The sequence below is a fragment of the Haliotis rufescens genome, unplaced genomic scaffold (assembly GCF_023055435.1).
Source record: "Haliotis rufescens isolate VD_foot unplaced genomic scaffold, xgHalRufe1.0.p SCAF_5, whole genome shotgun sequence".
Classification (NCBI taxonomy): domain Eukaryota; kingdom Metazoa; phylum Mollusca; class Gastropoda; order Lepetellida; family Haliotidae; genus Haliotis; species Haliotis rufescens.
In genome coordinates, this window is record NW_025964223.1 from 6,615,140 (window position 1) to 6,740,873 (window position 125,734).

The 125,734-nt window shown below is 40.2% G+C and overlaps 5 protein-coding genes across 8 annotated transcripts; 2 read left to right on the forward strand and 3 right to left on the reverse strand.

The window, feature by feature from the left end:
* Positions 1–6,779: 6,779 nt before the first annotated feature.
* On the reverse strand, positions 6,780–33,232 carry LOC124133600 (tRNA wybutosine-synthesizing protein 5-like). The gene is made up of 10 exons (XM_046498054.2): positions 32,671–33,232; positions 31,968–32,034; positions 31,573–31,698; positions 23,173–23,222; positions 16,799–16,891; positions 15,985–16,161; positions 15,335–15,401; positions 14,548–14,625; positions 12,887–12,958; positions 6,780–8,333 (listed from the first exon to the last, which is right to left on the reverse strand). The coding sequence occupies exons 1-10, from the start codon at positions 33,108–33,110 to the stop codon at positions 8,220–8,222; spliced, it is 1,284 nt and encodes a 427-aa protein (XP_046354010.1). The 5' UTR covers positions 33,111–33,232; the 3' UTR covers positions 6,780–8,219.
* Positions 33,233–33,818: 586 nt separating this feature from the next.
* LOC124133602 (heterogeneous nuclear ribonucleoprotein R-like) lies at positions 33,819–42,160 on the forward strand. 2 transcript variants are annotated; one of them, XM_046498055.2, is made up of 12 exons: positions 33,819–33,941; positions 34,824–35,006; positions 35,271–35,494; positions 36,111–36,218; positions 36,648–36,824; positions 37,515–37,650; positions 38,062–38,270; positions 38,546–38,719; positions 39,236–39,351; positions 40,002–40,108; positions 40,414–40,520; positions 41,041–42,160. In XM_046498055.2, exons 2-12 carry the CDS (start codon positions 34,826–34,828, stop codon positions 41,356–41,358), a joined length of 1,857 nt encoding a protein of 618 aa, XP_046354011.1. In that variant the 5' UTR covers positions 33,819–33,941; positions 34,824–34,825; the 3' UTR covers positions 41,359–42,160. The 2 variants fall into 2 exon arrangements, with proteins under 2 accessions (XP_046354011.1, XP_046354012.1); XM_046498056.2 differs by lacking the exons at positions 33,819–33,941; positions 40,414–40,520.
* An 8,972-nt stretch (positions 42,161–51,132) lies between these two features.
* LOC124122738 lies at positions 51,133–55,369 on the forward strand. 2 transcript variants are annotated; one of them, XM_046485862.2, is made up of 3 exons: positions 51,133–51,491; positions 53,419–53,559; positions 53,946–55,369. In XM_046485862.2, exons 1-3 carry the CDS (start codon positions 51,374–51,376, stop codon positions 53,966–53,968), a joined length of 282 nt encoding a protein of 93 aa, XP_046341818.2. In that variant the 5' UTR covers positions 51,133–51,373; the 3' UTR covers positions 53,969–55,369. The 2 variants fall into 2 exon arrangements, with proteins under 2 accessions (XP_046341818.2, XP_046341817.2); XM_046485861.2 differs by lacking the exon at positions 53,946–55,369 and adding an exon at positions 53,802–53,925.
* A 17,428-nt stretch (positions 55,370–72,797) lies between these two features.
* LOC124133603 (cornifelin homolog A-like) lies at positions 72,798–82,536 on the reverse strand. 2 transcript variants are annotated; one of them, XM_046498058.2, is made up of 5 exons: positions 82,433–82,536; positions 78,381–78,431; positions 75,415–75,502; positions 73,360–73,499; positions 72,798–72,948 (listed from the first exon to the last, which is right to left on the reverse strand). In XM_046498058.2, the coding sequence occupies exons 2-5, from the start codon at positions 78,411–78,413 to the stop codon at positions 72,844–72,846; spliced, it is 366 nt and encodes a 121-aa protein (XP_046354014.1). In that variant the 5' UTR covers positions 78,414–78,431; positions 82,433–82,536; the 3' UTR covers positions 72,798–72,843. The 2 variants fall into 2 exon arrangements, with proteins under 2 accessions (XP_046354014.1, XP_046354013.1); XM_046498057.2 differs by lacking the exon at positions 82,433–82,536 and adding an exon at positions 81,203–81,252.
* Positions 82,537–87,177: 4,641 nt separating this feature from the next.
* LOC124133604 (cornifelin homolog A-like) lies at positions 87,178–105,207 on the reverse strand. Its single transcript, XM_046498060.2, has 5 exons — positions 105,100–105,207; positions 93,493–93,540; positions 91,540–91,660; positions 90,332–90,471; positions 87,178–89,222 (listed from the first exon to the last, which is right to left on the reverse strand). The coding sequence occupies exons 2-5, from the start codon at positions 93,520–93,522 to the stop codon at positions 89,118–89,120; spliced, it is 396 nt and encodes a 131-aa protein (XP_046354016.1). The 5' UTR covers positions 93,523–93,540; positions 105,100–105,207; the 3' UTR covers positions 87,178–89,117.
* Positions 105,208–125,734: the final 20,527 nt, after the last annotated feature.

Here is a 125,734-nt window from a genome sequence, read left to right on the forward strand (position 1 = left end):
GACTTAGCTGGACATTTCAATGATCAAATATCACAGATTAAATCTTAACCTTTCAGCATGAGATCAATAGATCAAACAGTGTCTCACAGCACACATAAATACAATCTAGAACTAACCTGAATACAATACAATGAATGTAACTGTCATGTTACAACAGATATAACAAACAGGAAGCTGCACCAATCATGAATACAACAGAGAAATAAAATATATACCCTCACACTACACACTACACCAAGCACCACCAACATGGACAATGCAAATGAGTGAGAAATCTGTTGTGGATCTTTTAGCACAATTTCTGCCCCAACCCTGCAAGGAACACAAAGAATGAATTTTACACACTGCAACCATGTGGGGAATCAAACCCAGGTATTTGTCACGATGAGTGAAACCTTAACCATGAAGCTACCCAACCACCAGTTTTCCACGAGGCCATCTGTACAAATGATCTATCTGCCATATATAAATACTTATCATTTACGGTGTAACATCCAAATCACGTAAACTCATCATTTGGCACGAAAATATATAATGAGCAAAAACATTACCATATAAAAGAATCTTGTAAAGAACAAAATGATACACAAAGTAAGACTATATCACGCAATATCTTAATTGCTGGCCACAGAGTTTTAGTATTGAATTTAATGGTTGATGGTTAAATAAATGACTGTATGTACACTACACTTCGTTCAATGGCTGCGATGTTTTATACCACACATATCACCTATACACGCTGTGTTATCACACGATGGACATATCACAGACACAGCCTCCTAGTTGATACCTTGTCATAACCTGCTTGTGTCAGCGGGGTATTAAAAGTGAAAGATCAGATCAGCAAATCAAGGAAAATATACATAAAATTTTATTTGATATGGGACAACAAATACAAAAATGTCCCATGTATTACCATGAACTGTGTGAAGATATTGGTTCTGGTAAAGAATGACTGTATTAATAGATTCAGTACAGACAAAACAGCATTTTGTCTCCAACCACCGTAAAGATTCTGGCATGCAATCACAGCCAGGAATAAGTCTCGACAAAGTTCATTTTTCAATGTGATTTGGTAAGTTTTGATCCTACACCTGAAGTTGTGAATAGTTTGCAGAATGTAATCTTGTTTTTCTCCCATCTAGTGTTTATTCAAGGCAGGCTATTACACCAGGCAAGTGTAAATTTCCTTCAGTGCAGTTAAACAATGTGAATTTAAGGCAGGCACTTTTTTCAAGGAATTACAATACCTAGCATCCATGAAAACAAATAAAATAACTAAGTGAAAATAATAAGTTAGATTATGGAATTATGTTATTTTGTAATACCCAATCTGATTTTGTACCCATACCATTCATTACCGTCAAGGATATGGGAGATGGCGTAACAGGCAACCAATCTCAGTTGTTCAACGGTCTGATCAGACAAAACTGTTTCGTGCCCACACAGACATTTTCAGCCGAAGCTCTGTGATGCATGAGGCATTAGAGCCTTGTTACATTGACCACAGCAAGACTTCCATCAGGTACAGACCTCACCCATCAAAGGATGCTTGCTACCACTGACAGGAGCACTCAGATCACGGCACACAGACGTCACACCATCTCATGTGCTGGTCAGAAGTGGTTCAAGCTGATCTTCGCAAAATGACATCACTAACGAGCTTCCATTAATATCACTTTGAACAGAATTCACTCACATCACGTGTCAGCATGTTGTGGGAGGAAAGCCTGAAGAGACGTTTGTACGTTCTGGACGTTGACCACTCTGAAGAAACTCCCAGTTTCAAGTAGCCTTGAATAGTATTGACGTATATGCAGGGATGATAATGGATATTTTCCTTTTCAGATGAAACTTCATTGCAATGGAGCGGGGTCCATAATTTGAGGGTGTTTATGGGGGAAGCTATAAGATTTTAACGAATTTGTAGTCACTAAAATTTGCGGGTCCGCGGAAGATTCTCCCCCCTGTATATGATGGAATGTCAGCTTAATGGAAGATGAAAGCCCAAAGTGTGACAGGTACTAGACATTCCTCACTTGAAACCCACAAACAGTCCATGGTATTGTGCTGACAAGCCAAGCAACACAGTTTCTCTGATCTGTAAACTCCTATCATCATCTGGTCTCCAAATCCATGTTCTCAGAACCCTCGGCTCATCTATACAGTGGTTCCAGATCATAAACAGATCTTAGCACTTCAACCATAAATGACAATGTGAGTGCTAAGGGCATCCCATTCTCGTCACCATTTCATCCATGAGTAGACCGTGTATTGTATCTCCATGAGTAGACCGTGTATTGTATCTCCATGAGTAGACCGTGTATTGTATCTCCATGAGTAGACCGTGTATTGTATCTCCATGAGTAGACCGTGTATTGTATCTCCATGAGTAGACCGTGTATTGTATCTCCATGAGTAGACCGTGTATTGTATCTCCACGAGTAGACCGTGTATTGTATCTCCATGAGTAGACCGTGTATTGTATCTCCATGAGTAGACCGTGTATTGTATCTCCACGAGTAGACCGTATATTGCATCTCCATGAGTAGACCGTGTATTGTATCTCTGAGTAGACCGTGTATTGTATCTCCATTCCATTTGGATACATATCCGGGACCCATTCACAATAGCTTCGTTGCCGAAACTGTTCTTTCACCTTCTCAATTACACCACCACCACCATACTTTTCGAGACAGACTTTCCATGCACAATGTTGCAAGGGAGACAAAGTATTCATTTCCGAAAACATTCAAAAGTACATGCTCCAGAAAATTCACACTGGTCACCAAGGGGTCGAGAGTTATATCCGACAGACTAGAGAAGTAATGTACTGGCCATGTGTGCAGTTAGCGATCACAGACTTGTGCTTCAATATGCAGTGTGTGTCAGCTATGGAGCATCACTTCCCAAGGAGCCCATGCTATTGCACTGTTTCAGATGGGCTATGGCCACTGGTGTCACAGGACCTATTCAAACATAGAAGGTTCTGGTACAGTGTGGCAGTTGATGGTTGATGATTGGTTTGAGGTTGACTTGCTAGCTCAAGATACAACGCCAGAATATGTCATATCAGTTACAAAAGCACATTTTGTGTGCAATGGGATGAGTTTTTGACAGACAATGGGCCACAGTATATGGCCATGGAATTTAAGAGATAGGCCACTGAATATGACTTCAGTCAAGTGACACGCTCACCATATCATGGAGCTTAGAAACACTCCAGCACAAGGACAGACATTCTCACCAGTACACAAGTTTCTGTGCCAGCGCACCAGGCCACGTCTGCCCACGTCATGGGCTTTAGTAGCACAAGAAGTGCCACCAGTGACAGCTGTAACAGGAACTAATGAACAACAGAGACAAATCTAAGGCTCAGGACCAGAAGACAGCTCAAAAGCCAGATGAAAAGGTGTACTCAAAACCAAATCCCCCACACCGCAGTGACACATGGAGCTAGGGCACAGTGATAAGGTAAAGGACACCTCGCTCATATGTGGTGCAAACCTCTGGCGGGACATACGAAGAAACCGCACACAGACAAGACATGGTCCTTTATAACCTGAGGCAGAGACGGTTGAGAATCCCCAAAGTGAACACACCATGAGTGAAGACGTATAGAAAACAGATTCCCCTGACGGGCTGCTGACTCCAGGTACCCATTCAGAGCATCATCATCAACTAGGACATCAACTGGGACATCAACTGGGACATCAACGGTCAATTGCTCTCAGTGGAGCCCTGCAGTTTGGTACACTAATTATGCCAGCTACACAAAGAGTGAAGTCGTCGACAATTCGGAGCCAAAATTGTCTCAATCGGACCGTCATCAAACCTCGAGTGAAAACAGACATGTGAAAAACGTCAAGTAGAAGCCAGAAAGTGTTGACTTTTTGACAGTTCCAGCTACTAGAGGAGAGTACAGACTGGGCCACCCGTGCCCCCTAAAACGATACAGACTGGGCCACCTGTGCCCCCTAGGATGATACAGACTGGGCCACCCGTGCCCCCTAGGATGATACAGACTGGGCCACCCGTGCCCCCTAAAACGATACAGACCGGGCCACCCGTGCCCCCTAAAACGATACAGACTGGGCCACCCGTGCCCCCTAGGATGATACAGACTGGGCCACCCTTGCCCCCTAGGATGATACAGACTGGGCCACCTGTGCCCCCTAGCATGATACAGACTGGGCCACGCTTGCCCCCTAAAACGATACAGACTGGGCCACCCGTGCCCCCTAGGATGATACAGACTGGGCCACCCTTGCCCCCTAGGATGATACAGACTGGGCCACCCGTGCCCCCTAGGATGATACAGACTGGGCCACCCTTGCCCCCTAGGATGATACAGACTGGGCCACCTGTGCCCCCTAGCATGATACAGACTGGGCCACCCTTGCCCCCTAGGATGATACAGACTGGGCCACCCGTGCCCCCTAGGATGATACAGACTGGGCCACCCGTGCCCCCTAGGATGATACAGACTGGGCCACCTGTGCCCCCTAGCATGATACAGACTGGGCCACCCTTGCCCCCTAAAACGATACAGACTGGGCCACCCATGCCCCCTAGGATGATACAGACTGGGCCACCCGTGCCCCCTAGGATGATACAGACTGGGCCACCTGTGCCCCCTAAAACGATACAGACTGGGCCACCCGTGCCCCCTAGGATGATACAGACTGGGCCACCCGTGCCCCCTAGGATGATACAGACTGGGCCACCCATGCCCCCTAAAACGATACAGACTGGGCCACCCGTGCCCCCTTCAAATTTTTAAAGGAAATCACACAACAGAAGTAGCTATAAAACTCTCCTGATGATGCATGACATACTGGAACTAGATCCATCACTGACTTAGAATACCATGGAATTGGGATTCGGAACTTTGTATTTCTATGTCAGGTACACACCAACATGAACAGTCAAAGTCAAACTTGTTGCCAGGGAAACGGAAAAAATATAAATTCTAACAATCCCTAAATAGCAAAAGGCACCAGATGACGAACTGGTCACATGTATGCATAGTTTCAAGGAAGATTACCTATTAGTTTTAAACATGTAGTCAAAGTCAAACTTCTTGCCATGGAAACAGGGAAAAAAGTATCTAAATTCCTAACTAGCAAAAGGCTCCACTTCAACCCATCAATAATACATGTTCCAAGTTTGATTCAATACTGTTAAACAGATTTTTAGTTCTGCTCCAAAAATGACACCTACCTCCATTTCAGCAAAGTCTAACTTGTGTCCATGGATACATGGAAAAATGAAATTTTGAAACATTCCTAAAAAAGCATGGTTAATACATGTACCAATTTTGGATGATATATTTTTCATGGTTTTCAAGTTACGCTTGAAATTAGCAACGAAATACGGACGGACGGACATGCAGATGATGATAATGCCAGGAGATAAAAACTTTGACTTTAACAAAAGAAAACCCACACAGAACACAAATATTCCTTTGATGTTCGCCTTTTGTGCTGTAGATACCATGTGGGTCAGTTACGATAGTATGCCTAAATACCCACAATATTGTGCAGCCTTATATTATTAGTTACATTTGGAACTGGCAGATATATTTCGTTTTGGACACAGAAATCAGATATACTTGACTAAATGCTTCACTGGCTTGTACCATGTATTTAGAAGCTTCTTTTGGCTGATGTGAAAGTTCACCTGATGATCTCACCCTATGGATGAGATTGCAGATCTTACCGGCCTCATGGTTTAGATTTACCCATAGAGCCATTTGTGGCTTCCCCATCTTTTTTCTTAGGAGACTTTTACAAATGCTAGTAGCCAAGAAAAAATGTTGGTTGCCAAAATATGCTACTGTCATCATGAACTACATGATCCATATATTATTATTGCTTGTAAAATATTTGATTGAATCCCCAAATTCAAATCAAATCCAATCTTGTCATGTTCTGAAGTCTGTGATTTTGTCAAATTTTAACCAATCATAGCTTATAGCTTAGAAGCCATTGTTTTATTTTCTTGATTTTATTTGTCAGACTTTCAATTAGACATTGTATTGTTTTTTACCTCTTTGGGAGTCGCTATGGTTACTACACAATCAACAACCGAATCACTTGGATCACCAGACGTGAGAAAACCTGATATATTTTAAAATAGCAGTTCATGTTACAACGTTCGTCTCGGCTACTAAATGAAATATATCAATAACAGAATAAATGACAGATTACAAAACACCAAGAAAAAAAAATCTAGATCATCTGGTATCAGTCGGTCACCAACAGCAAGGTGTTGCAAATCAATACCTGACAGCTGTGTTTGGAAATTTCTTGTTTTTCAATTATGCATACAACTATATTGTGTAACAATAACCCAGACTGCACTAACATGTTTCTTTTTATCTCCCAACATTGTCAAAAACAGCATATATATACACACATGCCAAATTAACCATTTACTTATGTAACTTATGTAATATTTTCAGTCACATTCCCTAATTTCTAGCCACCATGGCAACCAGTGTTCAATTTCCTGTCACCATGGCAACCAGTGTTCAATTTCTTGTCACCATGGCAACTAGTGTTCCAGTTCTTGCCACCATGGCAACCAGTGTTCAATTTCTTGTCACCATGGCAACCAGTGTTCAATTTCTTGTCACCATGGCAACCTGTGTTCAAGTTCTTGTCACCACATGAAAACTCAGGTCCCACAACTAGTTGGTTTTGAACAACAGGACAGTTTGTTGAGAGGTATCATATAAAACAAATAGCAAATTAATAGTAATTGTTTCCACGACCTTGGTAATCCATCCAACACCATCACACTCAAACATGACAGTGAAGAGGCAGACTGCGGAAGATCTATAATCCTAGAGACTTTCAGATGCTATTCATAAACAATACAGACTGGAACATCATGGCATATGGCCTGTGTTCAATTAAATATTATTTGGAACACAATGGCATATGGCCTGTGTTCAATTAAATATTATTTGAACACAATGGCAAATGGCCTGTGTTCAATTAAATATTCTTTGGAACACAATGGCATATGGCCTGTGTTCAATTAAATATTATTTGGAAAACAATGGCATATGGCCTGTGTTCAATTAAAGATTATTTGGAACACAATGGCATATGGCCTGTGTTCAAATTAAATAATCTTTGGAACACAATGGCATATGGCCTGTGTTCAATTAAATATTATTTGGAACACAATGGCACATGGCCTGTGTTCAATTAAATAATCTTTGGAACACAATGGCATATGGCTTGTGTTCAATTAAAAAATCTTTGGAACACAATGGCATATGGCCTGTGTTCAATTAAATATTATTTGGAACACAATGGCACATGAAGCCATAAGCACATATTCATTTCCCTGCTGTATGAACCAAACTCTACTTTGGCACTGCTAATATTCTGTACACACAGTTTGCTCTACAGAAGTAAAACATCTTGCCCACAGGCTAATTGCCTAAAAGCAATATTCAAAATATAGCTGTGGTTATCAAACTCCCGTCGCCACTTGGAATGATTATGACTCTCATCAGCAGCTGAGTGTATCACCTTGCTGACAACCCCTCACCACTCGGCCTCTGCCAAAACTTAAAGGATTTTATGAACACTTCAATCAATATGCAATATTAATATTATATGGCAGCAGACCTATGTAATGCACACATCTGGAAGAAAAAAAAATAGAGGGGAGATGGGGGATGTGTGTTTTTAAGACACCCTCCACAAACCACATTTGCTATCATCATATCTAAACATCTCTTACTCCCCCCCACCCATGCAACAGAGAGCATTTGTTATCATGAGATCACATTAATTATTCAAACCTCAATTTTAGTCATGACCATAACCTAAGTTGTGTGTTGTTTCAAAACCCTTCCCCTTAATTGTTCACGTTATGGACCACTCCCATGTGTCTAACAATGGACTCTTCCAACGTTTCCTTACACCTGGACATGTATGTAAGTTCCATGGTTATATAGCCTATGTCATTGTGGAACACATTTCAACAGTAACACCTAAAAACATTTTCTTAGATCACCAATATTTTTCATACTTTAGTCTCATTGTAATCCCAGTTCAGCAATGAATTACAGTCACCAGGCACTACGATGAAAATATACCCTAACAATCATGGTTCTTTGGCTCAATCAGATATCATCCACTGTGTTCGTATCCAGGATGTGTAGACGACTGATGAGAACTCTGGGTGAACAGGCCTCACAGCTCATCGTGGAAGTCCTCCGGGTCGGTGACCAGGTCCTCGTCCTCCCCTTCCCCCGCTCCCAACAGCTGCTGCACCTCCGCGATGTACGTCTGGGCGTCCCACCATGCCTGAAACACATACACAGGCTCTAGACACACGATCATACACTCCTGTCTGGGCGTCCAACCATGCCTGAAACACATACACAGGCTCTGGACACACGATCATACACTCCTGTCTGGGCATCCAACCATGCCTGAAACACATACACAGGCTCTGGACACACGATCATACACTCCTGTCTGGGCATCCCACCATGCCTGAAACACAAACACAGGCTCTGGACACACGATCATACACTCCTGTCTGGGCATCCCACCATGCCTGAAACACATACACAGGCTCTGGACACACGATCATACACTCCTGTCTGGGTGTCCCACCATGAATGAAACACACACAGTCTCAGGACACACGATCATACACTCCTGTCTGGGCATCCCACCATGCCTGAAACACATACACAGGCTCTGGACACACGATCATACACTCCTGTCTGGGCATCCCACCATGAATGAAACACACACAGTCTCAGGACACACGATCATACACTCCTGTCTGGGCATCCCACCATGCCTGAAACACATACACAGTCTCAGGACACACGATCATACACTCCTGTCTGGGCATCCCACCATGCCTGAAACACATACAGTCTCAGGACACACGATCATACACTCCTGTCTGGGTGTCCCACCATGAATGAAACACACACAGTCTCAGGACACACGATCATACACTCCTGTCTGGGCATCCCACCATGCCTGAAACACAAACACAGGCTCTGGACACACGATCATACACTCCTGTCTGGGCATCCCACCATGCCTGAAACACAAACACAGGCTCTGGACACACGATCATACACTCCTGTCTGGGCATCCCACCATGCCTGAAACACAAACACAGGCTCTGGACACACGATCATACACTCCTGTCTGGGCATCCCACCATGCCTGAAACACATACACAGGCTCTGGACACACGATCATACACTCCTGTCTGGGTGTCCCACCATGAATGAAACACACACAGTCTCAGGACACACGATCATACACTCCTGTCTGGGCATCCAACCATGCCTGAAACACATACACAGGCTCTGGACACACGATCATACACTCCTGTCTGGGCATCCCACCATGAATGAAACACACACAGTCTCAGGACACACGATCATACACTCCTGTCTGGGCATCCCACCATGCCTGAAACACATACACAGTCTCAGGACACACGATCATACACTCCTGTCTGGGCATCCCACCATGCCTGAAACACATACAGTCTCAGGACACACGATCATACACTCCTGTCTGGGTGTCCCACCATGAATGAAACACACACAGTCTCAGGACACACGATCATACACTCCTGTCTGGGCATCCCACCATGCCTGAAACACAAACACAGGCTCTGGACACACGATCATACACTCCTGTCTGGGCATCCCACCATGCCTGAAACACAAACACAGGCTCTGGACACACGATCATACACTCCTGTCTGGGCATCCCACCATGCCTGAAACACAAACACAGGCTCTGGACACACGATCATACACTCCTGTCTGGGCATCCCACCATGCCTGAAACACATACACAGGCTCTGGACACACGATCATACACTCCTGTCTGGGTGTCCCACCATGAATGAAACACACACAGTCTCAGGACACACGATCATACACTCCTGTCTGGGCATCCCACCATGCCTGAAACACATACACAGGCTCTGGACACACGATCATACACTCCTGTCTGGGTGTCCCACCATGAATGAAACACACACAGTCTCAGGACACACGATCATACACTCCTGTCTGGGCATCCCACCATGCCTGAAACACATACACAGTCTCAGGACACACGATCATACACTCCTGTCTGGGCATCCCACCATGCCTGAAACACATACAGTCTCAGGACACACGATCATACACTCCTGTCTGGGTGTCCCACCATGAATGAAACACACACAGTCTCAGGACACACGATCATACACTCCTGTCTGGGCATCCCACCATGCCTGAAACACATACACAGTCTCAGGACACACGATCATACACTCCTGTCTGGGCATCCCACCATGCCTGAAACACACACAGTCTCAGGACACACGATCATACACTCCTGTCTGGGTGTCCCACCATGAATGAAACACACACAGTCTCAGGACACACGATCATACACTCCTGTCTGGGTGTCCCACCATGAATGAAACACACACAGGCTCTGGACACACGATCATACACTCCTGTCTGGGCGTCCCCCCATGACTGACACACACACACAGTCTCTGGACACACGATCATACACTCCTGTCTGGGCATCCCACCATGCCTGAAACACGAACACAGTCTCAGGACACACAATCATACACTCCTGTCTGGGCGTCCCACCATGACTGACACACACACACAGTCTCTGGACACACGATCATACACTCCTGTCTGGGCGTCCCACCATGAATGAAACACATACACAGTCTCAGGACACATGATCATACACTCCTGTCTGGGCGTCCCCCCATGACTGACACACACACACAGTCTCTGGACACACGATCATACACTCCTGTCTGGGCGTCCCACCATGAATGAAACACACACAGTCTCAGGACACACAATCATACACTCCTGTCTGGCGTCCAGTAATGGCTGTTAAATCCATTGCTGTCAAAGGGAGTGAGTGAGTGAGAAAGGGAGTGAGTGAGTGAGTGAGTGAATGAGTGAGTTTGGTATTTCAGTCCCATCACAGCATGTCAACTTGATGTTTACTTGCTTTGAGTTACATTGCCAGAATTTAGTCCCCCTTAAATAATCCAACATTTTGATGTGTCTTTGAAGTTCCTAATCAAATGAATGTTGCACAAAGGCACAAGAGTCTGATTCAAAATGTCCAAGAAATTTAATTTCATCAAAGTCACCTGAACAATGGCAGATTGAGCCATCACATCACTCAGACTGATCTAATTTAATTCTCATTATGGCTCTGAGAGCCACTGGACATTCACTAAATCAGGTCACAACTCTACTTATCGATATCTGCTCATACTCGAACTTGGCTTAAATGCACACACGAGGACACGGACACAATTAGTCATTACAATGTTCACAAATTGGTCAAGAGCAACAGTTCAGACAAGAAGTGAGTGAATGCTGTTTTATGCTGCAGCCTGTAATATAAATATATCATAAACATAGCCTGGTGTCTTGTACTTAATGGTTTCTGGAATATCTAAACCAGTGGTTGACAGCATGAGCCACCTTACATCATGTGAACCATCTTATTAACCATCCTGTTAACATCTTGTTTACATCCTGTTTACCATCTTGTTTACATCATAACCTTCTTGTTTACATCCTGTTTACCATCTTGTTTACATCATAATAACCTTCTTGTTTACATCATAATTACCTTCTTGTTTACATCATAATTACCTTCTTGTTTACATCATAATAACCTTCTTGTTTACATCATAATTACCTTCTTGTTTACATCATAATAACCTTGTTTACATCATAATTACCTTCTTGTTTACATCATAACCTACTTGTTTACATCATAATTACCTTCTTGTTTACATCATAACCTTCTTGTTTACATCATAATTACCTTCTTGTTTACATCATAACCTTCTTGTTTACATCATAATTACCTTCTTGTTTACATCATAACCTTCTTGTTTACATCATAATTACCTTCTTGTTTACATCATAACCTTCTTGTTTACATCATAATTACCTTCTTGTTTACATCATAACCTTCTTGTTTACATCATAATTACCTTGTTTACATCATAACCTTCTTGTTTACAACATAACCTTCTTGTTTACATCATAATTACCTTCTTGTTTACATCATAACCTTCTTGTTTACATCATAATTACCTTCTTGTTTACATCATTACCTTCTTGTTTACATCATAATTACCTTCTTGTTTACATCATAATTACCTTCTTGTTTACATCATAATAACCTTCTTGTTAACATCATAACCTTCTTGTTTACATCATTATTACCTGCTTGTTTACATCATAATTACCTTCTTGTTTACATCATAATAACCTTCTTAACAAGCGTATAGTCGACGAAGTCATCTATATCCCCCGCCATTTTAACACGTTATGGTCCCAAACCAGGTAACTGACCCAACATTTCTCTTAGGCCATGTCAAAATAGCTGCAATGGAAATTCTAAAATAAAAATTTATAAAATTCCTAAATAGCAAAAGGCACCAGTTTAGCATGAGTCTGATAGACATGCAAAGTTTCGTAGAGAAATATTTAACGGTTTCTGAGTTATGCTCCAGAAACGATTTCGGGACGCACGCACACATGGACAGAACCCACTTCTATATCCCCCGCCAACTTCGTTGGGGCGGGGGATAATAACCTTCTTGTTAACATCATAATAACCTTCTTGTAAACATTATGTTAACCATCTTATTAACCGTCGTGTTAACATCTCCTTTACATCACGTTAGCCATTTTACTTACATCCTGTTTACCATCTTGTTTACATCATCTTAACCATCTTGTTTACATCATAATAACCTTCTTGTAAACATTATGTTTACCATCTTATTAACCATCGTGTTCACCCTCTTGTAAACCCACCTGCTCTGGAACTGTCAACAGGTCCTGAGTGTTGATTTCACCATCGCTGTCAACGTCTAAGGTTCTGAAGAACTGGAACATAGTCATTTAACAGTCAATACCACTTCCATCTTCCCGGGGCAAGGGAGTTAACTGACTGGGGAATTCCTGGGCTCGACTGTAGCACCCCCAGTGGGTATTACGAGTAATGTCCTTTCTATGTCCCTCTATTGACCAATCAGAATCCACCTCTAATATCACTTGCATTTGCGTCACAGGGCGGCACCCAGTCAAGACAATTGATAATCAAAATCTATATCGTAATGAAAAGTGACTTACTTCGCTAAGTTCATCAAATCACGTGAGCACCTTGATTGTAAACATCAAATGATTTGGAAAATATATGTTGACACCGAGCTGGTGGTACACATGCTTTGCAAATCTTGCAATAGACAGAAATCAGCATGGCAGTTTACAAACTGCATGTCAAACTCCTTATGCGATCTTGATTGGACTGTGCACAATATATAACTCCATAATTCCAGCCTAGTTCGGCAAGGGTGGAAACTGGACTTTTAAAGTCACTTCACTCCCTTGTCAAGGGAAGATGTACCACTTCCAGATATCAACACTAGCACTTTCTGAAAATCATGCCAATACATGGTCATCCAGAAAACTCAAGGAACTTTGACTGTTATTTCATTTAAATCACAGCGTGTCAGCTCACTGTGGGACAAAAGTCCAGCGGAATGCAGGTGTCGGACATTTGCCACCTTGAGGAACCCCATCAGCATGGGTATGGTGCTGACAAACCCATTATCATAACGAGGCAAATCTGAGACTAAAACCCACCAACATAGAACTTTGCAAAGCCATTCCAGGTTAGACATCTAAGCCCCCCATACCCCATTCAATATCTTGTGTTCGGAATACTACACACCTCTGAACTGTAGCACACTTACATCACATCAGGTGAGGACATCTTCCCGAGGCAGGAGAATTAACTGACTATAAAAGTCCAGTTTCCACCCTTGCCGAACTAGGCTGGAATCACTGGGCTCGATCGAGCGCCACCAGTGGCTATTACCAGTTATGTACCTTCTATGCCTCTGCTATGGACCACTCAGATTCCACCTCTCGTATCGCTTGTGTTTGCTTCACACAAAATGGTGGCCGATCTGATCGATAATCGAGATCTTTATTGTGATAAAACGGCTCTTACATCGCGAAAATGCATCAAATCAAGTGAGCACCTTGATTAAAAACATGAAAAGATTTGGAAAATATTTGCTGACAACGAGTTGGCAGTGCACGTTTTACAAATCCTGAAATCAACCGAAATCTGCACGACAGTTTACGAACCGGATTTCGATTTCAGTGAGCGATTTTGATTGGACTATGCATAGACTCGTTAGTCCAGCCAAAATGTAACTCCATAATCCCAGCCTAGTTCAGCAAGGGTGGAAACTGGACTTTTATAGTCAGTTAACTCTCTTGCCTCGGGAAGATGGATGAGGAAAGTGCAACATCTCACTGACTTTCATAACACTCAGAGATGGGAAGGTGGATGACGACCAAACCTCGACTTTCTTTGGTAAAGATTTTTCCAGGCCAAACTTACCATCTAGATCCACATTTCTAGAGGTTGGCTAGGTTCAGTCCGAAATACTTCTTGTCCTTACCTCATCCATTAGTTCATTGTAGACACTTGCAATTTTGGCTTTTGATTCTTCATTGGGAATAGTCTCTATCATATCTTCCTGTATGAAGAAACAATACCACGGTAAACTATGGTTACAAGGAACTCAATGAAAGCACTAATTCTAGTTTGTAATAACTGTAGTTAACAGTATAAGCATATATATAGGATAAAATATGAGTGGTCATGTCATACTATGTTTATGACACAAGTGTCTAAATTCCCGTATTTACCAGAATTTAGGCACGAGTGTGCTAATCCAGCAATGATGTCAACGGTGTGAAGTCATTCCGACCTACTTCACAATAAGATTTTAATGCCGTCAACAATGCCGTCCAGATGACGGAAAATATACACTGTTGTCTCGTGACGTAATATGACCACATATAATAATACGATAGGGCACATAAGATTTTTATGAACCCCGACATGTTTGCCCTCGTAGGTAATAAATACAGCATGTATACAGCAAATGGCCAGGTCAGTTCCGCCATATCCGTCAGTTGGTTGCTTGGTTTGTTTTACGCTGCACTCAGCAATATTCCAGCTATATTCCAGCTATATAACGGTGGTCTGTAAATAATCGAGTCTGGACCAGACAATCCAGTGATTGACATTGTCCATCAACTGAAAGTCGAAATCCTCGTGAACCACCATCATCAATGCTTCAAAGGTTGGCATCAACTTCTCTTATTAAAAAGAACTCAGATAAAAATATCAAATTTCAAACTGATCTTGAACATTAATTGATATTGAGTATTCATACTAACAGCAAATACTTTCTTGAAACCATCCAGATCCAAGCCTCGAATGGCCACTGTATTGATGAGATGATCCCTGGAAATATACACGTGTGAGTGATCATTGCGTAACCATACGTGAACATTCTTTTCAATTTTCAACTCCGTACAGCTCCCATCTATTGCTAACGTACCACCCCTCGGATTCCACAAACATGAATGTTGTCAGTAAGTAACAGCTACTTCTTGTTTTCAAACAGGAACAGAAACTATAAATGTTTGTTTTTGTTTGTTTGTTTGTTGTTTAACGCAGCACTCAGCACTATTCCAGCTATATGACAGAAGTCTGTCAATAATCGAGTCTGGACCAGACAATCCACTGATTGACATCATGAGCATTGATCCATGCAATTGGGATCGATGACATGCATCAACCAAGTCAGGGAGCCTGACCACCCGATCCCATTAATTGCCTCTTACGACAAGCATAGTCGCCTTTTACGACAAGCATGGGTTGCTGAAGACCTATTCTACCCAGGATCTTCACGGGTCTCCAGTGTATGTATGCTTAAAGAATTGACATATAACACATTACATTGTTCCCAGGAAGTTGGACATCCATCTATGTGGAATTAATCCCCTCTGAATATCCCTCGATCAGAGTCAACAGGAGTACTTACTTGATGGAGCCGATGTTGGACATGGTGGAGTCCATGCCATGCAGCTTGACGTTGGTGAGGGTGATGCTGGAGTCGCAGGAGGTGCCACAGGTGTCGAGGTCAGTGTCCCTGGCACTGTAGTGGTCCCACCAGATGTTGACCGCCAGGTTGCTGCCGAAAGACTGCACCTGGTGGATCCTGGTCACAACAGAGGGGATGTTATAGCACCGTAGCTACGTAATGACACTCTGTCCACCAACGGAGAGCGACTCGTCCGTTGTACAACCCATCACGTGTCATGCCAAAAGACGTTAAAAGATGGTACTTGTTGTTAGCCTGCTTGGTATTTATCAGGGGACAAGGAGTGGTTGGCTCGGAGTCAGTATAGTGTGTCTGAGTGGGGTATTCACGCTAAACTACGGCATTGTATCTCATTGGGCTAGCACTATGGAACCAGCATTAGTCCGGAGACACACACACACACAAAGACACACACACAGAGACACACACAAACTGACACACACACAGACAGACAGACAGACAGACGCACGGACGCACGCACACACACACAGACACACACAAACTGACACACACAGACAGACACATGCACGCACACACGCACGCACGCACAAACACAGACACACACAAACTGACACACACACAGACAGACACATGCACGCACACACAGCACGTTGCTATACAAATGCAATAATCTTGAGGGCAATGTTTAACCCCACTTCAGCCTTGTCTCTTCTAAAGGAGGTTCTTAGGGGTATGTAGGGGTTCATCATTGTTCAAATAAATCCATAATAATACGATATTAGACACCACCTACCATCTGTATGGGATGTAGAGACAATCTCCAGCCGTCATGTTGACATGGAAGAACTCCACCTCAGCTAAGCCTGGGAACTTCGTGAAGTCAACCCTGGAACCCATCATGACAAAGTGACGAAACATCAAGACATTCCCATCTCGTTACACCAGGTCTATCCAAGGTACAAGGATTAGCTGTGCTGCCCTGAATAACATGTACTGACATGTCATGACGACCTTGACTACCCAGTGTCTTATTATATCCCCATTCCATTATGATGCACATATCCAGGACCCAAGCACCACCAATTCATCCTATATAAGATAGCTACGAGATAAATTGCCAAGAACATTGAAGAACGAAGCATGGTTTATTTCATGATAAAACATTGTTCTATCGTGACGTCATGTCTAGAGATTTGAACATGCTACTTGATGACATAAATTGGACGACGTTACTTTTTAGACGGAAGTCTCTAATGAGTTGTTCCCCATAGAAGTAGCTAGGCAACGTTGATAAACGCAATAGACAAATGATTGATTCCTTAAGTGGGAGAGATATGACAATCGGTATTGGGAGAAAAGGTACAGGTAGCTGACATGAAAATTGTGAGAATATGTGGGAAAGACCACACTTAACCCCCCTGTTCATAAAATGGACTTGTCCGACATTGCCGTGGTCAATGTTTATCATATAATAAAACATTGCAGGGAGAATAAATCATTAGGTGTGCAGGAATGTACAATAAACAACTTCCACTTATTTGTTTCTTCAGTATTGCTAACATGTTTCTCTCTCATGCGTGACAAGACAAAAGTGGCTGCATAACTCATAGTGAATTGAAGGTCTGGGATGTTTAATAGAAGCTTTAGGAATATTGTAATGCCTCGCCATCATGGGGTGGATTACAAATATAAGTACTAAGTCTCCCATACCAACAAGTGCTGGCTTACAAAGGTGATGCCAACATGCAGGGGCTAAACCATGAATAAAACTTCAATGCAGTACAATGAGGCTGTATTATTAGCCCAGGTAAAACTAGCAAGCTGCTTGAGTGAGTGAGTATGGTTTTACGCCCCTTTTTAGCAATCTTCCAGCAATATCACGGTGGGGTACACCAGAAATGGGCTTCACACATTGTACCCATGTCGGGAATCAAACCCGGGTCTTCGGCGTTACGAGGCAACGCTTTAACCACTGGGCCAACCGACCGCCCCTCAAGCTGCTGGAACTACGGGTATGAGGAAACAGAGTAATACTGACAGTGACACCAATAAAACCACTGGGTGGGTGGGTGGGAGAGGTTTCAAATAGAACTCTGAACAAGCATGCCTCCATAGGACGTCCAGGACGATACAAAGTCAAATTAATGGGGGGTGACTCTACAGCAACAAAACATGGAACGCAAAATACAGGTATAGCAGAAGCAGCAGTAAAATATAACACTGTAACTGTGTCATAAAAAAATACTTTGCAATACAAAATATTACATGGTGGTACTCCAAAGTGTCAAACAAGTTATGTCCCTTTAGCATCACAAAAATCTTGAAGCCTTCATAAAATCCTCACACAATGCATTGAGGTCTGGGATGTGTTGGTCAAAAACACTGATTGCCATCTGTGAAACTTAGACATTGACTTCATCTCAGTTTTATGAAAGCAATATTTCTTGGGTGGGTTAGTATATATACCACTACCCCGTTCACATGCGCCTCTATTCATTTGTGTGTATATGTGCATACATGTGTAGAAATACATACGTGAGTATACTTGTCATGTGAACGCGTTTACTCATGTGTGTATATTTACACCAGGAGCAAATTTGCATCATGTCTGGAGCAGGTGCAAATGTAAATGTAAATTTGCACTGTGTGCATATGTTGCAATGTGAACGTTTATGTCAACGTAAGAGGATGATCTAATTAATATCTGTTCTTTTGCCAACCCAAAACAAATTGTCAACAGTTGCAAACTTTTATGTGTATATACAAAGTTGAGCGAACGGTGTTTTCTTTCGGTTTCAAGGAGTCAAAACTTTGTGTACAAATCAAATCAAATCAAACACATTTTGAGTCACGTGAACGTTTTCGGTGAAATAACTCTTCTCATTCAACTTTGATTGGAAAACACGTTTTGTGATGAAAGTCTGTGTGTGAACAGACTGACGAAGATGTGTGCCTTACACAATTTACATACTTTAGTTACACACCTAAGTTGATTTTCATGTGAACACATAGTAAATTTACATATACACACGTATGTATAGTTACACATGTGTAAAATTACTTACTTTAGTAAATGTTGTGCAAGTGAACCGGGTATAAGTTAGCAGATAAATTAGGTGGTGTTTTAACAACTTGCAGGAGCTCAAAGCTGCCTGTCCTAAGTAGCTCTTCATTTGTGTACACATGCCCAAAGGCAAGGGTGTAAACAGACTATAAACATCCAATTTCCACCATCATGTTTGAATTTAGAGGTATATTAACATTGTATTTTGAGAGTGCATTCAATGCAATAATATAAAACTAAGCATTAAAACTTCTTCCTATTTACTCGCTCCTGTTATCAATGACATCTCTACAAAGCCATAAAATGACATTTTTTATAGTTATCAGTTATATACCTTAACGTGAATTTGAATTTTTTTAATGACATATGCTGCAGGCTTGTGACCCAATATCGGCCCCTGGGCTGGCCTAGATAAATCCCTGGGGTTGCTCCTCAACCAATAGCCTTTGCATGAGAATATTCCTTATAGGGCTGGGACGGACAATGCGGGTACTCGGTTCGGGTGGGTACTGAGTAGTAGACCCCTGGTTAGTCACGTGGTATATTGTATATTGGATGTAACAATAAATAATCTTTCATGGTTACACAACAAATCGCAAACAGGTTCGTTACACCAGCATAGTTTAGAGCTTGGACCGGTTACTCAGGTCAGGTGGGTCCTGAGTAGGACCCAGAAACTCACAGGACTACCCAGACCTATGGTTAGTCACGTGATGTATTGTTTAATGACAAAAAATCACTAGAATTCCATGGTTACACTACACGTCACTGATGTTCCCATTTCTTTCTGACTGTGCACCCATTCCTACTGACTTTAATATGTTTGAATGAAGATACAACTTTAGTGTATGCATGAGATCGTTTTATACACATATCTGAATTCTTTTTGCCAGGGCTCCGATAAAACAATCCTCAAGCTCTTTAGGTCTACAGCGGGTATCTGGGTAGGGTCGGGTAATAGGGTGTGGGTTCCCAGGTAGTAAATTTAGACTCGTCCCAGCCCTAATTCCTTGGATCAGACACAAGAATTGAAAAGGTATCTGTCAGAAACCCATAGACAAACAGCACAACCACACACCATAATCCTCACCACATTAAATTATTTTTCCTTGACAAGAAAAGCCAGGCCTACATTTTCCTGCCACAAGGAGATCTATTACAGCCTTCACAACACAGGTAGAATCTCCTGGCCTGATACTATTACCTTACAACACTAGTGAACAGGAAGCACTTTAACATGCCCCACTGATCACCTGATCCTGCACTACAATTACCCAGTCTCGGAACACATTCTTGTGTAATAACACTAAGTGTCCCCCCTGCGACACAATGGGGGAACTCCCCACGCTTGAGTGGCAGCACGGAACACATCAAAGCAGTCTGGCTGTCCCCTAGGGCCTTGTGCCATTCAGGCAGAACTGCTTACAGTGCCCTGGAATACATACACATTATGTCACTCCACATCAGTAACTCTTTTGATCTACAGGATTTGATCAATATAACCCTAAACAGGAAATACCATGACTGATTTGTTGGACTTGGGCAAGTCAAATTTTGCAGTTTAGTTATCTGTGGACCAGTTGAAAATGCTCTTAAAATCAAAATATAAATCTACACATTGGTATTTACCAGAAAATGACACCGTAATGTGTCTTACCTGGTATTTATTTCACTGTAGTGCAGTGTTTGGCCTACAATGAAGCTTTCAGTTCATGAGGTGTGCATTGTTGAACATGTTCTGTTACTGTACTGATCTGTTATTAGTAAAGCAGCTCATGCCTCCAGCCCAAACCATTGTGAAACAAAGATGGACAGAAAATGAAGTATACTACTCAGAGAGGTTAAACAACACGTGATTTCTTGTCATGCCATGACAGATTAACTATAGTGATTTGTAAGGTGTTTTTAACCTGGGATTCATACTCAAAATCAAAACTATATTATTAAATATAATCATAATTTTTGTTAATTTGTAAAATGTGTAATTTGTAAAAATGGATATTTTCATTGTGACAAAATGTTAATGTTTTTTCAGTGCATATACATGGGAACTGGCAAAATACTAAATAGCATCCACTATGGCTACATCTAGTGGTTTTAGCACCATGTTCTGATATGGATCATAGATCATGTATAACCTGCCAGGGAAATAATTTGTGATTGTGTAAAACCTAGTCTACAGGATTTATATTTTATTTTCCAACTAGATGTTTCTTAGAGTCAATGGATCAACAACAAAAATGCCTGATAAAAACATAACCATACATGTATTTTTAACATAAAATAGAAGAGCTCTGTCTACCCCAATATAAGATGTAGAACAGAATGCTATGCCAAGTAATTCCTACCGGATACCATTAATAAATGGGAAATGTTACCTGATTGAATAACTCAAAGTAGAAATGATATGGAAACTCAAAAGATTATTTAACTTGGACAATGTTACTAATATACATTTTGACTTAAACCATGGTACTGGTTCTGTCAGTTAATCCATTCTCGCCTCAAACTCGGTTGTAGCAATTTAAACTTCCATCAGCTTGAAAGACACATCTCAGACAATGCATCATGCTCTTGTGGCTACCCCTTTGAAGATATACTGCATTATTTTTTCACATGCTCTAACTACAATACTTTAAGAAACAATTTGTTTTTCTTTTTGAATTGTTACAGTTTATATGTACATCCCGCGTTCTGGTAGATTTGCACTGATGTAATAACTTAAGAATTAATTCATATTTTAACATAAGTACTAAGTATCAAACAGTTAAAGACTTGCTTTTCTTAGTGATTGAACACCTTTCCATCAACTGGACCAAACGGTTGACCACTCGTGTTTGTCGGTTTTAATGCATATGTAACAAATGTTATATTTGGGATAACACTTTCTTAATAAAGTACAGATTCTCGTACTTTTTTGGGGTGAGTCCGGTCCGGGATTCAAACCCACAATTCCGGACGGGACTCAACCCAAAAAAGTACGAGAATCTGTACTTTACTAAGAAAGTGTTATCCCAAATATAACATTTGTTACATTTGACCACTTTCTAAAAGTCATTGTGTATTTAATGCATATATATAACAAACACGTATCAATATTACTTGACAAATATAATTTACTGTTAGTGGAGCGGTATTAACGTAAGTTTACCAATCCAGATTCATTTATTGAATAAAAATATGTTTCAATCATATGATTCAATGAGCGAGATATTCTACAAGACAGAATCAAGGGGACACAGTATCTGGTCAAGCTCAGGACAAAGCTAGACAGCCCAACTTGATCTTCATATTTTGGAGCAGTATTTGGTTGGAATCCTTCGGATGCAAGGTTTTTTTTATAAACAGTACAGATAGATAAATGGGTTAGCCAAACTATTCAGATTCTGAACATTTAAGTAATAAGTCAGATATTCCTGTTATGTTTATGAACATATTTAAAAAAGAAAATGTATCCATAGATGTGTGAGATTTGTTCGCAGTGAGCTTGAGTGTGATTTGTCATAAGGAAGATGAGTCTCACTCTAAATATACGTGATTTGAAATCATGGATATGATGAACAACGTAAGTATCTAAAGTACAGACAATTTATGGCTTGACAATGGTATGAGGATCCAGGTCAAAACGTCAATTTGACAGTAAATATAGATGTTGTTATCCATAAATTGGGTCTTCTTTGTCATCTGTCAACTTCCAAGTCATGCCTATCAAACAATTAAATTTAAGTAGTGTAAATGATCATACCCTGTGATTAGAATCCTAATCTTCATGTTAACAAGGCTTACTGCTCCAAAACATAACATTTGTAGTCAGTTCCCCAACCCACTGTTTCCTTTACACTGGTTAGTTGTCTGGGGTAGAATAGGTCTACAGCAACCCATGCTTGCCGTAAAAGGTGACTATGCTTGTTGTTAAAGGCAACTAACAGGATTGGGTGGTCAGGCTTGCTGACTTGGTTGATGCATGCCATCGATCCCAATTGCGTGGATTGATGTTCATGATGTAAATCACTGGATTGTCTGGTCCAGACTCGATTATGTACAGACCGCCGTCATATAGCTGGAATATTGCTGAGTGCGGCAAATCTTGAAGGGCAACCCACCTGTCGACGTCCATGCTGGAGTACAGGCCCTCCGGGTGGTCCAGATCTACCTGGGACAAAACAATACCAGTGATGAGCTTGACAACATTCTGCCAACATGTAACACTAACTGCTCCTACTGGCTATCTGTAAAAATTTAAACATGTAGAGCCTTACGAATAGCAGTGTATACATACGCATTCACATGCCAATATCAGTTGTCTCCCCTTACATGTATGTATATGATAACAGCCAAATTCCCTACATCATATACTGACCCCACAAGCTTGTTGTTTGTTTAACACCGCACTCAGCAATATTTAAGCAATATGACGGCAGTCTGTGCCAAACAATCCAGTGATTGACATCATGAGCACTGATCTACACAGTTGGGATACGATGATATGCATCAACCAAGTCAGGAAGCCTGACCACCCGATCCCATAAGTCGCCTCTACGACAAGCTCAGTTGCTGAAGATCAATTCTATACCAGATCTTCATGGTTAGACCCCACAAGTAATTAGGATGAGAATATTCACACTGTGCTATACTGAGTTTCATATGACCAAGGAATCCTGTGTTTTTGACACAATATTTTGACAAAATACTTGTTAGTTTCAATGCATCATTATCAACACAACATTAAAAAAAAGCTGTTATTTGTTATCAGGAAGTTTGTCCAACATGTTGCAGTTCCAAAGTCCATATAAAAAATACAAAAATCAATATAAAAAAACCAAAAATGATATTCTGAAAGAGAATGAAATGCAAACACACTTGAAAACATCACTGCATGATTAAGTGGATGAAACTTGGTATATAACTCAAACAGACAATCACATCAAACAATGGTGTCCTGTTTGTATGTAAAAACAAAATCCCTTTCGACTTTTACTTTTACCATAAGGAAGTCATAACTCTCGTTTAATCTGATAACTACAAACACAAAACATTGTGAGTCATGAACACTCTCTGATATCAAAGGCTGCGGGGAGCACGGCTCCAGGCACTTGACGACTGCATGAACTGGACAAAACTATTGCATCCTGGACCCATACAAATTTAACAGGGACCCAAACAATTGACATTGCAAGTCCTGGGGCACAGCAGCTGTGAGAATCATTCAAAGTTATCAAAGTCAGAGATTGCTCAGTACGTATAATTGCCATTTGTATTCTGGTAAGAATTACGCTGTTTGGAGTGTGTGTGGTTGACTTTCTTCCCTCTACATGTATAATTGAAATCCCCATCTATGATAGGTACAAGGTGAGGTGAGGTGAGGTGAGGTGAGGTGAGGTGAGGTGAGGTGAGGTGAGGTGGGGTTTAACGTCGCGTCCAAGATTTATTGCACTTATATAGCGACGTGCATGCACGTGTATGTGTGTGTGTGCTTGTACTAGTCCGGACTGATGCCGATTTATAGTGCTAGCCCACTGAGATACCATGCCGCAGTTTAACATGAATACCCCACTCAGACACAGCTCACTGAGATACCATGCCGCAGTTTAACATGAATACCCAACTCAGACACAGTATACTGACTCCGAACCGACCAGTCCTTGTTTTAGCCCCTTAATGCCGAGCGCCAGACAGGGTAACAACAAGTAACATCTTTTAACATCTTTTGGTATGACGCGGCTGGGGATCGAACCCCCGACCTTCGGCTCTCCAGGCGGACGCTCTACCACAAGACCACAGAGGCGGTCTCTGGTAGGTACAAGGTTGTCAGTATGTACGACAACAAAAGATCAGTAAACTTCCTAGCAGCCCAGTGAAGCATGTCGATTGTGGCCCCAAACCTTAAGTTAAACATATATATTATCCCAGTCCTGGGCCCCGTACCACAAAGCTATCTTAGCGCTGCGGAGATCGTAAGTCCCATACTTGTGGTTTAAGCATATTTATTCCATAAGAATACCCTGGTATACGTGACCATACATTAACAGAGATTGATGACAGATATATCACTACGGCGATCGTAAGTCCCATCCTTTAACATTCACTACAACAGTCTTAGCACTAAGATCGCCTTATGGAACTGCACCCTCAAAAATAGACAGACTCAGGTAAATACATGGTGTGTGCTAAAGAGTAAAAAGCTACAAAATTGTTCTACATTTTTGCATTGATCCATGTTAAAATACCTTAAGAAATTAAGAACTTTGAAAAAAATCATCTTTTATCAAAATGCAAATGTAGTGCTTTCATCCCAATCTGCCTGACACGGGCACTTCGTCTGAACTCCTACATCAGTCAGTGTTTTATCTGTGGTCAAAGAATACAAAAAGACAATTCTGACTGACTGATTCCACTGACATGCAAAGAGATCCATAGACCACCAGGTTCCTGTGTCGTACATCATGTACTTCCTGTGTATCGGGCATCAAGGAAGAGATACCAGACATAATGACAACATTAATAACAACGACAACATTCTCTGTGGCCATACAAATAGTCACAGAGGTTATCAATCAATCAAATCACATCAGATATTGCTGTGTAAGTTCTGAAAAATCTAACAAATTTTAAATGTGTGAACATCTCCCAGTGTGGAATGCATTATGGCATGATGGAAAGTATGCTATACTTGATACATTGCTGTTACATGAACTGAGAGAAGTATTAATAAGGACATTGAGATATCTGATGCAAACACTTCCCTGTATAAGGCTTAAAAAAAATAAAAATTGGTTCTCAGGCAACGGTTTTTGAAAATATAGTGCGGGCGGGCGGTGTCTTTTTTTGTTGTTGTTGTTCAAACTAGTATGTAACCAATAAACAATTGTGTACAGTCAACCTAGGCCTCCCTACATAAATGTATTCCTTGATGAGTAAAATAATGGAATACAGTATTTGACTACCGTTGGACTTGGAATCATTAAGGATTTTTTGTTGTTGTTTTTTAAAATGGAAATCAAAAACGAAACGTGTGGCAAACTTTATGATGATGTGGGCGGTGCCTGAGAACCAAGACTTTTAGCTTTTTTTAGCCTAAGTTACCTGTAAAGATCTATTGTCAAACTGTCAGGACATTGTTTGTTTGTTTAACACCACACTCAGCAATATTCCAGCTATATGATGGTGGTCTATAAATGATAATCGATTCTGGACCAGAATTTGTTTGTTTGTTTGTATGAAAAGTTTAGCTTGTTTATTGCTTAACACCACACTGTATGACAGGGGTCTGTAAATAATTGAATCTGGACCCGACAACTTATCAGGCTGCATGAAACTCAAAGCAACAGAACACCAAAAACTTTTGTTTCACATAACATGGATATGGGGCAGTAGATAGTTTTTCGGACGGATTGTTTTAATTTCATATACTTTTTAAAGACAGTAATATGTAAAATGAAACACATATGTCGTTTATAAGACTTAGTTTCAACTGGCCATGTTTCTGGAGTTTGTAGGTCGAAATGGCTACTGCAATGGTAATATCCAAGTTTTTCTCAAAGAAGCTTGTGTCAGCAGATTTCTACGTTTTGGACACAAAATAAGTAAAACACAAACAATGATGCCTATCACTTATGAGAATTAAACTCCTGCTTATCATTGTTAATCTTGCTGAAACTTTATAATTATGACTGATATCTGACAACTGATGAAGTGTAAGAAAAGTAAGGGTCCCTTCCCCTTGTGCATATAATCAGCTAAACCCTGCTGAAATCTGCTGACACACGCTTCCTAAATAAAACAGCAGCTGTCTGTAAAGTAACCACAAGTAAATGTGCTATTCTGTATTCTGTGTTTTTTTTTATGCAAACAAATGACAAATTACAAGAAACAATGACTAAACAAGCGTACAGTCACGAAGTCATCTATATCCCCTGCCCATTTTAACACGTTATGGTCCCAAACCAGGTAAGTGATCCAACATTTCTTTCAGCCCATTTCAAAATAGCTGCAATGGAAATTCTAAAATAAACATTTCTAAAACTTATTAACTTCCTTAAATATCAAATGGCACCAGTTCAGTATGTGCTTTATATATATATATATATACAAAAATGAGGTAAATGTTCACTCGGTGTACATGTAATATATAATAAAATAATAAAGTCCACGTTAGTCTATCATCTTCTTTATATCAGTTTCAGACATAGTACTTTCACTGTCTCATGACAGCTCTTCAGTGTAACTGACGTCATACTTATGATGACGTCATAAATTACAACTGTGACGTCATAATGTATTTACACACTCCAGCGACGACACCAAGTAATTTAACAATTGTTGGGAGACATTTGAATTAAAATATACAGTATTTGTAAAGTAACAGTGTAACATTTACGATTGAAATGAGAAATCTATTATTAATTCTTTTAGGTGGTTATTTAGGTTGGTGTGTCTTGTTTGGAGTTTAGTGAGATTTTTGTTTGTCGATTTTTTTTGATGGATGGAGAATTTTTGGTTTGGTTAGTGGTTTGCTGAGTACTTTTTTGATTTGGCTATTTGAGTTTAGATATAGGTTATGCCATTTTTTGGTGATTTTTTGCATGTTTACACTTTTAATTTCTGATTTTGAGATGGGTAAGTTTAAGCTTATTTCTGGGATTTTGAGGGATAGTTTAGCTGCTTTATCGGCGTTTTCATTACCGTATATTCCTACGTGGGCGGGTATCCACAAGAAGGTTATTTGTTTGCCTGCCTTAGTTAGGTCGTTGAAGCTTTTAAGTATTTGATTTATTAATTTAGGTCGGTTCTTGGTATGAAAAGATATTCGTTATCATATATTTGTGCTATGTATCCTCATCACCTTAAAGCGTATTCGTTGCGGTCCTACTAAAACACACACCTCAATTTTAAAATTGCCATAGGTAAAGTGACAATATTTCACTAAAATGAAATAGACACTTCCATTTGTTGAAAACATTACATAATAAACAAAACATACATCCAAAAAGGAGAAATTGACACCTGGCAATGCACTACATGACAGTGATCTCATACACCTGTCAACAAAAAGCTTTCAAATTCCAGACTCTCCATTTCACGCCCAGGGAACTGACATAAATATATTGAGCTAATTAGCCAACCTTTGAATGGCACACATGCACCCAATTGTTCCCAAGACAGGCTTTGTGGGGCAAGCGTAATGGAAATAATTAACAAGGTGTTAATTGCTTGCAGGCCTTGTCAGCTTGTTATTACACAACCAGGGAACAAAGGAGACGCGCTCTTTGTGTGTGGACTCTAACAGTGGATGATCCTTTCCCTAATTACACAGCTTAATGCTATTTCCTGTTAGGGGTTCCCATATAAACTAGGAGATATTTTTCAGTGAGCCATTTGAACTTTTGGCAAGCATGTCCTCATTTTGACTGAGGTACCTAGGATTTAGTAAAAAGGTAGGTGTGGTTTTGTCTTTAATCATGGGTATTGAAAAGGGATCCAATGGCAAAGGAAACCTTAAGCTACAAATGTAGATGATTTCTTTCAGATTCTTTAATTTGAAAAGAAGGATTTTGCAATGGAAAAGTTAGTATAGACTATCTAAACTAAATAGTTCCACACCTAAAGATGCATCGATCAGTTATTGGATAAACTAACTAGAAACGTAGCCTTTAGCCTTGATGTTGTTTCTGTTTAACAACCTACATTGCAATGCTTAAAACTACTTTGGCTTTGTTGCAATTATGATCAAATTAGAAGCAATTTATTATATAACATAAAAGGATATGATATTTATACAGCAAATCAAGAAATTCTTCTATCTGTCCATACTTTCATCATACATTCTGGTAGATATAAACTTATTAATACAACAAACCCTCACATATAATATATATGTATCTTGTGTACCTTATGTAGTACTTAATATTACGTATAGTCTCATCGTTCTGACTTTAAGAACCTGACACTGCTGATCATGCTTGATAACTGACTATAAGGTATTTTCTTAGTCAAGGTGTATACATAATATTTGAACAAGAAAATATCTTATCTTTGTTACCTAATTTCCATAGGGAACGGTATCAAAATAAGCACTGTATTATTTTACCAATCCTAATTTTCAGTTGCGATAAAAATATGTTTCAACATTTATCTAGATAATAACATTATTGAAGTACCTGTGTCTTACTGTTGCAATGTCTCATGGCTGTTGCTTAATGCAAAAACAACATTGGAACATTTGCCAACTTCTAGAATGCCAACCAAACAGTTAACATGGAAGATAATAATTAGGATATATGTACCAGGGTATACATATGCAATAGTTGGTGTCAATCTATGCCCTGTCTCAGTGACCTTGATATAAATTATAGTATAATATTTTCACTGTTTTGTTTCTATTCCACATTCCATAATTAGTCATCATGTTATATTTCATTTGTATGAATATTTATATTTCTTAAGCACATTCAGTTTATTCCTATCAATAAGTATGACGTAAGATCGGGAATGGGCAAATTTGACGTCAATGACCTACTTTCAATACATAAAACATGAGGTAGGAAAAAGACCCTGTCATATTCTGCAGTTGAAAACGTAATGTTGAAAATTCAAATAATTGACATATATACAATATGCTTTTTTCTAAGAGAACAAAAACTGAATCACTTGTCCCTACAGTTGTGGTATACTTCTTGCCCTTGGTCAGGTCATGGAATGCATGTTGGTTTGTCTGCATAATAGGGATGGGATGGGTAACTCGGGTACTCGGGTCGGGTGGGTACTGAGTAGGACCCGGGTACCCACAGGACTACCCGAACCACTATAACTACATGGTAACTCAAGTCACTAATGTTCGCATTTCTTCATGACTCTGAATGCATTCCTTATGACTTATATATGTTTAAATAAAGACAAACCTTCAGCTTCAGTGTATATGCATGACCAGATCGTTTTATATGTGTATCTAAATACATTTTGCTCATGCTACTGCCAATCAGACATTATGTACCTATCTCTTGAAACCAACAGCGATTACCTGGGTAGGGTCGGGTAATAGCGGAGTCGGTACCCAGGTTGTAAATTTAGACTCGTCCCAGCCCTAGTACATACAGGTTGTGTTTACACTGCACCAGATAAGTATCTTGTACAGAGATAGCAAGATAATAGGGGACATGTTTAACAAGGCTTAATATATAACTTGATATAATGAAAGAGCTGACTGTATAAAAGCCGACACTGTATAAATTCACAAATTATTCTGTTTTCTCAATCAGTACCCTTTAATCCAAATGCATTGAAATCCAAATCAAGGAGAATATGAAATGTACATATCAGGTCTACCAGCCAAAACTTTCAGGAAATATTTGGGTCCTGTTAAGTAACGATATTGTGTAGTATAACGCTGTACTGTAAGATTTAATAATTACCTTAATTACAGGAACTCTCTTGTAAAGTGTACAATGAATATAACTGGGGATGCAAAATATATTTTCTCTGCATACATTCTATACATTTGTGCGAATTGGATGTAGCATAGCATAAAACCCTTGACTTAATTGCAAAGGTACTATGACTTTCGCAATGACTTAATGTAAAGATTTGACTCATGTGCTATTGTTTCTGAAAATAGTTCTTCATACATGCCAACAGTTTCACAAGTTATTGAGGGGAAAAGGGTGAAGGTATATATCAGATATCTCTCTTTGCATGTGCGAAACAGGATTTTAGGCTTACATAAGAAACCTTTATATACAAAGGACAAAGGATGACAAGGGACAAAGACAGCAGTGAGGTTCAACAATGAAATTAACAATGCAGGACAAACTGTCAAACATCCACTAATTACACCCTCTGGCTATATTAATTCATCCAGAATGACATGGGTATACATCTTACATGACAGGTGCTAATTGCTTCTGTGTGGATGGGGGGGGGGGGCAAGTGAGTTAACAATAGAGTGCTGAAGGAGGGCTTAGAAAGTGATATGTAATTGATTTGCATAATTACTATTACGTACAGCTCTGGGAAACAAGCACAATGCTATGAAGATGTATCATTGTGAAAACGGCGTTCAAACTCAAGGGTCATTGAACTTTGCTTAATTAAGCATTTCACTATTCTTAACATTTAGCTTGAACATTCAACCATTGACAACATGCCTGCAAAATCACTAAAATAATTTACCAGAGTACATATGTCCAACTCCCCAAGGTTATAATGTTAGTATTGATGTTTACAGTATCTTGTTGTTTGTTTGTTGCTTAACAACACACTCAGCAATATTCCAGCTATATGACGGCAGTCTGTAAATAATCGAGTCTGGACCAGCCAATCCAGTGATTGACATCATGAGCATCGATCCATGCTATTGGGATCAATAACATGCATGAAACCAACTCAGCATGACCACCCGATCCCATTACTCGCCTCTTACGACCAGCAGAGTTGCTTTTTACAGCAAGCGTGGGATGCTGAAGACCATTTCTACCCCTGATCTTCCTGATTCCCTGATTTCTCCCCACCTTGTCCCTGTATTTGTTGGTATCCACCATTACAAACGTCTTGTTTCCCCGGTAGAGACAGTTGATGTTGTCAACAGCATCGGCATGAACGACAGACTTAGTTCCCCCACTGCTGAACCACATCATCTATAGAAATAGGATACAATATTTTAGATGTTTTATTCAATGTGTACTATATACTCATCACTGAAAATCAATTCATTAAGAAAAATTGATTTAATCCAGAATTAATATATGTTGGAAGTGCATCCTTAATGGCCCATAAAAATAGGCCATAATAATAATTATTTACTTATAAATACTGATCATGACAGTTTTGTGTTATTTTCTAAAATATCCTATAAAAAAGTGTACCAGTTTTTTGGATTTAATTAAAACTTGGAAATCTAACATACCGCAGTGACAACACTTTCTTCCATTAGCTGAGTACACTGGACTGCACACGGGAACAATAAGTCACCTCTAGAAGCATACATTTATTATTATTATGATTATATAAGGCAGGTATCCAGGTACTAGTATCTGCTCAAATACAGTTTATTTGTACCCGACCAGTGGATTTGTTTGCATTCTAGTGCATTCTCAACTCCCTGGGGAGTAAATAGCCCGGTTGCCTAGGTTTCACATCCACCTCACATACTGGGTACCCATTCCCTGCTAGGTGAACAGAGGCATGTTTTGAACGAAGTCACCTGCCGAGGGTGACACCACAAGTTATTACACTTGTGTTTCAGGTGTATGTACTTATCTGGCTTCCATCATCTGGTCATCTACCATCTTTTGAGTGCACTATATGTATGTACTATATGTATGTACTATACACTAGGGGTAGTGACAACACTGTAAAAACATTGTTGGTCCCAAGGCTGAATAACAACCTGGTCACTAGCAGGACAAGATCTCAGCACCTGGCACTTGCTACCCTGGTGCTTTTGACCTCTTGCCCACTCAGCCCCTATATTTCCAATCTACAGGATCAGGATGAGATCACTATACAGTCTTCTCTGTGAACTTGAAGTAAACTTAATTTCTCAGGTATTCAATGATGAAAATAAACGGATATAACACATTATAACGAAAATCAAGAGCGCAGTGTACCCAAGATATTCAGGGACAGCATCCACCATGTAGTATTCAGTTTTGTTGTAAATCTTTATAAAGTCTTGAAACTTCATATCTTCCGTGTCTTGCTGTCTGCTCTCTTTCTTTATCGTTTCAAGATGCACGATACTTTCTTCTGGTAAATCAAGCGACAGAAAATAATCGTCTGTCCACAAATTGAAAGCGGGTGACAATTTTGCAGCTCCCGTCATCTTTAGTGGTTTAGATCCAAAAGCATAGTCTCTCAAAAAAGCCCTCTGATCGGGAAAACCATCGACTGCATCAATCTGCCTACTTGGGCGACCTGATCCAAATGGTTTCATATGGCCTGGCTCACTTGTCAAATCCTTAGGAGATTGTTTATCATTTTCTGATGTTCCCAGAATAACAGTACCAAACATGAAGCTGACAAGGGTAACAATATGTGAACATTTCATGATCGACACAACACAATACGCCACGTCAGTAGGAGTTTATGACACGATCTACCTGCCTCCAAAATAACGGATCTTGTTCTAAAGTCTTTTAGCAAATAAACTCCTGGTAAGAGTCCGCTGTAGCCCACATGGAGGTTACATATTCGTAACGACTATCTATGTATTATCTATGCGTTATGGAAAAAACCTATATTTTTAGATTATCAGACATTCTGTATATTGCAATATCAATTGAATATCTGAATATGGAAATATGTTGGTATAAGCATTGCTTTTTGTGTGTATGTTTCAACATAAAAAGGTTAAAACATTACTTGTTAATTACTATTGATACTATCCTTAATTAACGATACTTAACCATTCGCATTTGCAATATTATTAGTTCAATGAAATTGTAGGATTTCGTTTAACTGTTCTTTTGGTGACAATCTTTCATATGGCCATATTCTTATGGAACAAGTGTACACATTCAACTTGTATTCTTCTAAATAGTCACTAGGAATATCGTACACAGTGTAATTTGCATAAGCCACTGAAACCGGTTTCCGTAACTGGATTCACGAAAAAAGTACTACGAGTAATTTTCAAATTACTACAAAATAATTAATTTTCAGAATGCATTTATCCTAATTACGCAAAATTAAAAGTTATTGTGGTGGAAATAATAAAAATATGATGAATATGTAACCTGTCGGCAAAGAAGAGGCCCCCGACGACATGTCACGTGACCTCTCCGCCATTTATCCTTTTTCTACCTTGGCCAACAAAACTCTACGAGTAAATTTTGAAAGGTCTTACTGCGGTAGAGGAGTTTACTTAAAGCTCTGCGAGGTAAGAACTTATTGCTAAGGTAACCTAGAATCATTTTGTGCATTTTTGCTTGCATGTAATTATCAATGGCTCGTGGAAAACGTTTTTCAAATATGAGCCTTTGCTTTGCTCTTCCCTCGCCGCCTTCCTGACCACGGCGTGCGCGATGAAAGACAAAGGGATCTCTTTGTCCTGATTGTTATAGTCTCGAACGTTAGTGACAGTGTTTGTTGGAGGGCCAAAGTTTGTAAGCCTAATCATTTTCAGTCTCTCTTGGACCTCGTATGCATGAAGAGTGTTTCTTGTCAGTCGTGTGTCAGTTAATTTTGCTATATTTGCAAACACGTGGTCTCTCCGCGTGGGCATGGCTGCCGAGCCACGCTGATCAATCTTCGAAGTAGGTCAACAGGATACGCTGGGATTTTTTTTGGGCGTGGGTATTGACTATCGATTGTAGTATGCATTGTGTATTTATGCGTAGATATTAATACGTGAATATTACCGGTATGTTGTAAAATCATTTGAACAGGTTACAAGTCGATATTCATAACGATTCTTTGTTCATCCCTTCCAGTGACATGCCCTGTTAGGGTTAACTTTAGGAATACTAATTGTCATTTAGCCTAATTGTCAGTGTCTTGAGATAGGATTAAAGTGAGATTTTTTTTAGATAGATGGGCATATTATTTCCAGTTTTACAGATAGGTTGTTTTTAACAGTGTAATATATTACTTAAAAAATCAAAGCAAATTTCAGAGATCTGACTTTTGTTTTGTCTCATGACTGCATGGTAAACGTATTTAGAATTAGACAGTAGATGTATTCAGCATTATTTTTTCATCCAGCATGCTTATCCTGTGAAAATGTTTTCAGTGAATGAATATTTTCTTCTTTTTTTTTCAGTAATGACCACAAACGGTGAGGAGCAAATGGACCAAATGACAGAAGACAAATTATTAGCCGAAGACGAAAAAGACGACCAAATGGATTTTGAAATTAACGGCAGAGCGGAGGACTTGCAAAAATTAATTGACTATGGAATTGACAGAAAAGTGTCCGAAGAATTGGTCAAAATTTATTTAACAGGTATGTGAAAGTTAGTCGGCGACTTAAGCAGCTAGTCCAGAAGGATCACACAGCACTAGTCAATAAACGAAGCCTTAAGTATACTGAAAATAATGCTTAAGTACTTTTTTGGGCTAATACTCAAGATTTTGGCAGAGACTGCAGGGAAAACATGTTAAATGAAAAAAAGAAATTCAGATCTTACATGTAGCTTATTGTGCTGCAATGATTATTTAAAGTATGAAAATATGTTTTCCTATATTAAACCTACATAATGCATTTCAGGAAAACTCACCCCATCTGATCTAGATGAACGCGCACTAGATGCACTGAAAGAATTCAATGCCACTGATGCAATAGAGGTCTTGAAACAGTTTTGTGAAAGCAACTTAGAACATGTGGGCAATAAAAGTGCATTTTTGTGTGGACAAATGAAAACCTACCGTCAGAAGAGCAAACAAGGCGGTGCAGCAACACAAGCCAAGGGCCCAGATGAAGCCAAGCTGAAAGTGAGATATTGAAAATGTTTTGAAATTCTTTTTTACATGTTTTCTGAAATGAAAATATAAGTAGGATCTGATCTAGACTGTCTGCCCCAAGAGTGGAATGTCCGGGGTTCGATCCCCAGCCACGTCTTGTTGTTACCCTCTCTGGCGCTCGGCAGAATGGACCGCCTCCATGGTCTAGTTGTAGAGCGTCCGCCTGGAGAGCAGAAGGTCCAGGGTTCGATCCCCGGCCGCGTCATACCAAAAGACATTAAAATATGGTACTTGTTACCCAGTCTGCTGTCGGCATAAAGGGGCTAAAACAAGGTCTGGTTTGCTCGGAGTCAGTTTACTGTGTCTGATTTTTGTATGTTAAACTGTGACATGGTATCTCAGTGGGCTAGCACTATAAATCGGCATAAGTCCGGACTAGTACAAGCGCACGCATGCACATGCACGTCACTATATAAGTGCAGTGATATTGGACGTGACGTTAAACTCAATTTCACCTCACCTGGAAGAAATTCTTTTAACCTGCATTAGTTTTTCGTACATCATAAGACATTGGATCTTCTTACTCAATTAAAATTTATTCCTTATAATAATGGTTTTTGTGTAAAACTGAAATTTCTGATTTCAGGAAATTTTAGATAGAACTGGCTATTCCTTGGATGTCACTACGGGTCAGAGAAAATATGGAGGACCTCCACCTAACGAGGACGATGTACAGCCAGGTCCAGGTCATGAGGTCAGTTTTTGCCTTGTTAAGATAACCATAATTGTTTCACGCCTAGTGTGTGCTGGAATACTTGATAGATTTTTTACTCAGTTTTTACTTGGGATCTTTGGATGCTCCTAGACTAACAACAGTCTCATTTACTTTTGTGCAGTGAAAATACATGGTTTCTTTCTCGCTTAGCATTCAAAGTATCACAGTATCAGTTCCAGATCTGTACAATATTGTAGAACTGGCGTTCCCTATCTGTGTAGATCAATGATTTGACGCTATGCTGTTCCCCTAATGGAGGGATTGGCACGATTCACATCAACAAACAATAGGAAAATCAGATATAAATTTGAAAAGCCTTTTATGGATTTACAATTTCATGTCTATTCCCTCAAGGTTAATGTATATATGTTAATTGAAAATTTTCAACAAAAGTTTTTCTTGTTGCAGGTCTTTGTTGGCAAAATTCCAAAAGATCTGTTTGAAGATGAACTTATTCCATTGTTCGAGAAGTGCGGGCGGATCTGGGATCTCCGACTAATGATGGATCCCCTCACAGGCCTTAACAGGGGATACTGCTTTGTCACATTCTGTGACAAGGTGGGAGCGCAAGAAGGTGTCAAGCAGGTACATATATTTTGTAACAAATTTGTGGAATACCCTGCAATATTGCTTTTAAATAACAGGAATTTCCAAACATGATAATATGGTCTCAAGTCCCAGTGTTAGAAACTGCTTTAGTCCACTAGTCCTTACTTCGTCTAGTCCTTATATACCTTATATAACTATTGGGCAGTTTGATAAGTGCGCTCGCGCTGAAGTCCGAATATATATTCTGAAAAGGGCAAACAAAATTATGTCCAGATATTGGCGTAGTACTGAACTATTAGGTAAATCACACTCAAAATGTTTCCCTTGTGGTGATGCTTGGGCAGAAATGGGGAGGTGGGTGAAATGACAAAATTATTGCATTTGTATAGCGACATGTGTGCACATGGCTGTATGCCTGCTTTTTCTAGCCGAGACTAAAGCGTTTTATAGTGCTAGCCTACTGAGATACCAAGCCACAGTTTAAGATGATTACTCCACTCAGGCACAGTATACAGACTCCGAGCCGACAAAGTCCTTGTTTTAGTTTCTTAATGCCGCCTGCTCTACCACCAGAAAGTCATGAAAATTGATTAAAGTAGTCATTGGGTGATGGTGTCATTGTACGGCTAATGCATGGATCATGTTGTTTTTTTAGATATTTTATGGTCCACACGTTTCGCCCAAACAAATCGGTTTTGCTGATTATCTCATGTCTCACCATTTCAGCTGGACAACTATGAAATCAGAAAGGGCAAGACATTGAAAGTGAATATCTCAATTGCCAACCTGAGGTTATTTGTTGGAAACATTCCCAAAAATAAAACAAGGGACGAAATCAGAGAAGAATTTGGGAAAAGAACAGGTTAGTTAAAATAATCAAAAAGCAGAAATAGCCTTGTTTAAGATTTAGCAAGTAACACATGAAACCTGCCCTTCTGCTTTTGTTGATGAAATGTAAAACAAATTAAGCGAATGCAGAAAAATGTCTCTTGTTATTGAGGATGTGCTGCCTTTGCACTACTTTCTGAAATCAATAGGACGGTCGGGTAGCCTAGTGGTGAAAGCGTTTGCTCGTCACGCCGAAGACCCGGGTTCAATTCCCGACATGGGTACAATATGTGAAGCCCATTTCTGGTGTCCACGCCGTGATATTGCTGGAATATTGCTAAAAGCGGCGTAAAACCATGCTCACTCACTCTGAAATAAAACACAATAAAAGTCATGATCAGGTGTCACATGCAGTGTTTTCACCCTATTCTTCTCTTTCTTTTAGAGGGTCTCACAGATGTCATCGTGTACGGATCAGCCGACAACCAGAAACTGAAAAATAGAGGATTCTCATTCCTGGAATACGACAGCCACAAGTCTGCTTCCACTGCCAAGAGGAAACTGGGAAGTGGCCGTGTCAAAGTCTGGGGTTGTGATATAATTGTTGACTGGGCTGATCCTCAAGAAGAGCCAGATGATGAGACTATGTTGAAGGTATGTATGTTGCTAGATACCAGGAGACCGGTGTTGTACCTTGGCTACCATGCATGATCTGCAATAAAATTATACTTTGTAAATCGGAAATCATTACTTGCATTTGCAACTTGAATTAGGAAAAAATGTGATCAAGTTGTTGCCTTGAAACATTCATAAATCTGGTCTTGCACCTTGTAACTATGAGAAAAGAATACCTTTCTGGAGACCATCGTTTTACATGACAAGTTGCATATTTTTTCCACAAGATGTTTAACTTAGAAAACTTGTTTCAGGTTAAAGTGCTATACGTTCGCAACTTGACTGCGGATGTAACAGAAGAAATACTTAAGGAAAAGTTTGAAACGTTCGGCAAAGTCGAACGAGTGAAGAAAATCAAGGACTATGGATTTGTTCACTTTGAAGATAGGGATCATGCAGTCAAAGCGATGGATACACTAAACAACACAGTAAGATTGAACGTCATTATGTCCAATATATTCATTTCCAACAAGTGAGTGAACAAGTGAATTACATTGCATTGGCAGTATTGCAGCCATATAGCAAGTTTTCAACCCACTTGGTATGTTAACAGATTAGTTTAGATGGTTTCACTGACTTCATCACCTCTAGATCCAATCTGCTGATCAATCCCCAAGTACCAAGAAATCTTTTACATACAGTAAGTGGACAAGTACCACAGAAGACAGCCCATCTTGAGCTTTTTGGTTCTTGAGGGAAATAAAAATCTGTGGAGAGAAATGTTGTATCGCTTTCTACACATTCCTTGTGGGTGTTTAGATTGAATATGCAACTACAGTTAACTGAAATACTGTTCATGGATCTTTGTATCAACCCTTAAACTTATTTATATACTGTGACAGGTTCACCAAATAAGGGTTATGTAGGGTCTTGCAAATTGCTATTTCTGCATATCAATGATTTATGGATATACAAAATATTAACCAAATATTTTATCTTCACAGAAGGTAGGGGGCATGGACATAGACATTTCTTTGGCCAAACCTCCATCAGAGAACAAGAAGAAAGAACAAAGGAAGAGGGACAATGAACGAAGACAATACATGAGAGGCTTTATGGGGTACGAATTTGATTTCTGTAGTTTCATTTAGATAATTTCTGACCCCGTTAGTTGACATGTCTCTGTTAACTTCAAGTACCATCGTAACTTTGTACTCAGAAATATGTTACATATGACAGTATTATCCATAACTTCTTTGCTATACGTACACATCAGGGCTCTTCAGTATTGTGGATAACATCTTCATTATTATACATTCATAACTGCTTGCCTCTTCCTTACCTTATGTAAATGTATAGTATATAACTGTTATCCATAATACTTACATGACATGATTACATACATCTTTAAAATGCCTCGGAAAAGATGCTGTAGTGTATGAGTTGGAAACTAGTGGAATGTAAACGAAGCCACTACAAACTAGTAGTTTCTCTATTTAGACCCCCACCCCCAAATTAGTTTTGGTGCAGATTAGCAAGACCTTTCTTTTGCATACAGCAGGTTGACCAGCACCACAGAAGACAGCCCATCTTGAACGCACTGGTTTTTGATGGAAATAAAAATCTGTGGAGAGAAATGTTGCATCGCTTTCTACACATTCCTTGTGGGTGTTTAGATTGAATATGCAACTACAGTTCACATATTTATTATGTGCCCTGCCCAGACCCTTTTTTTCCTAGTACCATAGCTATGATTGTGTTTCCCCTCAGATACGACGACTTCTGGGGCCCCCCCACCGGCGGGAGAATGCCCCCACCAAGTGGGCCCCCGCGACGAGGTGGCTTCCGGCCACCACCGCCACAAGGAAGATATGGAGGTAAGCATCTACATGTGTATGTCCCTCCTTAGTTGTTCCTGTATCCTCTTTGGCTCACTTCAAATGTATGGTCTCGAAGGAACTGGTGACGTTTTGGCTGTCAAAATTGCTTGCTTTGGAAAGTTTGTGCGGCATTGTAGATGTAGTAGCATTCAAAAATGGCAGTTACGAAATTTTGTTTTTTGGCTTTTGACTGTTTTGAGTAGTAAAATTTTGTTTTGTTTGGGCGGAACCCTGTTTGAGTTGATGAGGTAGCTATGTGGTGTAGTAAATCGTAACAAAGCTCTGTGTGGGACTTGTTTCAGATCCCTACTATGAAGATTATGGTTGGTTTGACTACGATGACTACTATGGAGGCTATGGTCCCCCAGTCCCCCGAGGCCGTGGGCGTGGCGGCCCCCCTCCCCCAATGGTTAGTAAACCTGTTCTATCATCCTTACTGCCTTTACACGCGAGAATCACAGTATCAGTTCCAGATCTATATCAAAGTTGTAGAACTGGCGTTCCCTAGCTGTGTATATTAAAGATGTGACGCTATGCTGCTTCCCCGAATGGAGGGAATGGCACGATTCATATCAACAAAATTAAAAGGCAGTGAAAATCAAAATTTCAAAAATTTGCCAGAATTGGCAACCAAAAAGGAAAAAAAATATCAAAATTCCCAAAAAATATGTAACTGCCTACATTTTGGCCCAAAATTTGAAAACAAAATCGGAAAAAGAAAACCTGAACCTTCAAAATATCAAAGAGGGAGCACACATACATGTTAGGTTCATATATATATTTATAGATATATTTATATGTAGAGGCATTGTAACGTTTCATTAAGAACTGTATGGTTCTGTGTAATGGAGTACAATATTTTTAAAAAAGTAATTCGTCAAATATATGTGAACAAGTTGATGGTCTACAAATATGTGTTTGCCTTTCAGGCTATCCGTGGGCGTGGGGCCCCGCCCCGAGGCCCTTCCCGAGGTGGGCCAGGGGTTCGGGGAGGCCCTGGGCGTGGCGCCCGTGGCCGAGGCGTGGTAGGCCCCAGGGGCAGAGGAAACGCCCAACCGAAGCAGCTGAGAGGGGGAAAGAGGAAAGCAGGGATGGAGTTGCACGTGGGGCAATCAAAGAGGAGGAATCTGGATAGCTGGGGTAACCAGCCAATCCCTCAACAACCCCTAGATCAGTCAGGATATGGTGGCTACGGTGGAAATGACTCTCAGTGGTACCAGGATTCATACGGTCAAAATTGGGGCTAAAGAGGTCGACCTGCCTTCATCCTTTGTTCAAACTAAAACAAAAATTGCTGAGCAAAATTTGAAATTTTTTACTTCTGGCTGTTTCCTCACGGAATATATATGTACATATTCATCCTAACATCCCCACATTTGGAAAGAAGATCGAGCCAAAATTGGAGTTATTTTGTGCAAGAATTGGAACTTTCTCCACCTATTTACCAGCTTGATACATGGATACTTTTCAAAATCGTACGGCCTTTCAAAATCTTAAAGGTCTGGCAGCTGTTGTGATTAACAAAATTGCATAAACAGTTACCCATCGGACACACTTGAACATCAATCATGAATCACTTTAAGGTGAAGGAATTCAAATCATGGAATTTCCAAATTGTACTGGAAGCTATTTTACTCATTTGCTGTAATCATTGTCCTTTTGTGCTGGAAGACTTTTGTTTCATTAGTGCATTTATTTTATCATTCGCTGTAAGAAATAAGCCAAAATTATGGCAAATGTGTGTATTCATTTGGCTCACAACCAACTTGTCATCAAGTTCATTTCACAAACTTTGTAACTTTTCACATTTATCATTGTGGTTTGTAGTGTCTTTTTCTTTTTGGCATTTAACAGCAGCTACTTATGTAATCCAACAAAAATTAGTTAAATTGGCAAATAAAGTCATGGTTTTATGTGTAGATGTCGGAATTTCAAAATCTGTCATTTTTTTCCCCCCTCTTCACACGTGAACAAATTGTTCATAGGAAGAATGTTCACAATGAAATTTTGTAATAAAATTAGGTTTCAAAATTTGAGACCTCAAAACTATGTTGCATTTGGCTGGCTTTGACCAGTTTTTTGGTCCTTTTTGGTGAATGCAGTCAGTCCCTCACAAGTGGTGGACCTCGACAACCATGGCACCGGAGGCACAGGGACTATCAGGTAAATGGCAAGCAAGTGGATAAACAAGAACCTATAAATTCAAAAGTATTAAAGAATTGGCTATTTCATTAAAACATTTCTCCAGTTTGCTCTTGCAAATAGCTTGTTCGTTCACTGCTATCCCTGTTTTGGTGATTGGTTTGTTTGCCATGATATGCATTCACAGGGTACAGGTAAGCTTTACAGTGGAGGTGTGTGTGTGAGACTTGAAAGGAGTGAAATCATTCAGATTCTTGGTTTAACAAGGTTGGTTCCTTTGGAGCAATAAATAGCTGGTACTTAAGGACAAACTCATGCCACCGTGGAAAAGGAACCCTTGTATGTGTGTTTTACTGGACACCGATTTGATGAGTTAGTTAAATCACAAACGTTTTTGGGAACGGTAGTTTTTGCTCATCAGCTACTTCCCCAAACTAGGAATTGCTACTTGGGAAATAAATAAAATCGACCAGCGGACCCCTCCCTTAAAAAGACTGGAATATTAGATCGATTTGTTGAAAGGCTAGTGCTAGTTGGCATCCCTTTTGAAAACAGTTTCACATGTATGGGTCCATGTTTTTAGCCACCCATTCTAATGTGGACTTTTTTACCAACTAGATTCTCTTCTACAGGCTTTCAGGCTTGTGAAGTTACATTTTAAGCAGCATAGAAGAGTCCACATAACTTAAGTTTAGGTGTAACCAGCGATTTCTGTTCCAAACTGAAAATTTAAGTGATATTTATATACTCTTAACACGGACATGGCATGACTGCCTGAAGGACAAGCCTTTATCACTCTATATTGCCTTCTTGTAATGTCCAGTGTTAAGATTCGGTTTTATTGACATTAAGGATCAAGCACTTTGCTGCATTTGTAATGATGAAGATGGCATATTTTCATATGTATGCATCTTACCTGTGGCCCTATTCTTTCTACTTAAAAAAACATGCATGGAAGACGTCTTGTTGGAACAAACTAAATAATCTGATCAATATGTTTCTACACTATTTCCCAAGAATGAAACCAAACGCTCATGCTAGTTATGGGGAATGGTCACTTTGGTCATTTCCTATTAGTGGGGCTTTTATAAAGCCAGAATTACCTATTGCAGGCCTGAGTTTATTAGGTTACCTGCTAACATTTCTACATTGCATAATACATTAGTTAACAGGTAACCTACATAGAAAAGTTGTTGGTGTTAAGGGGCAGTCTGGTAGCCTAGTTGTTCAAGCGTTCGCTCATCATGCCGAAAACCTGGGTTCGATTCCCGACATGGGTTCGATGTTTGAAGCCCATTTCTAGTGTCCCCCGCCGTGATATTGCTGGAATATTGCTAAAAGCAGCGTAAAACACATTAACCCACGCACTGTTCGTGTTAATTTTGATTTTTGAAATATTGAAATAGAATATTGGAAGGATGGTAACAAATAGGCGATAGGCGACCACCCGTGAAGATAAACACTGCTGGATATTTGCGAGCAAGAACGTACCCAAAGTGGATCGTTGCCAGATGGTGTCCAAAATTACTTAATCGAGGTTGTCCAAATTTTGTCGATTTTGGAGTGGCATATTAAACCCATTTTGGCACAGTATAGAGGCAGCAATTTTAAGAAAAACGACTGAACCTTGATGAAATGTCTTGGAAATGCTTGTATGCTTGCACAATAGTTCCAAGTCGGCACCATCCACCAGGTCATATCAGATGCATATTTCCTAATATGAAAGATGTAAAGTGTCCTATGGATTTTATGGGAGCTTCAAACCGAAAATTGACAGTTTGGTCACCAAAACGACGGACTTTAGTTCAACCATATACAAGATTATTTTCTCGAAGATTATTTTTTTTCGCCCTGATTATTTCTTGTTTGCAAAATATGGTTGATGGGAAGTATGGCCGGTGATTACTAAGGAAGTCGTATCCTCGTACATTCTCCTCAAAATTAAACAGGTTATTACTGGCCTCACTGCGAGTCAGGTTGGATTCGACAGTGTTGTCCCAAGTAACGATTAATTTCGCTTTTAGCAGTAGTTCTTCCAAACCAGAACACAAACTAGATGTTAAGACATTTATGTAACCACGTGGTATTGGCAGCATGCGACTGACTCTGCCATGAGAGTGGTGAAACGAAATACCTAACCCTATGTTCTGATGTGATTATTATACATTTGCTAGGGTTAAGGGAGCAACCATTGACAGGGGTAGGAGGCCAGGACTTCAGGCTTGTTTTACTGATATGCCACGCATTGTAAGGGGGAAACAGAATTAATGAACCCTTGTCTAGCAAGCAAGTGTCCACAAAGAACAGATGCTCAATTGTTTAATGTTTTGGTGGGGGACAATTAGGCTGGGAATTAAAAATATATCAATGCTAATCTCAAATTCCTCCCCGTCCCCTGAACAAATGGTTGCTCCCGAAGAGCCTTCACGGTCACATGTTCGGCAGCTGTTGCGTCACAGTTTGAAAGCTGAATTGATACAACACATCTTACCAATAATTTTTACTTTTGGAAAACGAGGGTTATACAAATCATCTCGCTCGAAAGAAAACTCCGCAAATGCACATGACAAAGCGAACATTTACTTCAAACGCAGGCGAACCCTCGCGAAATAAAGGGGAATGGTTTTGGTTATCCAAAACCTGTGAACCAGTTTGTTTCGATCGTACCGTTGGTACAACCAAACCAGAATTTCTTTGGGGCACAAGGCATAGTTGTCGTGTGACAGATACGTACAATGCTGTCTGTTGTTTTCTAGATAATGCAAAGACGTGGGACTTGAGCTTGTCCTCGTCAACCAGACGTCGCTGCTGCTGTTGTAACAGGACAATGGCTAAGGCGAGGAGTCCCCAGGTGAGTTTATCGCTTTTGACGTACGCTGGGCGTCATGGAGGAAAGAACTTGTACCTACCGAGGTCTCGTGCCAACTGTTGTATTGACCATATTCGTACAATAAAGGCGGCCCATTCCTGGTGTCCCCCGTCGTGGTATTGCTGGAATATTGCTAAAAGCGGCGATAAACTCTACTCCCCAAAAGGCGACAAAATAGTGGTATGATACTTTCGAGCAAACCCACCATGACATGACGCCTGGCTCCGCGTGAACTGTTTCCTTTGGTTGCTCGTTCGTCTTGGCGTTTTTGAATAAACTCGTTACAACATATAATGTGAAGCATTTGTGGTCTCTTCAAGGTTGAACCTACTTAATATGTATTCCAGGCTGTGGCAGTTTATACCTGCTGGTTTGGTTGTCGGTGATAAATGGGACCGAATCCCTTCCCCCATATATTTAACCTGATCAGGTTCTTGCCAACTCGCGTGTCGGTGGGGGAAAATTACTATTAATGGCTGGAGTGCAGTGTCAATAAAAACTGCCTTTCTGTGGAAGGTGTCCTTGACGCAAAAATATTGCAGAAAGTGTTATATTTGCAGCTTCTAAATAATTATAAATAATGAAAGAGCTTTGTCATATGTCTGAATAATCCCGGTTTTAATCCTGGGACCGAAAAGGCGATGACACATTCTTGCAAACAGCGGCTCAGCTTATGTTTTCCAATAATATATATTTTTCAATACTGATTTTATTGCTTCCTGAAATATTGCAAGAAACCAGAATCCAGATGAAACATTTACTTTCCGCTCAATTCACTGTACCCGATCGACAAGTTTCTATTTACTTGCATGCCATTTAGAAGTCGATGATGATCTGAACATGCCACATACTGCACATGAACACGCTAAAGAATGTTTTACTAACCGTGAATATCCTGGTTAGAATTGAACTTAAGCAATCCATGTTTGTCATAAGAGGTCACAGAACTCTGGTCAAGCTCTTGAGCTACCAATTCTACCCATTTTAGCTATAAAAACGGTAACGGTATTTTTCAGTGCATCATCATTTTCAGAAGCCCCCAGTCTGTTCCACTGCCCTCCTTCGTCGACTACTCTACAATTGTAATTCAAAAAGTGACGAATGTCATTTCTTTTGAAAAATAATATCCTTACATTGCACATCACAATTAATTATGTAAAAAACACAATGCGCTTTCGAATAAAGGATTTTAGTGCCAGACTTTTCCCATGTGAAAAACGTGAAGTGCGTTATAAATACACGATGGCTGTTGCTTGCGGTAAACGATCTCAGTAAGTCGGTTACAACCATCTTGAATTTTACTGACCGTGAAGAATGGCGTTATAATGTTTCTGGTCTTCAGCAACCCATGCTTGTAAAAGGCGACTAACGGGATCGGGTGGTTTGGCTGGCTGACTAAGATGATGCATGTCATTGTATCCTAATAACGTGGATCGATGCCTTATCACTGGATTGTCTGGTCCAGACTCGATTATATACAGACCGCCGTCATATAGCTGGACTATTGTGGGGAATGCCCGAGTAACTCTCCATTCCTCAAAAATAATGGAGCCGGGGCCGAGGCCCATTATTTTTAAGGAATGGAGAGTTACGAGGATATTCCTCTACTTAACACATCCCTACTTTTTACACTTTGACAAAATATTCTGTAGTTGAAAATATTTGAAAAATTACAATGCTGCTTCAAGATAATGTACAGTTAACAAACAACTCTCCATTCCTGAAAAATAATGGAGCGTTCAAACAATAGAATGACGTCACAGATGTGTTTTCAATTAAATTATGCGTCGTTCGAATCCAAGCCACGTGATATTTACGTCAATTTGTTAACTTGAATGGCTGTTCAAGTCACGTCGATAACTCTTGGTTTCGTAACCTAAGTCCATGACGAGTCGGTACGTAGAATAACTCTGAAACAAGTAGCGGCGATAGGGTTAAAGCGTTTGTTCATCACGCGGAAGGCCCCGGTAAACATGGGTACAATATGTGAAGCCAATTTCTAATTCTCAGTGGTATTTGAAACGGGGGGCGGTCGGGTAGCCTAGTGGTTAAAGCGTTCGCGCTTAACGTCGAAGAGCCGGGTTCTATTCCCGACATGGGTGAAGCCCATTTCTGATGTCCCACGCCGTGATATTGCTGGAATATTGCTAAAAACGGCGTAAAACCATACTCACTCACTATTTGAAACGGCAGGCAATGTGACCCGACTGTACAATGTGGGGCCGCGACGAGATCAGGTCTACGTGCATTATTCGAGTTCAGTTTTGGATTGTGCGGGAAAGTATCTGTTATGATTGATTGGTTGGTTGGTTTATTGTTTAACGCCGCAATATTCCAGCTGCACGACGACGGTCTGTAAATAATCGAGTCTGGACCAGACAGTCCAGTGATTTACATCATGAGAATCGATCCACGCAATTGGGATCGATGACATGCTTCAACCAAGTCAGCGAGCCTGACCACCCGATATTTAGGCGGAGCAGAAGTACGATAAACAACGTTACATTTTACCAAATCCCCCATTCTCAATGTATTTTTTTAATACAAATAAAGGATAGCTACATGAGAAGTTCAATTATAAAACTATCGTATCTTCTCTTTGTCAAAACCCATATAACCATCCCGAAAAGACTTAAAAACCCTTTATTCGTTTCCGAAACTTCGAAAATAACGATAGTGTTTACAAAATCACCATTCTTTTCGCGTCTGCCGAGTTCATCTTGTATATTTTACACAGCTACAAAACGTACATCCTTGAATTCATCATACCATTAACAATTGAGAAACTGTCTAAGTACCAAAACTTCTATTGAATGTGGAACCAAACCCTGTTCTCTGAAACCTACCAGTAGGCCTACTCGTTTGAAAATGTAAACAAATCTGTCAACATGTTTACATTTTCTACTATTTCGAGAGATTGAAGTCGTCAGTTTGTGCAAACATCAGCTGAGATAATTGCGAATATGCACGGGACGATAATCGTTGCAAGATATTTTGACAATGATTTGGAAAAGTCAAAATCGTTCTATTGGGGTGATTATCAGAAAAGGCCCAAGGAAACGCAAATGCATTTTGATTTGCATGGAAAGTATTCAGGATTTTGTACCATGACCGTTAAGGTGCGTTTTGACATCCCTTACAATCCATATTTGTGACACATTTTGGCCGCCAAATTTAATTTTGTATAGACTAATGCCAGAGATGCCTCCAAACTTCCACTGATATATTTCAATGGGACTCGTTTCTTTTGCGGTTCAGTACATATAATATCCAGGTGCTTTGCTGAAATTGCGGTGAAAAAAGTCTGGCAGTTGTCATGCCCCATTGAGTTTTTGTTTGTTGTTCAGCGCTGCACTCAGGCGCCATACAGCTGGAATATTGCTATCTGTAAATAATCGAGTCTAGACATGAGCATGGATCTACGCATATGGGATACGATGACATGCATCAACCGACTCGTGAAGATCTGGGGTAGAATAGGTCTTCAGCAACCCATGGTTGCCGTAAAGGGCGACTAACGGGATCGGGTGGTCAGACACGCTGACTTGGTTGATGCATGTCATCGTATCCCAATTGCGTGGATCGATGCTCATGATGTCCATCACTGGATTGTCTGGTCCAGACTCGATTATTCACAAACCGCCGTCTTATAGCGGGACTATTGCTGAGTGCGGCGTTAAACAACAAACAAACAAACAAAACATGCATCAGCCAATTCAGCGAGCCTGACCACCCGATTCCGTTTGTCGCCACTTACGACAAGCATGGGTTACTGAAGACCAGTTCTAAACCGGATCTTAACGGGTTGTGATTTATAGAGGACATGAACACGAATATAATGTTTTATTTATTACCGAAGAAGATGCCGACACACAGAAACGAACTTTAGTGTTTACCTCTGAGGACAGCAAGTCGCAACAACAGGAAAGGATCGAAATAGGTGACGGACACTTACGAAGGTTACGGGTTGGCATGGTGTCTCGTGACTTTAGTCTACGGACACATACGAATGATCCCGATGCCATTTGGCACACTCGTCTCATTTCGTAATCTACAAGATACAGAGAGGTGAGGAATGAGCTGATATGGCTCGAACTGAAAACGGCTCCAGACGTCGGAAGCCGAACTCGCGAGTACGCATGAATGACGTGGTATATAATAATTCGTCGGGTGATATTTGTGACAGAAGAGTGTGGTAGGGAACACTAAGGATGATGTGGATAATAGTAAGGAACGAGGGAGGAATAAGCATGGCTAGTGACGACACAATGGCTAGTTCGCTTTTGAATCAACTGAAAAAAAGTAGCCGGTGAAAGTGGCTTTTGTGAATGTTCCAGGAGTGAGAACGGTTTCCAGTAGCTCTTTCTGACTGTAGATCAAATTTATGTCATGTAAAGATATCAGGGCATTAAGGGGCTAAAACAAGGACTGGTCGGTATACTGTGTCTGAGTGGGATATTCATGTTCAACTGCGGCATGGTATCTCAGTGAGCTAGCACTATAAATCGGCATCAGTCCGGACTAGTACAAGCAGCAACACACACATACACGTGCATGCACGTCGCTATATAAGTGCAATAATCTTGGACGCGACGTTAACCCCCTGGATGCCATTTGGACATATATGTCCCTACACAAAACGCAGTTGCTGTGCCAGAGGGACATATATGTCCTTCTGAAACATCATGTTAAAAGAATTGAAATAAAATATTTTTGGATTACCCCAAGCCCATAGCAATTGCAACATCGCAAAAAGCAGTAAATTTCCATCACATCTGTGTAATTTTCACAACTCTACTGTCAATAAATAACGCATATGGAGTTAGTCAAATTCCCCTTGTTTACACTTTCGTTCAAATGTGCCGCCATTGAAATATTTTTTCATTTCGAACAAATTGCACCGACTGATTGAAAATCCATATGCGAAGGAATGTTTGAAACCTTCATAAATATTTTGGTTAAAAGATTGAAAATAGTCAAATATCTACGCATCTATGTATTAATTAGCTAATGAAACCAACTAAATGCCCAGTTTATCGATGGTGAATGGAGTGTATATATTTTTTTTACAGTATTTGTTCAAGGCCTCGTTCATCACATTTATATCAAAGCGTATTCAAAAACATTCATACAGTTATACATACCTACTGACATCTTTTAAAAACAGTCTGTGTGAAAATGTGCCACTTCTCATATTCATACGTATACTTAGAAATTCCATTCATGCTTCCTAAACCTCAAATTCTGCAAAAACACAGAAAAGGTACCGCAACTTTTTAGCCGAAACTTAAAACAAAATGGCGACCGAAGTTGAAGGTCGCTTAGCGGTACTTTTCATGAGAGAAAACAAGTCGAAAGCATGTCTCCCAGAAGAAACGAAAACGCACATGGTAAACTTTGACACACCCTCTTTGGTCTGTGTTGTTCATGTTTTGTGACTGATTATATGTAAGTCACGTTTTCGTATGTTTAATGAGGCGACCCAATTTATTACAAGACGTTGAAAAGTAGGTTGGTAGCAACGGCATATAGGATCTTATGCAGTGTCGAATATATTTATAATTTATTGGTTATATAAGTATATAAACAAGAACTATATGATGTTGAATTATGAACGTGTAAATGTCAGTTAAAATTACTTGAATACCGGTCCCCGATGAATCTATATATTTATTATTAGTTCGTATGTCTAAATATAAATAGCTAGCTCTTTGACAGTAGAATTCATTACTAAATTATTAATAATCTTTCGTTTAATTTCAGTATGTAAATTTTGTATTCATGCGGTTTGTTATTGTTAAATACCTTATTATTATTGCAAGACTAAGTTTTTTTATTTCACGAATACAAATGAAGCTGTTACGGTTATCGACAGTTGGTTTCAATCATCCACCATAACGGGGTTGGCAAGAGCGGCAAATTTCCGATTGTTCGTCTGGAACGAAATACCGTGACCCGCGACCTTTGACATGCCACGTCACAGAGGTTACAGGTGCCCGAGTAAAACAAAATAAAATTTGATGTTGAAATCACCAACAGTGTTAAATATGACATCCAATGTAAATATTTATACATTATATGCTTTAATCTTTATCTTCGTGCTTTGTTTATCGAATCAGCGCGATGAACACAAATCAAATATAAAAAAACCGTTCGCCTCCCGCCGAGAGCATGAATATTCATAGGGATAAAAATAGCCCCATGTGACAGACGACAACATTGCGATCGAAGCTGTCCACCAAGAAGGAATAATGTCTGCGGTGGGAATTGGCGACGACGATGATTTGGGGGAGTCGGACTTCGAGTCGGACATATCCGTCGATTCTCTCGATTCCGACTCCGAGTCCGACTCCCAGGAAGAGATAAGCGGTAAGTAACATTAATTCATTTTCAGTAAATTGAGTAGGTGTACTGTCAGTGTCAAAGCAATGGCGGGAATAAGAATTTGTTATTTTTTTTTAGCAATTTTCCAAATTGTAGGCTAGATCTACTCGTGACAGTTGTGATGTTTAAAATGTTAAAAATATCTACCATACCATGATAGTCATAGTAGAAACAGCAAACTACCTTGTTAAGTATTTCATGAAATTGATTTGAAAGAAAGTCTCTCATGGTAGTGAAGTTTTAACATGTCTACATGTGGCCTACACATGCTTTTGGTAAAGCTCAGTAATATTAATGGAAAAATGTCTTTGTTAAAAATTAAATTTATCTTGAAGGACACACTAGTTCACACTTTGGACATGAAGCCATATTTTTAAATGAGTATAGTGAGTCATTCCTAAAAAATCTAAAATGTCTAACTTATTTTGAAATTTTAAAAATAAATGAATATGTTTCATAATTTTAAATGTTAAAAATATATCTAAATGATGTAGATTAACATTTACTATAACTTACTAAGGGGAAAGGGGAGTGGCATTGCACCAAGTGACTGTTGTCCTTGTGCCAATGGGTTGGGGGGTCAGCGCACTGAACAAATGTTCCCTCACCCGGAGACGTGGAAGCTATGGCCAATTTTTTTTTTTAAATTTAGCATCATTGTAAAGCTTTTGATTTTAGTTCTCACCCTGGAAATGTTTGCATCATGATTACACAATTGTTTCCCTGTGACTACTCAAGGAAGCCCTTCAGTTTTCATTAATACATTCATGTGGAGCACATATATCCTAATCTTATCTTTATTTTGTAGTAATGAAGAATAAGTCTTTCAACATGTTTAATCTGTACCCAACTAAAAAGGTCACAGGTTATACATATTAATTACAAGCAAAATATTAGCCTTGACGAAAATAAAGTTGCCACATGAATATTGATACTGTGTTGTAAAATATTCACTAGATCTACAGGGTCTGAAACATTTCCTTCAATAAACTAAATATATGTCTATAGGTCTATATGTATATATATATATGTGATATATTTATATCTTTATTTAAATTTAAGATTGATAACAAACATAAAATAAATTGGAGAAATGACAAACTTCCATGAAGCAATTTGCAAAAAGTATGTATCCAAGGGAGATATTATAGGACATAAACAAATCACATTATCTCCCCTTGATCACCAAGAAAACATGAGTCAGCAGTTGCTTAGTTCCAATTATGATAAGAAACATCCATGAAAATTTGCAAATTCAGCGATAGAAACTGACATTTTAGTCCACTAGTCCATATATTATAATGATGAGTATAACAAAACCCTATAAAATTGGCAAATGTCTACTAGTCCTTATGATACCTTAACTATTAGACTGTTTTGCAAATATATAATCAGGACAATGACATGGAAATTAATACCAGCTCACTTATCTGTAGACAAATTTCCAAATCTTCCCATTGTTTTAACAGTACAATGGAATTTTACCCTGTCTTGTAAAGTATTTTAGTTCCAACCCTTCATTTTGATTTCGGTGTTAAGCATCACATAAAAAAATACTAAAGAGGCAAACAAATAAACAAAGCTAACCATGTCCTCACTATTGTGATTGCATTAATTTATCTGCAACCTCTTAATTCTTATGCTTTAATTTTCCACCATGTCATTATTCAAAATTATTTGAAAAGCTTTTAAATTTCATGATATTTGAATTTTGATAATACAGTTTTACTCTGTCCAGGATATGGTCTGTGAAGTGGAATGATTCATACATGCTTTTTCCATGCTCCTATGTTATTTGAATGCATTGACACACTACACATATCTATCTTTTAACAAGGAATCCTTTCCCTTAGCACTTTTATATGTGATTGAAAAGGACATTATTAATAAGAAGCATTATTTCAAATTTCAGATCACGAGGAAAATAACCAAGAAGAGGCAGGGGCCAAACCAATGGTCTGTGGCCCCTGGCTGCCCGTGCTGGACACAGACAGCTTTGACCTCGGCAACAGCATTGACTTTGCCGAGGAGTGCGGCCCTGTCAACCCTCCAGGTAACAAGAATTGATAAATACAAATATCATTAAGTGCATGAATTCAAAATCAACATACACAATGCCTGTCATCCAAAACTAAGTAAGGAATTGTTTCATATTTGGTGTCTCGTTTAGGTATAAATGTGGATATAAGTTGTATGATATTAAGATTATCATTACATGTACATGTATCAAATACAATGATATATGTCAGCATGATTTATAATAATTCATGTAATAAATTATGATATATGTTTCAGATTACCATGCCCCTCCTATATGCTATTTTGAACAGCAACTCAGAGGAGGGGATGGAGGTGTTGATTTGTTCGACCTTATCTTCTGAACAGCTATTTCATAATGTTTGATTTTAATGTTTCATAGTCATTTCATTTGCCTATCAGACATTCCTGAACACCCATGGTAGAACGACCTCCCGTCTGGACTTCCACATGTCCCTTCTCCACTCACTCGTCGGGAACACTCAGGTGAAGAGGAGGACTGGCAGGCCCAGGACCCAGCCTCCTTCCCGACGACTGACCGGACGTCACTTCATAGAAGTGCTGCCTGAAGGGAAGAGGAAACAGTGTGTTCTCTGCAGAAAGAGACAGAGGACCTTCGATGGCTCCGCAGGAAAGGTCAGGACCTGGTGTCCTGACTGCCACATTGGTCTCTGTGCACGCTGTTTCCGTCAGTATCACACAGTTGATCACATTGCAGCAACATCACAGCGATTCATTGTAAATAGATTAAATTATATTAATGATATATATTATATATATTTACTGTAAATAGAAAATGGATTTGTGTATATATAAAAGGACATGTTGGTGCGTGAGTATGATTCAACGCCACATTTACAATATTCCAGTTAATTCGTGGCGATTCATTGTATATGGATCATTGATCTTTTGTTCACAATTATGTACTTCATGTAAATAGAGTGAGTATGATTCATGCCGCTTTCAGCAGTATTCCAGCTAAGATGCGGCCCTTTTTTTAAACTTTATTGTACATAGTTTATATATTATTCACATGTAAATACTGTCAATAAATATGTATAGATTGAGAGATTTGTACATTTGTCTTATATATCTCATTTCAACAGTTACAAGATTTGTTACTGATGATACTTTTCAAAATATTAAATAAAGTACATTAAGGACAGTAAGTATAACAGTAAGGACCTTGGAATAAGAAATAATTTTCTAAAGTCTTTCCAATTACAGCCATATGAAAGTGTGGTTGTTCCTCTGGAATATTAACAAAATATTCAAAAATGTTCATGTATGCATATGTAAGCATACTTTTTAATTATTAATTGATATATGGAAATCGATTCTCCAATGTTATCATAACCAATGACTTACATACATCTACAGAACTAAAGAAACTTTTTACTTCTAGTCCTTATTATGATAAACCCTTAAAAATTGAAAATTTCTTCTGATAAAGTTCGCTCAACAGACATAATGTAATCCATAAATTTTAGCGGTAAATGCCACGAGCAAGCGCGGACGTGAGAGAAGACAGCAAGCCGTGAACGTATTTGTTCCGGCTTGCGCAAATCTGAAATGATGCCCGTTTTTTTCGAGCGGGTAACCTGTGCCTTTTGGTGTTTACAAATTCTTCATAGATTACCTTTTTTTCAAATTCGTCAAACATTACCAGGAATACATGGTTTGATTTGTATTAAATGTCCGTTGAAATATACTTCGGATAATGGTATTCATAACAGCTAGTCTACCACATCGCCATGGAAATCATTCGTCAAAAAGTTCCCGAAAGAAAGATTAATTATCGAGATCAATTTTGATTATACTTTGAACATTTCATGACAAAAATCACATATACATCCATCTGACTGTAATAAATGTTAGCTAATACAGTTCCTTTGGGTTTGTGATCAGTGGATCCATGTCTTTAATACTGCTTGATGGTCACTCAGTGGCTGCTGATGTAAGCAGGGACGGAGATGGAAATCGGGAAAATATGACCAGATCGCAACGTTTGAATCTTTGATGAATCAATGCGTTTATCATCTCCAAATTACGACAGATTTCAGACCATCACTAGAACACTAAGCTTTGCTTACAGAATGATGTTCAAATGTACTTACTATCTCGGTTGCTGTCAAAGATGTTATAGTAAATCCAAAATCCCAAACACCGCTGAACACGGTCGACGACATTTTGAAATATTCAAAACTAAAGCTGTCGACAACACAAAAGGCATTTTCGTATTGTTTCTACTTCATGTGATTTTTTTATATTGTTTTGTGTTTGTATAATCGTTATTAGTTAAAAATGAAAATAAAACAACGTTATTAAGGATTCATAAAGATACGAGACTAACTCGTTCAATCGTCAGTATGCAAATTTCGTCGACGTGCAAATGGACATGTCCGCCATCGCCTGGTAGGAGTATTTACAGTGAACTGATTGACATGAGCCGTGAGGAATACCTTTCGGTGCAAGAAAAGTAAAAATATGCCATGCATAAGGGCATGTTCTTTGCAGATTACATAGTATGATTTTCTTACTAAAAAATGAATAATGACCGAAAAGAAAAATAATTTATTGCAATGAAGAAAACACAACACCGCGTATAAGTTTTAGTTTGAAATGCGATTTCGTTCTCTTCTTTCTAAAAGTACGTAATTTTGAATTTCATAGCTAAGGTTACACGTTACAATTTATATCAGCATGTAGGTAATAAACCACAGATTTTAGGGATAAGATTTTATTCCTTACTCATAAATAGTTTTTTCATTAATATGCTTTTTCCGACATGATATGCAAACGATAACGTTACAATTTCACTATTTTAAGGACAAAATGGCGTCACACATATTTGAACAAATTCGTAATCGACGATTTCGCGGACGATTTTCCACGGAAATGTTTCATTTTCAACACGGTAATCTGGAAACAAACGGGCTTTCGCATAATGTTTTTGGTTTTTATATTGGTGGAGATTTACAACCTGACAAGACGCTCAAAGTATCCAGTGCGCAATGTCAACAAAACAGCCGCCATGGACATTTTGTAGAAAATCGCATATTCAATACGTTTGCCGAGCTATAAACTACTGTTAATCACGTTAATGCTTTACAATATTTACATAGACAGTTAGGGAAATGGTTGTGCTGTTCTAGTGTGAAATTTGAAAATTGTGGGTTTTATCGTTGTTACGTTACGTCGTTTTTAGACGAAAGTGTGCAGTTTCCACAACGTCACTCGCAAATAAACTCGGCACAGCGATAGTACACAGGCTATTTTTAGGTGGCAGCCAGAGGGTTAACCCCCTGGATGCCAGAGGGACATATATGTCCTTCCTCTACAACCCTCACTTTGAAGTCGAATAAAATTCAAAATACATCACCCACACAAATACACTTCACAGTTTTGAATAAGGTGGGAAATTACCTGTTCTGTGATATCATCCACTGGCATTTTAGGCCAAGCAAAATTACTGAAAATGACCTCTGAAAATTAGGTACATCGTAAATGTCGCCATTTTTTACACATTACTAAATCACCTCTCACGGCGTTATTGACAGCATGTTTTGAAATCTAAATTTAGGATATTTACTGGGAGAAATGAATTTCCAAAATAGGATATTAGTGATCACGGGTATCTGTCTTTTATGAAATCACCAATGATCATTCCAAAACGTCTCCGATAACCCGAGAATCGTTTCGAATGTTTTGGAAAATACGAAAACACGAACGCCGAAGTGAACTTTCCGCCATATTGGATAGTGTTTACAAAATCACGTTTCAGGTACACCGGTTATGAGGCGCCTGTAACATCGCGTATATTTCAAACTTAGCTGCGATACACACATCCTTGAATTCCTCATACATTTTAGAATCAAATGACCAATGGTCTTTGTCACCAATACAAAGTGGCTGGATGAAATCAAGCAAAATATGTTAGGTGTGAAAACGAACGCTGTGCTCGAAAAACTGCACTTGTTTGAAATGTAAACAAAGCAAAAAACAGACTTTACACAGTGTAGCATTTTCTCCTATTTTGAGCTATCCATTCGTCTATTCTTTCAAGATATTGGCTCAACATTTTCAGAATATGCACGGGAAGAGAGTAGTAGGAAACATTAGGGAATTTAAAATAGATACACTGCAATGATTTGATATTTTCAACAGAAATTGTCAAAGTTACCGTCCTGTGTGACGCCATGACTGACGCAAAATCACGCACAACGACAACGGTATTTATCGGAATTTCTGACTATTTCGGTTTTTTTCAATGAAAATTATAACAACAAATAACAGTACATAGATTGTCAGAATGTTTCTGATTACTTACATGTCATATTTATGTATATGCGATCCCTGAATCAACGAAAGTCCCCTCGTAAAATCCCGCGTACTGTTGACAGTGAACACGCCATTTTGTAAAAGTGGGTCACAGGTAGTGATGTCATACGTCAACATTGTTGTACATATTTGGTAATTCCTTTGAGGTGAAGGTCCTTGAATGAGAGTGCACACGATCATTGTATCATGCTGTTTACAGTTTAAGTTATGATGTAGATTTTGCATATGTTTTTATACTTTTTTTCACAGAATTAATTTCCCTTTGGATATTTGTCAATGTTCAAAATGATATCATACGCAAATATAAGCCACAACATGAATGAAGGAACCTTTGATAATCTCCTGTTTGTTTGAACATTATTTACATAACAATTGATAGGTTTTTAGTGTCGAATGCGATATTTCTTTCCTTTGGACAAGTGTTACAAGATGAAGCGTAAAGGTAACTGCAGCATGTACGTATTTCTTGGGATGTGTAATAGTCAATATTATAAGTTCATATAACCAATGTCTTTGAATAGCTGTTTCATTTTATTTTATAACTAAAACTGAATAGATCTATATTACTTTAACAAAATGGATAATATTTTTCGTAAAAAGATATGCACACATTTCTGAAAGAATTTTCTTGGTCTTGGAATTGTTTTTGTTTTTTGTTTTTTTGTCATTTGATACACAGAGCCGTGATATCTAACGATTCGCCAGGTGCGTATACGTGTTAGCCGCAAACAATTTACGAATTATTCCTCTCGTTTTGCATTATATAATCAATGGGTTCATTCTTTTTTTAATGTTGTGATCACAGGATATTAAACTGTTCACTTTATTTCTCCAGGAATTGTAAAATGTATAAAAATATAACCCATGCCAAGTTACCTAGCTAGCTGTTGGTTCAACCGTATACGATTATCCTGACAATTTTATACCAATAGAGCTTTCTTCGCATCTTTTAGTGTGTAATTCTGAGACGAGATGAAGAGAAATAATAACAATATCTGTCCAATATTGAATATAATTTGGTTGTTTTGAAATATTCTTTTTGGTATTTCATTGCGTAAATTGATGCCAAACAGGTGCGTGTCTTGTCCAATTAAGGCACATGATAAACTAGCTAATTGTTTACATATTCAAGACATTATTTAATTGGTGAAAACAGTCATTTTATGTTGTGTCGAAAAAGCGTCATATTCCGTTTTACACATCGAGATTTTCCATATCATGAACGAAAATTAGGGGAGATATATAATAATCAAAATACCAGTGTCGTCTTTCTCCGACGTTATGAAAGACATAAAACCAGCCATGACGTCAAATAGAACGGTGTTATTTTTTTGGATATTTCATTACATTTGATGATAAGGCTAGTGCTCCATTAATAATGGTGCAACATTAGTCAAATTACATTTACACATTCAAGAGAATGTTTGAATCTAAGGACTAAGTTATAGGTTAGATAGGGCCCTCCATTTCTCTATTACCTCTTTTTTATGAAGCACGATTTCATCATTTCTTATGGGTTTTTTTTACTACTAAACGTATACAGTTTCTTTATCGATATTTGTGTTGGAATAGTTTGGTTCCTCGTGAACAAAACACCACGAAAATATATTGTCCTTACCCACAGCTAATTCTCACCAAGTGACCTGAGTTACAATAAACTAGTGCTGAACATAGCGGAGTTATGCCCCTTTTTCTTTGTACGTGTGTAACCTCTCTGTCGCCTTTTGACGTCATAGAGAAAAATCAGTTTTCGTCATTTACGGCAAGCTATTTTTGGCATTTCATGTTTGTCGTTATACATACGCATATAACTCCATTTGGTATATAGTTATGTCGTTCAGATATTAGTCAGTATTTTGTTCGCTCACAGATTCCGTAAAGCATGTAAATAAAAAAAATCGTCGCACAGTACTTTTATCGGTGTACGATAAAAAGCGGAGAAATTTACTGTTTGTCAAGGCAGAAAAAAATCTCGGGCAACACTTAGAAGTGTATTTTTTTAAAACCGGTTCATTATTTGCAGTTAACTTTACACCATCAAATAGGATATTTAATATTCTCCACCTCTGCGTAATTTTATAGCCAGAGGTAGATCCAGTGCCGCGTGAGCGCAATTCTCGCACAACCTTCACTTTTCCGATCTTTGGAAAATGTGCGTCAGAAAAAAAACTCGGCATCCAGAGGGTTAAACCCAATTTCACCTCACCTCACCTAACCCTAATGATCGTAAAAGGGGATCCAAGGGCTAAGGAAAGAGTCCGGGGTAACGTACCCTAACACTGGCGACATTATGATGTGTTCATCACCAATATTATATCCCTAATATACTGCATTCTTGTGCATACTGAAAATTAATGATCCGAAAAAATATGTATATTAGTTCTCATTTATAACCATTTTATCCACTTGAATTACGAGAAAAACGAAATAAAAATTGTATTAAAAAATAAAAGTGATTTCGTAAACTAGCGCTTGCTCTAAAATGCGCCGCCGCAGGCTGTATTTAATAAACAAATATTCAAAACTCTCAACGCCGCTGGGCGTATTCAATGACATTGCGTGTATATAGGATACTAAACGAGCTCCCGTGTAATACCAATTTTATGAAACTCGTGAATAGTTCTGGATATGACGAGCGAAAGCGAGTCAGATACCACAACTATTCACGAGTTTCATAAAATTGGTTTTACACGGGAGCGAGTTAAGTATTTTATTTATTACTTGCCATTTACAACGTTTTTAGAATTATACTGTTGAGTATGAATAGGCTAGCTGACACCTACACGATCCACGGCATAGTCCAATTTTATTGAGTTTAACAGAATAATACTTCAAACACGTCAAAAGTTGAAAGGTATGACTTTAATACCATACAACGGTCCACCTTTAGAATTCACAAAATTATCTTAGGGCTAAGACTAACGCAACTCGCATACTTTAACTTAGACTAACGACTGTCGTTGCGCTACAATACGATCGCCTTGTGGAACGGGCCTTGTACCTCAAACTTTACAATAACGTCACAATACCCGATGACGTAATTTGTGGAATTTTGTTGCAAGACCCATCGGCGAAACAATGCCATGTGACGTCACCCTAGCAACGCAATGTCTTTGAATAAGCCAAGTGATGTTGAGAGCTTTCAATATTTGTTCATTAAACGTGTTCCGAGAGTACACAAGCACGCGTTTTGGTATTACACAATGTGTAATACAGCTGTATGTTTATTAAACGGGTGATCTCTTCACGGGCAAGTAATAAAGAGATGATAGATCACTGGCAGAAGCTTATGCACACTCGACGACCCCTGACGTCACAAGGCAGTGTTTCGCTGGTGTGACTGGCAACAAAATACTACAAATTACGTCATGGGGTATTGTCACGTGTATTGTGGGGCGCGTTGCAAGCCACGAATCGCTAAGAGAAAGCTAATTAATCGCTCATCCCGGGGTCTGCAACAGTTGGAAGCGCTTGCGCACTGTTCCAAAATGGCGGCGCAACTACCGCTTGGTTACCTTGACGTTATGAAGATCATAATAGAAGAGGCTCGATGACGAGCTGATGAAATTTATGACTACTTTGAAAATGTGGAGCAGACTGAGGATGATGGGGTGTCAGCTGCCTTTGCTCATTTCCTCGTTGATCCAGTCAAGAATTTCTTCTTCCGCTGTCAAAGTCATTTGGTTTGACAACGAAGCGACCTCAGCCAGCGATTGTTTCGCTTGCAAGCGGCTGAAAGTTAGCGCACTGTTGTGAGGCGAATCGCTGTACATCGCTTACAAGCGATTGGCGCTTTGCAACGCACCCAAGGTACTGTATATTCTAAAGGTAGGCCCAGCAGCGGAACAACTTGTCGAATGAAGTCAATCTTCAGATATGACGTCGTTTCTAGTGTGACGTCATTCCGACCTCAAGTCACAATAAGATTCGAATGACGCCAACAATGCCGTCCGGATGACGGAAACAATACACGTTTCGACTCTAGGGCACACATGTATTTTATGAACCCCGATATGTTCTAATACGGGCATGTTTGTCATACTGATTTTACGAAATGAGTGTCAGAAATCTTGTATTTTCCGAGCGAGGGTAATGCATGAATTGTTACGAGTTTCGTACAATCAGTAGGTTGGTTGGTTGGTTTGTTGTTTAACGCCGCACTCAGCAATATTCCAGCTATATGACGGCGGTCTGTAAATAATCGAGTCTGGACCAGACAATCCAGTGATTGATATCATGAGCATCGATCCACGCAATTGGGATCAATGGCATGAATCAACAAAGTCAGCGAGCCTGACCACCCGATCCCGTTAGTCGCCTTTTACGACAAGCATAGTCACCTTTTACGGCAAGCATGGGTTGCTGAAGACTTATTCTTCCCCGAAATCTTCACGGGTCCAAGACCCATGCGAGTGTAATACTTTCTTTATTAGGTATCTTTTTCTTTGATCTTTTTTAACTCCCCTTTAGAAAATAAGGCCAGATCAACCACCGTCTCAGAAAAGCACAATTGTCGACTGACAACAACCTTCAGCTTTTACGCCGTATCCATTGTGATGTCATTCTGTCCTTACGCCTGGTTGACATAAGCAGTACACTGCTGCACCATCTAGTGATATTTGTACTAGTCACATTCGATTTTGTAACTGTTATTTTCTCACCACATCGTAAATAAATAACAGTCTCCAAGAAGATATCACTACAATGAAATTGCATCCCATTGCTTTGCAGACCGTTGTGACGTCTTTGTTACCATGACATGACTAATCCCCACCAGTTAAGATGGTTAGCTGTACGTTAACACTCAAGGCACTGGTTCTTACTGTTTGCAAACTGTTTGAAAAAGATGGAAGAATGATGTTTTTATGAAAAAGAACAAGGGTAGAATTGGACGTCAGCATCCCATGCTTGTAAGAGGCGACTAACGGGATCGGGTGGTCAGGCTCGTTGGCTTGGTTATAGCATGTCATCGCACCCCAATGTGCGTAGATCGATGCTCATGACTTCAATCACTGAATTGTCTGGTTCAGACACAATTATTTACAGACAACCGCCATACAGCTGGAATATTGCTGAGTGCGGCGTAAACCATACAGGCAAAACCCTCGTGTCTTTTGACATAAAATTGTAACTTTCGCCTCGGGACTTTCAGTTATCGGCTCATTGTTATACATTTGTGTGAAAACACTTCTCTATAGTATTCAGTTATCGTCTTATACGAGGATTTAGGAAGACAGACGATAACGACGACCTCGTTTCAACAAAAGCATTTTTCACCATACGCTGGTTGGAAGTTCGAACATCTGGAACATATCTGGTAAACAATCCCACTGTTTGCAACATGCCTATTGATTATTCACATCATCATGGTCGTGCGGTTAAAAATGTAAATAACGTCTAGAGAATATCGGCATATGGCAAGGGAGAATGACTGTCGTGACAGCTGCACCAATACAAATCTCGGAACACATGGCGCGAGTTCCCGTTGTGCTGATGGCTGTTGAGAGAGTATCGGATTTTACTGATGGCAGTGTTACTTGGATCACGTAGACTTGATAGTCGATTATCACGTATTTTGATTTGGCTTTTTATCGTTTAAAATTGTGCAGAAGAGCAATAGCTGGACGACTTGGTCACGAGTGTCGTTTCTTGCACAATGCTGATGTAGATGTTTGATAAGGTTTACTATTCTTCCACTGCCATGATGTAGTGCAAAGTTTGGTACATACATGTATATTCTCACTTTCACGTTAAAAAAATAAAACAGGGATGTAGACCACACGCTTTGGTGGTATCCTTTAAGAGTTGTGTGGAGTGGGTTTTTTTTCAGTCCTTAGAACGTGTGCCGGCCGTGTAATTTACGCCCTGGATGCCACAGAGACATGTACAGGAGAACGCAAGGCCGGTGATCGATCCCCTCGGCCGCGTCATATAAAAATACGTTACAAGATTGTACTTCTTGTTATCCTGCCTGGTGCCCGGCAAAAGGAGATAAAACAATGACTGGTTGGGTTCTCCAATTCATGTTAAACTGCGGCATGGCATCTCGATGAGCTAACGCTATAACACTAGAAAAGCCGGACTGGTACAAGCAGACGTGTACACCTTCGCATGCACGCATATCGCTTCATAAGTACAATAAAATTAAAAGCGACGTTGAACCCATTTTCACCTCACCTCACTTTACATACAGAAGGGTGCAGTTTCTTCTTGAACAAATCTCATTAAAATCAGATCACAGTGCACAAAGATCTGAGGACATCCCATTACGGTTCACGTCAGAACGCTCTTTCGCGAACTTTGACCGATCAGGAAGGAAATAGACAGCAATTCAGAAAACAGCTCTCCATTAATCACAAAATGACGACTTCCATTCCAGACTAGGCTTTGAAACATATTTTGTTCTCGATTCAAAATTTGAAAATGAACGAAAGAAAATTCGGGAATGTCTTTAATTTTTGGCCGAGATTGAATGGCAGTACTGCCTTTGGGCTATGGAAAGTCTCTTCCGTTTGACATATGTATCCCATTGAAGAGAGAGAATGTCTCTTGTAACTTTTTTCGAGGTTGCATGATGAGAAGACACATTCGTGCATTCACTTTCATAAGAGACATTTGGATTGGTGGGATGAAATGTTCTGGTGTGACCTGTTAGGGATTTCCTAAGATCTTTGTGTAGCGGCAGCGAGTATTTAGTTCACATTTAATGAGATTTGTTTCCTGACAGAATTCCACAAATAGGTAAATATAATAAAACATTTACAAAACTCTCCGTGTTGCTCGAACACACAACACAAATTCTGTCTATTAATTGGCTTTAAGTGGGTAAGACTTGCTCCAAATGACAGACTTCTCAAGTTGAATTCCAAGTCGTTGAAACTCGCTTGTCTGCTAACTAATAGTATAAGATGCGTATTAATTTGTATACACACACGCGTGCGCAAACATACGCAAACACATACTGATTCTTTAACACAGGACTCTTATAAAAGAGACCATATGGCATATGGTATATGGCCTCTGCCTATAACAATGCCCAAACAAGATTGGGGCTTCACAGGGGAGTCTACCGTGGTAATGGAAATTATTCGATTCTTACTGGTGACCAGAGGTATCTAATTACAAAAAAAACACCTCTGATTGAAACAGCCGATTTTGTAAATAATGAGTAAGCATTATTTAGGTTCACCTCGGCCAGCAACGCCCCACCCTCACTCAGGCGAAAAAGTGAGACGGGCGCATCACCAGAGAAGCTAACATCTATAGAATACTACCGCCGTCATATAGCTGGGATAATGCTGAGTGCGGCGTAAAACAACAACCAAACAAAACCAAAATTTATAGAATACTACTAATTTTCAGTCATTGTCGGAAGGCTTGTTTTGAATTATGACGTACAAATTATAGGTTACAAAATACAGTTGCGGTTCCTACAATATTCAAACTTGTACATTTTGTGCAGAAACACGATAGAAGTCGACAAAGAGCATATATTCAAGCGTGCACGTCAGAGTGAGTGGTGTGACGTCATATTAGTGACGTAAGGCGCAGAAGGAAATGCAAGGATAGTTGGGTTTTCTTGCCCACCTCATGTTGACTAACCAAGTTGCTGTGCTACATTGGTAGCGATGTAGGTCATATGATCAAGTGAAGTATTACTGATGTGAAAAAACATCTTGAGCACACACTGCGCCACATTTTAATAAAAGGCTGTTGTCGGTGATTCCGTAATTCAGATCGACAACCCACTCTAAACACTGGACTCCGCCTATGCCGCTTCGCTCAATATATTACTAACAGAACAAAGTAGATCTGCTTCATATATAGTGGTGTTATTGTTATTGTAAATAGCAACATAATATTTGGTGTTTTGTCATTAACAAAACCCATACCCTGTAACAGCGACACGCCCCAGAAGAGGGATGGTGTAACAACTCAACAATGTCAATATCGGGTGTGCCCGCCCCGAATCAGCCGACCCTAGCAGTACGGCAATGTTATGTTGCCTCAAATGTGCAATATGTTGGCGGGCATTTTCCTGCTGCACCGGGACGTTACGTCCCTGCATTTGCACAAAGGATAGAACACGATCTCGAACGATGTCGTCCCGGTAGCGTACGCCTTTCAAATTGCCATTGAATGATGAGTTGTGTTCTCCCGTGAGTTTGTGATGCTACCCAATGCCATTACACCTCCACACTATTACAACGCTGAGCAACGCAAGCGTCGCTAAAACGTTCCACAGGGCGTCTATAGACCCTCCTTGCACGACCATCAGAGCTGACCAGATGAACCCTTGACTCTGCGTCTGCGTACAGTAAACTGTCCTAGTCTTGTCTTCTGAACCTCGGATCCGAAAAGATCTGAAATAGAATAGGTCTTCAGCAACCCATTCTTGCCGTTGAAGGCGACTGTCTGGTTCAGAATCAATTACTTACAGCCCGCCGTCAAATAGCTGGAATATTGCTGATTGCGGCGTTAAACAACGAACAAATCTTAACCTGAAATGCTGGCGAAGCCAAATTGGGCGTACGGGCTGGACGTCGGGGCCGGATGTTGTGCTCCCTCAACCGGTTGCGTACGATTCTGCGAGTACTTGGTCTCAACCGAGGAATTGTGGCAGTTTGGCCACCAACCCAATATGGTTGTCTTGCTGACGTGAAGCCTTTGCAAGTCATGAATTTTCCCCTGCTGTAGATAGCATCTCTGAAAAGATTGTTTCATGAACATAAAAACGTCTGGCAACTTTTTGCCATTCCTGTTTGCAGCATACCCATGGCGCGTAGACGTTGATTTCAGCAAGAGGTGGCGCTCAGTCACGAGTGGGTGTGTAAATTATGCACAACATAATCATAATATATCTCCATTGTACGAGTCCTACTAGACTGAGGAGCAACAGAACCTATACGCCTCCTCCGATTTTGTTGCATGTTTGATTTTCAATCGTAGATATCTTAAGTTAGCAATAATATGTTTTTATAAACTGAACTTTATAGGCGCTTTGGGACCTATCATTTAATATTCTTTCTCCCAAAAATCTTGAAAAAAATAATCATCAGAATCGCTACATTCGACTGTTCCACCTACGTCATCGCAAAGCCACGGGGACTGCAAGACGCATCCATGGTTTGAGAAGGATATCGGACCAGGCTGTCAGGAACCATCTCCGCGAGGCTGGAATCCGACCCAGAAGACCAGTTATCGTCCCTGTTTTGCAACCGGTCCATAGACAGCGACGCTTGCGTTGGTGCCATGCCTTACAGCCTTGGAATTTGAGACTGGAGACGAGTGTGGTTTAGCGATGAATCACGATTTCTTCTTCACCGTCGAGATGGAATCTACCTCATCATGGTGTTTCTTTTTCAAACTATAATGTCAAACCTTTAAAGAATTAAACATTTTTTTTAAGATAATACACATCTACTACTGGGTTTCTTAAAAATCTTATCTTTGAACATTTTAAAATTTCAAACATGGTAGGATTCATGTGGTTGCAAATTCATTTCTCACCCCAGTCTTCATTGAACCAAATAAGTTTTACACAAACGAACCCAGCCACGGACTACGTTTTTACAATTTCTTGCAGGAATGAGTGGTGGATAAACAGACATTATCAAATTTAACAACAGTACATTCAATTTTCAATTACATTGTTATGTGGCAATGTAATTTATTGTTAAACAGTGTTGTCTCTGTTAAGATTCAGTAGAAGTTCAAAGCATTGAGTTTTGGCAATAATTAGTTGTCAGGAATTAGTACTATCTAATGAAACCGGTGGTCAACACGACGTCAACCAAGTCACCGAACCTGACCACCCGATCCACTATGTCGCCTCTTACGACCAGCAGAGGTTGATGAGGAACATTTCTAAGCCTGAATCCTTAGGGATTCTTTAGTCGCCTCTTACGAGGGCTGGTCAAAAACATGAAAGCCTGACTAACTTTCAACTATGGGCCATAACAAAGTGAACCTGTTCATTGCAAGTGTATCTGGTCTGTTGAGGCCGTTGGTATATTAGTGAGAACCAGTTGAACGTTTTGTTTGTTTGTTTGTTTGTTGTTTAACGCCGCACTCAGCAATATTCCATCTTTATGACGGCGGTCTGTAAATAATCGAGTCTGGACCAGACCGTCCAGCGATTGACGTCATGCGCATCGATCCACGCAATTGGGATTCGATGATATGCATCAACCAAGTCAGCGAGACTGACCATCCGATCCCGTTAGTCGCTAAATAGGGGTCCAAATGGACCCAAAAATGGAAAAGAACGGGTTCCAAGCAGTCATAATGTTTTTTTACTTCAGAGAAAAGTACTCCCCAATAAATTCATGATCGCATGTCTCAAGTGTATGGGGATAATTGCCCTAGCTATTCCACTGTTAACCGTTGGGCAGCTATGTTTAAGGCTGGGAGAGTGGGTGAGGGAGTATGGTTTTACGCCGCTTTTAGCAATATTCCAGCAATATCACGGCGGAGGACACCAGAAATGGGCTTCACACAATGTACCCATGTCGGGAATCGAACCCGGGTCTTCGGCGTGACGAGCGAACGCTTTAACCACTAGGCTACCCGACCGCCCCTAAGGCTGGGAGAACAAGCCTTGATCATGACCCTGGGTCTGGACGTCCCTCAACTTCAATTCCATCAAGTAAGTTCTGATCTGAAGGTAAATATGAGTGAGTGAGTGAGTATTGTTTTACGCCGCTTTTAGCAATATTCCAGCAATATCACGGCGGGGGACACCAGAAATGGGCTTCACACATTGTACCCATGTCGGGAATCGAACCCGGGTCTTCGGCGTGACGAGCGAACGCTTTAACCACTAGGCTACCCAACCGCCCCGAAGGTAAATATGAACTGACATTGCCAGAGAAAATTAAGTGCTAATTGAGGACGATTTCGTCAAATTCAAAAAGAGATGCTGAAAAATGAGTCTATCACTATGATCCCAAGTCAAAACGTCAATCCATGGAATGGTACCATTCCACTTCTCCGGCACCAAAGAAATTCAAGTCTTCAAGATCAGTGAAGAAAGTTAAGGGCACTGTAATCTGGGATGCAAAGGTTGTGATCCTTGTTCAAAAGATGATTACCAGTGCCTTCTATGCTGAAGTTCTGCTGGAGTTATACTACTTCACGACAATGCCTCTTCTCAAACCACTCGACTTGCAAAGGCTGCTGTGCGACTATGTGGTTTCGAAGAGCTTCCTCGCCCTCAAATAACCGTCAGACCTGGCGCCAAGTGATTTCCACCTGTTTTTGAAACAGAACGAACATCTTCGTGGAAGGCGCTATGACGACAACGAATCGACGATGACCTCAAAGGTGCCGTAAATGTTTTTTTCAGGGTGGCTTCAGAAAGCATCTTCCTGACTGGAATTGAAAAACTTCACTGTCGATATAAGAAGAGATTATGCTGAAAAAATATAATTCAAAAACACTTTCACAAAGTGAAAGTTTTTAAGGCTTAGAGCTTTTTGAACTAGCCCTCCTATAACTAGCAATGGTATATTCTGCCCCGGGTCACCAGCTAGGGGTTCATTTTAAGAAACGTTTTTGGATCCACAACACCTTTTCTTCAGGTCATACAGCGATGTACATACAATATGAATGTGTGTATTTACATCCTGAGGAAATATCTTTATGCAGTGGTATATGGACAGGGCCTCTATACAAGCTATACGTGTACGTAATGTTAAACTTTTCAAACTGGGATTTTTTCAAACATCCTTTTATCATAATTTATTTATTCCACTAATAAAAAGAACAATTTCCTCTCTTTCAAATAGCCATAATAGAGTTTCAGACAAGTATATTAGTCATGTAATGTGCTAAATTAGGCGGGCTATAAGAGGCTTGCAATTATTATCCACAAGCAAGCTATTTCGCACTTTTCTAATCTCGCCAACCTTTACCTCGTGGCACACATCCGCCTCACGAGCCAATCCCTCAATACGCGTAGCTTCAAATCAGACGAAACCCCATGGCTGTGCAATCGACAGACAGCAGACGCTGTTCTTACTTAATCCCTCCCCTGTGCGAAGTCATATTGCCTCCACCTTTGTGATCTAAAAACATGCATACAAGCCATTCCAGCTATTGATGTTACAAATCCTGCATTTTGTATTGTTGTACGCTAGCTGTGAGGCCACCTCGGCCTTGAACCTTCATGTCGTCTAACGACAGCCAGCGGTCCTGCTAGCAGCCTGAAGTCTTCCAGTCGGGAATATTCTGGTCGGGACTTGGCTATATATAGATAACCATGGCAACGCTTACGTCAAGGCCTGTTATTTTGTATGACCTCGTACCGTTATCGATGCAATGCAAGTTATTTTGGGCTCGTTTCACTGATAACGTCTATTACCATTTGGATCCTACCCTGAGTCACGTTACGCTTCTTTGTACTTCACAACTGAGGCGGAACCGACCAGAGGCTTTTTGCATGCATCTATTTAATGATGATATTAATAAAGCTAGAATGCGTCAGATGCATTAAAACACATGGGTAACCTTAAATTCAGCAAGCTTGTTTGTTTGTTGTTTAAAGCCGCGCTTGTAATATTTCAACTATGTGACGGCGGTCTGGACAAGACAGTCTAGTGATTGACATCATGAGCATCGATCTACACAATTAGAATGGTGACATGAATCTTAGAAAGGTAATAAAGTTTGCTTTTATCCTATGTGTAGTGTAATAAAGAATAGTTTTGCTGCCCATGCTCTCGCTATTAGGTTCAGGTCAAATCTATTTTATTACACTGGATCATGGGGTAGAACAAACTTTAATTCTTTTAACAGTCATCGATGTTGCATCTACATCACGACTACACGTCAGTTATCGAGCCTTGGCCAGATAAACCAGTGGTTGATAGCATGAACGTTCATACAGCCCGTGGTTTCAGACAATCCAACGCGGTCTTGGGGATCTGTTCCGCCCTGGAAACCTCGCGTTTTGTCGCCACTCTCCTCTTTCTGATACCTTTACAAAATATAACGAGCACTCGAATGCGCACATCATCTCAATGTCTCAGTCTTATTAGACGTATTTTAAAAAAAAGACAGCTCACCAAAGTGACCTGTATCGCTTTGATCGATCACACGTGAAGCTGACGTGCCGTGATGCGTCTGAAACACTGTCTACAATGGCGTTAAACCAAACTCACAGCTAGTGAGACCCGTGAAGAGGGGGTAGAATGGGTCTTCAGCAACCCATGCTTGTCGTAAGAGGCGACTAACGGGATCGTGTGGTCAGTGTCCCTGACTTGGTTGATGCATGTCATCGTATCCCAACTGCGTAGATCGATGCTCATGATGTCAATAACTGGATTGTCTGGTCCAGACTTGATTATTTACAGACCGCCGTCATATAGCTTGGATATCCCTGAGTGCGGCGTTAAACAACAAACAAACAAAACACAGCTAATATACAGACAGAAGCAAGAGATAAATATATGGAAGCGGCAAATTGACACACACACACACACACACACACACACACACACACTTTTGCAGTCGACATTTTTTAATCCTACATCTTTATCAACTGTAACAGTCCAATACCAGGGATTGATGTAAACAAAACGGGATTTCGCTGACAGATGTTTTCAGCACAATTCCGCACCTTACTACATTTATTAATATCTTAACTCCCCCGACGCTTGAGGACGAACATTAAACTGTATCATCTGATTCCTTCCATCTTCCCACATCTGTCGCGTCGTGAACCCTGGTAGAGCCAGATACCAACTGAGACGATTAGATCGATATGTAGACGGTATCGATCGACATTCTGTGTATTCAGCGTGGTGCAGACAGATTAACCTATGGTGTCTACCTCCACGCGTTAGTCACGAAGCATGTTGGATCATTACCGAGTTAGCATTTAGACCTTGATATAGGGTTTGAATTGCAAATGTGCTCAAAACATTTATGTTGACACGGTTGCTTTTTTCTTCATTAGTAAATCGCAGGAGTTGGCCACCCTCTATTCATAATCATTTTGCCTTTTACGCACAATGGAATCTGTTTAGTCGTATAATCGAGACTTATTCTCCTTCTCCGGCGTTGACGTTTGTTATTTACTAATTCGGGGGGGGGGGGGGGGGGGGGGGTTATTGTTGAAACCAAATCTCATGTCTGCTAGTGGACGTGGCTTCATTCGCCACTGCATCGCTTACAGTTTCTTTATAAGAAAATGACGCGATCTGAAACCCTGTAAATATTATAAGAACGCGTCTCACCAACAAAAACGTCCATATAACAGATGAAGCGTACATAAAATCCTCCAAAGACATTCCGCTAGCTGAAGGTCATCGATCACATAAATGAAAGAGGCGGCTGTTACGAGAGTCGACACTATTATCTGAATGTCATATAAATAGACTGTGTTATGCGGTCTGTTTGATCATATATTACAGGGTTAGAACTAAACTCCTATGCTCTACTAGCGTGGGTGAAGATAAGATGCAATGTTAAAACAGTGAGGAAATTGGTACTAGCCCCGGGCTAGATGGCTAGTGTCAAGTTCTAACCCTGTATTACAATCCATGGCGTACGATGACGCCGCGCATCAAGCAAGTCACACAACCTGACCATTTTTTAACAGTCGCCTCTACAGGAAACACAATCGTCTCAGGCGCCGCAATGCGCTCTGCAGAGTTGCGTCCCTTGGGCACATCCTTGCTCGTGGGTTTCACTGAAGTGGTAAACGTCTGAGACCTGCATCACTTCGGGCTTTTCTCCCACGATAAGCTGACAGCCGTGATATAACTGGAATACTTTTAAAAGCGGGGTTAAACCCAACTCACTCACTCACTCACTCACCCCCCACGGGACGCAGTGGGGTACTACTTCTGGACCTTATCTGGGTCGCAATACCCCACCGGACATGCAAACACAATCTACAGAGAGCCATTAGGGCTGAAATACGTTTATTTCACAGGTTCAGTATTCTACATAATTAGTTAATCTGCCATTCGCCGGTATGCTTGAGCTCACGAGCAAGTTGACACGCCACAAGCGAGCCCAGGAAGGTGGATGTGCAGCAATCACTCATTATACTGCCCTGAAAGACAAAACAGAGATATATTTCACATATATATGCCTTCAGGCCATTGAGGAAATCAGGACATTAGAGTTTAGTGTCAATTACAAAACTTGGGGGAAGTGAATGTTCATTTTTAACGCCGTAGTCAGCAACACTCCAGTTTGTAAACAACCTTCGCTCAGACATAACATTGTTTGTTCTGTGGGAGTGTTAGTGCTTGAAAAAGAAAACATATGCTTTGGACTGTTGAAAAAAATAGGCACTACCACACATGAATAATTTTTGCACAAAGTTTTACAAAAATATATATTTTAGCATCATGGTTTTATTAATTTTTTTTTAGCTGAAAACATATTTAGTCTCCAGGCGCTCCATTAAAATATCAAGTGGTCTGCCCCTTACGTAACGATGACGAATGCACAGACTTACCTCAATATTGTGCCTCTCTCTCAGAGCTGTTCTCATTGTGATAATGGCGTTGGGCACACACATAGGAACACAACAGTTTTCACCCATCTTCGAAGCTATCTGGCACATGAAGCATGGACCAAGAAACGTACCGCAGAGACCTGTAACAAACAACATATAGTCAATGGCAGCCTTCTACTGACACACTTGACCTATAACACAAACAGCATATAGTCAATGGGAGCCTTCTACTGACACACTTGACCTATAACACAAACAACATATAGTCAATAGGAACCTTCTACTGACGTGCTTGGCCTATAACACAAACAACATATAGTCAATGGGAGCCTTCTACTGACACACTTGACCTATAACACAAACAACATATAGTCAATGGGAGCCTTCTACTGACACACTTGACCTATAACACAAACAACATATAGTCAATGGGAGCCTTCTCCTGACACACTTGACCTATAACACAAACAACATATAGTCAATGGGAGCCTTCTACTGACACACTTGACCTATAACACAAACAACATATAGTCAATGGGAGCCTTCTCCTGACACACTTGACCTATAACACAAACAACATATAGTCAATGGGAGCCTTCTCCTGACGCACTTGACCTATAACACAAACAGCATATAGTCAATGGGAGCCTTCTTCTGACACACTTGACCTATAACACAAACAACATATAGTCAATGGGAGCCTTCTACTGACACACTTGACCTATAACACAAACAACATATAGTCAATGGGAGCCTTCTACTGACACACTTGACCTATAACACAAACAACATATAGTCAATAGGAACCTTCTACTGACGTGCTTGGCCTATAACACAAACAACATATAGTCAATGGGAGCCTTCTACTGACACACTTGCCCTATAACACAAACAACATATAGTCAATGGGAGCCTTCTACTGACACACTTGACCTATAACACAAACAACATATAGTCAATGGGAGCCTTCTCCTGACACACTTGACCTATAACACAAACAACATATAGTCAATGGGAGCCTTCTACTGACACACTTGACCTATAACACAAACAACATATAGAGCCTTCTACTGAAACACTTGACCTCTAAAACACAAACAACGTATAGTCAATGGGAGCCTTCTACTGACACACTTGACCTATAACACAAACAACATATAGTCAATGGGAGCCTTCTCCTGACACACTTGACCTATAACACAAACAACGTATAGTCAATGGGAGCCTTCTACTGACACACTTGACCTATAACACAAACAACATATAGTCAATGGGAGCCTTCTCCTGACACACTTGACCTATAACACAAACAACATATAGTCAATGGGAGCCTTCTACTGACACACTTGACCTATAACACAAACAACATATAGTCAATGGGAGCCTTCTCCTGACACACTTGACCTATAACACAAACAACATATAGTCAATGGCAGCCTTCTACTGACACACTTGACCTATAACACAAACAACATATAGTCAATGGGAGCCTTCTACTGACACACTTGACCTATAACACAAACAACATATAGTCAATAGGAGCCTTCTACTGACACACTTGACCTATGACACAAACAACATATAGTCAATGGGAGCCTTCTACTGACACACTTGCCCTTTAACACAAACAACATAAAGTCAATGGGAGCCTTCTACTGACACACTTGACCTATAACACAAACAACATATAGTCAGTGGGAGCCTTCTACTGACACACTTGACCTATAACACAAACAACATATTGTCAATGGGAACCTTTTACTGACACACTTGACCTATAACACAGACAACATATAGTCAATGGGAGCCTTCTTCTGACACACATGACGGTAGACCTATAAAAAACAACATATAGTCAATGGGACGGATAGCGGCGGTCGGGTAGTCTAGTGGTTTAAAGCGTTCGCTCGTCACGCCGTGGATCCAGGTTCGATTCCGACATTGGTACAGTGTGTGACGCCATGATATTGCTGGAAAATTGCTAAATCGCTGTATACCCAGGGAACTATTGCGATAGACTTTTATAATACTAATCTAGCTATCTTCGTTACCTACATGTTCCTACGTCTTCAAAGCAGCCGCACAGTTTTGATGACCACTTCCTCTTCTGGGGTACCAAGACGTGCTGGCCTTGCGCACCAGGCTGAAATTGACCAATATTCATATCAAGTTGAAGCTCCCAAAGCTTGAAAATAATCAAACGGCCTGGTCATAAACAGGGGTCATATTTTTTAGACAAGCTTGTTTTAAGGACCTTTTTGATTACTTACAGGATGAAAAGAAGGTCATATGTACTTTTTCATTTGCCAGTTGTACTGTCTTGATGTGACATTATTAACTTTCAGCTTTCCATTTGGCATTACATTTTTTAGCCATGACAATGACCCCCAAAACATGTGAATGTTCCTCCTTATATTTTGCAGTCTACATTTTCACTAACTTTGATGAAGCTTATTGCTTGCTAGGATTATAAAATGCATTATATGTTACTAGTAAACATACTACATTGGCATAAAGGAGTAGCAGTCTCTCTTCAACTGAAGGTATATCTCAATGTTTGGCAAGTTCACACTTCCTCACAAAAAAGGTAGATCTATGCTTGTAAAATATGCTTGAATTTTACATACAATTTTGTACTACTCATATGTCAACAAATTGTGCTGAAGTATTGCTTTTTTGTTTTTGTTTTCACACATTCGGAATACCAAATTTGTGAAAAAATTCGTTAATTATTAGGTATGATCTGGGTTATGTAAGCAGGTGAGAATCAAACATTGCTATTTTCTGCATATGTGTTGTAGTCCCCGTTGCCCCATGGCTATTGTAGTACCTAACAACGGCTGACTATTGGTGCTATAATAAATTTTATGAGTTATCAAAGCTACTAATCTCTGGTGGAATTGTTTGAATTGCCTTGCATAGACAACTGTGGCACAGGAAAACATATGTCCGTAGCCCTGTAGTGTCCGTAGCCCTGTAGTGTCCGTAGCCCTGTAGTGCCCGTAGCCCTGTAGTGTCCGTAGCCCCTATTTTTAAGCTTGGTGTTGTGACTGAACAGTTCATTTAGTAACTTAACCACAGATATTTCATGTAATTTGTAAACCTGCACTAATCTGACTTTTAGCTTTACTCTCTTCAATAGGTTTTGAATATTTGGGACATTTTACAATATGTAGTGTCCGTAGCCCCAGATTATAAGATGTTTAGATTTTGCTTTTTATTGCGTAGAAATAAATTGTCTATTTGACATTTAACATTAGTTTTTATCTTGATACAGTTTGTCTGTTCACTAATCAGACACTTTCAAAATATAGACAAAGTGTCCATAGCCCTAAAATCAGGGCGAGTCAGTTGCCTAGATATTTATCTTTGCACTAATTGGTTTACAAGTCTGTCATATACCACCATCTAGAAGTTTTGAAAGGATTTCACAAAACTTACTAGATATTGATTTCCAGATATTTACAGAAGAGAAACTGATTCTTTCAGTTTATTTACATAATTTTCAATCATGTTTCGTCTGCTTTCTCATTTCTACTTGCAATTCATTGTGTTTAGTCAAATAGAATACAAACCTGCCTTCATTGTTATGTTGAATAGACTGTCCATTTCCAGAGACTGCTATATATTTTTTCAATGTTATTTAGCATTTTGTAGTGTCCGTAGCCCATGGGATGTTTATGATGAGTTTGAGACAAAACCGGATGAAATTAAGAAAAACACTTTTCAGGTAAAAAAAAGTGCTTATACAGAACTTTAATTTTCTTACGCGACTAAGCACTTTAATTGCCCTTGATATTTCAACAAAAGTGCAACAGAAATGTGACCCAATGTCTTAGTATTTCCACTTCGTTATTTGGAAAGAAGACATGCTTTTTTTAAACTATAGTATATCGTATACTTCTTAAAAGAACAGGGTCCCGTTCCACAAAGCGATCTGAGCGCTACGATTATCTTTAGTTTATGTTAACGTATGGTAGTTACGATCGTCTTAGTGCTAAGGTCGCTTTGCAGAACAGGGCCCAGTGCGTGAATTTGCAGGACATACTTTTGTTAAAATACATGTATTTATAAAATAAATGTATCGATTTTTTCAAAGTTAAAGATCATGTAGTTTGTGTAAAGCTTGATGAGTTTTTGTTTTTTTACACAAAATATTGATTGGCATCACCATAAAAACCGTTCCCAGTGAAATCTTTCTAATCAACAAGTACTAATCGATGTATTACAGCTATATCAGTAGCGGTGGGGTGGCCTAGTGGTAAAAGCGTTCGCTCGTCACGCCAAAAATCCGGGTTCGATTCCCCACATGGTTACAGTGTTGGAAGCACATGTCTGGGATTTGTGGGAAGCAACTAAATCAAGGCACCTGACAACACGACCCGTGAAGATCCGGGATAGAATAGGTCTTCAATAACCTATGCTTGCCGAATAAGGCGATTAACGGGATCGGGTGGTCCGGCTCGCTAACTTGGTTGATGCATGTCATCGTTTCTAAATCGCTGCTCATGATATCAATCACTGGATTGTCTTGTCCAGGCTCCATTATTTACATACCGCCGTCATATAGCTGGGATATTGCTGAGTCCGGCGTTAAACAACAAACAAAAAAACAAACCTGACAACACAGCCTTTCTGTCGCTTCTTGCGACAAACATAGGTTGATGGGGGACCAATAGTAATGGAACCCCTGAAGATCCGGGTTAGAATAGGTCTTCAGCAACCCATGCGTGTCGTAAGAGGCGACTAACGTGATCGGGTGGCCAGACTCGCTGACTTGGTTGATGCATCGTATCCCAATTGCGTGGATCGTTGCTCATGATGTCAATCAGTGGATTGTCTGGTCCAGACTCGATTATTTACAGACCGCGTCATATAGCTGCAACATTGGTGAGTGCGGTGTTAAACAACAAACAAACAAACTATTAATTGTGGCTCAGTTTTAAAGTACCTCCTTAGCTGACATACAGTGACTCCTACAGTGCCCTTTAATGCACCTGTCCCCCACCCCCATACCTCACCTGGGCCACTACGACCGGATATCCTTGTGCCATGGGGAAGCCGATTCACTGCTAAAATGATGAAAACACAACATGTAACTGAGTTAGTGATTTGTGATAAGCAGGTCTCAGAGCTTGTAAATCATTTTAAGCCTTTGTGTGAGGTGAGGTGAGGTGAAATTGGGTTTAACCCCCTGGATGCCAGAGGGACATATATGTCCTTCCTCTACAGCCCTCACTTTGAAGTCGAATAAAATTCAAAATACATCACCCACACATATACACTTTACAGTTTTGAATAAGGTGGGAAATTCCCTGTTCTGTGATATCATCCACTGGCATTTTAGGCCAAGCAAAAGTACTGGACATGACCTCTGAAAATTAGGTACATCGTAAATGTCGCCATTTTTTACAAATTACTAAATCACCACTCACGGCGTTATTTACAGCATGTTTTGAAATCTAAATTTCGGATATTTACTCGGAGAAATGAATTTCAAAAATAGCATATTAGTGATCACGGGTATCTGTCTTTTATGAAATCACCAATGATCATTCCAAAACGTCTCCGATAACCCTAGAATCGTTTAGAATGTTTTGGAAAAAACGAAAACACGAGCGCCGAAGTGAACTTTCCGCCATATTGGATAGTGTTTACAAAATCACGTTTCAGGTACACCGGTTATGAGACGCCTGTAACATCACGTATATTTCAAACTTATCTGCGATACCTACATCCTTGAATTCCTCATACATTTTAGAATCAAATGACCCGTGATCTTTGTCACCAATACCAAGTGGCTAGATGAAATCAAGCAAAATAAGTTAGGCGTGAAAACGAACGCTGTGCTCGAAAAACTGCACATGGTTGAAATGTAAACAAAGCAAAATTCAGATTTTACACAGTGTAGCATTTTCTCCTATTTTGAGCTATCCATTCGTCTATTCGTTCAAGATATTGGCTCAACATTTTCAGAATATGCATGGGGAGAGATCGTAGGAAGAATAAGGGAATTTCAAATAGATACATTGCAATGATTTGATATTTTCAACAGAAGTTGAAAAGTTACCGTTCTGGTTGACGCCATGACTGACGCAAAATCACGCACAACGACAACGGTATTTATCGGAATTTCTGACTATTTCCGTTTGTTTCAATGAAAATTATGACAACAAATAACAGTACATAGATTGTCAGAATGTTTCTGATTACTTACATGTCACATTTATGTTTATACGATCCCTGAATCAACAAAAGTCCCCTCGTACAATCCCGCGTACTGTTGACAGTGAACACGCCATTTTGTAAAAGTGGGTCACAGGTAGTGATGTCATACGTCAACATTATTGTACATATTTGGTAACTTCTATGAGGTGAAGGTCCTTGAATGAGAGTGCACACGATCATTGTATCATGCTGTTTACAGTTTCAGTTATGGTGTATATTTTGCATGTCTTTTATACATTTCTTCACACAATTAATTTCACTTTGGATATTTGTCAATGTTCAAAATGAAATCATACGTGCATATAGGCCACAACATGTATGAACGAACCTTTGATAATCTCCTGTTTGTTTGAACATTGTTTACATAACAATGTGATAGGTTTATAGTGTCGACTACGATATTTCTTTCCTTTGGACAAGTGTTACAAGATGAAGTGTAAATGTAACTGCAGCATGTACGTATTTCTTGGGATGTGTAATAAGTCAATATTATAAGTTCATATAACCAATGTCCACGAATAGCCGTTTCATTTTATTTTATAACTAAAACTGAATAAATTACTTTAACAAAATGGATATTATTTTTCGGTAAAATATATGCACACATTTCTGAAATGTCTTGGTCTTTGATTTGTCTTTTATGTCGTTGGATACAGAGAACAGTGATATCCAACGATTCGCCAGGTGCGCGTTAGTCACAAACAATTTACGAATTATTCCTCTCGTTTTGCATTATATAATCAATTGTTTCATTCTTTTTTCAATATTGTAATCACAGGATAGTAAACAGTTTACTCTATTTCTCCAGGAATTGTAAAATGTATAAAAATAAAACCCATATACATTTACATTTCAGCTTCTAACACTTGTCAAAAGGAAAACAAATATTGTCAAAAATATCGTCGTAAACTTATCAATTTCTTATGTAAACAATTTTTAAACAAACGGGAGATTATTATACATTTTGTGGCCAAAATCTACGTATGATATCATACTGCATTGATTGATAAATATCCATAACACTTATATGCTATTTTTGAAATTCATTTCTCCGAATAGATGTCCGAAATTTAGATTTTACATGCTGTAAAGAACGCCGTGAATTATGATTCAGTGATGCCTAAAATATTGCGACATTTGCGATGTACATAATTTTCAGAGGTCATTTTCAATAAAATGATAGTGCATGATATCACAGAACAGGGAATGTCCCTTATTATTCAAAACTGTAAAGTGTATTTGTGTGCGTGATGTTTGAATTTTATTCGACTTCAAAGTGAGGGATGAAGAGGATGGACATATATGTCCCCCTTGCATCCAGGGGGTTAAGGATTGGCGTTCTTTTGCCTCTAAAATGCATCCTAGCGGATAGGTCACCAGGCTCGCTTATAGACATACATGAAGAAGCTGCTTTTTGCAGCTACCGTCAAGCGGCTGCTCAGAGATACCTAAAACCGCCAAGGCGGAAAAAAACAAATACGGCAGTTGACGTGCTTCTTCAGCATCAAAACATTGACGTTGAACTTTCAGCTGCAAATAAGAGTAGTTCCCATTGGACAACGATTAATCAATACACATCGTAAACCTCCCAATTAAAACTAATTCTTTTGCTTACCTAGCTTCCAACTGTAAACACAAAATGGCGTCTGTGATGACGCAGCAATGATATGACGTCACAGGTCACGCGCATTGCGTCTGTTCGTAAGAGTAGAATTGTTTGGCGTTATAACAAACAAACACACAAATCATTTGGAAAATACCGTAAATATCCGTAGAATGGCGTCTTACGTCATTGATTGGAGATGCAAAGTTGCAGTTGGTATGTTGCAAATGTCATGCCAACAGTTGGGTAATTCGACGGGAAACTTTAACATTGGAAATACTAGAATGGGTCTCAGCCAACCAGAACACGACACAAACTTTACAGTTTTGAATAAGGTGGGAAATTCCCTGTTCTGTGATATCATCCACTGGCATTTTAGGCCAAACAAAAGTACTGAACATGACCTCTGAAAATTAGGTACATCGTAAATGTCGCCATTTTATTCACATTACTAAATCACCACTCACGGCGTTATTTACAGCATGTTTTGAAATCTACATTTCGGATATTTACTCGGAGAAATGATTTCAAAAACACCACATTAGTGATCACGGGTATCTGTCTTTTATGAAATCACCAATGATCATTCCAAAACGTCTCCGATAACCCTAGAATCGTTTAGAATGTTTTGGAAAAAACGAAAACACGAACGCCGAAGTGTACTTTCCGCCATATTGGATAGTGTTTACAAAATCACGTTTCAGGTACACCGGTTATGAGACGCCTGTAACATCACGTATATTTCAAACTTATCTGCGATACCTACATCCTTGAATTCCTCATACACTTTAGAATCAAATGACCAGTGGTCTTTGTCACCAATACAAAGTGGCTAGATGAAATCAAGCAAAATAAGTTAGGCGTGAAAACGAACGCTGTGCTCGAAAAACTGCACATGGTTGAAATGTAAACAAAGCAAAATTCAGATTTTACACAGTGTAGCCTATTTTGAGCTATCCATTCGTCTATTCGTTCAAGATATTGGCTCAACATTTTCAGAATATGCATGGGAAGAGAATCGTAGGAAGAATTAGGGAATTTCAAATAGATACATTGCAATGATTTGATATTTTCAACGGAAGATGTCAAAGTAACCGTTCTGGTTGACGCCATGACTGACGCAAAATCACGCACAACGACAACGGTATTTATCGGAATTTCTGACTTTTTCCGTTTGTTTCAATGAAAATTATGACAACAAATAACAGTACATAGATTGTCAGAATGTTTCTGAGTACTTACATGTCACATTTATGTTTATACGATCCCTGAATCAACGAAAGTCCCCTCGTACAATCCCGCGTACAGTTGACAGTGTACACACCATTTTGTAAAAGTGAGTCACAGGTAGTGATGTCATACGTCAACATTGTTGTACATATTTGGTTATTTCTTTGAGGTGAAGCACAGGAGTCCGTATCTAAAAATAGACGCCCTCATGCATATTCATGACCATCTCCACACGCGAGCCCGAAGGGCGCACATACACACTAACGCACATATACACATACACACTAACGCACATATTCACATACACACGCACGCACATAAACACATACACATGAACGCCCTTCGGGCTCGCGTGTGGAGATGGTCATGAATATGCATGAGGGCGTCTATTTTTAGATACGGACTCCTGTGGGTGAAGGTCCTTGAATGAGAGTGCACACGATCATTGTATCATGCTGTTTACAGTTTCAGTTATGGTGTATATTTTGCATGTCTTTTATACATTTTTTCACACAATTAATTTCACTTTGGATATTTGTCAATGTTCAAAATGAAATCATACGTACATATAGGTCACAACATGTATGAACGAACCTTTGATAATATATGAACGAACCTTTGATAATCTCCTGTTTGTTTGAACATTGTTTACATAACAATGTGATAGGTTTATAGTGTCGACTACGATATTTCTTTCCTTTGGACAAGTGTTACAAGTGTAAATGTAACTGCAGCATTACGTATTTCTTGGGATGTGTAATAGTCAATATCATAAGTTCATATAACCAGTGTCCATGAATAGCCGTTTCATTTTATTTTATAACTAAAACTGAATATATTACTTTAACAAAATGGATAAATATTTTCGGTAAAATATATGCACACATTTCTGAAATTTCTTGGTCTTTGATTTGTCTTTTATGTCGTTGGATACAGAGAACAGTGATATCTAACGATTCGCCAGGTGCGCGTTAGTCACAAACAATTTACGAATTATTCCTCTCGTTTTGCATTATATAATCAAGTGTTTCATTCTTTTTTCAATATTGTAATCACAGGATAGTAAACAGTTTACTCTATTTCTCCAGGAATTGTAAAATGTATAAAAAAAAAACCCATGCCAGGTACCCCGTTTGTTCAAACGTATACGATTATCCTGATAATTCTATACCAATAGAGCTTTCTTTGCATCTTTTATTGTGTAAGAAAAAATAACATAATCATGAACAAATATATGTCCAATATTGAATATAAATTTTGTTGTTTTTAAATATTCTTTTGGGAAATTCATTACGTAAATTGATGCCAAACAGGTGCGTGTCTTGTCCAATTAAGATACACGATAAACTATCTAATTGTTTACATATTCAAGACATTATTTACTTGGTGAGAGCAGTCATTTTATGTTGTGTCGAAAAAGCGTCAAATTCCGTTCCACACATCGAAATTTTTCCATACCATGAACGAAAATTAGGGGAGATATATATCAATCAAAATACCAGTGTCGTCTTTTTCCGACGTTATCAAAGACATAAAACCAGCCATGACCTCAAAAAGAATGGTGTTATTTTTAGGGTATTTCATTACATTTGATGATAAGGCTTGTGCTCCATTAATAATGATGCAACATTAGTCAAATTACACTTACACAATCAGGAGAATGTTGGAATCTGAGGACTAAGTTATAGGTTAGATAAGGCCATCCATTTCTCTATTACCTCCTTTTTATGAAGTACGATTTCATCACTTCTTATGGGTATATTTTATAACTAAACGTGTAAAGTTTCAATATCGAAATTTGTGTTGGAATAGTTTGGTTCCTCCTGAACAAAACACCACGAAAATATATTGTCCTTACCCACAGCTAATTCTCACCAAGTGACCTGAGTTACAACAAACTAGAGCTAAGCATAGCGGAGTTATGCCCCCTTTTCTTTGTACGTGTGTAATCTCTCTGTCACCTTTTGACGTCATAAAGAAAAATCAGTTTTCGTCATTTTTTGAATTGAATGTATGTCGTTATACATACGCATATAACTCTATTTGATATGTAGTTATGTCGTTCAGATATTAGGCAGTATTTTGTTCACTCACAGTTTCCGTAAAGCCTCTTAATAAAAATAATTGTCGCACAGTACTTTTATCGGTGTACGATAAAAAGCGGAGAAATTTACTTTTTCTCAACGCAGGATACATTCTCGGACAACACTTAGGAGTGTCTTTTTTTAAAACCGGTTTGATATTTACAGTTAAATTTACACCACCAAATAGGAAATTTAATATTCTCCACCTCTGCGTAATTTTTTAGCCAGCGGTATATCCAGTGCCGCGTGAGCGCAATTTTCGCACAACCTTCACTTTTCCGATCTTAGGAAAATGTGCGTCAGAAAAAAACCTCGGCATCCAGAGGGTTAAGAACAAACAAAAAAACTTTTGAAACTCGTGGGTATTTCGGGTTAGAATTGATCCCAAGCAATCTATACAGGTCCTCACAAAATCTGAAATATGTCTTCAGGGCATTTTGGATGACACTCATTCAATGTCCCAGAAAAGGAACCCATGTGGTTATTAAAATCGACAGCTGTGTTAGAACTTTGGAGATACACATAAACAAAAATAAACTAGAATGTATTGTCCTGAGTCAAAGCAGATGCTCACCACGGACAAGACGGATACTGAGTTGCAATATCTTATAGTTAAGCATTGCGGAGTTATGCCCCTTTTTTGTTGTCTTTGCACATGTAGACATCTCCCTCGTGTTTTGACGTCATAGCGGAAAACGTATTTTCGCCTCACGAAACAAGTACGTTTTCGTATCGAATGTGTCACGTTATACATAATCGTACAATTCTTATATATCTGTCATGATGTTGTTTGGATATAAGACAGTAGTTTGTTCACTCACAGTTTACATAAAGCTGTCAAATAAAACATTTCGTCGCACTGTACTTTATCTATGTAAGATCATATGTGGCTACATATATTAGAGGCTTTTTCGTTAGCAAAACAGAAACTTGGACAACATTTAACACTTTTAGCTTTTCAAACCAGTCTTTAATTTTCCACCACGGGGTTCAAAAGTCAATAATATACATGTCCGTTAAATTGCAAAGTCAGAGGTCTGGCCAAGCTAGTACCGCGCGACCGCAATTCTCGTACAGCGTTGATTTTTCAGAACTATGCTCTGAACAATAACTCGACAACGATTATGTAGTGAATCACAAGCTTTTTGTCAGAGATCTCGCGAGACCCAAGTTGTATGCAACTCGCCGCCGTGTGAATGCCAAGTTGTATACAACTTCAGTTCGTGCAACTAATTGCATACAACTGAATGCCCGTTAAGAGGCGACCAGGGTTGGTTCATAGAGTGTCCTAATATCCCAATGGCGTGGATCGATGCTTACAATATCGTATTTTCTGGTACAGACTCGATTATTTACAGGTCGGCGGCATATAGATGGAGTTTTGCTGGGTGCGGCGTAAAACAACAGACACTCAAACAATGCATGCTTGGCACTAGTGGACACGTCTATTCCACAAATCGCGAAGCCAACAACCTAAAAGGTCTAGACTACGCAAATCTGCAAAGGAACCCGCATTGTTAATTTAATAAGGGACGTCATGATTTCCATGCCGTTCACAATGCTAAATTGTAAAAGTACGCTCTTCAAAAAAAGAAACGCACAGGTCGTATGTAGTTCACTGGACCTGACTGCACAAAAAGTCCGGTATATAAATTGGATATATGTTATTGGAAAATGTTGGTGGCCTGATATTCGACAAACGTTGCGTCAAAAACTCGTGGTAGTGGCTATAAAAAGGCAAGCATAAGCCAATAATTTGTCATTCAATTGTCAACATTTTTCAAGTTCGAAAATGCCGAGACTCAGCGCTGCCGATCGGAACATCGCCATAGGCGGTATCCAAAGAGGGGAATCGCAGTCTTCTGTTGCACGTCACTTCAACGTCTACCACAGTACCATTTGCCGCCTTTGTGACCGATACACACAGCAGATCGTCCGAGAACCGGCCGACAAAGAGTTGCCGCCCCTGCACAGGGTCGCTACATTCGACTGTTCCACTTCCTACGGAGACTGCAGGACGCATCCCTTGTTTGAGGAGGATATCTGACCAGACTGATAGGAACCATCTTCGCGAGGCTGGAATCCGAACCAGAAGACCAGTTATCGTCCATGTTTTGTAACAGATCCATCGACAGGGACGCTTGCGCTGGTGCCTTACCTTACCGCCTTAGAATTTGAGAAACTGGTGACGAGTGTAGTTTAGCGATGAATCACGATTTCTTCTTCACCGGTGAGATGGAAGACAACGTGTTTATCGTCGTTGAAATGAGCGTTTTGCCCCACATTGTGTACGTGAATTCCACTAATTCGGTGGCGATAGTGTCATGGTGTTCGGGGCCATCAACGACTTGCTCTGGCCGTCCAGATCTCCAGATCTAAACCCAATCGAACATCCCTGGGATGAACTGGATCGACGTGTACGTCAACGCCAGAACACGCCGCAGACACTCCCACAACTGGCCAACGCGTTACAAGCAGAATGGCGCAGAATTCCGCAGGACAGAATTCGTACACTTATCCAGTCAGTGCCGAGGAGATGCAGAGCCGTGATTCCTGCCCGGGGCGGTCACACGAGTTCAGCGCAACCTTGTGGCCTTATGTGACACAGTTTTCAATGCCTTTGTACAACGACAAAGAATTGCTCTATAAGAATATAAGCAACGTAACACTGAATCAAGCTTGGAATGTAGGTTTATTAAAAATGCGAAAAATATTATGAAAATATATGATCATGTGATGAGCTACTAATTACAATGATACATTGCAATCATTTTTCAAAGAATATAATAGACGTTTTTTCAAATATTTCACTCAAATTGAAATGACGAAATGAATACCCAATCGAGTGGGACACATATATATTATTAGTACACGCACACGTAAAATCTTTCACTGTGCAGGATTTATTGAAAGCCTTAAAACGGAGATCGGTTGTTTTTCTTTTCTTTCTTCGGAACCCCCTTTTCACATTTTATTTTTTTATAAGGCGAGTTTCTCCACGCCTTGCTACACATGACGAAGAACTAAATACGATAATAAGAAGAAAATACTCTATGTAACACTATGTAACAATATGTACTAAACACCATGATATGCAAGTTTCATTTCTTAATATCTTACGAGTACGTAGATATAGCATACGGAATGAATAAAACAATGAAATTCTAAAGTTTGTGGATATTTCGGATGATTTTGGGAAACAGCTTATCATTAATAAATACCTTTAAATATTAAGATTTTGTCCAACATTATACATTTCGCACCGAAAATATTCCCCTTTTTATTCCTAAAAGATGCGCTTTGTACTAAGTTGTACTAATTAACTAAGTGTTCAGCACAGCAGAGAACGGAAACTTGTAGATCTTGGTGTTTAATACTTCCGATGGTAAAGACACACATGGAGAGAGAACGAATAGTGTTCAAAAATACGTAATAGGACTAATATGGGATTAACAAGAAGAGGTTGTGGTGGTTATGTTTGTATGACATTTATACATGCACTGCATTTGCCAATTCCATCCACGTCTGAAGAAAGATCTTAGCCAAGATTGACACAGTGCCAAAGTCCACGGGGCAATGGCTGACGAAAGGCGAAAGGTTTTTCGGTTATCTCCCTTGAATCACATCTGGGCTCAAACGTTCCAAGGCACTGGGAAGTGGAAGGTCGTCCCTTGTACATGTTGTATGCTGATTGGTATTGTGCATTCAATAGAGCTTCCCCAGAACTGTATACGCTGTGGGTGCGTAGAACGGTTGGGTTGCGATAGAGGACACTGATCAAGTGCTTGACTACTGCCGTGGGGATTACACAGGAACAAGGAAAGCATTTCAATCCAAGCACCGACCACAATATACAGGCTGCACAATGGGTTGGTTACTTCATTCTGCTTTGGGAGTCCAAATAAGGATATCAGTGATTATTAATAAAATATATGTTTAATTGTCTATCATTGATGTCAGTTTGGAGAGGGTAGATCTACCTCTTTTTAAAAATAAAAAAAGAATATCAGTGATTATTAATAAAATATATGTTTAATTGTCTATCACTGATGTCAGTTTTGAGAGGGTAGATCTACCTCTTTTAAATCCACAAAATTATAAATACTAAGAAAACCTGGTGAGCGTCTATTATTTTACACCGATGGGTTTTGTGGTGTTTTCAAAGTGTTTCACTATTCAGTGTGAGTGGTCCCAGGATCATCCCAGTCCAAGAAAAGTATATTAAAAGTTTTAAAATGCGAAACGTGCTATTAATATCTTAGTGGCATATTTATTGGGTTACTCCATTAAATACTATAGCGCGGATAAGCACTGTCCATGAGCGTGGTCTGTTTCCGCCATTGTCATGCATTAACACCAAGCTCCTCACAGCGATACCTCGTTACTGGCGCTGATGTCAAGCACAGAACCTTGGTTCTAAATACGGGAAGCAAACATAGAAAGTGACATGGGCGGAAATGTAAATTGTTTTTATGATACAGATAGGAGATGAGGTTATAAAATTGCATAAGAAGCTTCGGTTATGTAGTAAGCGCGAGTTGAGGTTTAAACTCATGTCTCCACATCGCCTTCTGGCAGGGTATCCTGGTGACGACGAGTCGTGTTCTCCACATTTAGTTGATCTGCCATTCCCCGGTGTGTTTCAGCTCACGTGCTACTTGACACAGCACGCAGGGACCACAGCAATATGACATAAAACAGTCATTGAGAATCCCGCCCTGAAATAAAAGCGTACTCGTATTACTAATGTGCCTTTTCTAATTTCGGTACATCTCGTGGCCCAAAAGACAGCATTTTTAAAAATCGAAACTTTTTTTACTGCTACAGCTAGTAAACCAGAGGTGTGGTTTTTTTTATTTATAACTATGACCCTGATTTTCTTTAAAGAAAATCACCTCGCAGTAATGTAATTTTTGTGGCGTCAATTTCTTTTGTTTTCCAACAGTCTGAAGGATAATTATTTTCTTCAAGAATTTTGGATGACAATTTATATTTTTCGACAGTAATCGAAACTTAGAGTTATTCCCCCTAGATCTATCTATTTCATTCGAAAAATATCGCAAGTATCCGGAGAATGGCGTCTTACATCATAAATTGGAGATACAAAGTTGCGTTGGTATGTTGCAAATGTAATGCCAACAGTTTGGCAATTCGAGGGGGAAACATTACTGTACTGTACATTACAAATCAACGGGAAACATTGAAAATAAAGGAATGGGTCCCAGCCAACCAGAATACGACATTCATATGTAAGGTAAGATAAACGGAGATTTAACCTTACAAAAATTGAAATGCATAGTTGTACCCTATGGCTAAGCAATGTACTCTTGATGCGCATTTTTACCGCAGAATCTACATAATATCCTCCCCGAACTCTGACAAAAACTGTTGACAAATATTATACTACAGGTATGTCACATTTGCAGTACCGACGACAATGGCCCGCCTTAATGCCATGTGTGTAAAACAATAAAGACGTCAATGGGTTTTTTCACCGATCCAGTCTTTAAACTCTTAAAAAGGTCATGTTGCCCAAAATAAGTCCAGAGTGAAGATGAATGGCGTTAATATGGGCCTTGTGTAGAACAGTAAATTATGCTGTACTTTGGGATCTTTACATACAACATAAGTACGACATTTTAAAATATATTGTAAATATTATTAAAATGTCGACCCCATTAAGAACTGTCAATTTGATATAGGGGTTGCAGGTCGAAGCTAGTACACAAAAGGAGCCTCGGACTACTAACAACTCAAAATGGTTTGAGGGGGGAAAGACCCGGGAAAGGGGCATAGAAAAGAAAACTGAAGGTGATATTTTGCTCACCTGGATATGGTGTCTCTCTCTCATGGTCGCCCTCATGGTGATGATAGCAGCGGGCACACAGATCGGGACGCAGCAGTGTTCACCCATCTTCATGGCCACTTGGCACTCCAGGCACAAACCGCAGAACGTCCCGCAGAGACCTACAAACACCACACAGTCAGTTCATATGGCGTGCTGATACATCTCTTATCGGGTGTTACTTTAGATGTACTCCACTTGACAGCGCAAAAACCTCATCGTAGCCTCATCGTTACCCCATATGTGCTCCACTAGATAGCACATGATCTACACAGTTACCCCATATGTATTCCACTAGATAGCACATGATCTACACAGTTACCCCATATGTGCTCCACTAGATAGCACATGATCTACACAGTTACTCCATATGTGCTCCACTAGATAGCACATGATCTACACAGTTACCCCATATGTGCTCCACTAGATAGCACATGATCTACACAGTTACCCCATATGTGCTCCACTAGATAGCACATGATCTACACAGTTACCCCATATGTGCTCCACTAGATAGCACATGATCTACACAGTTACCCCATATGTGCTCCACTAGATAGCACATGATCTACACAGTTACTCCATATGTATTCCACTAGATAGCACATGATCTACACAGTTACCCCATATGTATTCCACTAGATAGCACATGATCTACACAGTTACTCCATATGTATTCCACTAGATAGCACATGATCTACACAGTTACCCCATATGTATTCCACTAGACACTGCATAGCCCATGTGTAAACTATCGTCATTACCCCATATGTATTCCACTACACAGCGCATAGCCCACGTGTAAACTATCGTAATTACCCCATATGTATTCCATTACACAGCGGATAGCCCACGTGTAAACTATCGTAATTACCCCATATGCACTAGACAGTGCATGGCCCACGTGTAAACTATCGTCATTACCCTTTTGTATTCACCAAGACAGTGCATGGCCCACGTGTAAACTATCGTCATTACCCCTTTTGTATTCACCAAGACAGTGCATGGCCCACGTGTAAACTATCGTAACTACCCCTTTGTATTATCAAGACAGTGCTTGGCCCACGTGTAAACTATCGTAATTGCCCCATATGTATTCATCTAGACAGTGCAGGACCCACGTGTAACCTCTATTAACTGTTCAAATGGACAAAGCATAAGCTGTAGCATAGAGACAGTGTACCACCTACATGTAGTTATGTCGTCAAAGCAGGCGAAAATTCCAGATGACCAGTCCCTGGTTTGTTTCACCTGTGACGTGGTGGTCATCACCACGGTTGTGTGGCCGGTGGTGTGGCCATGGACGTACGGCTGAAATAAACCAACACATATATAAACTTGTGCCTCCTCCAGACCCGTCAAAGTGTCACAGACTCGTCAAAGTGTCACAGACCCGCCAAAGTGTCACAGACCCGTCAATGTGTCACAGACTCGTCAAAATGACACAGACCCGTCAAAGTGTCACAGACCCGCCAAAGTGTCACAGACCCGTCAAAGTGTCAAAGACCCGCCAAAGTGTCACAGACCCGTCAAAGTGTCACAGACCCGTCAAAGTGTCACAGACCCGTCAAAGTTGCACAGACCCGTCAAAGTGTCACAGACCCGTCAATGTGTCACAGACCCGCCAAAGTGTCACGGACCCGCCAAAGTGTCACGGACCAGTCAAAATGTCACGGACCCGTCAAAATGTCACGGACCCGTCAAAATGTCACAGACACGTCAAAGTGTCACAGACCCGTCAATGTGTCACAGACCCGTCAAAGTGTCACAGACCCGCCAATGTGTCACAGACCCGTCAACGTGTCACAGACCAGTCAAAATGTCACGGACCCGTCAAAATGTCACGGACCCGTCAAAATGTCACGGACCAGTCAAAGTGTCACAGACCAGTCAAAGTGTCACAGACCCGCCAATGTGTCACAGACCCGTCAAAGTGTCACAGACCCGTCAATGTGTCACAGACCCGTCAATGTGTCACAGACCCGTCAAAGTGACACAGACCCGTCAATGTGTCACAGACCAGTCAAAGTGTCACAGACCAGTCAAAGCGTCACAGACCCGTCAAAGTGTCACAGACCCGTCAAAGTGTCGCAGACACGTCAAAGTGTCACAGACCCGTCAAAGTGTCACAGACCCGCCAAAGTGTCACGGACCCGCCAAAGTGTCACGGACCAGTCAAAGTGTCACAGACCCGTCAAAGTGTCGCAGACCCGTCAAAGTGTCACAGACACGTCAAAGTGTCACAGACCCGTCAAAGTGTCGCATGTACTCAAGTCCGCACGGCTTATTATACAGCCATGGGGATGATCTATTACTGCATCCTGCACTACATTTCTGTGTACATGGGTTTTACAATATGTCACTGTAGCAGTGACGTGAATGTCCCGCATCACCTGTGTGTGACCCTGCCTAAATAGCTTGGAAACAGCGTGTTTGAGTTGAAACCACAACAACGTACATGTTGTTTTGCACAGAAAGTCAAAGAGAAGAGAGATGCCCTTGAAGCAAAGTATTGCATATACATTATTCGTTACATAGTCATCAGTCGTTTAAACAGGACCTGTAAGTTTGTGATATCCGACTATTACTGATATCCGACTATTCATGACATCCATAATTTAGTGATATCCGACTGATCATGGTATCCAGATATTCCCCATATCCAACTCTCTGGTATCTGACTATTCGTGATATTCAACTATTCGTGACATCCGACCATTCGCATATCCAACTATTCTTGATATTTGACTTTCTCTGATTTTCGAATGTTCGTAACGTCGTGATATCTGATGTAAACTAGTTTTCTAAAATTCAGTGAAAACTTTCTGTGATAACTTGTTTTACAATTTTGCATTACATAACATGTTAAAGTTATATATAATATTAATAATTAAGAATATTACGACTTTAAACAAACTTCAAAATACGACCAACGTATGCTTAATATTCTGTTAGAATGCCATGGCCGCATAGAAATATTTAAAATTCCCCAAGAAACCCCTCCTCATGTTTGCTTATCCTTTCTTTGTGTATTTAAATCACGTATGGGGTTATCATGCCTGTCTGGGTACAAAACGGGGACAGCTATCCGGCCTCTCCCATCCGGTCACCCCCCATCCGGCCCCGCCTCGTGTGTGACTCACCTGGGCTGTCACTGGGTATCCTTGCGACATGGTCACGTTGGTTCAAAACTGAAATGATCAAAAGTAGAAAGAATGATACACTCAGTGTCGTCTGAATTGTTCTAATTAATTATCTGAACAGAAATAGACGTAGAGAACGTAGTTACCGTATATTCTCCATTAAGGTCGGATAATAAGAGCCGGTTTCTAACAAGGGTTATAAGTTCTCAATTAAACTACAGTAAAGTACGGTTATAACGAACTCAAAGGGACTACTCTTTTATGTTCGTTATAACCGTAGTTCGTTATAAGCATATATACAGTATAACTACAGCAAATAGTCGGGACCAAAAAAGTAAGTTCGTTATATCCGTCAGTTCGTTATAAGCGTGTTCGTTATAACCGTAGTTTACTGTACTTATTGTTGACTTGTTTCGGACCGGATACTGGACAAACGGGAAACTTGTACAGAAAATTTGTATCTTAGTTTCGGCACTGGCTATGGTTGATTAGCCATAATCATTTTAACATAATATAAGTAATAAAAACATTAACATGACACTACTAATACTAATGATATTGGAATATTGATGATACTTATAATACCAGATCGGGTTCAAATGATTTTGATGGAGAACTTCAAGGCACTTTACATTCCCACGAGAGTGGGGAACGGGGAGTCACGCCGTAATATTCCTTCGGGTTGAGAGGGGGCAGCAATTTCAATTATTTCAGTAATTCAGTGAGACGTGACAAAGATTCACCCCCTTGAAAGTAATTATTGCAATACTAAAGTGTACACGAGTATCGTGACCTCTTAGCAGATTTGTACGGACGCCTTTCAAGGCCATTTGTTTTGTTATGTTGAAATTTCAAGATACTAACTTGAAATTACAAGATACATACTAAGTTGAAATTTTTAGATGATGATCTTGAAATTTCAAGATAATGAGATGAAAGTTCAAGTTGATATCTTGAAATTTCAGCTTATATATCTTGAAATTTAAACATCGCGTACTGAAATTTCAACTTAGCATCTTGAAGTTTCAACTTAGTATGAAACCTGAAATTTCAACTAAGTATCTTGAAATTCCAAGAAAAAATATTGAAATACAAATGGCCCTAAAAGTCTTCCGTAGATTTGAGTTAGTTGGGTTTTACGCCGCTTTTAACATTCAAGACGTCACAGGGGGCATTGTACTATCTCCTTCAAGTCGTTTCCTTTAAAACTCTGAAAATTTTGTTTGACGCAAACTTGGTTTAACTTTGAAGCAGAATATATGCCATGCTGTTGAGGCAGAGAATATGAACGCGGGCTTTCACACACTTATAGCATGCGCTACACTTCCGGGGCAGTGCTTGTTTCCTGTGGAAATTGTTAGGCCAGACTAAATCTGCGTCTTTCATGTTTGTTTGCTTACGCCGCACTGAGCAATATTCAAGCTATATGACGGCGGTCTGTCAATATTCGAGTCTGAACCAGACAATCCAGTGATTGATATCATGAGCATCGATCTACGCAATTTGGATAGGGTGACATGCATCAACCAAGTCAGCGATCCTGACCACCCGATCCGTTAGTCTCCTCTTACACCAAGCATGGGGCCTGTCCTCATAGGCGATATAAGTTGTAGGCCAGACAAGGGCAAGCCAGCATGTGTAGCTGTAGATCAATTCTAGACCGGATCTTCTCGAGTCGTCCCGCTGAGTCATCGTTAAACTTACACATGGATAACTAATAACATGGGTAACTTGTCAACATAAACCTTTAAAAAACCTATATCTTAATCAATTAAGCAAGTCATATGACCTGTATATACCTAGTGACTTAATATCCGTTACCTGAGACACAATGACTTATTTTGGCCCAAGTCTTGACACCTATATTATACTACACAGGGAGCTGAGTATAATCGGTATTATGAGTATCGTTAATACGCCCGTATCGTGAGAAGTATTGCTATTAGAACTATTATTAGTATTATAAGTAGTGTTAGTATTACAAGTAGTAATCACAAGTATAATTAATATTACAAGTATTATTAGTATCATGAAGACAACTGGGATTGTAATATCATTAGTATGAAAAGTATCATTTGTACCACAAGTATAATTAATATTACAAGTATTATTTGTACCATGAATATACTTGTATTATAACTATCATTAGTATTACAAGTATCATTAGTATTATTTTTATTATGGTAATGTTTATGTTAATGCGTTTGTATATCCAGATTTTTTACTTGGTTGAGGCATATAATCGCATCCCAATTGCGTGGATCGATGCTCATGATGTCTATCACTAGATTGTCTGGACCATACCCGATTGACAACAGACCGCCGTCATATAGCTGGAATATTGCTGAGTGCGGCGTTAAACAACAAACAAACAAACTCTCTTATTCCTTTTTCATCCCACGCGAGCTGGTCTATCATGTTTAGACCGGCGCGTTACTCTGTTCCATGACACTGTTGACGGAACGAACTGGAGACGAAAGTGAACGCCCCTTCCATTAACCTCTTGGGGTACTTATCAGGATAGAACATGACAATCCCTTACACTCTAATGGAGATGCCAGTCACGCGTCGCTATCAATCAGTCTGTAGTTTCAACATTGATCTTGTCAAATGAGCTGAATGGGCGGACACGTGGCTGGTTAGGTTTAATCCAAAGAAAACTAAGTTTATGCTGTTTGGTCATAACAATATTTGTCCTGCACTTGATCTTGTTTACGATCACGATCGGTTATCGTGTAACTTCTCACAAACACCTTGATGTAACTGTCTGATAATACAGGGCAAACCATGTAACCTCAATTAAAAGAAAGGTTCCAAAATGGTTTAGCCATGAGATGATTAAAATAAGTCTTCAAAAATGTTTAATCAAACGTGTATATAATGCAGTATGTTAGGCCTATTTTAGAATATCTGGGACAGCAGGTATTTGTGGAACACGCTGAATACTGAAATAAGGGACACTATTGCATTGTCATATAATTAAAATTGCGGTAATCCAAGTTCCCGGAAATGTGCTACAGTTCTACTTGCAGGGTAGCAGAAAGTATATATCCTTCAAACAAGGCCACAGCATTCGTGTAGCACGCTGACATCGGATCTATTTCGTGTACATCTGAGTGACACTTATCATGTGATTGGAGTTCAGAAAGTGAACATTGCTTTCATTATCTTCTTGAATGGGGGAGCCGTCGGGAAGCCTAGTGGTTAAAGCGTTCGCTCGTCACGCCGAATATCCGGGTTCGATTTTCGACATGGGTACAATGTGTGCAGCCCATTTCTGGTTCCCTCGCCGTGATATTGCAGGAATATTGCTAAAAGCGGCGTAAAAACCATACTCACTCACTCACTACTTGAATGCCCCAGGTATTCACATTCCGGGAACTGTCGCTATAATTATCAGCAGCACAGGGCAAAATATATATGTGATTACGGTAGTCGCCCCCCCCCCCCCCCCCCGTTGTTATACATGTTCCGTTATTGTTACATTAACAGTGATGGCCCTAAAAATGTATTATTTTAAATGAAAGGTTAAATCATTCACTTCACCTTGAATGAACTCAATTATGAAGTGAAAGCGATATTCCTACCTCACAGCCGTGAAGTATTTTCAGTGAGAGCACTTTAACGCCCATGGCAGCGTAGAGAATATATACCTCCATCGTTTATCGGCCCGTCATGTTAGTTCTAACTACAAATATATCGCATTAGATATATCTGTGATTATACAGTTATACATACGCACACACACACACACACACACACACACACACACGCACGCACGCACGCACGCACGCACGCACGCACGCACGCACGCACGCACACGCACACACACACATGCACACAACACATCATGATCATATATTATGGATTATATATTATAATACAATTTATATTATGGATTTCTACATAGATTGCTATATGTATACGGCTCCTGATCAATAAATGATAAAGCTTGTCAAAAGCGGTCCAAATAATACTTGTTTGCTATTAATGTCCTACTGACGTGATCAATATCAGACCCTAGCTATGTGTACATCCATGTGGTATTGGGGATTCTGCTGTCGTGCAGGGCCCTGAACAAAGGTAGACATTTGGTATTCCGCTACCACCAGGTGTGACGCCATTGTACCTTCTCTGGGAATGTGATAGGAGATTTTTGTCCGGTAAATTTGTAGCCATAGCATTATAGTAGACGTGGCGGGTTCGATGCTAGTCGTTCAAACAGCACTCCGTGTGTCTGCTAATTCGAATTATATTTGTGATAGTTAATGATTACAATACACACACCATAACTACAATACACACAACACACAACAAACAAAACAGACACACACAAACACCACACACACACACATTACACACATACAACAAACAAAACACACACACACACACACAACACATTCAACACACAAAACACACACTCACACTCACACACACCACACGCACACACACATTACACACACACACAAACACACACATGGTGCTCGTGGGTTTCACCGAAGTGGTAAACGTCTGAGACCTGCATCACTTCGGGCTTTCCTCCCACATTAGGCTGTCGTCTAAGTCGCCGCGATTCGCTGTGCAGAGTTGCGTCTCTTGGGCACGCCAGAAACGTATGATTGTGGGTTCGAATCCCGGTTCGCCCCGATTATGTTTCTAGGTTTGTCAGCACCATACCGGTGCTCGTGGGTTTCAACGAAGTGGTAAAAGTCTGAGACCTGCATCTCTTCGGGCTTTCCTCCCACATTAAGCTGACACGCCGTGATATAACTGGAATACTGTTAAAAGCAGCGTTAAGCCCAACTCACTCACTAAAACGCGAACGGGATGGCATATATATTGAGCGGAGCAGAACGGACTGAGTCCAGTGTTTTGAGTGGGTTGTCGATCTGAATTAGGAATCACCAACAACAGCCTTTAGACAAAATATGGCGCTCTTAATGCTCACGCAGATTGTTTACACTGCAATACTTCACTCGAGCATGACAGGCACTCAAAGCACATTAGCACGGGAACTTCTTAAGCTAACATGAGGTGGGGACACCTAAAGAAAACTAAAAAAGCTTTGCAAAGCTTTCGTTCTACACCGCATGCCACCATTATGACGATGTGCGGTGTAGAACGAAAGTCTTGCAAAGCTTTCTTAGTTTTCTTTAGGGGTCCCCACCCACCTTTATGACGTCAGGCGACTAACGGGATCGGGTGGTAAGGTTCGCTGACTTGGTTGATGCATGTCATCGATCCCAATAGTGTGGATCGATGCTCATGATGTCAATCACTGGATTGTCTGGTCCAGACTCGATTATTTACAGACCGCCGTCATATAGTCGGAATATTGCTGAGTGCGGCGTAAACAACAAACAAACAAAAAACAATATGACGTCATATCGCTCATGATATATATCACTGGATTGTCTGGTTCAGACTCGATTACTGACAGACTGCCGTCATATGGCTAGAATATTGTGCAGCGTAAACAATAAACAACTATTGTGACGCAAAACATATGACGTCACAGTCGTATACCGAAAAGCGCCAAATTCCAAGCTCATTGTTCTCATTCTCTTTGTAAACTTCTATCGTGTTTTCTGAACGAAATGTATTGCTACACATCCTTTGAATATGTAGTAACAGCAACTTTGCATTTTGTAACATTTATTGCAGATATAATTATTTAAACATGCCTACCGACAATGACCGAAAAAAGTACTATTCTATGAATATTAGCTTCCGCGGTGATGGGGCCGTCAAATAGGTTGTTTCAATCAGAGGGATTTATTGTGATTTGACAACCTCTGATTTACCAACCAGAATCTAGTAATTTTCAAATTCATGGTAGAATTCACCTTTCACATGTATTTAATAAAATTAAATAACATACTCAAATTCTCAAAGCCGCCAGCCCTCCCACACAGTGTTTGGTAGTTCGTGTTCACCGTTTATACCCGGATAACTCGAAGCCCATTACTTTAAAATGAGGTAAAACTATCTATCCAGTTAACAACGACCCACGCGAATTCCTCCCGAAGAATGTAAATACCGCTCCAGATCCCGAAGAACAGGACAAAGAGTCAATAGACGGCCCCAGTCCGCCACGCCAGGCTACCTAGAATTGCTGCAAGGTCTGGTAAGCATGCGATTCTTGCAGGTATATCCCTTTGTTAATATTCACGAAAGACCAGAATGCTTGAACAGATTCTGGGTCGGGTACGCAAGCAGAATATCAGGTTTTCAGAAAGCAGTCAATGGACACGCTGTATTGTTCGCCAAAGCGCCAAGTCGTGTCTGCTTTTCATTGTTCTCGAAATAACCTTCAGTCGTCCAACGTGTTCCGCAAGGCTTTTGATGCTTTTCCACATATAATATGTTGTAAATGTTAGATATATGTTTGCTTGTGCTCAAAATAGAAACACCTCTGATATCAATGGTTAATGCGGGTGAAGAATGTTGAATGCTGACACTGGCGGTCTAGCCTTACAGAAGCGCAAAGGATTTCAAAGGTCTGTTTGGAAAAAAACATATCCAGTCCGATGACCCTACCCCACAGTCCATCACAGTTGTGTACCCCCACTACATACACCTTCAGGTATTGACACTGAAACCTTTGAGTTCAAGCTTCTGCCTATTCCGAACGAAAAGGTATTTTCCCATTCACCCAATGCCCTCAAACTCGATAATTGTACTGCGACCCATGTCAACAGTTATACACACCGCTAGGATCAAGGACACAGTGAGTATCGTTTTACGCCACTTTAAGCAATATTCCAAAAATTATCACGGCGGGGAACACCAGAAATGGGCTTCACACATTGTATCCATGAGGGGAATCGAACCCGGGTCTTAGGCGTGACGAGCGAACGCTTTAACCGCTAGGCTACCCCACTGCCATCAAGGAACAAGGTACGGCTCCTTCTCAGTGTGCAAACCGGGCGATGGGGAAGCCTATCGTGGTTCAAGCGTTCATTGACCATTCCGGTGACACTGGTTCGATTCCACAAGTGTGAACGAAAATGTTTCGTTGTATATGGAAATCTGTTAGATCACATTGCCGTGAGATCGTATTCGCTTTCTCGCACTCTGTACATTTTTACTGTTTATCAAGGTCCCATCAGAATCCCACTGTTACAGAACTGGAAAAACCCATTGTGCAAAACACACATCGTACGTTCTTAAATGACTGATGACGAGATGCAAAGACCCACCTAATATCTAATTCACAAAAATAGTTCCTTACGTTGTCACGTGACTCTTTCAACTTTCCTCAAGAAGACAACACATATATACTGTAAACTACGGTTATAACGAACACGCTTATAACGAACTGACGGATATAACGAACTTACTTTTTTGGTCCCGACTATTTGCTGTAGTTATAGTGTATATATGCTTATAACGAACTACGGTTATAACGAACTTAAATTAGTAGTCCCTTTGAGTTCGTTATAACCGTACTTTACTGTAATTCGGTTTTGAAAATGAAACTTATGAAACAAGTATTCAGTGAAGAAAACAGCATGTTAGCCAAGCGGTTAATGTCAACCCGGCCTCTTTCTTGTCGGCGGATGTACAATGGAGAGACTTTCTAAATGTGATGTCACGGAAATTGAAGGTTATTACTGTGTAATGGCGTTTCATTGGAGCGCCGCCCCGCGGTATTTATTTAAAGGAAATGCAGCGGTTGTGGGAAACAGAGCTTTGGTCGCCGCTGGGAAGGTTTTATTTTGAACAGATGAGTTATGTTCATGCATATATTAGGATATACACGGTATGAAGCTAATTACCGAGGGTAACGAAAGGCTGGCATATACATGTATATTCAATGTATACCATATCTGTCGCAATGCTTCCGTCAACAGATCGCGAATAGGTAAGAGTGAGTGAGTTGGGTTTTACTCCTTTCAGCCTTATCATGGCGGGGGACACCAGAAATGGGATTCAAAAGTTGTACCCATTTGTGGAAACGAACCCCGGTTTTCTGCGTAACGAGGGCATGACACACTGGATAGGAAAGAAAAACAATCGTGTTATCCAGCTATGCATAGGTTCAACAACTTAGGGTCTTACCATGGAGATATGCACGATATATAAAGCCTGCCATTTAGCATGACTATACTATTTGATATTTGGAAAATAGCAATAGTAATTATAACCGAGAAAGTAGGTATTGTTTGAAGATGTAGGATATCTCAGTGAGATTTTTTGAAACATATGAAACTGATGCATTCTGTATACAGAATATGTAGATGGTAGTTCCCCGAATTCGTTATAAAGTTGTACATACATATATTCTGTCGACTAAAAGATGTAACTAACTCATACATTTGTCTCCAAGTCTGTTGTCAATAATACTGTTTGCATGAATTGTCAACCACTGGATTGTCAATAGCTGGAAAATTGCTGTGTGCGGCGTTAAACAACAAACAAACAAATAAAAGCACGAATTGATCTATGGATCAGCCACTAGTTTTGTTACAGAAAGGACCAAGTATGCTCCCGGGGCGTATTTCCAAGTCTTTAGTCAATGACACATTTTTTAATAAAAACGCTCTTCACAGCAGCATTAACACCGCCGGTAATGGCGTTTTGAGGTCAAGGACAAAACGCGACCGATATATCCGATGTCCCACCTGTTTCCACTGTTGTTCATGGTTAAAATGACACTGGAATGTTCGTTATCATAGTCATATCTGACAAGGACTCGCCGCACCGCTGGAGATTCATTCCAGCAGGATGATATCACGACAGGACACTGTTTAAAGTAATTTTACGCTTCAATCGATATTAAGGTAGGGTGGGATAGTCTGTCGTACAGACCCTGAAACAAATATATCCAATACAGCCCATGCAAGTCTATAATGTTTGGCAAGTCTAGATTACTGCAATATCTGAAAATGAAGAATGTCTCTGGGTTTCTTTTTATTATATTTTATACCTATAATTTAATATATGTTCATTTCATAGACTAGATGTTAGGCTAGGGGTGGGGGTCTACCACATATTTTCTGCTTGTGGCATATTGATCATGGGCACTAGGAATAGGCGAGAAGCCATTCCTTGGTGTTACGGAGGCCTCTCTGCTTCCCAGCAAGACAGAGCCATCTATACATGAAAGCTACCGAAAATATATATATCTCATCGGTGAGGACAATCGACTAAAGAATTTCATCTTCTTTTACATTCATGAAATGCGAGTAAAGATGGTGGTTCCTTTATCAAGAACACAGGCACTTGTAATTCGCCAGTCAAGCAAGACGTCATGCTTTATGCAGCATCTCAAAGCCATTGGAATACACACAAACGCTTACCAAGTCATCCCACCTGCATCTGGCCATGTTACTTGTATTTTGAAGTCATCACAACTTCATCTTATCATGTTATTTCTATCTCGAAGGCATCACAGCGTTATCTTACCATGTTATTTCTAACTCGAAGTCACCACACCTGCATCTAACCATGATGCTTCTATCTCGAAGACAGAACACCTGTATCTAACTATGGTACGTCTATCACGATGTCAGAAACCTGTATCTAACCGTTACGCCTATCTCGAAGTCACCACACCTGCATCTAACTATGGTGCTTATATCTCGAAGTAACCACACCTACATCTAACTATGGTGCCAATACCTCGAAGTCACCACACCTGCATCTAACTATGGTGCTAATATCTCGAAGTCACCACACCTGCATCTAACTATGGTGCTAATATCTCGAAGTAACCATACCTGCATCTAACTATGGTGCTAATATCTCGAAGTCACCACACCTGCATCTAACTATGGTGCTAATATCTCGAAGTCACCACACCTGCATCTAACTATGGTGCTTCTATCTCGAAGTCAACACACCTGCACCTAACTATGGTGCTAATATCTCGAAGTAACCACCCCTGCATCTAACTATGGTACCTCTATCTCGAAGTCACCACACCTGCATCTAACTATGGTGCTAATATCTCGAAGTCACCACACCTGCATCTAACTATGGTGCTAATATCTCGAAGTAACCATACCTGCATCTAACTATGGTGCTAATATCTCGAAGTCACCACACCTGCATCTAACTATGGTGCTAATATCTCGAAGTCACCACACCTGCATCTAACTATGGTGCTTCTATCTCGAAGTCAACACACCTGCACCTAACTATGGTGCTAATATCTCGAAGTAACCACCCCTGCATCTAACTATGGTACCTCTATCTCAAAGTCACCACACCTGCATCTAACTATGGTGCTAATATCTCGAAGTCACCACACCTGCATCTAACTATGGTGCTAATATCTCGAAGTCACCACACCTGCATCTAACTATGGTGCTAATATCTCGATGTAACCACACCTGCATCTAACTATGGTGCTTCTATCTCGAAGTCAACACACCTGCATCTAACTATGGTGCTTCTATCTCGAAGTCAACACATCTGCATCTAACTATGGTGCTTCTACCTCGAAGTCACCACACCTGCACTCACAGTGACAATATTATTATTCCACCGATGTATTGATCAATAAATACACTTTACCAAGCCACAGTGACTACGGTTCGTTCCGAATGAGGTCATCGACATATGACACCCGGCATAACAATCTAACATCGATTCCCTGAAGTAGAGCCACGTATAAGGCTTAAACTCATCAACTCATATCACAAGGGAACGCACAGAGTTCGCAGCTACCCTCAGGTCTTTTTATTCCTAGATTCGAAAAGGGCACAAAATAAATATGAGATGAGAATATATTTGTGATATTATATGCACTGGGATCTGTGAAGAGGGGCTACGCACTGATACAGCCCGTTAAAACGCGATCGAATGACAAGACTTCAGTGACAAACGGAGGACAGTCGAAAGGTTTCATAGTGAACCAGTTTCCAAGGACCACTGGAGCGTAGGGGGGGGGGGGGGGGGGGGGTGTTTGGAGAGTGGGGGTGAGGGGGTAGGGGTAAATATGTCAATATAACTACCAATTAAGTGGTTATCGCTTCGCTAACAAACGCAAAATGTTTAGCGGTGTTTCAACTGGTATTATAAGTGCAGCCCCTCCCCTTCCAGCAGGATGTAGTATCCGTACAGGCGCTGACGCATGTAACTATGGTACTCCCATCAGCTCGAAGTCAAAAGACGGTTTAGACTGTCTTTCCACGTTACCCCCTAATTACGTTACTCCCTACACTGTAACTCCGTTCATTGCAGTAAGAGTCTTTTAGGTTGTGACTTCAGAATTTAGGAATTGCTGTTTTAGTTTCCAGTCATAAAGAGATGACATACTACAGAGCAAAAGCGCCTTTACACAATCACAAACATGTTACCGACATAAATCAAACATTTAGCCTTCTTTGCTGACCAATTCTAGTCTAGTTGTGGTGAACCAAAATAATTAACTTCTAATTATGTTCCAAACATTACATGCCGTGACTAGGATATGTAGTTACCACAGAGAGAACAGCGAAAAAACATTCGATTCGTTTGGCGAAGGGTTTCTCCTCAAAACGGGACCCAAACAAATTTCTAGCGTTAAAACACGTTATTAGGAAACGTATTTACCGATTTTCTTTATTAACAGCCTTAATTTTCTATTTACGGACAAGACAAAATGCGAGTACTTACTCGAAGGTGGGAAATAGGTCCGCCCGTCAACGTTCCGGCAACTCAAGTGTCTGACTATTCAGCGACAAATGCAAGCGTTACCGTACTGTATGTATAAATCGCGCGGCGCGAAGTATGCGTTGGTGACAATAATGCTGGGTTTTGTGTACACGTGCATAGATTCTTGTGTCGTCGTGTGCATTAATACGTCAGCACGTGTGTGAATAGTGTCTTTTGTTTTGCACTCAGTTGGTATTCTAGCTGAGTAATAGCAATCCGAAAGTTATTTTACATGATCGTAATTCCAAAATACGTTTATGTAGACTTCTGTCAGTGTTAGCGTTAAGATCACTTTGTGTAGCGGGACCCAGGGCCAGCATATCCCATACTTTAACAAAGACTTACGGCTGTGGGGGCGTTAAGATCTTTCTTTATTTCACCTTACATTAAAATACTAGCTTCTGATTGGTCAAGGAGCGGGCTATTATTTTCCGCACATGTACCCCGCTGAGAAATCTTTTGGAACACACCTAAGGTAACTTGCTTATTTCGCACAAGTATCGTTGAGCTGAATTGAACCGATGTTTATTTGAATGCATCGGGTAAAGGGACATAACTCGATTCGTTTGCGACGTCTGTTAGATGTCAAAGTGGCTGAATCAATGCCTTTTTTACAGTGAATCTTCGGACATATATTCCGGGTCTGTATGATTTGTGTTTGTTTGTTTGTTTGTTGTTTAACGCCGCACTCAGCAATATTCCAGCTATACGACGACATGATCGACCAATCGGATTAACCGGATTAACGTTTGAAAAGGTAAGAATATATGGCTAACCCTTGCCCAAAGCAAGCTAACCCTTGCCCAAAGCAAGCTAACCCTAAGGACTGCAACGGGGTGTTTGATCGTAAAGTGAGTGAGTGAGTGAAAATTTAAGGTCACATCGCCAATTTGTAAAATACCTGTCACCAAAGGACAGTACAATAACTAGAATATCACAGATTTTAGTTAAAAATAGTTTGAAAGGATATAAAAGAATAAGCTACAATTCAACAACACAATATAAAAACGGGTTATAGATCGCGGGCAACCAAAGTTAGGCCACCACACTAGGGACCGAGGGGACTTGCTACCTGCATGGCTCCCCAGCAGGATTTACACCATCCCTTCAGTCGCTGGCGATTGTAGTCAGTATTAACCATCAGTTAAAACTAACAAATATACTACGATTAAAATTGTGATAGCTATAAATTTACTTTGAAAGAAATGGAACTTATGCATCCTCTCCGGGGGACAATACTTTTACTGTACTTTAACCCCCTTCGAGGATACAGGCATTAACAATCGCAGTTGTTAATTTAGTCTACCAAATGTAAAACATAGTTTTTATACAATATTATTCACCAAAATTTTGCAAGCAATTCAATATGCTTTAAAAAATCTATAATTAAACGAGAGTTGATACCAGTAAGAAGATCCTTAATGGATGATACTTTGAAATATTCATCTCTTGTGATGGAAAAATCAATACAATCCAGCAGGACATGCTTGACCGTGATTTTTTCATCACAAGGGATGCCGAATGGAGGATACTCACCTGTCAATAAACATTTATGAGTGTAGCTTGAATGGCCAATACAACATCGCCGAATTATGACTTCGTTAATTCTGGACTGACAACCCAAGTAGGTGTAACCGATAGTTTGTAATTTATTGATACCTACTTGGGTGTCCCACTTCTTTTGCATCAGATATCTGATGTAAGATCTAATCACGGGTTTATTATCACTGTTGGGGATTAGAAGTGGTGTCACAGATTTGTTGAGTGCTGCTTTTGCAGCAGCATCAGCCATTGTGTTACCAACGATTCCAACATGGCTGGGTAACCAGCATAAAGCGATGTCATACTGGCTAGTAGTTAGGTCATTATATAATACGACAATTTCGAGTAATAGTGGATGTGTACTGGACATATTTTGAATAGCCTGAAGACACGTAAGAGAGTCTGAAAATATTATGAACTGCTTATGCTTAGACTTATTATTTACACATTTAAGAGCTGTTACGATGGCGTGTGATTCTGCCGTGAAAATTGAACATTCGTGTGGCAACCTGAACGATATAAATATTGTCCTGGATCCAATGATAGCAGCGCTAGCAACTGCGTCACCAACCTTGGATCCATCTGTAAATATAGATTTTTATGTATCATATTTATTTCTCAGTTGATGGTATTCTTGTTGATAAATTAGTGGATTTGTTTGGGATTTCTTCAGTTTTGTTAATGTGAGGTCTACCTCTGGCTTTATCATTTGCCAAGGAGGTGAAGACAGCAGGCGGTAAGGAGAAATATTTTCAAGGTGTAAATTCGCATCAGAAATTGCAGTTTTCAACCTTATTCCAAGAGGGGGAATAAGAGAAGATTTCTTTTAGGAGAGTTCCTCATATAGGGGATGAAAAACGCAATCATATGCAGGGTTTGACTGATTTGAAGATAATTTGGTAATATACTGTAAAGATACTTTTAGACGTTGGAGTTTAAGTGATGGTTCGTCAGCCTCTACGTATAAACTGTTAATGGGAGACGTTCTGAAGTATCCAAGGCAGAGCCGTAGTCCTTGGTGATGTATAGAATCCAGAATTTTTAGATAACTTTTGCATGCTCCCCCATAAACGATGGAGCCTTAATCCAGTTTTGAACGTATGAGAGATCTATATAGTTGGAGGAGGGTCTTCTGATCACCTCCCAACTTTGAATTGGAAACAACTTTTAACAAGTCGAGTGCCTTCAGGCATTTAGCTTTCAGGTATTTGATGTGGGGTTTAAATGTCAAATGGCTATCAAAATTAAGTCCCAGGAATTTGGCTTCCTTTACAATTTTGATAGGTGTGCCACCCAAATATAGCACTGGTGACCATCTTTGAATTTTAATAAGACACAACAGCAATTGTCTTTCAATTGAATGCATATTTTTACCACGACAAGATATGTTAAAATCATCCACGAAAAGCGACCCTTCTATGGAATCATTTAAAACCTTAGACAGGCTATTTATCTTAATGCTAAATAGTGTAACAGACAAGATACTGCCTTGTGGGACACCCTGATCCTGATTATAATGATCAGACAGGGTTGAGCCCATGCAGACTTGAAATTGTCTGTCAGTTAAAAATTTGGATATAAATTGAGGCAAACGGCCTCTCAATCTAAAATCGTGTAAATCCTTTAAAATACCATGTTTCCATGTAGTGTCGTAAGGTTTTTCTAGATCGAAAAAGATAGACACTGCATGTTGTTTGTTTACAATGTCATTCTTAACGAATGACTCCAGTCGAACTAAGTGGTCAATGGTACTGCGATTTTTACGAAATCCACATTGGATATTTGTGATTTAGTTATTGGATTCCAAGTACCAGGTTAATCTGTTATTGACCATGCGGTCCATGGTTTTACAAACGCAGCTAGTCAATGAAATTGTTCGATAATTGGAAGGATCAGTATGATCACGTCCAGGGTTAGGTATGGGAACAATTATAGCATCACGCCATGAAGAAGGAAATTCTCCTGATGTCCAGATTTTATCAAATATCATCAAGAGGGTTTCTAAACAGGATTGCAGCAAATGTTTTAAGAGTTGATAATGTATGTTATCAGACCCTGTAGCAGTATCATGAGCTTGCCCAGTTAATTCATCTGAAAATATGTGTACAGGGTCAGTAGCGTCAAGAAACTAATCAGGTTTTAATTTATTTGATGCAAGTTTTTCAAACAAAGGCCAGTTGGCCTTAGTGAAGTTCCATCTTGTTGAAGGAGGAACATCTCAAGGTAAGTCGGGTTTTAAAATACATGTAGTTGGGAAATGATCACTGCCACAGAAGTCTTCGTGGACGGACCATTCAAATTCGTTTAATAAATCAGAATCTGTAAGTTATAAATCAAGAGCAGAGTAGGTACCTGTACCGGGATGTAGATATGTGCTGAAACCATCATTATAGATACATAAGTCGTTGTTTGAAATGAAATCTTCCAAAAGTTTACCCTTGTTATATGTCTGAACACTACCCAAGAGTGGATTGTGCCCATTTAAATCGCCCATTATAATACAGGGCTTGGGGAGTTGATCATAAAGAGCTTGAAGTTCAGACTGTCGAAGTGAATAAGATGGTGGAATATACAACGAATACAAAGTAGAACTATGTGTAAGGTTACACGGACAGCAACAGCTTGAAGAGGGGTAGCAAGATGAACGGGGCTGTGGATAACGCTGTGTTTCATGAATATCGAAGAACCGCCAGTGGCTTTAGCACCTGGAGGTGAAAAGACATTGTAGGAGGTATAACATCTTATATCGTATTTATCAGTGTCTTTAAAATATGATTCTTGTAAACATATCCGCGATGGTTTGAAATCCTGAATTAAGAGTTGTAAATCATTATAATTATTCCTAAGTCCTCTACAGTTCCATTGAATTAAATTTGACAAATGAGTCATGGTGGCTCAATTGGTGATCTCTCACGTGAACGTGATGAAGATGAACTCCTACCGCTACTGTCTGACGATGGAGTCACCACCTCCATGTCTAAAGCACTAAAGGAGTTGTGAGTAGTTACTTCCGAAGAATATGGGGTACTGGGTGATTGATTTCTATTTAACCCTTTTCTTTGTTTATTTTTATGATTTTCGTTCAAGAGCAGATGGTTCTTCAGGAGATGCTTCAGATGAAGTTTGAGTTTCAGCCTGAACACGATATGGTGGTGATATGGATTTACCTTCAGAAATAGCAATGTTTAAGACAGAAGCACTTGCAACGGGTCGATTAGAATTGATCCATGTCCAATCGGTCTGACACAGTACAGATGAATTTTTTTTAGCAGATTTGGTCACAGCAGCAGAATAATTCAGAGTTAAAGGAGATGTTGCTTGACTGGCAACGAGGTCCCTAGCCTCTGCAAAAGAGATGTTTTTTTCACCTTTCAGTTTTAATATCTAGGTTTCAATTTGATATACAGGGCAGGATGTGTTGGCCTTCACAGTTTGAACACTTTAGATCCTGAGTACAATCCATTCTCTCATGGTTGCCACCACAACGATGACAAACCATGGGGCGTCTACATGTTTTCCAACCGTGACCAAACTTTTGCCACTTATAGCATCGGAGTGGATTGGGGACATACACCTCCACTCCGATGTTGACATAACCAGCTTTTATTGATTTTGGAACCGATTGAGGGGCAAAAGTGAAAAAAGAGGTGTTTGTTTGAATGATATTTTCGACTTGTCATCCTTTCGGGTGAAACGTTTGACAGATTGAACTCCTTGATTTTTTAGTTCTGAAACAATTTCATCTTCCGATATGTCTGAAAGTGAACATGTCCTGTCGCGAACAATGCCACAACAAGAGTTCAAAGTTCTATGCTTAGAAACAGCAACCTCAACATAAGCAAAGTGTTTGATTGATAATAAATTTAGAGATTGCTGTTTCCTCGAGCATTCAACCAGAAGAGATCCAGTACGCAGTCGTGTGACATTTTTAGTTTCTCCACAACATCCATGAATTGCTTTGGATACAGCAAAGGGATTTAGTTTTAGTGGTTCATGATCTGTGGCTTCGACCACAAGGAATCGAGCCCAGGAATCAGGAAGAGTATCAGCGTCATCAGAAGAACTTGAGTCTAAATGACGTCTTTTTGAACCAGAGTGTGAGTGAGCCATGATTATATTGAATTGATTCAGCAACCCTGCTCCCCACCCACCACGGAGTATCATAGTAGACAGTGTTGCAATGCACCGGATCACCAAGATGCAAACACCAGGGCTACAGGGTTGTTATACTCCAGAAATTATGACACAAACAGCAATATCTGTATTGCCAGGCTGGTTCTGCCTATGACAAGAAATTGGATACATATTGAGTTTGGAGGTCAACATTACCAGATTGGCTCATGAGCCACCGCCTTCTGGCATGGGACTCTAGGCAAATTTGTACATATAATTTTCAATGAGAACATTCATTTCTAGTATTCAAAAATACAGAACAAACTTAACATGTACGTTTTCCATACACAGGGCATGGCGTGACCAGCCGATTGATAGAACCGGGCCCATTCTACCACCCGTCTAGGTGAAGTTAGGGTCAAAGTAGTGTGTTGGGCAAAGGAACACAGTTCCAGGAACCAGTGCCCTCAACTACCAGAATCCATTCCTCCACCGACACAGGGGCGAAACCCACGGCAAACAGGTTGCCCAATTCGGTCGCCTTTTACGACCAGCAATGGGGTGCTGTGGACAAATTCTACCCCGGGTCAACACGGGTGAAGGGCTATTAGCGCTACCCAGCACTCACCACGAGGAGGTTGCTCTTTACGAGTGCCATTGATCGTAAAGACGTGTAAGTTTCCCTAAGACCGAAAAGGGGTGTTAGATCGTGAAGCGAGAGTCACCGGAGCGTGAGGCACGGTAACGGTATAGCGAGTCAGCGGTGGCACTATAGCGCGGTAATTGAGCGGATGGTAGAGCTCGGGCTGCGCCCGGTAAATTGCATTGTTGACATCGTGAACATCGATCCACGCAATTGGGATCGATGACAGGCATCAACCACGTCAGCGAGCCTGACCACCCGAACCCGTTAGTCGCCTTTTTATGACAAGCATAGTCGGCTTTTACGGCAAGCATGGGTTGCTGAAGACCAATTCTACCCCGGATCTTCAGGGGTCGGGGTCTGTATGAATGTCGGTGGGATGCCTCGGGGCATATGCTGTGATATACCCTGTGTGTGAGAATTGTACCTCTCATCTCAAGGCTCGGGGTACATAGGCTCACACACAGGGTACACCGCACCAATACACAAGACATGTTTAGATCTAAACATGATTAGGAATGTGTTTCAATCCTTAAAGGAATACACATTAGATGTGTTCAATCTGAACGCATTTAGGTCTAAACACATGAATGAGCTATCGTCTCACAGCTTAAACATCAACTAAACACATAAATACAATAATCTAAACATGTTCAGAATTTAAACACGTTTATTTAGATTTAGATGGTTGGGTTTAAATATGTTTAGAATTTGAACGCGTTTAAAACATGTTTCGAATTTAAACATGTTTTAATAAAGTGCATATCATTAGGCCATAAGTCTAATATGACTAAGATGTGTAATATACATTGAATTTGATGTACAAATCAGATTCACGGGCACTTGCATAACACATATACCACCAGGACTTGAAACGAACAATATTAACATATTAATGTACAACTTAACCAACTCACTTAATGATGACTAGGACAACTGACACACGTGACGGCAATAGTCTCTAAACAGCACAGGTGGTAGCGGGAAGGTGAACAAGTCAAGAGGTAACAAATGTTCTATTTGGGATAACACTTTCTTCGTGTAGGATCAAAACCGCGTCCGAAGTCCAAAAGGCAACGGTCTCTGACATACTTAGTAGGTCGAAAAAAATGAACTCGCCATCACGTGAAGAAGCTGATTCGAAAAGAGCAGATGACCAAAGACCTGAAGACAAACTTAATCGAACTGTGACGCTCAATTTCAATTTCAACTAATATCAATAAATAGTTGAGCCATGTTCTGTTGGGGTTTTTCATGCAGAAAGGTAATTCAATACAGAGGGTATTCTTCTGGACAAAAACCAGGCTTTCAGTAGAAAATCTCCCGGGATTTCTTGCAGAAAGCCCGGGGCTTACCCTAGGAATGCCCGGTAAACTACCAGTAGAGGTTTAGTCGGTAAAAGAAGACCCTGGCGAGACAATAGAGTGACGTCACTAGAGGTTTATAAGTAAAGTACAGATTCTCGTACTTCAAGAGGTAGCGGGTTCGTATCCCGCCGAGGTTTAACAATCCTTGTGTTGTGTTGTTGATAGTATTTCCTTCATACAGGAAGCTGACAATGGAGGTACAACTGATTACAACGAAAAACCCTTAACAATTATTTAATCCCTCACATCCGGTTCCTTGTTATTCATTGTCACATCTGACAAATCACTGACTAGCCCAGACAGCCTGATAAAAAACAGTTAGATAAACACGCCACTCAAAACTTCCTTGTCTACCACAACACAGGCGTCTGTTGTTAAAACAAAACTGACTGACACGCTGCTTCACACTCATAACAATCAACAACTCTCATCTTCGGTAATCTCACAGTAGACATAATTTATTGATAACAACTTCTTTAATACTGCAAAGGCGACGTTTCGGTAAAGATCCTTATACCGTTGTCAAGCAAGGACCAGTATTAAAGAAGTTGTTATCCATAAATTGTGTCTACCTTGTCATCCGTCAACTTCTAAGTAGTGCCTATCAAACAATTTGCAATCTCATCGTCATGATTTCGCCAAACATTCCACGCGCAGTTAAGGATATAACACGCAATAATTCAATGGCATAACATGTTCCAGATTTACGGTATTTCGTTGGACTTCCGATCACTGAAGACAACGAGATACACATACAGTAAACTACGGTCATAACGAACTACGGTTATAACGAATGGCTGAGGCATTTTTATCCGCCAGTCAATCACTAGATTGTCTTGTCAAGAATCGTTTATTTACAGACCGCCGTCATATAGCTGGAATATTGCTGAACGCTGCGTTACCAACAATACATCACCAAACCTGAGTAACTACGGTTCTCCCAGGTTAAGTCATCCGATAGCACACACAGTACAACAGCTTGCCCGAGCCACTACACATCGCTTGTTATACTGACTAGATCGCTCATCACATCAAGGTGACAGTTGAAAGGTTTTATAGAACACCTGGTTGCCATGACAACGCAGAGATGTCGTGCAGTTACACCATGTATTTGAGGACGTGAGTGAAGTGGGTGGTTGCTTACATTAACCTTCAACACGTTCTACACTTCGGCACGGGCTTAACCGGGGTTCTGAAAGAGCAAGGCCGAGAGTATGGGAATGTAGCCAGCAATTATGGTAACCCAGAATGGACATTTTCGCATTGTCGCCCTTACAATAACAAGCAAAAGTGTCAAAATGCGCATTATCGCATTGGTTAATTTAGGGAGGGCGACAATGTCCCTTCTAGGATTCCATAACCCATAGAGGCGTTGTCACTGCCGCTCCAATAGTTGTAGGCCGGTTTTGGGTGGGGTTGGATGTGCTGTCTGTAGTATTTAGGTCACTGACGCATCGACTCCCTTATATACGGCAGCTGTATACATTAGTGGACAAATAGGTCGTGCAAACTTTCACAGCACAATCTGCAGTTGTTGGAATCGAGGTCCTCTCGTCTGTGTACACTGGCGTTTTGAATATGGGATTTAGCAACCTGAGCACCTGGATAATAAGTTCAGGGATGCTTCGTTCAGTTTTAAGTTACACGGACTTGGGTTCTGTTTGTATACAACTAGAGACTGACATTTCCGCTTGACTGCGGGGATGTTGAGTTGTCGTTCCTTAACTTATCAGTGGTTGGCTGGGGACACTTACGTTTGTTTGGTGGTTTGTTTGTTGTTTTACGTTTTACGCTGTTTTAAATCAGAGGTTGTCAAATCACAATTAATCCCTCTGATTGAAACAACCGATTTGACGGCCCCATCACCGCGGAAGCTCATATTCATAGAATAGTACTTTTTTCAGTCATTGTCGGTAGGCATGTTTAAATAATTATATCTCCAATAAAATGCAAAGTTGCTGGTACTACAATATTCAAAGTATGTGTAGCAATACATTTCGTTCAAAAAACACGTTAGAAGTTTACAAAGAGAATATATTTTAAGGTTTGGGAACAACTATGAGCTTGGAATTTGGCGCTTTTCTGTATACGACTGTGACGTCATATGTTTGTTTGTTGTTTACGCTGCACAATATTCTAGCCATATGACGGCAATCTGTCAGTTATCGAGTCTGAACCAGACAATTCAGTGATAGATATCACATGACGTCATAATGTTTTTTTGTTTGTTTTACGATGACATGCATCAACCAAGTCAGAAAGCCTGACCACCCGATCCCGTAAGTCGCCTTTAACGGCAAGCATGGGTTGCTGAACGCCTATTGTAACCCGGATCTTCACGGATCGGAGACACTTAAAACGACATTGATATCATCTCGACCTGGGTGTTGCAATGGTGGCGTTTAATGACATTCATCTCCGAAATATTCAGAGGATATGAATGTGGTAAGTGGCCCTTTGGACCAACTGGGAAGAAAACCTTTTTGAAGCGTTGATTACAAGCCTCATTATCTCCAACACTTATAGACTGTAAACCCGTAGCAACAGAATATAAAAGCTACAAAATCCTTTCCATGTTCATAAGGTATCTCGCCAATAGCAGAGTCGATTGTACGATTCCGACTTTATCATGAGCATGTGCTTATGAATCACTATCAAATGGTGATGACACCAGGTGTTCGCGAAAACGTGAGCGTACCCTGCCACACCGGTGGCACACGTCACAAACACATGCAAAGGCAAGTCAAGTGTTCACCTGAAAAAAAGACAGGGGAACATGTGGTACGACTCAAAATACGGAATAGAATCGGGCATCATTTTTGTCACTGATGCCTCAAATTTGGAAATGTCCTCCACAAATGTCTACCATAAAACGTGTTGAAAGCTTTACTGAGACCCTGAATGTTGTTACCATGATAAAACAACTTCTGGGCTAGAATTGTATATCGCTCTTTAAAATCTTGGTGAAAAGAGCATGCTCAAAAAAAAAGGGAAAGTTGAAGTCACACCTTGTGTCATACAGTCTTGTGGGGAGTGTTTTGTCACTCTGAATCTTTGTGCATTGATCTAAATATGAAACAGATGAGGCAGTCTCACTGGTCTCCTTTATTTCAAGGTCAGGTGGGTAAATCAGTGGAAGGAAATTAATAGTCGAACGAAATCAGATCATCGATATACCTAAAGCTTAAGTTAAACGTCTTGGCCAAATTACCTTCTTTGACTTTGCCAACCCTAGCAGCAATTCCGACTGACTTGACTTTTATATTATTTCGGTTCTGAAGCAAAGACTTGACTAGTGCAGTATTTGAGTTACATGTATTATTTGGGTTTTGAAACGAACCAGTTGAGTGACACTGGCAAAGAAAGTGGTTACAAAAGAACCATATCCTAATTGACGCTATTACGTCTACAACGATCACTCTAGTTTCATTGATACTTCAGGGGCGGTGGGGTAGTTTAGTGGTTAAAGCATTCGGTCGTCACGCTGAAGGCCCGAGTTCGATTCCACACATGGGTACAATGTGTAAAGCCCATTTCTGGTGTCCCCCGCTGTGATATTGCTAGAATATTGCTAAAAGCGGCTCGCTCTCTTACTCACCACCAACACATGCACTCACCCACCCACTCACTCACCCAACTATGTATATGCCTTTGAGCACAAAGTAAACCCCGCTCGAACAGAGCGTTGATACATGTCGGCCCTCAAACAGAGTGTTGATCCTAACTGACACTCGGAAAACCAGCTCTGAGATCAATGCATAGGCACCTGAATAGTGAATACTCAAAGTGAATATTGACATCAACGCTACCAAACCGCAACGGGATTACGCTTTCTTAGTAAAGTACATATTCTAGTACTTTTGGTGGCTGCTAAGAAAGTGTCATCCCAAATAGAACATTTATTATATTTGACCACTTTCTAAAAAGGCACTGTATATTCAATATTTCGGTCATGGGAACGGGCCAGTTTACACTTGTCAGAGGGGTACACAAAGTACGTGATCTAGACTACCAGCTGCCGGAGTTCCTTTTTTGTGGAAGCCTCGGTGGCTGAGTGGGTTAGATCGCTGTCCTGTCCTGGCGTTTAGATGCCTTAATTTGACAGTGTGGGTTCGAATCCCGGATGGGAATAAATTCAAAAAAGTTGTGGAATTAGTAATTTACTAAGAAAGTGTTAACCTAAATATAGCGTTTGTTACATTGGACCACCTTCTAAAAAGGCACGGTATATTCACCAACGCTACGGCATTCAAAGATAACGCTACCCTACCGTATTCAACGCTACCATTACTTCGAAATGAAACCAAGGCGTTTTCCAGGTCAAATATTCAGGCAACAACATTGCTGAAACAGTTACCGCCCTTCCAAAGTATGCAATCGTCAGGAGACAACCCCTCTCTATTGTGGGTTCAGTCGTAATTCACTGCCCACGTACACCATGCTATTGAATCATGTAGGCAATGGATTCGGTGAATGGAACCTAACACGATTCTACTTCACTATGTTAACATAGGCTTATACACATACCATGTTCAAACACAACATTAAAGCCGGCCTTGTCAACTGCCTTTATAACCTGCAAACGCGAATATTCAAAGGTCACATACAAAGGGGCGTCTCTAGTTCTTGTATAAGAGCACCAACCTGCATATCAATGACATCACAGATTTAAATGTTTTTGAATGATTAAACTGGTTCACCGTCAGGGTAGTATGGTCGTGCACGTTGACATGATTGTCCCCAGGGGAGTGGCGATGAGGGTGGAGGGGGAGGGTGCGTACAAAACCAATGCCACACCTTCCCTTCGTTAGCCGGGGTATTGTTCGGGTCAAAACGGTCCATCACTTCCTCGAAGGTCCATCCCCGGGCTCGATGAGCGAGCACGTAGAGGCAGTACACACCACACATAGAGCTAAACCAAGCCTGCACGGGATGAAGGTTCCACCTCTGAAGCCGCCATCCTGAAACCGCCATGGCCGCCTGAAAATCCGGGTGCTGGTGGGAGGGGTCGAGGCCGTAGCTGTCAAAGTACTGCACAATGCCCGGGGAGGGTCGGTACAGACACACCCAGTGCTTCCCCGGGCGATCGCTGGGGTCGGTGTTGACGATGTAGGCTTTGGGAAACTCACTCTGTACTGCCTGTTCCTGTTCACTGAGAATCTCCGATGAGAACTCGTCCCTGGCAAATGTACCCTGATACAGGGACCGGAGGACGGGGTCGCCCTGAACGAACTGGTTCACGTCACGCGTGGTCAATACAGTATCGTCCATGATTAAACCGTCGGGTCGTTCCTGGTCTGAGAGGAGAATCACAGGACATATCTGTACCAGAGTGGACTTCAAGTAGTGGGAATTGACATGATATACCGACACAACACACAGTCGGACAAACACCTGGTTAATCCTATTTATGATAAAGTGTAGTTCATTTCTATAAACACCATCTACACATAAGATGTCTCCAGATCAACCATGTAAACATACAAGTTCTATTATGAAGCATGTCGTGAACTGCCTGACCGCTGAAAGGCACCGACACTATAATCCGTAGGTACCTATTGTGATAGAAGTTGTTGGGGGTGTTCTGCTGAGCACGAATAGCTGTGTCTTGTGTCTTGATTTATATAGCGCGTCTGTGCCACCCACCTCGAGTACTTGCAGGGCGGTGGGGTAGCCTAGCGGTTAAAGCGTTGGCTCGTCAGACCGAAGACCGAGTTCGATTCCCCACATGGGTAAAATTCGTGAAGCCCATTTTCCGGTGTTCCCGCCGTGATATTGCTGGAATATTGCTAAAAGCGGCGTAAAACCATACTCACTCACTCGCCTCGAGTACTTGCAACAATGGGTGTCATTTCTTACCGCCCAGGAACGGACAATTCACATGGTGTTCCCGCTCGCCCTGAAACACGGCTTAAATTGGGTGTCTTCTCAGTCAAGAGACTTTATTCGATATATGCCTCAGTTCACCCAGCAGTGAATGGGTACCTGGAAGGATAAGGTGATCACGTGACTGTAAACTCGCCTCATACAGCAGCTTGGGTCGTACACTCCGACTGACGGTCTAGATCAGTAAAGGCATTGTGAAGGGCTTTTAACTATGGCAGAACTAGTGTAGAAGTAAAAGGACACAACAAACAAACCCTACCCAATCCACACCTTTCATTGAAAGGGGGGCTAGGGTCGCCCAGTCGTCTAATTTGCCGCGATTCGTTGTGCAGAGTTGCGTCCCTTGGGCACGCCAGAAACCTATGATTGTGGATTCGGAGCCCGGTGGCCCCGATTATGTTTGTAGGTTTGTCAGCACCATACCCGTGCTCGTGGGTTTTACCGAAGTGGTAAATGTCTGAGACATGCATCACTTCGGGCTTTCCTCCCACATTAAGCTGACACGCCGTGATATAACTGGAATACTGTTTACAGCGGCGTTAAACCCAACTCACTTACTCACTCACTTTCCTTGAAAAACACAACTAAATGCAACCAAACACTGTTCGCTAAACCAGAGCCTATGAGGCTAACATAAACTCTTTCATAGGCTCGCTGGTTAAACTAAGACATACAATAGGTATAAAGACACCCTGGTTAAACAAGAGCACCTGAGTGGCATATTCGGCCAAAATACGTCGAAAGAAAGTACTTGTTGTTACCCTGCCTGCGCTCGGCATTAAGGGAATATCACAAGGACTGGTCGAGGCACACACAGAGGACGCTTTATAAGTGCAATAATCTTGAACGCGACGTAAAACCGCCGAGTCACCTCACTTCATATGTTGCGTAATTCACAGACGGGCGTTCCGAGATAGAACAGGTCCTCCGTACCCCGTGCGTGTTGTGTGAGGATTACGTGGTTATTACATTCCTCGACCTGGCCCTGGCGATTGTGTGGCAGCATGCCCCGACAGGCTGGGTCCTTGCTCGTGCTTTCAACCTGTCTACTGTGGCAAATGATTGATTCGAATCCTACTGAATGGTTCTTTCAACTCAAACTGACTGATCCAATCAACTCTGAATACATCATTAATTCAACTCTTATTAATTGGTTCATTTAACTCTTACACACAATATCTAATTGATTCATTCAACTTTAGTACATCATTGATTCAACTCTTACGAAATGATTCATTCAGCTCTTACTAATTAAATGATTCATTCAACTCTTACTTAATGATTCATTCAACTCTTACTAATTAAATGATTCATTCAACTCTTGCTAATTGAATGATTCATTCAACACTTACTAAATGATTCATTCAACTCTTACTTAATGATTCATTGATCTCTTACTAATGAAATAATTTTAAAACTTACTAAATGATTAATTCAACACTTACTAAATGATTAATTCAACCCTTACTTAATGATTCATTCAACTCTTACTAAACGGTTTATTCCTACTCTTACACAAAATATGTAAATGATTCGTTAAACACTTACCAAATGATTCATTCAACTTTTGCTATGTGATTCATACAACTCTTTCTAAAGTATTTCTTCAAAACATACGAAATAATGAGTGAGTGAGTGTGGTTTTACGCCGCTTTTAGCAATATCACGGCGGGGGACACCAGAAAAAGGCTTCACACATTGTACCCATGTCGGGAATCGAACCCGGGTCTTTGCGTGACGAGCGAACGCTTTAGCCACTAGGCTACCCGACCGCCCTACGAAATAAGGACAATTGAATTAATACAGTCAGTGGATGTTATTAGTTAAAGATCATGGAAGACCTTGTCGAATGTGTTTGACCATGATTACGTGTATCAATTATTCAAGTTATCGACTATTACAAAGTATTCTGGTAAATGTTCTTGCAAGTTTATATTCAAAAGTTCCACGTTATTAAACGCGAATGCTTTTTACACTTCTCTTTCCGACTCAACGATTTCATTTAAAAACAAACATTGCTCTGACATTTGACTTGGATAATATCGATTACTTTGATAAAAGTCAGACAACTTTGAATTTATCGGACGAAATGGCTTGTTCTGTATCACTTCGCAATTTCGATTGGTCAGCCATACGGTTTGATTGACATGTGGTGATAGGTTAATGATTATATGCATGTATACTTGTCAACCGTACTCTGTACTTGATAACGATGTTAGAACCTACACCGAAACGACGCTCCTAATTATAATAAATAAGTTGTTCATCCATAAATCTTATCCTTACTTAGTACTCCAACTTCTAATGGCTCTTAAAGAAGGTATATATGATACAGTTAAAACGAATAATCAGTTATTGTGTATAAATCAAATGTTCAGGTATTATATATAACCCTATTCAATAAGGCATTACACATAACACTTGAAAGTTTGCCTCATGTTATAGACAATAATTGAAATTAAATAAATAGGAATAGAATTCAAACATCAAACATGAATGTGTGGCCTTGCCATGAACACCGACAAGGTCAGGCCACAGCTGTTCCCCTCTGCCGTGACCAAGTCTGTGAATGTATAACCATTGTCGCTGTAGTGTGAGTGAGTTGGGTTTAATGACGCTTTTTAACATTATTCCAGTTATATCACGGCGTGTCAGCTTAATGTGGGAGGAAAGCCCGAAGTGATGCAGGTCTAAGACGTTTACCACTTCGGTGAAACCCACGAGCACGGGTATGGTGCTGACAAACCTAGAAACATAATCGGGGCGAACCGGGATTCGAACCCTCAATCATACTTAGGTTTCTGGCGTGCCCAAGGGGCGCAACTCTGCACAGGGAATCGCGGCGCCTTAGACGACTGGGCGATTACTCGATTATTTCCAGACCGCCGTCATACAGCTGGAATATTGCTGAGTGCGGCGTTAAACAACAAACCAACCAACCACCCTTATCACAACCTTAAGGAAAGCTGTAGGCACGCCCTTACACGTTACATGTTGTTATATTAAATGCAACACCACCTTTTCCAAATCGGTCTTCGCTCTGTACAATTTTATAATTTGAATTATTCACCTGTTATAACAATTAAGGCTCTCTGTCTTCATTTAATCATTTATTTCTGTCAGTCGAGGTCTACACATGTACCACATGTGGTGTCTCCTTAGGCAGGTGACTTTGTTCGAAATGTGCCTCTGCTCACCCAGCAGTGAGTGGGTACCCGGTAGGATGAGATGGTAATGTGACTGTTAACCTTCTAGCGCCTCACAGGCAGCTTGGGTTGTATACTCCCCAGGGAGGTGAGAATGAAAATCGAATGCTCACTGATCCATTGACCGGGGTAATAATAGTGTAGCGCTATGAGCATTCACTTGGTGAATGGAATCTGGCGCATTATAAATGCACTTATTATTGTTATTGTTATTATTATTCTAGGTTCTAGTTCGCCTGCTTTGTGCACAATGAATAGAGTAGCACAATAGTGAAAGAAATGTGTCTCTTTCTTTCGGTGTGTAGCTGGGAAAACGGCATGGGGTCGCATTAACATATTTACCCGAAGGAATGGGTGAAAGCGACCGTGTGACTGTAAACCTGTTTTTCGTGATAGTCCATTTAGCCGAATTCTATTACCCCTTAACACGAAGGACTCTGTGTGAAAGGGTAACAGCTTTGTATATCTGTCACGAGTGTTACGCGTCAGTTGAACCCACTGACCTAGATATACTTTGAATTTAATAATGACAGTTACACCTTTTGGATATCCAACACGGCTCCTTACGCCAGCAGTCTAAAGTTTTGATAAAATAATGAAATTTTATGACTTCTTAATACCAAACACCACTCTCTACCACAGGAATCTGAAGTTATGATGGAAGTGTATGCCTTCTTAATACAAAACACCCCTCTCTACCACAGGAATCTGAAGTAATGATTAAAATAATGGAAGTGCATGCCTTCTTAATACCAAACACCCCTCTCTACCACAGGACTCTGAAGTTATGATTAAAATATTGGAAGTGCATGCCTTCTTAATACCAAACACCAATCTCTACCACAGGACTCTGAAGTTATGATAATGAAGTGTATGCCTTCTTAATACCAAACACCACTCAATACTACAGGAATCTGAAGTTATGATTAAAATAATGGAAGTGCATGCCTTCTTAATACGAAACACCACTCTCTACCACAGGAATCTGAAGTTATGATAATGAAAGTGTATGACTTCTTAATACCAAACACCCCTCTCTACCACAGGAATCTGAAGTTATGATTAAAATAATTGAAGTGCATGCCTTCTTATTACAAAAACGCCAATCTCTACCACAGGAATCCGAAGTTATGATTAACATAATAGAAGTGCATGTCTTCTTAATACCAAACACCCCTCTCTGCCACAGGAATCTGAAGTTATGATTAAAATAATGAAAGTGTATGCCTTCTTAATACCAAACACCCCTCTTTTCCACAGGAATCTGAAGTTATGATAATGAAAGTGTATGCCTTCTTAATACCAAACATCCCTCTCTACTACAGGATTCTGAAGTTATGATTAAAATAATGGAAGTGCATGCCTTCTTATTACTAAACACCAATCTCTACCACAGGAATCTGAAGTTATGATTAAAATAATGGAAGTGCATGCCTTCTTAATACCAAACACCCCTCTCTGCCACAGGAATCTGAAGTTATGATTAAAAAAATCGAAGTGTATGCCTTCTTAATACCAAACACCACTCTCTACCACAGGAATCTGAAGTTATGATTAAAATAATGGAAGCGTATGCCTTCTTAATACCAAACACCACTCTCTACAATAGGACTCTTAGGTTATGATTATGAAAGTGTATGCCTTCTTAATACCAAACACCCCTCTCTACCACAGGACTCTGAAGTTATGATTGAAATAATGAAAGTGTATGCCTTCTTAATACCAAACAACTATCTCTACCAAAGGACTCTGAAGTTTTGGTAATGAATGTATATGCCTTCTTAAAACCAAACACCCCTCTCTACCACAGGAATCTGAAGTTTTGGTAATGAATGTATATGCCTTCTTAAAACCAAACACCAATCTCTACCACATGACTCTGAAGTTATGATAATGAAAGTGTATGCCTTCTTAATACCAAACACCACTCTCTACCACAGGAATCTGAAGTTATGGTAATGAATGTATATGCCTTCTTAAAACCAAATACCATAGAACATAGAACGAACTCCGATCAAACCCATTACATTGTGTATCATACCCCCATCCACCCCATCAATTGAAAATGTTGACATTCCCAAGGAGACCCTTCAGTCAAACGAGCCCCACTCTGCAGTGATTCAACACTACATCACGACATTAGTATGTCAACACGTTGCCAGTTTTCAACCTATCTTGTTTATATTTACGGTTCCTTTTCAGAGAAAGATAGTGTGATTAGGATCGTTATTTGGTGTCTTGAGCTGCACATTCCCGATATGTCAAATTTCTCTGTACGACGTCAGGTCAGACACAAACACTTACCTTTTATGAACAATGTGTGAATGGAAGAGGTCACCGGTAGGGCAGGACATGCTTAACCTTTTCGAAAACACTTGCTGTCATCGCCAATTTTCAGTGATCCATTCATATAATTTCCATAGCTATTTTGCCTTTTACGCCCAATGGAGACTGTTCCGGCAGAAAATCGAGACTGACTATTCTCTGGACTTTGGAATTTTGTTGGATGCAAAAATGAACACGTATTAGGTGTCACCAGTGGACATTTGTACATGTCCGAGAAATGTTTGTTGTTAGGAGTTGTGTGTGCACAGGAGTGATCGCAACACTGAATCACACACCAACGGACCTTGTATGCTCACTCTAGTCCAGCTGAAACTGGTGTGGTATTTCAGTCATTACAGAGAACGCTTCTACCCCAAACGGACCCGTGAAGATTCCGGGGTAGAATAGGTCTTAAACAAACCATGCTTGCCATAAAAGGTGACTTTGCTTGTCGTCAAATGCGACTAACGGGATCGGGTGGTCAGGCTCCCTGTCTTGGTTGATACATGTCATCGATCCCAATTGCGTGGATCGATGCTCATGATATTAATCACTGGATTGTCTGGTCCAGACTCGATTATTTACAGACCGCCGTCATATAGCTGGAATATTGCTGATTGCGGCGTTAAACAACAACGTAAAACATATATTTTATATATCAACCAGTGATTTTTGTGCGTTGTCATTCTTTTAAAATGGTGATATTTAATACATTTATATATCTGTCTTAACTTCAAATCTTCCATAACGTTGTGTATATTATGTCTCCTAACCCCTAAAAGAGTGGTTCGATACAATTTTAACGCAATAGTTTTATGTGTATATTATTTCATGTTTATTGTAACGAGGTGAGACTTCAAAAAACAATTTGTCTGTCCGTCCCATAAGACAGGTCCAGTTGACAGACACAACAACGTATTGATGAACAATTGATTGACCTGACTTTGCAGGATACACTCACCTTTTCGCGAACTCCTATCATTATAATGTTGAATGTGATTCATGGACATGTATAGAAGGATTATACAATGCACAATTATCGGAAAATAAAATGCAAATTGATCTGGGTTTCGGTCTATTTCAGGAACCTGTAAGTGAAACGTTGACATCGTTTGTTGTTATTTGATCAAAACAATAAACACCCTGTCTACTGCCGACACCTATATTATTTTAGTATTAGCGTATGTACACTTTGGTGGTTCAAGGGAGACAATTCAGTTTGTGTTATCCGGGAAGAGCCCGATCATTGAGACGACCTCGTTGGTTAATATATGAAGACTTACTCATTTCAATAGATATTAGATTATGATGTGAAGTTGCGTGAACCGACGCTCATGAACGGATCACATGTGACGTCATAGATCCATGACTCGAGATGCACCATTTGTCTCGTGCAGGATTAGGGTGTGAAGTTTGGAAATCACAAGCAGCATATCCTGATAAGAATAAAGTCACTCTGTGGAAACAACTTGACTTATTGTTAGTTTTGTACTTAAGTGGAACTCACTGGAAAC

Bases quoted from the DNA above. Each gene is read 5' to 3' on its own strand.
- LOC124122738 (XM_046485861.2), top strand. From the start codon at position 51,374: ATGTCTGCGGTGGGAATTGGCGACGACGATGATTTGGGGGAGTCGGAC. The intron at 51,492-53,418 runs GTAAGTAACATT...TTCAAATTTCAG, and splicing joins CTCCCAGGAAGAGATAAGCG to ATCACGAGGAAAATAACCAA. The intron at 53,560-53,801 runs GTAACAAGAATT...TATATGTTTCAG, and splicing joins CGGCCCTGTCAACCCTCCAG to ATTACCATGCCCCTCCTATA.
- LOC124133604 (XM_046498060.2), bottom strand. From the start codon at position 93,522: ATGTCGCAAGGATACCCAGTGACAGCCCAG. The intron at 91,661-93,492 runs GTGAGTCACACA...GGTTTATTTCAG, and splicing joins GATACCCAGTGACAGCCCAG to CCGTACGTCCATGGCCACAC. The intron at 90,472-91,539 runs GTAGGTGGTACA...TGGTGTTTGTAG, and splicing joins CTTTGACGACATAACTACAT to GTCTCTGCGGGACGTTCTGC.
- LOC124133600 (XM_046498054.2), bottom strand. From the start codon at position 33,110: ATGAAATGTTCACATATTGTTACCCTTGTCAGCTTCATGTTTGGTACT. The intron at 16,162-16,798 runs GTAGGTGGTGTC...TGTTGTGACCAG, and splicing joins CTCTACATCCCATACAGATG to GATCCACCAGGTGCAGTCTT. The intron at 8,334-12,886 runs GTGGGTTTACAA...TATGTGTTTCAG, and splicing joins TGTTGACAGTTCCAGAGCAG to GCATGGTGGGACGCCCAGAC.
- LOC124133603 (XM_046498058.2), bottom strand. From the start codon at position 78,413: ATGGCACAAGGATATCCGGTCGTAGTGGCCCAG. The intron at 73,500-75,414 runs GTAGGTAACGAA...TGTTTGTTACAG, and splicing joins CTTTGAAGACGTAGGAACAT to GTCTCTGCGGTACGTTTCTT. The intron at 72,949-73,359 runs GTAAGTCTGTGC...TTTGTCTTTCAG, and splicing joins GAGAGAGGCACAATATTGAG to GGCAGTATAATGAGTGATTG.
- LOC124133602 (XM_046498055.2), top strand. From the start codon at position 34,826: ATGACCACAAACGGTGAGGAGCAAATGGACCAAATGACAGAAGACAAA. The intron at 36,825-37,514 runs GTACATATATTT...TCACCATTTCAG, and splicing joins CGCAAGAAGGTGTCAAGCAG to CTGGACAACTATGAAATCAG. The intron at 38,271-38,545 runs GTATGTATGTTG...AACTTGTTTCAG, and splicing joins ATGATGAGACTATGTTGAAG to GTTAAAGTGCTATACGTTCG.